Source organism: Peromyscus californicus, unplaced genomic scaffold (genome assembly GCF_007827085.1).
Source record: "Peromyscus californicus insignis strain IS unplaced genomic scaffold, ASM782708v3 Scaffold_2__1_contigs__length_46816999, whole genome shotgun sequence".
Lineage (NCBI taxonomy): Eukaryota > Metazoa > Chordata > Mammalia > Rodentia > Cricetidae > Peromyscus > Peromyscus californicus.
Genome location: NW_026294540.1, coordinates 2,970,795 through 3,085,146, shown reverse-complemented (window position 1 = coordinate 3,085,146; position 114,352 = coordinate 2,970,795). Strand labels below are relative to the sequence as shown.

Genomic DNA, 114,352 nt, shown 5'->3' with positions numbered 1-114,352 from the left:
GACCTTGTAGAAAGTCTTCAGGTTATTAGGGGTGAGATCTCGAAGGGACTGTGTGACCTCAGCCCTTCCCCCCCTTTCCATTGCCGGCATGAGGCAAGTAGTTCACTCCACCTTGCAATCCTGCCCGTGACGCACTGCCTCGCCCAAGGCAACAGGACCAGTCGGCCACAGACCAAGATCTCCAAAAGTGAGAGCCAACACCCTTCCTCTGAGTAGGTCAGTGATCTCAGACACTTGGTGCAGCAGCGGGAAGTGGCTTTGTCAAAAGACTAGAGAAGCAGCCACCGTGTGACCGAATACAAAGGAGAACACTGCTGTGGGATGGTCTGTATGTCAAATGTGTTGCTGATTGGTCAATGAATAAATCACTGATTGGTCAGTGGCCAGGCAGGAAGTATAGGCGGGACTAACAGAGAGGAGAATGGAGAGAACAGGAAGCTGGGTGAGAGAGACACTGCCAGCCGCCATCAGGACAAGCCGCATGTGAAGATGCCGGTAAGCCACGAGCTATGTGGCAAGGTATAAATTTATAGAAATGGATTAATTTAAGCTGTAAGAACAGCAAGAAGCCTGCCACGGCCATACAGTTTGTAACCAATATAAGTCTCTGTGTTTACTTGGTTGAGTCTGACGGCTGTGGGACTGGCAGGTGAGAGAGATTTGTCCTGACTGTGGGCCAGGCAGGAAAACTCTAGCTACAGAACACTGGATATTAAGTGACAATAAGACAGATGATTTCCAGGGACTATTCTTAGTTCTAAGATTCATGAGGCTCAGTGAGACTCCCCAACATTTAAGGCGTTCACAGGAGTCTAGGCACAGAGATGCCACTTAGGAGATGGTGGCTACTCATCAAACAAATCCAGACATCGCCCACACCAGGGAGCGCCACTCCAGGGCTGCACTGCTCTTCCTGGGTTGACCCTGTGTGACCCGGCCTGTCCTCTCTAACCTGAGCAGATGGACAGTCACCAACCCCCCAGTTCACCAGGGGCCAAGTCCTCAGAGTTTGTTTCAGTCCCAGGACCTTTTTGCCTAGCCCAGTGGTTCTCAGCCTTCCTAATGCGGCGACCCTTTAATACAGTTCCTCGTGTTGTGGTGTCCCTCAACCATAACATTATTTTTTGCTACTTCATAACTGTGATGTTGCTACTATTATGAATCATAATGTAGAGGCCTGATATGCAGGATGGCCTTAGGCGACCCCTGTGAGAGGGTCATTAGATCCCTCCCCGCCAAAGGGGTTGTGACCCACAGGCTGAGAACCACTGTCCCAGACTGTCTTTGTCTTGACATCTGTTATCCACCCAGTTATCAGTCTCTGCTCAGAGACCCTCCCCGCCCCCCGACCACCTGAAATCCCTGCTGTGTTTCCTGGAAGCGTCTTTTACAAGCGTACAGTGTTCCATTTGTTTGTTACCCCATCCTCTGAGCAGATAACATGCTGTTCTGTGTCCCCAGAGTCCCCAGCATCTGGCCTAGTCCTTGACATAGAACTGGATGGGAATGCAAAGGGCAAGGCCTGACCCTTTGGGATCCAAGTACACCCACTGTGGGTGGGGACAGAGGGACACACTCAGGCTGCTAACTCCCTGAGTATTGTCAGAAAGCCCTTCTCTTGTTTTTTTTTCCTTTTCTTTTTTTTTTTTTTTTTTTTTTTTTTTTTTTAGAAATTCATGTGCATGTACACGTTTGCACATGCATGTGTGGAGGCTAGAGGTCAACCTTGGACATCATTCCTCAGGCGCTGTCTGCTACCTTTTTTAAAAAATTTATTTATTTATTACGTATACAGAAGAGGGCACCAGATCTCATTACAGATGGTTGTGAGCCACCATGTGGTTTCTGGGAATTGAACTCAGGACCTTTTTTTAAAAGCCAAGATCTCTCACCGGGAGATCCTGAGATCGTCCAATAGGTGAGACTGGCCGGCCGGCGGCGACTCTCCAGAATCCACTTGTCCCTGCCTCCCCCGCGCTGGGATGACAGAAGTGCGAGCCACACCTGGCTTTCCACATTGGTTCTGAGCTGACCCCCAGCCTCAGAGAAAGCCTGTGGTTCTCAAGCAGCTGTTGTTCCTGAACACAAGGCTCACAGGAGATGTCAAAGGAGGGAGCTCCCGGCACCTGTGGCCCTCCCTTCGGTCTCTAACCCAGCCTGCAGCCAGGTCTCTCCTTCCTCATGTTCCTCCTCCTTTTCCTGGTCATGAGGGAGACCCGAACTGCTTCTCTGAAGACTCCCTTTGCAGAAGAATGAATGCACTCTGTGTGGCTGTCCCCGGAAACTGAGGCACCATAGGGGCTGGTGCTGTTGAGGAGCCAAACAAGGCGTGTGTGTGTGTGTGTGTGTGTGTGTGTGTAGGATGCCAGTGGCCAGATGGCAAGGGGGGTGGAGGAGGGGACCGGGGGATGAGGACACAGGGCCTTGCTCCCTTCTTGGCTCCATGGCACATGGGTGGTCACTGGCTCCTCCCCTTCCTTTTTGTGACTTTCCCTTCTCGCTGGTCTCTTTGGTCGTTTTGATTCATGGTGACACTCTTTTCTTTTTCTGTTTTTAAAAAAGAATTTATTTCATTTGTCGTGGACTGTATATGTGTGTGTGTGTCTGTGTGTACACATGAGTGTGGGGCCCACAGAGGTCAGAAGGGAATGTGAGATCCTCTGGGACAGGGGCTACAGGTGCTTGTGAGCCATCCATCATGGGTGCCGGGAACTGAATTCAGGTCCTCTAAAAGAACAGTACATGTTCATAACTGCCAAGACATCTCTTTTCTCTTTGTGACCTACCTGTATGTGTGTATCTATAATCATATGGGTGTGTGGTGCGTGCGTGTGTGTGTGTGTGTGTGTGTGTGTGTGTGTGTGTGTGTGTCTGTGTGTGTGTGTCATAGGTCAGCCTTGGGCATTCCTCAGGATGCTGTCTGCCTTGATGTCTGAAAATGGCCTGGAATGAACTGATTTGGCTGAGTAACCTGGCTGGCCAGCAAACGCCAGGGATCCTCCTGTCTCTACCTCCTCAGTCCTGAGATTTTAGGAGCAAGTCTCCACACCTGGCTTTTCTAGGGATGGGGTGGGGGGTGAGGAGGTGGGGAGTGGGGTGGGGGTGGGGGTGAACTCAGGTCCTCATGCTTAAATGGTGAGCACTTTCCTGGCTGAGGCAGCTCCCCAGCCTCTCTGTTTTGGATTTCTGAAGTTCTCGTTTTTTGGTGCTTTGGGAAAGAGGAGACACCACAATTCCCAGAGGCCCTGTGGTTCAGAAATCTGAAATGTTTGCTCATTGCAAATCTTACCACCATCTGCACCACCACTGAAGTTTAACTTGCAATGGAGGGAGCTGGAAGTAAGTCCCTCGGAATATGTGAGCACTGTTTCCTGGCCCACCTGGAGTCCCTCTGGACACCCGTGAGCCTGTCCTGCCCAATGCCGTTTTGTTTGTTTGTTTGGTTTTTGTTTTTGATGTAAAAGCATAGTCCTGCCCAGCGCCTGCTCAGGGCACCCAGTGGCTCCCTGTCACCCCAGGGTTCAGCCCACACCCCCTCCTTGAGCTTTATGGGGTGAGACTAGGGTCAGCCTTGGAAGCTGAGCCACAAGGCAGCGTACTATGGAACAAGCCCATGTTGTAGAGATGAGAACAGTGTACCTGCCGTGGGAGAAGCGGGGGCACTAAGGTCTAGATGAGGCACTGAGGATCAAGAGTCTGGATGGCTTGAGTGAATGAGTCTGGGCTGGTTGGCATCTGGCAGCGCACTGTTCCCTGCAGGACAGGGCTTCCCCGAGACACGTGTGTGTGTGTGTGTGTGTGTGTGTGTGTGTGTGTGTGTGTGTGCAGGTGTTAGTGCTCCACAACCGCTGCTCCTGTGGACTCAAGTGCAGGGTCTGGATGTAACATGGCTTGATGCTGATGGAGTCTGGGCAGAGCCGGGCACATGCAGGAGGATGGAGGGTGACCACCCTGCACGGCTGCCTGCCTCTCTGCTCTGACCAGTGTACCTTTCAGTTGGGGGCAGCTGGTTCTGTTTGGGTGAGAATGCCTGTACACACACACACACACAACCTCAGAGGGAGAGCAGAGAGGTCTAAAGAACCACAGGGCAGATTTACTGTGTCCTGTGTGATAGGTGGTCTGACAAGCCCTTCTAGAAAGGTCTGTAGGCTTGGCCATGCCGTTAGTTTACATCCTCCTTTTCCTTCTCCTGCTCTCCCCATCCTTGTCTCCCTCCCTCTCTTCTTCCTTCCCCACCCCGCTCCATTCTGCATTAGCGTTCATCTCATTCCTGTAACACACTATCCCACAAGAAGCAACTTAAGGCAGGGCGGGTCTGTCTGGCTCCCAGTTGGAGGGTACAGTCCATCGTGGTGGGAAGCGGGAGGCTTCCCGTCACATGTCGGGAAGAAGAGAGAGAGATGGAGGCTGGTTCTCGGCTCACTTTCTCCATCCAGGACCCCAGCTCATGGGATTGTGATGCCGCACTCAGGGTGGTTCCCCCCACCTTGACAAACATAGAAACGCCCTCACAGACAGACTCTGAAGTTTATTCCCTAGGTGGGCTCTAGACTCTTCCAAGTTGACAATCACAATTAAAATTAACGTGAGTCATCTCCCTTCCAGAAGTGTCCAGTCTGGCTGGAAGTGAGCATGGCCCAAGCGTACAGCTCCTACTTTTTCTCCAGAAGCCCTAAGAACCCCTGCTGAGACCCCTAACTGGCTGGTGGGGACTGGTCTGAGCTTTGGGAACGCCATCCTGTGGACCGTGGCGTGAGGGTGACATAGACCTGTACTCGAGTGACTGCGGCTTCCTTATCAAGTGCAGGGGCCCTGGGCACCTTTGAGCACAGCAGAAGGCAGGACATACAGTCTACAAGCACACCTGCAGTTCCAGACACACAGGGAGCTGAGGCAGGGGGATGGCAAGGGTCATGGTCTGCCAAGGGCAGCAGAGTGAATACATGAGTAGTGAGATCCTGCCCCTCCTCAATGTAAAATAAGACAGAAAAGCTCAATGGTGGGGTGCTTGCCTTGCATGCTGGAGACCCTGGGTTCAATTCCCAGCATCATTAAACAAAGAAAAAGTATGTATGCACAGTATTCTAGCACATACATGTTCACATACACACATATGCATGTTCACACACACATACACACCCACATGCATGTGCACACACAGATGTGGAAAGCACACACACAAATACACACCATACACACCACACTACACACACAGACCACACACACATACAAACCACACACACACGCCCCACACTTCATACCACATACACCACAAAGCACACACACACACACACACACACACACACACACACACACACACACACACACACAGCTTACACATCTCCTGAAATCATAAACACCCCTGTGTTTGTGGTTCCCTCTAGAATTTGACTCCATTCTCTGTCACTTAGTTATTTCACAAAGCAGCCTACAGTTTCTTTTCCAGGCTCTACCAAATGACCCGGGGGCTCAGGGTGAAATGTACCAACTCCCGAAAGCCAGGAGTCCCCGGGGTGACTGAATTGAGCTAAGAAATCCGAGTGTTGCTTGTGATGCCCCAGTCCACAGGGAGGCAGCTGGTGGGGCCACTTCAAGGTTGAATTCCACGTTCTTAGGCAGACCTGCGTGGGTCCTGTTGGCTTCCCTGGGAAGGGCTGGCCTTCCTGGAGCCCAAGTGAGCCTGCTAAGCTGGGTAATTGCTGCAGTTTACCACACACTGGCAGTGTGCTCGGCTGTGGAGAGGCTGAGAAAATGTCAAAGAGGTCTAATCATGTGGTGAAAATGAGAAGATGGAGGAGGGAGGGAGGTGGCTGGGGGGGGGGGGGTGGCTCTCCGCAGAGTGCCTCAAGAGAAACCAGGTCACCTTAACTCAGGCCGCTGTCAACGAAACAGGTGGGGTGCCTCCAAAGTCCTTGGAAGAAAACCCAGCCTTCAGGGGTTCGGAATGATTATTTGGGTTCTAAACATGGGGACTGAGGGGGATCTAACCTCCCCTGAGCCGATGTCGGAAGGCAGAGGAAGAACCAGATGTGCAGGTGGCCTAGAGTCCCACGAGGGATCCTGGCTGTGGGAAGAAGGAGTACAGGACAGAGTGCTTTAGGGTAGCGCTGAGAACTCCAGGAGCCACCTGAAATGTGGTGCCAACCTGCCTCGGCCACGTTTGAGTGGATTTGATGGCATGGCTGCATTTGGTCCTTGCTGCTTCCAGCTGAGGTCCCTTGAGGACAAAGGGACCAGGTTGGGGAGGTCCTTGTGGGCAAGGAACAGAGTTGAGCCTCTAGGAACAGAGAATATACAAGACCCAGAACCCAATATTCCAAAGCCAACGCATGGACCTGGAAGAGGATTCCTGCCCAGTTAAGCCTCCCTTGACACCACAGCATTGAACGACTCTAGATGACACCCGTGTGAGATGATGATGGGAAGTAGGCCCTGCAGAGCTACACTTAAACTCCTAACTCAGAGACAGGGGGACAGCCAGTGTGAGCTCTGTGGAGCTGTGAAGAAGGTTGCCATTCTGCCACACAGCAGCAATTAACCCGGGGCAAACAGATCAGGAGCCAAGTGGCCAAGCGAGGTCTCCTCCAGAACCTTCCCTCCACCAGGTCAGGGCGGAACCTCTGGGAACTGGCGAGCTGCAGATGAGCCTCTGAGCGCAGCCACCGCTCACAAATCTGAGTGGCAGTTCCACGTCTCAGGAAACCGATTTCTCACTTGCTTGTCGGGTGCCGAGCGTGATCGCAGGAGTCCTGGCTCCGACTCCCAAGTGGGTGGGTTATAGCTGTTAGCAATGCTTCTAGAACAAGGGTTCAGCTTGGGAAAGTCCTGATCGTGTGCCCACACGGCAGTAACAGGGCTGGTGGAGCCACGGGAGTGGAGCAGGCAAGCCAAGGCAAGAGGCCAGTGCTGTCTCTGCCCTCCCTGCTCCGCAGCAGCGACCTGGAGAACTTTGGCCCTGGGCCAATCGGCTCAAGGTCTGGTTTGCATGTGGCTGTATTTGCATAGTACACATGGGTCCCGCAGCCACTTCGGTTGAGAGGAGGCCTAGCCAACTCCTCTCTCTTTCCAAGGACTACTTCCTGGGTGGAATTGCTTTCCCAGGATGGGCTCAGCCTGCTTGCTGCTGCTTGTTTAGAGAAATGAAGGCTGATGGACAGAGCTGTCTTGTTTGCTTCCTGGGTTCCCTTTAAAGCAGTTTATGGGGTAGAGCCCTGCAGAAAGGTCTGGCTCCCCCAACCCCCTCTCTGGCCTCATTTGGGGCCATGTTAAAGGTGTGGAAGGAAACCAGTTCTTTTCACAGGGTGATGGAATGGCATTGCGTCCCTCCCTATGCTCTCTGGGCCTTGAAGGCCTCCAGGCCTGTGTCTCATCCCTTCCCTGCACCTGTTCATGTCCCTGTTCCCTGCTCCACTGTCCCCTTGGAAGGGTCCCAGACCATTTCCTGGCATCTTTTACTTCATTTTGCTCTTTGAGAGATGATCTTGTGTAGCCCAGGCTGGCTTCAAATATACTATATAGCCAGAAAGACCTTTAACTTTGGGCCCTCCTGCCTCCACCACCCAAATGCTGGGATTTCAGATATGCACCATCATGCCTGGTTTAGATGATTTTGGGGATCGAACCCAGGGCTTTGTATATGGAGGTGGATCAGGGTAAACACTACCCACTGAGCTACATTCTACCCTCTCTTCATCCTTTAATTCTGGGCTTAAGTGGCATCTACTCAGAGATGACCCCACCAAACACACACCCACACACACTGTGAATAGCCTTATTACAGGACGTCTGTGCCCTTTGGCCATGTAATACCCTTTCATCAAACAATCAATTGACTTTAACGTCCTGGCTAGAAAGTTATTTCGTGACAATGGGGGTGGGGGTAAGGCTGTGCTCCCTATAAATTAGGACATTTCCCTAAATGAGTGATGGCCAGAGCACAGGGATTTGTGGATGGATGGATGGATGGATGGATGGATGGATGGATGGCCGTTGGTGTCACTATCATACCCAAGTCCTTACTTGCCCTTTGAGGGACTCAAGGGGAGATTTCTTGACTTAATTACCATGTCAGCGCCTGACTTTCTGGTGAATGGAGTGTGACTCCCTGGCATGTGGTAGGCCTCCCAAAATTTATGAGAATAGTGAGTTGAAGGTTGACAGTGGCTGTCGGCAGGGTCAAGAGGGAAGGCTTTGGGGCTGGGGCTTTGGGGCTGGAGCAGGTCCAAACGCATCATATCTTCCCAGTGAGCACAAGGTCCTTTGGAATTGACAGGGCTATACTTCAGAACCACTAGGTTCCGAGAGTCTGGACGGCTACTGCAAAATTCTGCGCTCGGCTGATTCCAGAAATGATTATGTACAAGGGACCCTCGGGTAAGCCTGTGTGCCCAGCCATGAGGCCTGACCTCACTGGTTCACATCTCTGGCAGCTCTTCCCACCTCTCAGCCCAGCCCTTACCCCATCCTCCCAGTAGCCTTGTGTGTTTGTGTTTTGAGGCAGGGTCTAGCTTCGTAGCTCAGGCTGGCCCCAAACTCAAAGCCCGCCCTCCCGCATTGGCCTCTGGAGAGCATGCATGCATCCCACACCCAGCAAAACCCGTTTGGATTAAGGAGGATGTAGAGAAGGAGAAAGTGTTGAGGCTAGAAGGGCCAGAGAGAGGAAGAGAGCAGGGGCAGAGCTCAGGGAAGGACTCCTAACAGGCCTGCAAGCTTGCTTCCCAGAGGCTTCTGTTAGAGGAACGGCAGCCAGCATGCACACAGACAGATACGCGCACATGCACGCATGCATGCACACACCCCACAGCAGAGAGCTGTGCAGTGAGAAGCCAAGCAAAGATAGGCGTCCAGAGGGCGGCGGTGGCCCACGCCTTTGATCCCAGCACTCGGGAGGCAGAGCCAGGTGGATCTCTGTGAGTTCGAGGCCAGCCTGGTCTACAGAGCGAGATCCAGGACAGGCACCAAAGCTACACAGAGAAACTCTGTCACAAACAAACAAACAAACAAACAAACAAACAAACAAAAAAAGAATTCTCCCAGAGATTTGTTTGGGGTTGAGGATTTAGCTCAGTGGTAGAGCGCTTTTAGCAAGTGCAAGGCCCTGGGTTCGGTCCTCAGCTGGGGTGGGGGGGCAGGCGGGGTAGGGGGAGAAGATAGGCGTCTAGGATGGAAGATGGACGAAACTCCCACGCCTGGCATTGGCTGCTGAGACCCAGGCTGAGAAGGGGCTGGGGGAGCGGGCCGCAGGCTGATACCTTAATTACCGTTTTCATCACTGACAATACCTGGCAATAACGGGAGGAATGACTTATTTTCGCTTTTCCTTCTGCCCCTAGAGGAGCTTCAGCCACCCACCAGGTGGTCCACCTTTCTCCTCACTGGCCACTCAGGACCTCCGGCCTCTGGGGTCAGCTGATTTGACCTGTCTTCCATTCCCTTTCCATCCAGAGCTCTGCTCCGGGTTCCCAGGGGATCCAGGGCCATCCACACTTCCTGGGAAGGGACCTCAAGTCTCTACTTAGAAGGCAGAGTGAGTCATTGTTAACTGCTGGCCAGGGATAGAGCAGGTGGCCTCTCAGTGATGGGGCAGTCAGTCCAGCGGCCCCCAAATGCCTGATGCTTATTAGAGGGTGGCGTGGATGTCTCTCAAGGCGGTGCTTAGCAGGCTGGGGGCTGAGCGGGTTGTTGTAGGATTGATTTTGGTCTCATTTCTCAGGGGAATGTCACGTGGGCCTTCAGGGGGAATGGGCAGAGAAGGAAGGGCCAGAGGCCAGCCTGTCACTCAGGTCCTATGGAAAGGCTCAGACCACCCCTTACCCAGCACTGAGTATCTAATTACCCTATAGGCTTTCTCCTTTGTGCCCCATGTACTTCTGCCCAGGTCCTGCTCTCTGGCACGTACCCTGATCCTTCATGCCCTCCTGTCCTGGGTGGATCTCGGTGTGGACCCTGACTCTCCACCTTCCCTGGGGTCAGCACACTCCCAATTCCAATCTTGTCATGAGGGCACGGGAAAGGCTCAGTATTGCTGTATATATCAGCCAACAAAACCACACAGAAAGTAGGACAGACTTCCCTCTGGAATGTTCTCTAGGCTATCCCATCTCTGGGGGTTCTTGGCCTCGGACATTGAGTTCTTTCTCTCTCTAGCATCTCTTCTGAGTGCTTCTTGTATAGGAAGGATTACACCCACTCTGTTCACAGCGTGGAAGCTCCCAGATCCCGTTAAGCCGAGGATGAGCAGGGCAGGACTCAGCTGTGGCAGGGACCCGGTGCTCAGGGCTTAGCCACTAAAATCCTTTTAGTGGCTGTTAAGGTTTGCTTTTGTTTGTTTGCTTATTTGCTTTTTTTTTTTTTTCTCCCTTTGAGACAGGGTTTCTCTGTGTAGCCCTGACTGTCCTGGAACTCACTCTGTAGTCCAGACTGGGCTTGAACTCACGGAGATCCGCCTGCCTCTGCCTCCCGAGAGCTGGGATTAAAGGCGTGCGCCACCATGCCCTGTTCTGTCCATTTATGGTTTTTTTTTTTTTTTTTTTTTTTTTTTTTTTTTTTGGTTTTTTCGAGACAGGGTTTCTCTGTGTAGCTTTGCGCCTTTTCCTGGAACTCACTTGGTAGTCCAGGCTGGCCTCGAACTCACAGAGATCCACCTGGCTCTGCCTCCCGAGTGCTGGGATTAAAGGCGTGCGCCACCACTGCCCGGCCATTTATGTTTTAAGTAAAATTTTTTCTTCTTTTATGTATGTTCTTTGGCAATGCTGGGCCTTAAACCCAGGGCCCTGGGGTTCACCTCTGAGCTGCATCTCCAGGCCTCTGTCACCTCCTAGGTAATCTTCAGAGAGCGCATCTCTGAGGCAAGAATCAGTCTTTAAGGCACTCAGCCATCAGCAACTGTATAGGCAGTGTTGTGGCGCAGGCACTGGAGTACAGGATTAGGTGTGTTCAGCTGAAAACCTGCTGATGGAGAGAGCCTGTTTCCCTCGTGGACCAGTGACAGTGAGAATCGTGAATGTCCTGGGTACTGAGGAGCCTGAGTTCCTGATGCCCAGAGCTGGTGTTACAAGGGGCTGTGAGGAGCCGCTCAATGTGTGCACTGGGAACTGAAGTTGGGAGAAGCAGGAGATATTAACTGCTGAGCTGTGCCATGGTCTCTGTCTCTCTCTCTGTCTCTGTCTCTCTGTCTCTCTGTCTCTCTGTCTCTGTCTCTCTGTCTCTCTCTGTCTCTGTCTCTCTGTCTCTCTGTCTCTGTCTCTCTGTCTCTGTCTCTCTGTCTCTGTCTCTCTGTCTCTCTGTCTCTGTCTCTCTGTCTCTGTCTCTCTGTCTCTCTCTCTGTCTCTCTGTCTCTGTCTCTCTGTCTCTCTCTCTCTGTCTCTCTGTCTCTGTCTCTCTGTCTCTCTCTCTGTCTCTCTGTCTGTCTCTCTGTCTCTCTGTCTCTGTCTCTCTGTCTCTCTGTCTCTGTCTCTCTGTCTCTGTGTGTGTGTGTGTGTGTGTGTGTGTGTGTGTGTGTAGGCCAGTGGTTGACATTAGTGTCCTCTTCAGTTACTCTCCACCTTGGATTCTGAGAAAAATAACTGAACCTGACATTCACCGAAGGGCTTAAACAGACCTGTCAGCCAACCCTGTATCCGCCTCCCAGGGCTGTATTAAGACAGATGCCGCCATCCATGTGTGGCGTTTCTTCATGAATTTGGGGACCTGAATTCCAGTCTTTGAACTTGTTCTTTACCTACCATCTCCTGTATTCTGTGTTCTGAAATAGAGCATTGCTATGTAGCCCAGGCTGGCCTCACACTGTGTAGCCCAGGCTGGCCTCACACTCACTGTGTAGCCCAGGCTGGCCTCAAACCTGCCCCATCATCCTCCTGCTCTGCCTCTCTAATGCTAGAATTACAGGTAGGGACCTGCTGTTGGAGAGATTTCTCCAGCCAGCGGCGTCAGTGGAAGCGGTATGATTTTAGTGTGTGTGTGTGTGTGTGTCACATCTACTGCGTCCAAACTCTTCCGATTGGAGTTGACTCCCATTTGTGACTAATTTTTCTTTTTTTTCTTTTTTCTTTTTGGTTTTTCGAGACAGGGTTTCTCTGTGTAGCTTTGCGCCTTTCCTGGAACTCGCTTTGGAGACCAGGCTGGCCTCGAACTCGATCCGCCTGCCTCTGCCTCCCGAGTGCTGGGATTAAAGGTGTGCCCCACCACAGCCCGGCTATGTGACTAATTTTTCATTCTGCATCACCCCCTCTTCATTTCATCGCCCAGAGATCATGTGTAGTCTCAGCAAGCTCCGACCATGAGGTGAGTGAGACCAGCTTGTCCCTCCTTAGCTCTTCCCGTCAGAGGCTGCTAGAATCTGGTGGGTCCAAAGTACGTTTTCACACTTACTAATCTCTCCTGTGTGTACATGTGTGAGCGCCAAGGAACACGTGCAGCGGTTTCTCCACTCCCACCATGTCGGTCTCAGGAACGGAACTTAGGTTTGACAGAGTGTCTTTACCCACGGAGACTTCTCGCCACTGTCGGAGGAGCCGTGACTGGAGTGTGCCATTCTCAGCCACACCCCCCTCTCCCCACCAATGATGCAATGTGGTGGAAAAGAGAGAGAGAGCACACCGCGAACTGTGTGGGAACCCTGGAGTTCTGTCAATTCTCTGAAGCAGCTTGCCATCTGAGCGCTTCAGCCCTTTGGGGGTGGAGGGGGCGGGGCCATGATCGTTTGCCAGGGAGTCCTGCCCACCCAGCTCACACGTGGGTGGCCATTTGTTTTCTGCATCCTTCTAGTGACTGCAGGCTGGCGATGCTGGTGTTTAATGACAGGACTCAGAGGCTCAGTTATGACAACCATGTCGCTGTCATCAACGCCCTTTGTTTTCGGGGAACAGGAAAAGCTGCTTCACATCGAAAGGTTCCCGCTACGAGAAGGAGGGAGGTGGAGTCGGTCAGTCGAGGGAAGCCAGAGTGGGCCACCTAATACTATTTCCAGAAGTGGTACCTGGGCATGAGGTCAGCTGACTTACATGATGAGGGGCCTCAGAAAAAGGGACACGTCTTTTTGGACATGCTGTTCCTTCTGTTGGAAAAGCAATTGCTTGTGTTTATAAATGGACATCACTTTTGCCATTTTTGGTTCCTTTGAAATGCCCCAGGGAGATGTTATTTTTGGTAAGGGGGGTCTTCCTGCTTCAGCCTGTAACTGTGAGTCGCTGGTTTGGAATCTTCTCTAGTAAGGGAGAGTGAGCAGAGCAGGAGGTGATCTTGATGGAGGGCCAGCTAGGTGTCAGGCAAGGGGCTTGCCCAATGTGTGTGCTCACTTGTGTGTGTGTGTGTGTGTGTGTGTGTGTGTGTGTGTGTGTGTGTGCTCAAAAGGGCAGCCAGATGACAAACTTGGGTGTTGTTCCCAATTGGCACTTTTTAAAAAAATTACACTTACTTATTGTGTATGTACACACCCATGCAGAGGTCAGAGGTCACCTTTCAGGTGTCAGCTCTCTTCTTCCACCAGGGGATCTGGGGACTGAACTCGGGTCATCACGCTTAGCGGCAAGTACCCTCACTTGCTGAGCTCATCTTGTTTCCTGAGGCTTGGCCCCTTGATGGTCTGGAATCCACGAACTCGGCTAGGCTGGCTGGCCAGTGAGCCCTCCCCCCAGCTCTGCCTGCCCCGCCTCCCCAGTGCTGGGATTCCAAGCATGGACCCACCACGCATCCTATGTGGGGTCCGGGGATCGGACACAGGTCCTCCTCATGTTTGTGTGGCAGGCTCTTTCCAGGCTGAGCCCTCTCCCCAGCCCAAAGGAACATTTCCAAGTGCTGTCTGTCCCCCTTCTGTGGACTCAAAAGATCTGGTTGTAACTGGTCTCCTTGCCAGGTCGTCACGAGAAAACACAGCCACGAGAGAGAGCCGAGATGCTGCTGCTGATGTCTCTCAGCCGTTGAGTGGAGACCAAGGCTCTGAATGCAGGCGTCTTCCTAGCTTACACTACAACTGGGAAAAAGAACTCAGCAAAAACAAGCATCTCGGGTCAAAAAAGGTCAAGAAAATGAGTGAGGCCGGAGGGTGGTTTATTTGTAAAACCCCCGGGATGACTTTAAAAACACAACCTTTTGGGGAGAAACTATAGTGATTCAGACCAAAAAAAAAAAAAAAAAAAAAAAAAGGCAGCATGCTTTTTGGGAACTTACCCCTCCCTCCACTTCGGGTGGACAAGACATTCTGTGTTCCTATTTTTGGGTGAAAAAGAGGTGGACGTGGAAAGTCCAAGGTGAAGATGGGTTCGGCCTGTCTCTGCCTGGTTTACATGTACAGTGGGCGCTATGGGGTGATACCCGTGCTGTGTGCCAGGCAGACCCAGTTCCTCCTCAGGGCCTTCCCATCCCTCTCCACCTTTTCTGCTCCCCCTTGTGCCTCGGAGCTGGAGAAACTTCTGGTCAAACTGGTCAGTTGGCAAACAGAGAGGTCAGAAAACAAAAGCTGGGTCATGTGACAGCAGACCCAAGCCACTTCTGCCAGGACAGCCCCAGAACTAGCCAAAACTTGACCGTAACCACCCCCTCGACTAAGGGACAGAATGTTGACACCAGTTCTCGCCAAACCGGGGGGCTCACTGTGCTGTGTGAGTGACCGCTTGGGTAAAGACACTTCAAGCTGAGGACGTATTCAGATCTTCTGGGCCCTTAATGGGTGCCGGGTGGATTCTGAATGTGGACCTGTGTGCCTGGCGGCGGCAGAAAAATAAGTAGTGACCCAGGCAGGGTTGCGGGGGAGGGGGTAGTGAAAAGGTCACCACCATGGAAGGCGCAGGCCCCTGGAAATTCCCTACTGTCCAGGGTCTACTTCAGTTCTTCGGCCTCAGTTCTACTTCCCTGCAAACTCAGGAGGCTGAGCAGAGCTCTCAAGGAGGTGCTTCCTCTTGTGCCCCTTGAGTTGGTAGTCAGCCGGCAAGAGCCAGAATGCCCTAAGGCCCCCCCGCCCCGCATTGGACACACACCCTGAGGCCTTTCACCTGAGTGCAAGCCGGCTGTGACCTTGAACCCAGAGTGCTTCATCAGCTGGGCCCCCAGGGACAGCTCTGCTCCAGGGCGGGACTCTTCACCCGGCTTCACCCTTGCGCAGCAGTAGCCAAGCAACTTTCTCCACTATTTCGGGTTTCTCTTGGCTTGGTTCACAGAGGGAGGTCGAGGGTGGGGCTAGTGGCTGGGGACACCCCCCCTGGGAGTAGCTCTGACCTCCATCAGGTTTTGGCAATCACCTGAATGCACAGGTGAGGCCGCTCCAGGGTAACTCCTGGAAGTGCCTGGTTGACAGGGTGCTATTGGAGCCCTCCTGGCATGGTCCCCCGCGTCCTGGGCAATCTGGGCTGCGCCCCGGGGAGCTAAGGGTGAGGAGAAGGAGAGGGAGGAAAGGGAGGAGGGAGAGGGAGGGGAGGAGGGAGAGGAAGTCCCTGGTGCCTGAGAGGCTGGGTCAGGAGCGCGTGGCCGCGGACGGTTGGGGGCGCGCCGCCGGGCTTGGGGCGCGGAGCCGCGGAAGGGGCGGTGCGTTCGGGGTCCGCGTCGGGGTCGCGCGTCGGGCGCGCCGTGGCCCCGTCGGGGCGGCGGGAGCTGCGGAGCCGCCATGGCGGACCTGGAGGCCGTGCTGGCCGACGTCAGCTACCTGATGGCCATGGAGAAGAGCAAGGCGGCGCCGGCGGCGCGCGCCAGCAAGAAGGTCGTCCTACCGGAGCCCAGGTACGGGTCTGGCCCTCCGCGCCCTCTCCGGTCCCCTCCCGTGCCCTCCCGTCCCCTCCCGTCCCCTCCGGTCCTCTCCCGCCTTCTCCGATCCCTCCAGTCCCCTCCCTTCCCCTCTGCCCCGCTGTCCCGGGCTGGTTGCAGGACCCCCTTTCCCCCCTGTCCTCCCCCCACCACCCCACCGCTCCGCAGCAGTAAGACAGACCTCCCGTTCCCAGCTCTGTCACCCGCTCCCTCACCTGAGCCGCTTAACTCAACTTGGACCCCTGGCGGCCTGCCCTCTCTGGAAAGGATGACAGAAGTGCTTGAGTCCAGCCCGGTCTTGCAAGACTGTATAGGTTCCCGCTGAACTGGCCCTGGCTGGCGACTCCCTGCCAAGTTGCCCTTTTACCCCCCGCCGATTGATTATTGATTTTACCGGGGTGTGATGGCTTCTTAGGGCTGGACTTGTCCCAGGGCGTTCCCACCGGTGTTCCAGAGCAGGGCTGAGGGCTCCCTTCTTAACTGACCCCACGGCCGGTTAGTTGCAGAGATGGTGTGGTTCCCCACCCCCCCTGCACAACAACAGTCCCCCGGAGTTGACAGTAAAATTGGCTCTGACTTTATGGCCACCCCTGAACCATGCAATTCTGTAAGGATCCAAACCAAAGTTGCTCCCCCGTTGAAACAGCCAAGTGTGACACACCCATGGGGCACCAATGTTACCTGGATGTAAAGGAAAATAGACATATTTATTCTTTCCGTATTTTGAGGTGCTGGGGATGGGACCCAGGGTTTCACATGTGCGAGGTAGGCAGTCTACATGCACAGCCCCCAAAGAACCGCTCACTGCTGAGCGATGGTCAGATTATTTTTTTCCAAGTGTGTGTTTGTGAGCCCCGTGATCCAGGGAGCATCAAATCCCTGTGCTGTGTTTGCTGGGAAGATTCATACTGTACACACAGCTGCGCTGCCTGGGTATTTTTGGCTTGCCTTCCCTTCCAAGCCTTGGCCCCTTGCTGTTTTTGGGGGGTATGTTGCTCCCTGACAGAGCAAACCATCCACGAGGGGGGACCTCAGTGGACTGTGGTCAGTCCACGCCCTCCTGGAGTTTAACCTGTCTGAAGCTCACTGGAAATGGGACTTGATTGGAATCCCTAGTAAGTGGGAAGGGGGAAGACCCGGGACTCCCCAAGTCAGATTCAAACTTCAGTAGAAAACTCCCCCTGTGGGGGACAAGAAAAAGCTCCTCTTCACCCTCTCCTCCCTTTCCTCTGCCCCCACCCTGTTGAGGGGCAGGGAATCTTAAATATGTATGGTTTCTATATATAAAACCAATAAATCACAACTCATGGGGAGTTCTGTGGGGGAGGGGGATAGACGATGACTAAATTTAGGAAGGTCCTTCTGCTCATCTCTTTTTTTTTTTCTTGGTATTTTGAACCCTAGCTGGGCTTCTGCTCTGCACTCTCACCCCGGGGCGTACACCACAGTGCCTGGGGCCTTCACTTTCCTGTACCGACACCTCTGTTTTCCCACGGTCTTCGTTGTTGGTCATGCTTCCTTTCGAAGGAGAAGTGGTGGTGTATGCAGTTGAGCTGACAAAGCCCCGGCATTCTAAGGCTGAGGGACGTCAACAGGAGAATCAGGTTAGGGAGAGGCGCTCGAGGACCGCTCTTCTGCGGCCAGTTTTCAGGCAGACTCTTGAATCAGGCCGTCGGTCCCCCTCTTGTCCTCTGTCTGTCTGTCTTAGTGACTTCAGCCCTTAAGAGTAACGACCACCCGATGACAGTCCCTCCCGGTGCCTTGTGAGGGTTTGGCTGCTGGAAGACATTGTTTAGAGACGTGTTTGCCTAACGAGGAACATGTATTTGAACTTGCCTGTTGGTCTGTCACTATCGATTTTTTTTTTTTTTATTTCCAACTAATTATCTGGTCACCGTCCGAATTCTTCCTGCTTCCTGATCTCAAGCGACTCTGCCTCTTCCCAGTTTTCAACCGAACCAGACAGTAGTATCGTGTTAACGATAACGAAACTGGTCTGCAGGGCCCAGCCTCCTTTGCTTGTTATAAGGAATCTGGGAAAACGGAACACTGAGCCCAGGGGAGAGTTGGCCTCCCCCCCACCCCCCCCAGAAGGCAAGAGGCAAACATTTTGCTATGTTGACATATTATTCAATTAACGGGCCGACGGGTGTAAATCCTCTGAAGACTGACTATCTGTTCAAATCACATCTCTGCTTTAGTTCACCCAAACATTTGTTGAGCTAATGGAGCTGATAATGGGGCCTTTTGGAGGTGGTGCCTGTGACTCTTGCAGCCCTGCTAACCAGTGCGTTTATCTACTGTGTCCATTGTATGCCTCAGTGACAAGAAATGATCCAATTGAATTGAATCTAACTCACAGGCAAGGCCCCGAGAGTCAGGGCTCTTAGTCACTTAGCCGTTAACTAAGACAGCTCTTCACACTGGGTCCGCTTCTCTGTTAACCTTTTCCAAACAGAATGTTATTGAGTTGACCTGGAGTCACATGTGGCTGAAGGAAATTGAGTAATGAGGCTTAGTCTTCCCCTGAGAAACCCTTTCTGTTTCCTCGATGTTGACGATGTTGGGCCCTGCATTAGGAAGCCCCTCTTGTCAATCACTCATGCAGAATAACCGGGAGAGCAGAAAGAACATGGCTGAGACCGTGGGTCAGAGGGCAACCTCAGCTACCAGTCCACACGCTCCGCCCTGTCAGCCAGGTCTTGCTCGCTGCTGCATAGGCCGGGACAGCTGACCCCCACACTTCCAGTCTCTATCTCCCATCTTGCTGTAACAGCAACACTGAAAGTACAGATGTGTGCCACCTTGTCCCTCTTTATGTGGGTTCTGGGGATCCGAACTCAGGTCCTCACGCTCTTGATTTTCTGAGCTATCTCCCCGGCCCTGTTTGTTGTTTCTTCTCCTGAGTTGGTAGCAGTGGTGGACCCGTTTCTCAGAAGGCCGGTGTGGGGATGTTCTGACACGCCACACAGCCCTCCCCACTAGGCCTCTAATAGTCAAGACACAGTGGGTCGACCTGGGCAAGAGCTTTGCTTTCAAGTGTGGGTGCCCCACTGTTCTGTTCTACCCCGGACCGGCGGCGTCTGGATTCTGTGGTTCTGCGTTTGTGGAACACATTGTGCTCTCGAAGCGCTTTCTCATGACTGGTGAAGAGCTGTCCGCGCTTGGCAACACGTAAGTGCCATGGCTGTTTGCGTCTCCTGTCTGTCACACAAACGTGGAAAGGGTGTGGCTCTTTGCCGTTACACGTTGTGATGCTCCTGGTTTTGTTCTGTGCCCACAGTCTAACCTGGAAAATGTGATGAGTACTGATAGGGGTGGGAAGTGTCCGGGTGGCGGCTTTCTGCAAAGCTCCCATCCCCAGCACCACAAACAAACAAACAAACAAACAAACAAACAAACAAACCCATAGAGCCTTCGGGAATAAAGTATTTCGTCTTCAATAGGAGTCATTCCAAGAGAGGAAGCACTTCTTCCCAACAGGCACAAATTCAAAAGGCAATTTGTCGTGACCTTTCCACTCTTATTTCATTCTTGGTCAAAGTTAATTTGTGCCAGGGACTTGGAGAGGCACGGGATGCTCACAGCTGCCGGTCCTTGGTAACAGATGTTCTGGAGCAATCAATTTGGGACCTGCCCAGTGCAACACTGTAAAATGCTTGAAATCCAGGGCCCCGTGCGTCCCTCTGAGGTACAGGCAGTCCTTGTTTTGATGATCTGTTCTTAGAGACAATCTTTGGAAGCACTTGCCCAGAACTTGGCTCGGCCAGACCCCCAGGAAGACAAGGATGAGACTCGGGGAAGGGTGTCGGGGTTGGAGGAGACGCTGTGAAAGTCTTCCTCAGCAGGTGGACGGATGGACGGCAAAGGGGAGAAGTGAGATTGGGAACAATAGGGGGCTTTTCTCCTTGGGGCCCCCAACACCCTGACAAAGGAACGGTGTCTGCTAGGTAATGGCACAGGAAATAACGTCACTGGCAACATCTCCTCCTCCAGCCTTGGCGCCTCAAGTGTCGCTGTGGTAGCCACAGCAGGTGCACACCATTCTCCTGTTTCACACATGCTCAAGAATACCAGGGACGGGAAGGCAGGGGATCCAGGGTACGGGATACAGGATGTGAATCCGGGCTCCCCAATCTACCCACTGCACGGCTGAACCTCCCCCAGCTGAACAGACTAGCCAACACTCTCACCTCTTACTGTACAGGGAGTGGATGAAACCTTTTGTTTTTAGTTTGGAGAAAGGTCGTGTTAGGAGATCTTAGTCACTGGTGCAGCTCTGGGATATCAGGACTGTCCTCAGAGGCTGTGAGAGAGCAGTAATTCCTCTGGGGCCTCTGAGGAGGGTAATTATGATCAAGTAAATCTGCAGGTGAAGCCTTGTTCCCCAGAAGGAGGTCGAGGTTCGATAACACAGGGAAAGAGCGTGGCGGTCGTCCTTGCTGGAGTAGTAAGGAGTTGTGGTCAGCATCGCCTCATCCCAGCTTCCAGACAGGGTTTCCACCTGAGCGTTTGCTCAGAAAAAGTCGGTGCTGACCCCCCCCCCCCCCCAACTTCCATTTCTAGGAAAAGATAATGTATTTAGCTTTATTCTTAATAAAAATCACTATTTCAAAAAACCTCTTATTAGAGAATGATAGGTGTGAAAGGCTCCCGGTGGGAAAGGAGGTGAGCATGGCCGTCTCCTTGTCACTGTGTCCCTCTGTAGACACCGGCCGGCAGTAGGAACAGAAGTGACGAACTCCGTGCCCTGGATAGTCTTATGTCAGCTTGGCACAGCTGGAGTCACTGGAGAGGAGGGAGCCTCGACTGAGAAAATGCCTCCATAAGATCAGGTTGTAGGCAAGCCTGTGGGGCATTTTCTTAATTAAGGATTGATGGGGGAGGGCTCAGCCCATGGTGGGCGGTGCCATCTATGGGCTGGTGTTTCTAAGAAAGCAGGCTGAGCAAGCCATGGGGGCAAGCCAGTAAGCAGCACCCCTCCATGACCTCTGCATCAGCTCCTGCCTCCAGGCTCCTGCCCTGACTTACTTTGGTGATGAACAGTGATTTGGAAGCATACGCCAAATAAACCCTTTCCTCCCCAAGTTGCTTTTGGTCACGGTGTTTCATCACAGTAATAGTCACCCTGACTAAGACACTGGGCATGTATGTGTGGCCTGGAACTCACTATGTAGACCAGGTTTGGCTTCAGACTTAGAGATCCACCTGCCTCTACCTCCCAAGTGCTGGGATTAAAGGCGTGTGCCATCACGCCTGGCTTTTCCACCTTATTTTTTGAGGTAGGGTTTCTTGCTGAACCTGAGACTCATTGGTTCAGATGGACTGGTTGGCCAGCAATCTGCAGGGTTCCACCTGTCTCTACCTTCATTTCAGATCTGGGGTTAGACATGCGCTATCACACGTGGCTTTTATGTGGTGTTGGGGGTCCAAACTCAGGGCCTTCTGTGTGCCGGGCTGAGGCGGCTCTTCCTGTGCCACTGGTGTCTGGGGGAGCTGGGTGTCCTCCTGCCTCTGCCTCTCCAGTCTCTCACATCTTCCTTCTTCCTTTCTAGTCTCATCATGCAGAAGTGGAATTCCCAGGCCTTCTGATTGCTCTGTGGGTCGGTCTTCATATCCTGTAAATGTCTCTTCTAATTGTAGAAATCATCTTTCGGGTCCTCTGTGCTTTGACCAAATCATGCACATATTTAAATACTTTCTGTGTGTGGCATTACAGGAGAAGAGTTCTGCCATCCGGGTATCTGGTAGTCAGTGAAGGCCATCTGGATACCTGGTAGCTGGTGAAGGCCATCTGGATACTTGGTAGCTGGTAAAGGCCATCTGGATACCTGGTAGCTGGTGAAGGCCATCTGGATACCTGGTAGCTGGTGAAGGCCATCTGGATACCTGGTAGCTGGTGAAGGCCATCTGGATACTTGGTAGCTGGTGAAGGCCATCTGGATACCTGGTAGCTGGTGAAGGCCATCTGGATACTTGGTAGCTGGTGAAGGCCATCTGGATACTTGGTAGCTGGTGAAGGCCATCCAGATACCTGGTAGCTGGTGAAGGCCATCTGGATACTTGGTAGCTGGTAAAGGCCATCTGGATACCTGGTAGTTGGTGAAGGCCATCTGGATGCCTGGTAGTCGGTGAAGGTCAGCTTGGACTCTGCCTTGGGTCTATGAACTAGTCTGATACTGCTCCATCCTACCATGGTGTTGGGAACAGGAAGTGGGGATCATATGAGAGGAGGTGGCCAAGCCCTCCATGCAGAGTGACCTGAGAGCCCTCTGCCATCAAGGGCCATCAGCCTCCTGGGCCCTCTCTCCTATCGGCGATGAATGTAGTAGAATGGAAGGTTCTAGGGGAGCCTTGGGAAGTCTCCGATCCCTGTATTCAGTTTCCCCACCTCTCACACACCATACCGACTCATTTCTGACCTTAAACTGCTCCCACAGAAACCCCTGTCCTAAGTATTTTTATTCATTCATTAGTAGAGCGTGGAACAAACGGGAAGTCTCCTGACCAGTCAGACACAGGAGAAGGCGGTTTTCCATCATACTGTCTGGTTGTTGGGGTTGTGCGCAGCACAGGGCGTCGCTACACTTTCAAAAAGCGCATGACAGTGGCCGGGAGTGTGGATCAGCTGGCAGAAGCATGTGATGGCAGAAACATGTGCCCAGCATGCATGGAAACCTCAGTTTGATTCCCCAGCACCTTGTACGCAAGGTGTGGTGGTCCACACCTGTAATCCCAGTACTTGGGAGGTGGAGGCAGGGAGGGTCAGGAGTTCAAGGCCTTCTTTTGCTACATAGTGAGTTAGAGGCTAGCCTGGGCTACATGAGAACCTGTCTCAAAACTCAAAAAAAGGAGGAGCAATGGAAGAGTGTGTGTGTATGTGTGTGTGTGTGTGTGTGTGTGTGTGCGCGTGTGTAGTTCAAACTAGACTGCTTTAGATGTGAAGCAGCGTATTGGGGGCTTGGTGCCAGACTGCTTGGAGGAGATGGAGGCAGAACCCTGGAGAGTTGGGGGGATGAAAAAGTTAGGCCAGGGAAGAACAGCTGCTGAGCCCTAGAACCAGAAGTGTGTGTGCATCCCAGATGCCTCCTTGGCTTTTTTCTTTGAGCTGCCTAGTGTGGCCTTGTGTGTCTAGAACCTTCTACATAGCATTTCCCTCCTTTCTCTCTCCCCCTGCACCCCTCCATCCCTCCGGGTGAGATCTGGGGTCTCCACAGGTCTTCTGCTCTTGACTTGGTGCCCTTCCTTCCCTGACATGAGCCAGGAGTGATGGTGTGATGCTCTGGGTGGCTCCGGAGAGTGAGCAGAGGGCAGTTCCCCCCACTCTTTCTTAGACCTGAGCAGACTGAGAAACCCACAGGGTCTGACTCTCTCGTGTTTGAAGGGCTCTTGGAGCGCGACCAGTCCAGTCTAGTCACACATCTCTGACACCTTTGGAATGTCTGTAATGTCACAGGGCTGTCCTGTAGTACAGTCCGAATGCTGGGTTCTTCCTGCCCCTCTGGGGTTCTCCAGAACACAGCTTCCCAAGTATGGCAGCTCCCCAGCCTGCCTTGGCTTTCATGGGAAGGTCTCTGGTTCCTTGTCATCTTGTGTACAATGAGGTGTGCACGTCACCTTGTAATCCATAAAGTACAGGAGTGGCTCCGTTAAATGAGAATCCTAAAATTCACAAAGATGTCAAGAAGACAGACATAAAATCCCCATGACTACTTTAGGTACGGTATCTTGGGTGTTGAATGTGGGGCCAGCTTACTTCTAAGTTCTGTTTTTAGGAAGAGGTTTTTAGGCCCTGTGAATGCTTTAAAATCTGTGGTTGTCAGTTTTCTGACCAAGGTTCGAATTAGAATGTGGAGTGAGGTGTGGGTTCCACACACACGTTGCATTAAGCGGGTGCCCTGTGAGGTAGAAGGCTTTCCGTGTTTAATGAGGAAGGTGGGCCCTAATTGTACTGATGAGCTACCTTGCCTCGTGAGGACAGTAAGAGGAGCATTTCAGGGATTCAGAAACACACATCCCATTAGCCAGGGCGGGTTCTACTCTCCTGAATCCTTGCAGCCAAGCTCTGCTGTCTCCAGAGCTGGGTGTGACCCGGACCTCAGGAACTAGGCAAGTGCTGACGCTCTCTCTCCCATCCAGTGCAGCATCCTGAATCATATTCCCGAGCAACACACCCTCGTGTGTGCTGCCGTGTGATCTGCCAGCTGGGGGTCTAGTATTTCACATAGAAGAAATCCTTGCAAGAAGACTTTACACGGTTTGCAGTTGTTTCGTCCAGGGTTTCTACCTGTATCTCCATGGCTCTTGATAGGGATTTAAGTTAAAATTAGACGAAGAGTTCCATGAATCAACCTTCTTCATGTGGCTGCTAAATACCGAAGTCTGTGTTTTAGGTTCAGAGACATCGAAGGCTGTGATATTCTGCCTGTATCCTCTTTGTGAAGTATGGGTGTCTGGCGGGTCTGGGGGCGGCAGAGCGCTTGCCTAGCTGTATGAGAGAGAGAGAGAGAGAGAGAGAGAGAGAGAGAGAGAGAGAGAGAGAGAGAGAGAGAGAGAGAGCCTCACTTGCCTGCCTGAGGGACTTGGTGGTGAGTCACAGGTCCACTCAACCCTGGACTCCTGTGACAGCAAGCCGAGGGAGGGGCTGCACACCCGAAATGTGGCCTCACTATTTCTGACTAAATTTGTGGTGTGGGTTGCACATCTTGTCACACATGTATGAGTTGCATGCCTGTGTGTGTGTGTGTGTGTGTGTGTGTGTGTGTGTGTGTGCAGGTGCAGGTGCACATGGAACTGCATGTATGTGTATGTGGAGGCCGGAGGTCCACCAAAGATTTTGTCCCCCGGAAGCCGCCCACCTTGGTTTGTTGAGACAAAGTCACTCACTGATGCAGAGCTCACCCATGAGGGGGGCTGGCCAGGGCTCGCCTCTCCAGTGCTGGGACCGGAACTCAAGTCCTCACTCTGGCAAGGCAGGTGAGTGCGTTCCCGAGTGATCTCCAGCCCTCCAGTCTGTTTCTTCTGTTACAAAGACACCCTGACTGGAAAAAGAGCAGTGCAGTGGGTCTCGTCAGTACGACCTGAAGTGTAGATCAGGGCACGCCCTGGCTGGTGTCCTGGGCACTGCAGTCTGGACCCTCGGGTGGGAAGGAGTTAGTGTTGATGTGTAGAGTGGGGCCCTGCCTCCCCTCCCCCCCAGCAGACACATCCAGGGTCTGATCAGCGTCTGGCTGGCATGCTTGGATCCACGTGAAAACAGATGCCTGCCTGTGTTTCTGTGCTGTAGACTGACGGCCGCTGCACAGACCTGGGGCGGCTCCCTTTGGCGGCTTCTCCTCAGCGCCCGGCTTGTGGCCCTCTCCCATCTGTCTGGGGCAGTCAGTGCACATGACGGCAGAGCCCACTGAGGAGGAGGTGACGGAGTCCTGTGGTTTCATAGTCCCCTCCACTTTCCTGCAACAGTTTGGACCTGACGTGTAGACTGGCCTGCAGGAAAGCAACCACCACAACACCGACTTCTCACTTCCCTTTGTACATGCGTGCACATGAGACCCTCAGAGACTCGCTCGCTGGTGGCTGTTGGTCACTCATTCCATGCTGTGTCGTAGACTTGAATTTAACGTTTTCTTTAACTGCTCTGGGTCAGGGCAGAGCCACAGCATTGGGTGACAATCAGGGACAGGTGGGTTTGACCAGATCGTGAGTCAAGCCCCACAACCATGGGAAGGCTGGCCCTGAAGAGGGAGAGGGTTGTGCACCTTCAGGAGTCACAGTTACTTCTGGGATGGAGGGGTTGGGGCGGGGCGGGGCACAGTGCACCATGTCCGTGTGAGGAAATGCCCACAGTTTTGAGAAACACAAACAACGGAGTGTAGATTTGATTTAAAATACCTTAAGAAATGGAGGGAACGTGGGAAGCCCCCAAGCCTGGTAATTGCTAAGGATGGACTCTGGGTGTCTTTATACTCCACTCTTGCTGGCTGAGAATAATAATAATAATAATAATAATAATAATAATTATTATTATTATTATTTGAGACAGGATCTCATGTAGTACAGGCTGGCTTCAAACTCACTGTGTAGCCAAGGATGACCTTGAATATCTGGTATTCTGACTTCTGCCTCTGGAGTGCTGAGGTTACAGAATGCACCACCGTGCCCTGTTTGTGTGGTGCTGGGGTGGAACCCAGGGCTTGGTGCATGCTGGGCAAGCAGCCTGGTTTGGGGATTTTTGTGGTGATGGCGAGGTGTGAAGGTGCTAGCTGTATTCTTTCAAGGGGGAGGGCCTCGGTTGTCACACACAAGGGGACGGTGACAGTGTCATACAGATGCAGTGTTCTGCATTGACAACTTCCTGGTGCAAAGAGCTTTGCTGAAGTTCCTTGAGGTCTAGGGTTGCAGTGCCAATGAAGAAAACCTGGTGTGTGTGTGTGTGGGGGGGGGGGGTTAGGAAGAGCCTGGCTGGGTCAGACAAGCCTCACTCCAAGCACACTGTCACCCCCCCCATCTTCTTATTAAGATGCCCCCAAGCAACTGCTTTCTATTTTAAAATCATTCGAAGGCCTATGAGCTGGCTCAGCAGGTAAAGGGGCTTGTGGCTGAGCCTGGTGAACCGAGTTCGATCCCCAGGACTCCCATGGTGGGAGGAGAGAACCAACTTCGGCAAGCTGCCTGTCCTCTGACTTCCACATGCTCACTGTGACATGTACACAACCTCCCCACATCCCCCACCATGCCACAGCGATGAACGTGTTTCCAGATGGGTTGCTAAGACCAGTAGGAGGAGAAGCAAAGTTTTCCTAAAGAGACCCTGGATAATCGAGAGCGACAGCTTCCAGAGCAGGTGCAGCAGTGTGCAGATGTCAGTCCAGAGAGCTTGTTCATTCCAGAAAACACAGGGGCTGGGGACCTCATGGGTGGTAGAGCGTTCGCCCAACGGGGGACTAGGCCCTCAGTTCCGTCCCCACCACTGAACAAAGTCAGTGAAGACTGTAAAGTCAGTGGATCCTCACTGACTCAGAAGAGACAAAGTAACCAGCCCGAGATTGCAAAAGTAGACAAACCCAGGGAGCCGCATCCACAGTCCACAGATTAGATTTATGAACAAGTAACTGAGCTGTCGGGGAAGGGGGGGGGGGGGCTCTGACAGTCGCTATCACGCAAGATTCTCATCCCTCTACGTGGTGTGCAGAAACAAGTTCCAGAGCATTTAATGATGCTGTCCTAGAAGCGTTATATCAGAATGCAAGGGAACTTACGTCTGCGAGCCTGGGGGACACATGGGGCTCTCCTAAGCAAACCCTGAGACTGCAGACTGTGACGGGGAGACTGAGGGATGTGAAGACCCCAACCTGAAGTTCTCATGTGACCCAAGTTGTCAAACGCTAGCCTAAAAGACTGAGTGCCCTTAGGAGAGGCGCCTGGCCCAGAGGTGTCCCCGGATTGGGGATTTATCTTTTTAGATTTCGGAATATTTGCAGGTACATAATGAGATAGGACACGAGTCTAATCGCAGAGCTCTCTGGGTCATGCCCATTACCCACCCGTGGCCCTAAAGGGCATCTTGTTACTGAGGCCTCGTATCAAAACAAACAGTGCTTTCAGATTCAGGAGTATTTTGCATTCTGGGTCTTCAGATTAGGGGTGCATGGGGTGACTGTCCTCGGATGGGGTGACTTAGCTTCTCACTTCTCTGCTGGGCGATACTCATTTAATGATGTGTCTGCCAGGCTCACAATGCTTCAGGGAGGAGGCGGCCCGGCCAGTGCTGAGGGTGCAGGCCCTTTCTGTCAGTGACTCAGTGTTTGCTGGGCAGTTTCTCCTCACAGACTCGGGAGGGAGGTGCTTCTTTCCAGCAGACGCATCGGCCCTGATGCTGTGGTGGGCATTCAGGAGTCTTCACAGTGCCGTGGAGGCGAGCGAGTCCCACTGTGGCGTCTGTCTCCCTGCATTTAAAGGAAAATTACTGGCCTTTTGCGCGTTTATTTGCTGTGTTCTCCTGGCCTGGAAAAGCCAGCGCCTCCTGTCCCTGCTTCTCTCTTTGTCCTCACGGTGGAACCGGTCAGTAGCTGCAGTCCTGCACAGTACGGGAACAGCCACTGTCCTGGCCGAGTTCTCCAGGCCTCCTCTAGATGAGGCCCTGCAGGGCAGGAGACTTTGAGCACATGAATGGCTATCGGCTGAATATTCCTCATCCTCCCAAGGGGAGCATATGTTTTTAAAAAAGCAAGGCCTGGTGGTGCAGGCCTGGAATCCCAGCTACCTCGGAGGCTGAGGCTGGAGGCTCACAGGTCGAAGGCCCGTGACTTACCTTGACAAAGTTCAGAGCAGGCAGCCTAGTGGAGAGTGCTGGGGATATAGCTCAGCAGGAGAGCCCTTGTCTGACACATACTAGGTCCTGTTCAATCCCCACCCAGCCCCCCAAAGAGAGAGAGTTTGCTATCCTGTATACGGTATGGTCGATATCCAAAGCGCTGAACTTTAAGACAAGGTTCTTTATGCTCGTGATATCAGGAACCCCTGGATTCATTTGTTTGGGCAAAAAACACAGGTCCAGGACAGTGGTTCTCAACCTGTGGGTCGCGACCCCTTCAGGGGGGTCGAATGGTCCTTTCACAGGGGTCGCCTAAGACCATTGGAAAACACAGGTATTTACGTTATGATTCATAACAGTAGCAAGGTTACAGTTATGAAGTTACAAGGAAAATAATTTTGTGGATGGGGGTCACCACATCACGAGGAACTGTACTAAAAGGTTGTGGGAAGGTTGAGAACCATTGTCCTAGGAGATGACATTATTTTAAACTGCAGACTTGGATACATTGGGTTCAGTAGCTTTCCTTAATCTGTGAGACTCTTGGTCTTTTTTTTTTTTGGCTTTGGTGTTTGTTTTTCGAGACAGGGTTTCTCTGTGTAGCCCTGGCTGTCCTGGAACTCACTCTGTAGACCAGGCTGGCTGAGAACTCAGAGATCCGCCTGCCTCTGCCTCCCGAGTGCTGGGATTAAAGGTGTGCACCACTATATCTGACTCAAGAATCATTTTCTCTAAACAATTCTGGGGAACCTTACGTGAGAAAAATACTAGCTGAGGAACCGAACCATTTCTTGGTGACTAATGAGACAGGAGGCTAGAACCCACTGGGCTCAGGGCAAGGCAGTAGGGGTTGGACTCCTGGAGTCTTGGGAGGACATTTCCTGGGAGGCTCATTTTGTTTTGAAAAGTAACTTGAAGGCTCCGGTCAGTGTCAGTACAGGATGTCACACTTGGCTGCTGGCCTGGCCTCACTGGTGTCAGTTGTCTGAGAAACTGAGATAAAGGGAAGCTGAGGGCCCTCAGGGTTTACTGAAGGTCAGTGCTGTTGGGCAGGGTGTGGTTTAAGATCGTGTTACATCAGGATCACTGTGGAAGGGCCCAGGGTGTGTGTGTGTGTGTGTGTGTGTGTGTGTGTGTGTGTGTGTGTGTGTGTGTGTATGCTTGTGTGTGTGGAGTGTGTACGTGTGTGTATGTCTGTATGCTTGCGTGTGTGGTGGAGTATGCACGTGTGTGTATGTGTGTGTGTATGCATTCATATGTAGGGGAGCATGCACATGTGTGTGTGTATACATCTGTGGAGGTCAGAGGTCACTGTTGCTGGTCTCCTTCAGCTGCTCTTCACATTCACTTTTTTCATTTCTTGGCCTGAGTCTCTCCCCGAGCTCCCTGATTAGGCTGAGCTGGGTGGCTCTGGAGCACGGGAACTCCTGTCTCCTTCCCATTCTGGGATTGCCGGTGTGTGCCCTGGTGCCCGGCTTCTCATGACCCTGGGTTTGGCAAGGACAAGAAGCCAGTGAGCAGCTGGCTCTGCTTCCATGGCTGCTCCCTGCCCCTGCCGTCCTCCCTGCCCTTCCTGTGGGCTTCTGCTCCAGGTCGGACCCCAGCCTGGGATGCATCCCCAGCAGGAGCAGGGGAGGAGCCAGGGCAAACCAACCTCATTTTAAGGAAGTGATGTGGAAGAGCTGTCCCTTCTGGTAAAGCTTCCACTGTTGAGACCCCACTAATTCTTGAGGTGCATTGTCTATTGGCTGTCTGGGTTCTTCTCTGTTCAGATGGAGGTGGAGGATGGTGAGGAACAGCCCCCTCAGCATGAAGGGTCCTGGATGCCAGAGGCTCATTCATAGGCTGCATTTGGCCAGTTGGGATTGGCGGGTTTCAGATCTCAGTCTCCAGCTACTCTTCTGGCACTGTCCTGTCAGAGAGTTGTTTATTTGGGCCCCCTTAGGGTAAGCTGTGCAGAGATGCAGGGGGACAGCGTTGGACAAGGTGCAGTCCGGTGCTGCCCCTTGGAACCCTGGGTAATGAAGTTCAAGTATGTTTGATGTAGTGCAAAGAGGGGACTGGGACAGTGGGTTTGCGGTGCAACTAGGAGGACCAGAGTTTGTGTCGTCAGCACTCAGGCACCCAGTGGCTCCTGTCTGTAGCCCTGGTGCATGGGGTGGAGACAGGAGGATACCTGTGGATGGCCGGCCAGCTGACCTCATGGAATCTGTGAGCTCCAGGCTCAGGGAGAGACTCAGTCTCAAAAAAGGTGTTACGTGCGGGGTGTGGGCATGTCAGTGCACATCTTCCATTGCTTGGGAAGCAAAGCCTGGCGGTTCTGGGCCAGCCAAGGTCACATAGTGAGACCCTGTTGCAATCAATCAATCAATCAATCAATCAATCAATCAGTAGATAAATGGGATAACAAATGAATGAGAAGAAAAATAGAAAAACAGTAGCACATGATAGAGGAAGAAACTCATTGACCTCTTACCTCCATGTGCTGGAACACACATGTGGGCATACATTCGCATCACACTACACACACACACACAGAGCACAACATGGCATTGATTGTCCAGCTCTTGCTGGAGTAGCACAAGGAGCTTTAAGGTCACACAGCTTCACTGGCCTGTGAGCTTTCAGGGACAAAGACTGTGGGTGCTGAATTGTTCACGACTGTGGGATTTATATGGGAGACTGAGTGCTGGGGAGATGGAGGAGGTAGGGGAGGAGCTGGGGGATGGAGGAGGCTGCGGAGGAGCTGGGGGGTGGAGGAGGCTGGGGAGGAGCTGGGGGTGGAGGAGGTGAGAGAAGAGCTGGGGATGGAGGAGGCTGGGGAGGAGCTGGGGGATGGAGGAGGCTGGGGAGGAGCTGGGGGTGGAGGAGGTGAGAGAAGAGCTGGGGATGGAGGAGGCTGGGGAGGAGTTGGGGGATGGAGGAGGCTGGGGAGGAGCTGGGGGATGGAGGAGGCTGGGGAGGAGCTGGTCCCCATCTGCATGGTGAGACACTCACACAGCCTACGGTTGCAGCCTGTGTGGTCTGGTGGCTTACACAGCGAGGCAAAGTTTCCATGGTGACTTTGGATATTTGGTCCTGGGTTGTGTGCCTAATGAGTTGTTTGTGGAAAATCTCTAGCAACTGCACAGTAGAAAACAAAACACCCAAGTCTTGCGGTTTCGCTTTTTGAGGGACTTAAAGTTTGGAGTGACGGCTGAGCCATTTTTTCTTAGAGACGCTGGCCTGTGGTTTGTGGCCCTGATGAATGGTGACAACTGCCGTCTGGGTATGCGTGGTTTGCAGAACACTCGCACACACCAGCTGGCCTGGTCTCCCCACCTGTTTCCTGTGCAACTAGACTTTTACGGGAATGTGATGCCTACCGGGCAAAATATTTATGCACTAGAGTAAAACAGCCAGGTCTCAGGCGGAGCTTGGTGGATTTTAACTGTGGAAGCTGCGCAGTCAGGTTAGCCGCTGAGTCTAACGGGGACATGCTGGGGCTCCGCCTCTCTTCCCCTGGCTTGAGGAGATCAGGTGGCCGGTCCTTCCATTAATTAATTGTGTGTGTGTGGGGGTGTGCATTGAAGTCGGAGGACAGCTTGTGGGAGTCCCTTCTCTCCTTTCACTGTGTGAGTCCTGGGTGTTGAACCCAGGTTGTCAGCTTGGCCACAAGCATCTTTCTCTGCTGAGCCGTAGTGCCAGCCCTTTCATGTGATAGTAGCAGAGGCATTTTAGCCGTGGAGCTGTCTGGTTCATGTACTCAGCAGGGTCTCCACGGCACTACTGTCTCTCTGCCCAGCTGCTGTCCAACTTTAAGTAATAAAATACCAGTCCTCCTCAAAGTCGGCAAAGTATCTGAAGAGCTGTTCTCCCACAGAAGACACACCGGTGACAGATAAGGGACTTAGCACGTTTATCATCTGCTCTGGCTAATTTGCCATCCAGGCCCATGCAGAGGCCAGAAGGCAGACACTGTCCACAGAGTATTTGTGGTATTAGCTCCATGTGGAGAATAGTGCATGTGTTCCTGGAATCAGGAATCGGTGAGTCACGTGGTCTGTGCAGTCCACAGGATTCCCCTCAGCAATGCTGAAGAAAGGGACCCACAGGCCGCCTCTACAACAGCAGCAGCCAGACACAAAGACCATACTCTACATGGAATTTCTAGGGGTCACAAGGTACAAAGATACATGGCCTGTGGATGGCTGGCCTCTGGTGGGAGCAGACGTAGATCACCAGTGGATCCGGGGATCCCCTGGGCACACTGGAAGTGTTTTGGGATGGATCGAGGTAACAGACCGTGTGATTATGCAACGCCGTACAAGTCAGGCGGGTGAGATGGCTCAGCAGGTACAGGTGCTTGCTGCCAAGCTCGGTGACCTGAGCCCTGGGACCCACATGGTGGAAGGAGAGAACTGACTCCCGTGGGCTGTCCTCCGACCCCCACATACACGCTGTGGCATGTGCATGTGTGTGCACGCACAAAATAAATAAAACATTAAAACAAAAAAAAAAACCCAAAAAACAAACCTTTCCACCTGCATTTCCGTGGCTAAGAAACTAGCTCAAAACAAACAAACAAACGAACAAAAAAAAAAAAAAAAAAAAAAAAAAAAACCTGTGAGGAAAAGGAGCTGATGAGAAACACAAATACAAGAGCAGGACAATCTTCTTAAATTGACCCCCACACATAGTTACATTCCATGCAAATTGTCCACATACTTCAAAAGACAGAGACTGTCAAAAAGAACAGGGAAGCAAGGCCCAACTGTGAGCTGCAAGCCAGAAACTCACCCAGGTGGGAAAACATGAGATGCTTAGGCAGCGGACCCCAGACAGACACCAGCTGAGAGAAACTTGCAGCAGTCTGGTCAGGCTTTAAGGAAAGAGGCAGGAGAACCAAGGCTGTGACATGCATCAAGAAGAGATGTTTCTAGATGACGGGTCCCCTCATCACTGAGGCGCGGGAACCCCCTCCCCCGTGTGTCTAATTGAGCTACAAAACAGACAGGGCAGGTGTCATCAAAAGCACACATGGACAGAGTCAGGATTAAAGTTTGAGAGTTCTGTGAGTTCTGCATCCCCACCCCAGCAACTTACAGAAAAAAAATAAGAGAGGAACTTGGTAACACTGAATCTGGAATATCTAAGTGGCACCGTCCGTTACTCATCCCGACCCAAGGAGCATTTGTCAATCAGTTCTTCCAGTAGCAACACCCATGCATTCTGCTCCCACGTGCACAAAAGACTCAAAAATAGATTATAGGCCGGGCAGTCAGGCACAGATCAACAAATCCAGAGAGAACAGAGCCATTTGGTATGCGCTTTCTAGCCACCAAAGAATTAAGCCAGGATCAATACCTGGCGGGCACCTGACATCTCCAAGAACTCAGAAATAAGCAACGTGAACGTAAATAAATTGCAGCGCACAAAACAGGTGTCAGGGGAAATCAAAAAGCCATCTGAATGGGGAGAAAATGAAGGCAGGTATGTCAGGAGCTGTGAGATGCAGTTACGTCAGTGCCCAGAGGGAGCTCAGGAACTGCCAAGCTACCTCAGAAAGAATTAAGATCACCCGTGAAACTCCCCAAGCTAGCAAAGGAACAAGGAAGACCAGACCCCATGGTGCTTCTGTGAGGGGTCGCGCGTGGGGCAGACACAGGCCTGTGGGTGTGTGGTATTTTCTCCACAGAGGGTCCAGGATGACTCAGTGAGGGTCAGATGGTCTTGTCACACAACAGTGAACCATTAGGGACAATATGGGGAACAAGACCTTTGCCTTTTACCCTATCAGTGCAGAGATCAGCCTGAAATGAACACTGGACCTGATGGGAGCTACAGCTAAGGCTTATTTTGTTATTTTAATTGTGTGTGTCTGTACATGGGTCTAAAAGAGGACCTTGGATCCCCTGGAACTGGAGTCACAGGAGTTTGTGAGTGCTGGCAATCGAACCCTGGTCCTCTGTTCTCTTAGCCACTGAGCCATCTCTCCAGCTCTAAAAACCCTGAAACTTCTAAAGGAAAAATATAGATGGCCTTGGCAGTATGAATACTGCAAAGCACAGATTGTCCATCAAGGAAATGATCCATAACATGGAAGTCATCAGCTAAACCAGTGTCAGAAAGACCCCATGATAAACCAAGAAGACCTGAGAGGGTCCAATTCGGGGAGACAACTGGAGTCATATAGACTTCTGTTCTTCCAGGCTACGTTAAAAAGCCTTACAGTCGATAACCAGGCAAACAGCCCAGTGAAAAGCTGGACTGTGTGATGAGGCTCCTCACAAAAGCAGATGTATTGATCCCAGTCAGCAGGTACGGACGTGTTCAACATCACTGCTCACGAGGGAAGTAAGGGCAAGTTAAAATACAAGATCTGCCCCACACGGCAAGGCGTCTAAAAGTTAGAATAGCCAAAGCGTGGACGGGGTGGAGGAGCAGCTTGAAACATCACACACTGTCAGTGGGAATGTGAGATGACCGGAGCGCTTGGAACTGTGGCGTGCACCGTTTCCCTGGCTGGGTGACAGAGTTCTCCAGGCGACCGGCGCTCTCAACTCCCCGTAAGAGATGACAACGCGTGTCCTTAAAATGTCCTGGGCGTGGATATTTAAGGTATCTATCATTCATAACAGTCCCAAACTGGTGGCAACACAGATGTCCACAAACAAATGATCAGCAAACCCGGGGCTATTCCTGCAGCCACAGAAGCTTGGCTGGGGAAAGGCGGAGGACCCACAATGTGGAGTGTGGGAGCAGCCACTGGGCTAAAGAAAAAAGCAAACTCCTGAGATGAGACAGCCCGACTTGGAGGTCAGGGCAGGTCACTGTCTTGACCTGTGTCACGTGGCCTGTATGGAAGACCCCTAGCTGCCTGGACTCCAGAATCTATGGATATATTTCTACCTTCTGGGGCTGACGGAAACTTTTGATATCTATTGTTAGGACAAGGAGTGACAGGCTGTGTGGACTTGCGTCAGGCTCACCTGCCAGTGCTACCAAGATATGCGTTTAATTATGACTTGTGGTGGTTTGAATAGGTATGGCTCCCATAGACTCGTGTGTTTGTGTCTTAGTTAGGGTTTCTATCGCTGTGAAAGAGACACCATGACCACGGCAACTCTTATAAAGGAAATACATTGCATCGGGGCTGGCTTACGGTGTCAGAGGTTTAGTCCACTATCGCCATGGGAGGGACACGGCAGCATGTCTCTTCACAGCAATAGAAACCCTAAGACATGACATACATCAGAAATGAAAAATGAATTATACCTTGGTTTGTCTTTAAATGGTTATAAAAAAAGGAATTCTGGGCCAGGAAGGAGCCCAGGGGGTAAGGGTCCTTGCTGACAGTCGCCAGTAGGAGTTCCGTGTCCCAAACCCACAGGTAGAAGAGAATTAAACCCCACACACGTCCTGCGACCTCCACACGGGCACTCTGCAGACTGACACACACACACACACACACACACACACACACACACACACGGAGTAAATGTAAACCGTGGAGGTAGCTTGTTCGCTCGCCGGCTGCCGTCAGTGACTGGCGGGCTGGATTTCATTCCGTCTGAACCAGCGCTCTGGGGCTCACCTGCTGAAAAGTTCCCCCTTCTCCATTTCCTGTCTGGGTCACACGTCACAGTTCAGGGTGTGTGGGGCTCGCTCTCTGAGCTCCCGGCTCCTTCTGCGGGGAGCGCGTCATTGTGTCCTGATTATGCTTCTTTCGTAATGAGCCCCGATCTCTTACTTCTCCTCCTTCAGAAATGGACTGGCTGCCCTAGATTCTGTGTTGTTTTGTATAGTTTGTTTCTTGTTTCTACATCCTGTGAAAGTCCCCTCGGGGTCCTAATGGGCTCAGACCGACTTTATAATGAAATTTGGCAGATCTTTGAATGTTCTTAATGTTCATTCTTTCTGTTCATAACCACGGGACATATCCTCACTCTGTCATTTCTCTCTCTGTGTGTGATTTATAATTTTCCCCATAAATGTCTTGTGTGTGTTTTGGAAGATTTTAATTTCAAAGTATTTCAGGTTTTTTATTTTAGTGCGACTAGACTTGTCCCTTTTAATCACTTTTAAAATTGGTGGTGTGTGGAAATGATTTCAAAACACTAATCCTGTACCTGGGGGTGGGTTTGGGGGAGAGTCTTTTGCTTTTGTTTTAAGAAAGAGATTGATAGCAGGATTTCTGTGTGTGCCTGTCTGGGGCTGTGTGGGAGTGTGCGTATGGTATGTGTGCATGTGGATAGGGCTGTGTGCTCAGTGTACGCGAGGCATTTATGTGCATATCTGGGGCTGTGTGCAGGGGATGTGTGCATGCATGGGACTGTGTGGGGAGTATGTGTGTGCATGCCTCGGGCTGTGTAGGGAGTATGTATGCATGCATGAGGCTGTGGGGGGGGGGTATATGTGCATACATGGGGGCTGTGTGAGGAATATGTGTGTGCATGCATGGGACTATGTGAAGAGCATGTGTGTGCATGAATAGGGTGTGTAGGTGGTGTGTATGTGCATGCTCATATACTCATGCATACTTTAGAGAGAGGTGAATACTGAGGGTAAGTTTTGGCATCTTCTGAAATGGATTCTCCACATACAGAGTTGGCCCCGGGTCCCGGGAAAGGGTGGTGACTGGAGTCTTGGCTGCTATCAGTCCCTGGATGGTTCCTGTAGTCCTGGATAGCAGTGGGAGGAATCTCTCATACAGCTGATGTCCTTGAGGGACAGTGACCCCCTCTTCCTCCCTCTGTGGATCAGGGTCACTCACGCTACACTTTCAATGTCGTCTTTAAAATACACCACTGTATCGACGCCTCTTCCCGTTGCTGTAACCAAATGTCTGACAGAACCTGCTCAAGGGAGGCAGGGTTTGCTCCACCCCACCGTCTGAGGGTTCAATCTATTATGGTGGGGGTGGCATGGTGGCAGGAAGCTTCTGGATGTGGCTGCAGGACCATGAAACTGCTTGCCTACATCTGGATGGATCAGGAAGTAAATACGGGGCAGGAAGTGGGTTCTGACTATGAACCTCACGACCCATACCCCAATGGCCACTTCCTTCAGCTGCGCCCCACCTCCTAAAGTACCCACACAGCACCCAAAGAGCACTGCCCGCTGCAACCGAGAGCTCAAAGACATGATCCTGGGGGGGACATTTCACACCAAAGCATAACATTCTCCCTGGGCCCCCCGTAGGCTCACGGCCATCCCATGATGCCGCTGTGTCCAGTCTCACTTCAAAAGTCTTCTTGTTCCCACGCTGTTTTCAGAAGTCCAAAGTCTCAGCCTGGCCTGGGTGGCACACACCTTCAACCAAAGTACTTGGGAGGCAGAGGCAGGGGGATCTCTGTGAGTTCAGGGCCAGCCTGATGTACACAGAGAATTCCAGGACCCTGTCACAAAAACACACAAACAAACAAAACCCCCAAAACTCCAAAGTCCCTTCCTGGACCAAAGACAAACTCTTAACTGTAAGTCCATGTAACATTAAAAATATGTTTCTTACTTCCAACATACGTGTGTGGAGTAAATATTCCCATTCCCAAAGTGGGTGGGGGTGATCACGATTACAAGGCCCTGACTTTTCAACACCCCCTGAGCAACTTTTTTTTTTATTTAAAAATTTTGTTTATTCATTTTACATACCAACCACAGATCCCCCTCTCATCCCTCCTCCTGCTCCCTCCCAGCCTCCCCCCATCCCCCATCCCCTCCTCCAAAAGGTAAAGCCTCCCATGGGGAGTCAGCACAGCCTGGTCCATTCAGCTGAGGCAGGACCGAGCCCCTCCCCTTGCATCAGGGGTGAGCAAGGCGTCCAACCAGTAACCGCAGCTTTACTCACATGCCTGCCCGTTCCTTGGTGGACTGCACATCTCTCACATGCTCATCTTTCTGCTCTCTGTCACTAAGCTGAAAAGCTCGAGCAGTAGCCGTACCCTGGCCTGGATGCCATGCTACCCTGAGGTGGCCTCTTCTCCTCACCCCATCTCATTTCAGCCTCCCTCAGGTTTTAGGGACACAGGAAGAAGACAGCCACACTGTTTGCCAGAATGTAATGCTAATGGTTCCTAGCCTGGCCCCCCAAGGCGGCTCTTGTCCGGGTGGACATGCTGGGTGTGGCCACTGTCTTTGTGTTTTGGAGCATTCCGGCCTTGTGAACATCTCCTGGAATGGCCCGTTAAGTTCTGCTAATAGCATTTTAGGGCTTCCCTAGTCCCTAGGTCCAAACTTTTCCAAATTCCTCTACAAACATCAGGCCTAAGAGCCGCATGGTCAGGTGGTCACAGCCATGACGTCCATCTCCAGCAGCGGTCCTCCACCTTAGTTACTCTGCTGGGTCTCTGTGACCAAATGCACTGCAAGAGAGGGGAAGGGTTTATGTTGATTTATAGTTTGAGGGTTGTGCTGGCCAGTTTTATGTCAACTTGACACAAGCTAGGAGGGAAACTCCGTCTGGAAAACGCCTCCATAAGATCCAGCTGCAGGACATTTTCTTAATCAGTGATTGATGGGGGAGGGCGCAGCCCACGGTGGGCGGTGCCATCCCCGGGCTGGTGGCCCTGGGTTCTATAAGAAAACAGGCTGAGCAAGCCATGGGGAGCAAGCCAGTAAGCAGCACCCCTCCAGGGCCTCTGCATCAGCTCCTGCCTCCAGGTTCCTGCCCTGGCTGGCTTACAGGTTCAGAGGTTTAGCCCATTATTGTCATGGAGGGAAACATGGTATACAGGCAGACATGGTGCTGGAGAAGGAGCTGAGAGTTCTACATCTGGATCCTCAGGCAGCAGGGAGAGAGAGAGAGAGAGAGAGAGAGAGAGAGAGAGAGAGAGAGAGAGAGAGAGAGAGGAGGAAGAGAGATGCAGAGAGACAGAGACAGAGACTAGGCCTGGCCTGAGCTCCTGAAACCTCAAAGCCCACTCCCAGTGACACACTTCCTCCAGAAAGGCCACACCTCATAGCGCCCCCCCCCCCCAATCACTCAAACACGAGTCTGTGGGGATCCATTCTTACTCAAACCACCACACCTGTGATGTGGAAGCCTAGGCCAGATCAGTCCTTTCCTTCCCAACTTGCTCTTGATGATCATGGTGTTTCATCATAGCCAGAGTAACCCGGACTCAGACAGGGGTTCAGTCTACCGTGGCCAGGAGGACGCAGCATCAAGAGAGCCTTGTAGCTGTGGTGGTTAGGGTCCGAGGCTGCTTGCTCACATCTGGGTCCAAACAAACAAACAAACAAAACAAAAACCATACAAACAAAAAAATCCGAGATCAGGCAGTACGTGACGCTCCTAGCAACCCACTTCCTCCAGCCAGGTCCCATCTCCAGAATGTCCCTAAGCTTCCTCGAACAGTGCCACTGGTGCGGGAACATTGGAGCGTCTGCAGGGCACTGTGCACCCATTGCCCTAACAGCTACTCTTTTCTTGCAGTATCCGGAGCGTGATGCAGAAGTATCTTGCAGAAAGAAACGAAATAACCTTTGACAAGATTTTCAATCAGAAAATCGGTGAGTTCTGCTTCTTCGTCTGGTTACTGTCATGGCGGCGGCGGTGGCGAGGTCTGGTGATGTCACGGTTTGACCTCTGCATAGAGCCCTTGGTGCTGTGTACCGTGTAGAGCTGAAGAGGGGACCGAGGGAGCCCAGGGGGTTAGCAGTTCGCTTCACCTCTGCATCCCCCCCCCCCCGCCCCCGAAACGCGTCGTGGGAATGAGTTATTTGGAAACAGACAGTTTAAGCTTTAAGGTCGTTGGTGGGTGTTTGTCCCGAGTCAGAGTGTAACACTGTAGATGTAACCAACGGTCTTATTAAATAAGAAACACAGAGCCGATTCAGAGAAGAAAGCCAAGAGGTCAGAGCTAAGAGCCTCACCCTGATTTAGGGATCCTCTTCAGCCAAGAGAGCTCTCCGAAAAGTCTCAATATGTAATACTACTCTTTCAGCATACTGAGAGTCAGTTACTATGTTGAGAGGTTCTGAAAAATCCATTAATACCAACATAACACCACAACCAGGAGGGGAGAGTGAGGACCGCTCAGCTCCTCCCCGGCAGGTAAAGAACAGCAGGGACGGTTCCCAGAGCTGCCTCTCTCAAACAGAGCGAGGGAGACGATGATGTCACTCAGGAGGTTTCTCCTGCTCACACTGGACGGACACGTCTGTGCCTCAGGAAGACCCCTCCACCCTCACTCGTAGCCACTCCCGTTCTCGAGAACGCATCCAGAAGCATCAGGCTTGCTTTCTGTGTCTGAGCTTTTTAGACTCTCTCCTCGAGGGAGGCTCGCCCTGCATGGAGCCTGTGGTCTCTCTGGTCTGGCCACTTTCACTGACTGTGAGGCTCGCATTTACTGCGTTTATTTCGTCCACTGTTGCATATGTTAGCGTTTCGTTCTCTTCGGTGGTACGCATGGACTTTACCACACTTTGTTTATCCATTTATTTGGGAGTTGGTAGACCGTTGGATTGTCTCTACTTTTCGTCCTTTCTGAACAAAGTTGCTGTGACCTGTGAATATTTGCAAATCTCTCTCTCTCTGTCTTTGTCTCTGTCTGTCTGTCTGTCTCTCTATCTCTCTGTGTGTGATAGCCATTCATTTTCCTTAGATGTACACCCAAGAGTAGAGTTGCTAGGCTGTGTGGTACATTCACCTTAAACTTTTAAAGAAAGCACCGGACTCCCTTCTAACGCGGCTGCCCTGATGCCCAGACCTGATGGGGGGCTCCAGTTCCCCGAGTCCTCAGCGCCTGCCCCTGGCTGCTCTCCGTCTGCCGCCCCCGCCGTCCTGTTGTGGGTTCTATTCCTCATTTCCCTCACAGTTAACGGTACTGAGGGCGTTGGTATAAGTCAGCCGTTTCTAGATGGTCTTTGGAGAGATGTCCATTTAAATATCTTCCCCTTTAGAATCGGGTGACCTTTGTCATTGTCGAAGACATGTTTGGGAATGTGCTCTCGTAGTCAATGCCTTGTTTCCCATTTCACTGGTGGCATTTGAAACCAAGGGGTTTTAATATTAACGAGGTCCAGTTTGTACATGTCAGAGCTAAGATGTGTTTGCCCAGTGGGTTCATAATAACTTTCTTCTAAAAGTTTCAGTTTTTTTCTCCTCCTATGTTTAGCATTTGGCTTTGTGGGGTAAGTTTTTTAATCTGTGGTATGCAGCTCTAAATTAGTGAGGTTGTTTTACTTGTATAAGTTATTTTACATTTATTTATTTGTGTGGGGGGTGCACATGACTCACATGAGAGGTCAAAGGACAACTTTTGTTCAGGAGTCGGTTCTCTCCTACAGTGTGGGTTCTGGGGATTGAACTTGGGCGGTCAGGCTTGGCTGCAGTCCCGTTTTATCAGCTGAGCCCTCTCACCTGCCTCTTCCCCTCTTTCATGCATGACATTTTATTTTCCCCACTGGATTTTCTCTGATAATCTCTGCTGAACATTAGCTGTGGAATTGGCTTAGTGTGGCTTCTGACTTTGTTTACCCCTGCGTCGGCTTAGGCCAGCAGCGTTCATGCCCCTGGCTTTAGAGCAAGGTTTGGAACCGGGAAATAAAAGTCTCCACCATTTTCTGTCTGATTGTTTTAGGGTTGCTTGGGGGCTATTCTGGACCCTTTACGCTTCTGTGGGAGGTTTTTTAATAATACCTTTCCAGTTGCCTCTGGGTCTGGGATAGAGAGCCTTGAATCTGCGCTGCTGGGAGCCACTGTTCTGACCCTGTGAGTGAACAGCCTCTGCTGCTTCCGCTGCTTAGGGCAGCGCTGTCTTTTCCAGTCTGGCGCCTCTCAGTGAGTTGATTCCTCAGCCAGGAAACCCTCTTCCACAGCGGGGAGTTGGAGCCAGTGGTCTCCCTTTTGATGGCTCGCTGTGGGATTTGGAAAAACAATGTGTTCTACAGCTAACTCCTGGGGTCCAAACTAGGTTAGTAGTTCTTGTAAGGTGGGTGCGTGTCTGTGTGTGCAACTGTGTGTGTGTCTCTGTGTATGTGTGTGCCTGTGTGTGCCTCTGTGTGTGTGTGTGTGTGTGTGTGCATGCATCTGTGGTTCATGTGTGTGTGTTTTTTGTATGTGTCTCTCTGTGTGTCTGTGTAGTGTGTGTGTGCACCGATGTGTGTATTTGTGTACCTGTGTGTGCCTGTGTGTGTGTGTTCATGCTCCGATGTGTGTGTGAATGTGTGTCTGTGGTTCATGTGTGGTTGTTGTGTGTGTGTGGCACATTTGTGATATGCGCGTGTATGTGTGTGTGCATGTAAAGGTGTATATGTGAACCCCTTAGGCTAGTCTATAACCTGTCTGAATAATGGGTTTTACTTCTTTCTTTCTAATCCTGTCTTTATTGTTTTTATTTTTCATTTTGGTTCTTAATTGTTTTTTAGTGTTTCTCTCAATTGTTTTTAGCATGATTTAAAGTAACATTTATTTTTAGCATGGTTTAAAGTAGCATTTATCTAGAATGAATTCACAAATTGTATTTGATTCTCGGGGCCCAGGTCTAAGAATCAGGCTCCCCATAAGCTTTGATAACAAGAGGGTCTATCTCCTGATTGGCGGGGGGTGGGGGGCGGGGGGGGGAGAACACGTGGGCAAAACAGAGACCACCATCCCATCCCAGCCTTTGAAAGAGAGAACGTTTCACAGGGCTTGTCCTAGAGACGGAGATGAACTTGGTTCACCCTGGGTCTTACTCTACAAAGTGTGGTGACCACACAGAAACACTGGGGCACTAAAAGCTGTAGATAACACCAGTAAGACATCCTCGGGACTGGCGATGTGGTTCGGTGGGTAGGATGCTTGCCTCTAATGCACGAAGCCCTGGGTTCAATCCTCAGCACGGCACAAACCGGGTGAGGTGGTGAACTCCTGTAATCTCAGCACTTGGCGCAGAAGTTCAAGGATATCCTTGACTGTGTAATGAGTTTGAGGCTAGCTTGGGCTACTCGGACCCTGTCTACCAACAGACAAAACAGTGTATAGGATTCACTGTCGTCAATCTCCATGAGCAAAGCTATCAGTCTGTTTTACGGCCCACCAAATGGTGGTTTTTGAAGTTTTGTGCCTTAAAGCCAAATAGATAAGTAGAATCTTCAGACACTGACAGCTGGGTGGCCTCTGCCTGGTGGCAACCCAGCATTCGGCATGTGGCCCTAGAGTGGGATCTCTACCTGTGACCACCCTGCACCCCCATTCTCCCTGGACTGACCCTGATGGACATCCTAGGTCCCCTCCCCATTCCATCGGCACAGCATACTGTAGCTCAGAGTCGACTTCCACCGCAGGAGAGGGAAGACTTAGGGTCCCACTTTGGTTCGGCATCAATGGTACTGGCCTTGTGCGGCTTCCACTGAGGGGAGCATTAAGGGCCCCTTTGATTTTCCTGATAGTGGAGATGAACACTCAGCTAAGCTCTGCTAATTGAATTTCCAGTAGAAAGGGCTAGAGGGCAGCAGGCAGGCGAGCCCTGGGGAGCCTGGGTCATTTTCTGCCTCCAATAAGGAAGCTGTGCAGAGGGAGACACTGAGGAGAGAGGAGAGCCATCGTTTAGATACTGGCAAGGTGGTCTTGGTAGCTACTCTGTCAGCTTGGGTCACATAGGGGATCTGCTCCATCCCACAGCCTCCGCACCCTGGGAACTGGGGATAGACCAGAGGGCTGAGGTGAAAGCCGATGGACGGAAGGTCGTATCTGTCTCCCAAGGAAACTTGCTTGTCTTCCTGTTAAGCTATTACGCAAATTCTAGAAGCAACCATCGTCATCACTGCTCAGAAGAAGATTCGAGGAAGGTCCATTTTAGTGTGTCATGCATCTGCTACCCTGTGCCTTCTTATTCTTGGACCTGATGCAACACTTGGACACCTGGGCTCCTGATCCATGATTCACAGGCTGGAAAAGCTACTTACATTTTTTTTTTTTTTAATTTAGCTATTTATTATATATACATATTCTGCCTGCATGTATACCTGCAGGCCAGAAGAGGGCGCCAGATCTCATTACAGATGGTTGTGAGCCACCATGTGGTTGCTGGGAATTGAACTCAGGACCTCTGGAAGAACAGTCAGTGCTCTTAACCACTGAGCCATCTCTCCAGCCCCGCATTTTTTTTTTTTTTCAAGACAGGGTTTCTCTGTGTAGTTTTGGTGCCTGTCCTGGTCTTACTCTGTAGACCAGGTTGGCCTCGAACTCACAGAGATCCACCTGGCTCTGCCTCCCGAGTGCTGGGATTAAAGGCATGCGCCACCACCACCTGGCCCTGCATTTTTTTTTAAAAGGTAGACTTCCCCCTCCCATAAGCAACACTGTCCAGGCTCGGGATGTAGCCTGGTCCTCAGATCTCGCTGTGGCTCTACTTGTGGTTCACTCCCTAGGGAGCCATGCTATTTATGTTGCCCCTGCTGCCACTGAGCTAACCTCAGCTATCACCTCCTCTCTCCATATACAGCCAAACTAGGAAACAGCACACCCGTCTGCAGGGGCTGAGGCGGAGGCTCATTTGGAAGAGTGCTGGCCTCCAATGCACGAAGTCCTGCGTGAACCTCCACATGCACACCCAGCCATCAGAACACACAGGGCACCCACCCACGCACTCAGTACTGGTAAAACATGCACACGTACAGGAAAGTGTGCGCACATGTACGCAGCACAACAACACGCTTCCACTCAGAGACTGCACAGCACTCACCAGTGATTGTACATATAATACGTGTACATGTACGCAGTGTAGTGCGCACACACACACATACACACACACACACACAGGTGTATGTGCACACATGGCTCACTCCTCTGGTTCCTTGCTCTCCACTGTTCTCCACTCAGGACCCCACATTCTGGCAGGTGATTGACACATCTGTCCTCGCCACCTGCCTATCACTGTCCTCGTGCTACTGCTGTAGCCTACACCATTATCCCCTCCCCAAGACATCTCAGCACCTTCCTCACTGGTGGTCCTGTTTTTACTTTTATTCCTAACTGTCCAGACACGCCACGCCACACCAGGCTCATGCCCTGGCTCACCAGGGCAGAGGTCTGCTGGACTGGGTGACTCAGGCCAGCCAAACGGCCTCCATGGGTTTGCTCCCCTTGATTTCGCTGTTCACCTCTGCTCCCTCCTCGTCCCCATCCCCCCCTCCTCCTTTCTCCCGCCTCCTGAGAAACGTCCCCACCTCCATCCTCAGGAGCACTCAGCTCCCAACCTCACTTCTGTGTTTAAAAAAACAGCTATTGCCCCCAACAGCGGCTTCTTCACGTGTGGACAGGGAAGCTGCAGATTGACAACATGCCTAAGTGAGTCACACCTGTGCCACCCTCACGCTGCAGCACTTTCCGTGGTCCACAGTCTCCAGACACGACCGTGGAACTGCCGTTTTTCACAGCGTTTCACGCTGGGAATGATGAGGGGTGGGAAGATGGGATAGCCATGCGATGATGGGAGGGTGGGGGGTATGGGATGGTGGGGGGATGGGAGGGTGGGGGGATGGGATAGCTATGGGATAATGGGAGGGTGGGAAGATGGGATGGTGGGAGGATGGGAGAATGGGATGGTGGGGGGGATGGGATGGTGGGGAATGGGAGGATGGGAGGATAAGAGAAGTGTGGACAGAAAGATCCTCACTGTATAAAAATAAATTCAAGAGATAGTGGTCACTGTATAAAAATAAATTCAAGAGATAGTGGCTGCAAAGCAGTCTTCGCCAAGCCATTCTGCAGATAGTGCCGTCAGGGCTGGCATGCTGATTTGGCCCAAGATGGTGGTTTTTAAAGTATTCCCCGCCCCCAACCAGTCTCAAAAAAAAATCTTGTTCTCTCTCCTCGTATGCTGGGACTTGACTGCCACTCAAATTCCCATCCTATTGGCCTAGGATGCAAAGCCTGATCTAATGAATAATTTGGGGCTTGAGACTGCCCTTTTTTTCCCCTCTGGGCTCAGTCATGCAGCCAACTGCCTGTGATGTTCTAGCTTTCGGGGATTCTGAGATAAGGGGCGGGAGGGACTCAGCACTCTTGCTTACCAGTCACCCTAAAGAACTCTAAGCACATCTCACGCTGAAAAGGGACACACAACCCATTTCTTTCTTTTCTATTTGAGACAGGGTTTCTCTGTGTCACAGCCCTGGCTGTCCTGGAACTCACTCTGTAGACCAGGCTGTCCTCAGACTTCCAGAGATCTGTCTCTGCCACCTGAGTTCAGGGATTAAAGGTGTGCACCATCACAGACCTCCAGGCTCACAATCTATTTCTTATAGTGGGAAGATGGGAACTGTGTGGGTGCATGGGTCCAGGTTCCACACAGGTAGGACATCTTATATGAGGGCCTTGGACACCTCAGGATTTGGGTACCTGGAGTTTTTTCAAATCTAAGGGACAGTGCCAGTCACTTTGTTGAATTGCCTACAACCCTTGTTTTCTGAAGCATCCATTGGTGCTCACGTGGAGAATGTGGGTTTTGTTTATTTGTGTGTGTGTGTGTGTGTGTGTGTGTGTGTGTGTGTGTGTGTGTGTGTGTGTGTGTATGTGTGTGTGTGTTGTTCCTTGAGACTACTGGTGAAGGATTTGAATTCCCAATGTGGAATTTCAGCTTAGCTCAGTGTTCAGGAGGTGTCTTGGCTCAAATATCCTCAGCTCTGGACTTGCAAGCTGAAATTTTCATGTCTTCTAAAACAATTGCCCACTTTATTAAAATGATTCCCCACAGGCCTTTTGGCAGTTGGAAGCTTCCAGCAAACACGATGCCGTCCAGCTGATAAATATCGAATGTGGGTTTCTTGCAAATGGGTCCCTGGGCCACTGGATGAAGCAGCCTTAACAGCCCATTCGAGACCCTGCGGTGTAGTGGATCATCCCTGCCACCCTCCACGCCTCTGCAGGGACTTGCCCTCCCTGAGCTGAAGTCACAGGGTCATCTCAGTGGAAAGTCCCTGCGTCAGGGCCTTCCAGATTCTTTCTGTGGCCCACATACACCGCCGTATTTCCTTTCCTCTAGAACTCACCACGGCTTCCCAGTCGGCCCTAGCCAGGGGGCACAGAGGAAAAGAAGGGTGAATCCCTGTCCTCATATGAGTCTGGCCTGGTTGGTGAGAGGGAGACAGAATCAGAAAAGCTACTTACCCAAGGGGGTGGGGCGACTCCCTGAACATGGTCCTAGCTGTCAGTTCCAAAGGCTGTGCCATGTGGACAAGGAGACATGAGAGGTCTGCCCACCACTCCAGGAAGTGTTGTGTTGGCCAGGGCTCACACAGCAGTCACCTCAGTCATGGTGCCCCAGGGGACAGTCTGCCAGGCTGCTGTGAGGGGCACCCATGTAGATTTTCATGGCTGGCATGAAGACTTCCAACCCTGAGTGGTGATGTATGCCCACAGTCCCTGCACTCAGGAGGTGGAATCAGACATGAGTTTGAAGGCAGCCTGGGTCTTTGTTCCTTTCCTGGTGACAGTGATAAAATACTCTAACAAAAGCACTCAGGGGAGTATGGTAGTTGGAATGTGACTGGCCTCTATAAGCTCACTGGGAGTGGCGCTATTAGGAGGCGTGGCTTTGTTGGAGGAAGTGTGTCATGGGGGTGGGTGAGGGACTTTGGGGTTTCTTATGCTCAAGCTACACCTAGTTCAGTTACTTCCAGCTGCCTGCCTGCAGATCAGTATGTAGAACTCTCATCTCCTTCTCCAGCACCATGTCTAACCTGCACACCACCATGCATCCCGCCATGATGATAATGGACTAAACCTCTGAAACTGTAAGTCAGCCCCAATGAAGTATTCTCCTTTATAAGAGTTGCCGTGGTCATGGTGTCTCTCCACAGCAATAGAAACCCTAAGACAGGGAGAGAGGGTTGACTCTGCATGGTCCATCATGGTGGGGAAGTCAATGCAGGGGGGGCGCCTGAAGCTGATCACATGACAGCTGATCACGTGACATCCTCAAGTGATGAATGCAGGCTGCCTCTCCTCTCCTACAACCCAGGACCCTAATGTAGGGAATGGAGCCACCTGCAGTGGGCAGGTCTTCTCCGTTAACCCAATCAAGATAACCTCTCACAGATGTGCCTGGAGCCGTGCCTCCTTGGTGATTCCAGGTCCTGAAACGATGCCTTGGGAAAGTTAAGAACCTAATGCAGGGAGATAAGAGGGCATGGAGGGTTCCCTGGGCCTCTGAGGGGGTCACTGACGGGGGTTACTGCTTCCTGTAAGACTTGCTTGAAGTCCTGAAGGCACAGCAAGGTCCAGCCAGCTGAAGTTGGAGGGCAGGTGGCCGAGGCATGTCCTGTGGAGAATCGGCAAGTGGGAGAAGAGTGTGCTGAGGTCTTAGTGTGTGGAGGCGGTGAATGTGTGTAGATGTGTGGTGAATGCGGTGTGTAAATACAGTGTGCAGATATGGTGCATGGAGCCTATCTGCTGGCCCCTGGGCTGGCCTGGGTAGGTAGGATGTGGAGACTGCCCTTTGTGGGGCAAAACAGGTGTGGGGAAATGTGTGTTTTCTAATGTCTGCAGCAGCATCTGTGGACGTTGGGAAGTGCTGGGATGGTGCTAGGGAAGGACTGGTGGGAAAAGACACTGGATATTGGAGGAGCTACAGCCTCCTAGGGTGCGGGATGCTTGTGTGGTGTAAGGAAGCTGTGGTGAGCCCTTAGCGCCTGTCCCTCCACAGGCCAATCTGCTCCTGTCTTCAAGGCGGCTGTTGGCTTTCTGGGTTTCTCTAGTCAGTGCCTGATAGTTCCGAGGGCTCCTGGTGTCTTATGTGTAACGTGTGACACACATGTGAAGTGCAAGAGTCTCTTTCGTTTTCAGGAAACTTGTTTGAAACCTGGTACCCCTGGGAAGACGGTCCCCTGGGACTCAGTCAGCCCGGAACACAGGGCGGATGTACCTTGCCCAGTAGCTGCTCTTGGCTACCTCATTTCCTCATTGTGGGTCTGGACATGCTGGGCCCGTGGGGTCTGTGACACCCTCCTGCCTGACATCCACAGAGCCAGTGCGGGTGGATGTTTCTACACAGCTCTTTGGGTAGTATTTGGTGGTTTATTAGACTATCTTGATTTCCTCGTAAATCATTTGAAATCTGCCTAATTGTCAGGGTTTGTGCTGGAGAAGAATGTCACGGTTAGTTTTCTGTCACCTTGACACACGCCGGAGTCATTTGGAAAGAGGGACCATCAACTGAGAAAACTCTTCCATCAGATTCTCTATAGGCAAGCCTGTGGGGGCATTTTCTTGATTAGTGATACATGGAGGAGGGCCCAGCCCACGGTGGGTGGTGCCATCCCCAGGCTGGTGGTCCTGGGTTCTATAAGAAAGCAGGCTGAGCAAGTCATGGAGAGCAAGCCAGTAAGCAGCACCCCTCGATGGCCTCTGCATCAGCTCCTGCCTCCGGGATCCTGCCCTGGTTGAGTTCCTGTCCTGACTTCCTCCAACGATGGACTGTGCTGTGGGACTGTAAGCTGAATTAACCCTTTCCCCCCATGTTGCTTTTTTTCAGTCATTGTGTTTCCAGCTATTGGAAGGGTTGGGTACAGTTTTCCTGCCCCAGTGTTCTAGAATTTTCCTTCTGTTCCACTTCCTTTGTTTCATTTTCCCATCAAGAACGTCCTGTGGATTTTCCTTCGGCCTCAGACACATCCCTTTGCCCTCTTGTTCACAGGACTCAAGACAGTTTGTAAATAAAGGATCCCATAACTCCTCTGAGAGTGTGTTGGGTTTCCTGGGAACAGCCAGGGCCTGGATTTCAACTCGGGCAGCATGGCCGCTCTTGGGTTCAATGGCAGTGCACGCAACGTGGCTTCTTTCTGTGAAGGTTTAAGTCCACGTGCAAAAGCTCCCATCACCATGCACAGTTATGGCGGTGCACACCTTTAATCCCAGCACTCTGGAGGCAGAGGCAGGCGGATCTCTGAGTCTGAGGCCAGCCTGGTCTACAGAGTGAGTTCCAGGACAGCCAAAGCTACACAGAGAAACCCTGTCTCAAAAAAATCGAGCAAAATAAAATAATAATAAGAACAAAAAGTTTAACAAGGGGGCCAGCGAGATGGTTCAGTCGATAGGTGCTTGCCACCAAACTGACAACCCAGGTTCTTTCCACAGGGTCCTCTTGCGTGAAGGAGGGAACTGACCCCCACAAAGGGGCTGACTCCTCTGACCTCAACATGCTTGCTAGTATACACACACACACACACACACACACGCACGCACGCACGCACGCACGCACACACACACACTATTACACATGGAAATGAATGGATAAATAAAATAAACGTGACTAAAACTTTTAAACTTAAAAAGACGTGGAAGTGCATCAGGGAGGCAGTGAGCTGTGTGTTCATTTTATTATATTTATTGACTCCTGTTGGAACGGAGATGAATCGAGAGGGGAGCACTGAGGACTGGTAACGTGGGCTAGCCAGATCAGCCCGGGGCAGCCGGGCCTGCTGTGCGGTATCTGTTTTGCTGTGTGCCTCTGTCCGCCCCCCCGCCCCCTTGAATTTGCTTCTCCACTTACTGTTCAAGGTTCCCTTTATCATCCTGTGTGTGGGACACTTGAGAGTCTGACCTCTCATTCCGGTGGCTGAGGATGCTGGACATGGCTCCACGCACCGGTATTACGTGCCCAGAGTGGAGTTTCCGGAGTTCTTCCCAGGGTCTCCGAATTCAGGCTTCTTTTGCAGCTTCTAACACAGAAACTGTAATGCATACCAATGTGCGCTTTGCTGAGTTTTTCTTCGAGTAGATGGGTAGGGCTATTAGTGACCTTTGCTAAGTTCGAAGTTGCAAAAGCCTTTCTCCTTGGTTCTCTCTACGGCGTTTAGCGTCTGGAGTCACATTCTTCTTAGGGTCCATTCGGCAGTAACGTCCCTAGCGATTCCAACTGTTGCTCAGGCTGAGCAGTCACGGTCGCACAGAGGCTCAGGAGTCCCTCGAAGGTCTTCTCTATGCACTGAGTTGCATCTTGTTTTAAAGGGCCCTGGCTGTGTCCGTGCATGCCCGTCTTCTGTTCGGCCCACTGCTCTGTTGCGTGCACAGAGTGTAGAAGGCGGGAGTTGAATACGTTCCCAGAGAGTCCCAGCCGCTACCTTTTCTGTCTGCCTTCTTTCACATGAATGTTAAGAGTTTGCTGATTGGCTTTTTACAAAGTTTCCTCCTGAGCCTTGCCCTGGGGTCACGCGAAGACAAAGGGGGACCTAATTCTTCCTGTCCACCAACATGGTGTTTCTCTCTGCTTATCTGTATTTTCTCAGCTTTATTCATTATCTTAGGAGTCATGCATGTATCTAGCTAGACTTGCTCCCGGATGTCACACCGTTTGGTGTCATGATGAGCTGCTGCCCTGCTGTGCACGGTGTCCTGTGCTGCTCTACACCAAAGCTCGAAGTAAATCTATTGAGTTAGTTGATCTCATCGCGTGACCTTGAAGTCTTTTATTGCATTGCAGCTCCGTTTCTAGACAGACACTGCTCTTCTCAAGATAGTATTTTAGGTTGTGCATTTTTCATGTTGAATCTGGAGCTGCTTGGCTTAACCTTGGTAACTTTGTGAGAAGATGCAATGCAGATGATTGCATTACCAGGGCTTTTTGCTATCCTACACAACACGATTATGGCGGGTGTTCACTGTCTGCCCTTTGGATAATTTTATTTTTATTCTTGGGCCATTGAGTTTCTGGCATCTCCTGTCTGGGTGCTCCAAGCTTGCTTGCGGGGGTCCCCACAGCCGACCTCTGTTTCACTGTCCCCTGGTCTTTACAGCATGAGTCCTACTTCAGCTGATGTCTGACCGATTGTCCCAGGATGTGATTGTTCAATTCACTTTGTTGTATTTAGAAAAAAATAGAATCTTAGAGCTGAAGACCCTCTGGAGACTGATGCAAGACCTTTTTCTTTTTAAAACTTCACTGTTTATTTGTGTGTGTGTGTGTGTGTGTGTGTGTGTGTGTGTGTGTGTGTGTGTGTGTGTATGCATGTGTGTGAGAAGCTGCAGCTGTAGAGGTCAGAGGACAAGTCACTTCCCTCCTATCACATGAGTCCTGGGGATCAAACTCAAGTTGTCAGTTTGGTGGCAGGCTGCTTTCCTCACTGAGCCATCTCACTGGTCAAAAAAAAAATTTTTTTTTAAAGTTGAAATATATACAAGTGCTAGAGGAACACGGCACAAGTTTTGTGAGCTTGTTCATCTGAGTGAAACAGGCCCGCGACACACATGCCGTGTCTCCGAGTAATCCACGCGATCCATTCATGATACCAGCATAAAGAAATCTGTTTGGAGGCACTTGATGAGGTGGAAGAACAGAGCGCGAGGGGTGCTCGCTCGCTCCGTGGTTTCTGAAAGGTGCTAGGGGGGGAAATGTGGGAGGTGGAAAGAGGCCCCTGAAGGCATTGCGGAGAACTCTTGGAGCGTGTGGTCGTGGTTGACTAGGTGACTCCGCTCCCGCCTCTCGGCATCAGGTTCATTGCGGTGGATCTTGGAAAAACGCACTCCAGGTAAATTATATTAGCATCTCCATCCTTTCATGTTTGCTCAAGGATAGAATGTACTCGAGGTTTGCTTTTTTCTTTAGTGCCAAACTCAACAATCTCAAGTGGTTAGGAAATTGCTAATTATAAAGGGGATGCATATTTGAAAGCCACACTGATAGCATTTGTGTCTATTATTGGCCCCATAAAAATTTTAATTTTTGAAGGCAAGAGTTTGGCTGTCTCTCCAGCATAATAAAATACCTCCTCCAGGAAATTATAGAACCATAAATAGCGACTGCTTGGCTATTGTTTGTTTTATTTTTATTTTTTTTATTTTTTTTTTTTTTTGGTTTTTTCGAGACAGGGTTTCTCTGTGTCGCTTTGCGCCTTTCCTGGAACTCACTTGGTAGTCCAGGCTGGCCTCGAACTCACAGAGATCCTCCTGGCTCTGCCTCCCGAGTGCTGGGATTAAAGGCGTGCGCCACCACCGCCCGGCTGTTTGTTTTATTTTTAAGACACGGTCTCACCTTCTAGGCCACTGTATAGCCCAGGCTGGTCTAGAACTTTAGCAGTCCTCCTGCCTCAGCCTCCTGGGTGCTGAATTGTATGTGGGTACCACTTGGCTCTATATTGTCTTTTTAAAAATATAATTTTGTATTTTTCTGTCATTTTAAGTGTCCTCAGTCCCAAAAGCAGGTTAAGGAGCCTGATTCTAGAAGCCCTGTGCTTTTTCTTTCCCTCACTTTCTTCTTGTATTCTCTCTCTCTCTCTCTCTCTCTCTCTCTCTCTGTGTGTGTGTGTGTGTGTGTGTGTGTGTGTGTGTGTGTGTGTGTGCGCGCGCGCCAGGCGCGCCTGCCTTCAGTGGCTCTTCTGTCTTGTCCAAGCAGCTTGGACAACTGAAAACACAGTAACTGTTTTTCCATGAGGATACAAAGACCTGGGGTAACGGCTACTCTTCTCCCCCCGTCCTTCAAGGTACATCCCATGAGGTGCATAGAGTTAACAGTGCTCACACGCTAAGGGGAAGTGGGTCCATCCCGTGAGAGGATAGAAGGGGGAAGAAATACGAGATATTGGCTTAGCGTCCTCACAGACTCATACCCAAAATACGGAGGAAGTCTTCATACAGCTTATCACTTCTGAGCCTGGCCACTTGGTTCTGGCTGATCATCACAGCTGCCTTCCATCCCCTGGGACCTCTGCTGCCCTGAGGTCTTTACCTGTGGGTCGACCCACACCTTCACTCCTGAAGGGTCTGGACTCTGAGCTGCCCATTCTGAGTTGGGCCGCAGTTCCCACTGGCTTTAATTCCATGGCCATGCTCATTGGTGCTGAGTGGAGGCTCTCCTTCCTTCATGGCACATGCGCCCTTTCTCATCCTCCTGGTGAGTCCCCATCCATGTACACTTGGTCTCCAGTCACTGGGCAGCAGGGTCCCTCCTGTGCCTATGGATTCAGAGGTGGGAGGAGCCCCGGTACTAACAGCCCTCCCCAGCAATGGGGGAGGCCCACACTGAGCGCAGTCTTTGTGACCTGGCTATCCTAGGGGTTGGGAAGGGGAGTCTCAAGAGTACATAGTTTACATTGAGAGAATGGTAGGCACATGGAGACCCTTCTGGGTGTCTTTACCCAAAGTGTTCAACCTTCATGCCCAGACATGTGCCCACTCTTTTATTGAGGTGTTTCTATTTAAAAAATTGCCTTACAAGAGTTTCATCTGGGAGCTGGGGATGTGGCTCAGTGGTTAGGAGTACTCCCTGCTCTTCCCGAGGCCGGGATGTTCAGATACCAGAACTCACCCCTGGCAGCTCACATCTACCTCGCATCCAGCTCCAGGGGATCTAACACCCTCTTCTGGCTTGGCCGGCAGACACCTTTGGTGGCTGAGCCATCTTCTTGGCCCCCAACCTTCTGGAGTTTTTTTAATTCTTCCATCTCTACCCTCAGCGTGCTTGGCTTGTTCAGGCTTGACCGTGAGGCTTCTGCTAGGTGTCATGGTTGTGAAGGATGGGAGGCTTCAGACTCAGAAAACTAACTAGAGTGGTGGGTGTCTCCATGGAAGCCTGTGGGGGAAGAAGCTGTGGGAGGAGGTGCGCTCTCCTGGGCCAGGGGGTGCTCAGGGCAGTTTCGTGAGATAAGCTTGCCATGGGAGCTTGAGGAATCTGATTTTATTAATAAAATCAAACCTGAGGCCAATTATTGGGGTGAATGCTGGAAGGTCAGAGAGACAGAACAGGCCACAGCCAACCTCACCTTGCCAGTTCCTCAGCTGATCCTGTTTCCTCAGACTGGAAGCCTCTCAGTCCTCATCCAGAGTGGATCTCAGCTGAACTGCTTCTCGTGAATGCTTAACCAGCCAAATGTTTAACCAGGCCAAAAGCTTCTAGTTTCTGGTCCTCACGCCTTATATACTTTTCTGCTTTCTACCACCACTCCCTGGGATTAAAGGCTCGCATTCTGGGATTAAAGGCGTGAGTGACCGTGCTTGGCTGTATCCTTGAACACATGGATTTCTGCCTCTGGAGTGCTAGGATTAAAGGCGTGAGTGCCACCATTTTCTAGCCTCTGTATCTAGTGGCTGTTCTGTTCTCTGACCCCAGGTAAATTTATTAGGGTACACAATATTTTGGGGAACATAATACCACCACACACCAGGAGACACCTGATGGTGACATCTAGCCTGCACCTGTGCACACGCTTACCTTTGAGCAATCGTGCACAGACCGAGACCCCCCCCCCCCATGGACTGTAGTGTTGTGTCTCACCCAGGGCAGACCTCGGAGCAAGGGTGACTCTTGGGGAGACTTTGGAGGGAGTAGAGAGTCTTGGAAATGTTGGTGCGGGGGGCGGGCGGGAAGTTGGGGTGTTCCAGGCATGAGGCACGGCTTGCTTCAAGGCGGTCCTGGCGTCCTGAGCAAGGAATTCCTTGGGAATGGGTGGCTGGCTGTGGCCCACGGATTCGCTAGGATGTGAGGCAGTGAGTGAGGGCTGAGGGAAGGGCCTCGAAGGGCCATATAAGCTCCACTAGCCCCGGGCATCTGGCCCTGTTTCCACAGGTACCCCATGGTGGTCACACAAACCCTCTGTGCTCCGTATCTCTGTCCTCTTGGACTGTGAACTCGCTCTAGTGACCTGTGTGTGACCTCAGGTGGAGGTGACAATGTGCATTTAAACAATGGGAGAGGGGCCATAAGCAGAGAAAAAATGCCAAGCCAGACATGGGTATGGTACAGTCATCGGGGGGTCCATCCCTCCAAGGTGTCCTTGGTTTCTTGAATTCCCCCGCCCTTTTTTTTTTCCCCGAAGTGTGTGTGTGTGTGTGGGGGGCGGAGATGCTGAGTTATGAACACATTATTTGGAAGAAGCCCCCGGGATAGAATTTCCTCGTTTCCCCCGCTGATGTTTCCCCGTCTCTCCCTTCAGGCTTCCTGCTATTTAAAGACTTCTGTTTGAACGAGATCGATGAAGCCGTGCCTCAGGTGAAGTTTTATGAAGAGGTAAGGCTCAGCCCTCTCGTGCAATTCTCTTCCAAAGTGTGTTCAGCCAGGCATTGGGAAAAACCCAAAGATCGTAAACACCTCACGGAATTCAGATGTTCATCGAAATAACTTCGTGGCGGCAGATGTGTTAGCAGCGCTGACCCTGCCCACAAGCCAGAGCTGATGTACATATGGCTCAGGCTCTAGAGCAGAGGTTCTCAACCTGTGGGTTGTGACGCTTTGGGAGGGGGGCGGTCCAGCGACCCTTTCACAGGGGTCACATACCAGATATCCTGCCTATCGGATATTTACATTACAGCTCCTAACAGGAGCACATTTACAGTGAAGAAGTAGCAACAACAATAATTTTATGGTGGTGGTGGTGGGGGTCACCACGACATGAGGAACTGCATTAAGGGTCGCAGCGTCAGGAAGGTTGAGAACTGCTGCTCCAGAGGTTTTGGAGTATGAGTGAGAAAGAGTGTAGCTGACTACAGGCTCCAGAGTCCTTCGGAGGTCACAGGCAGCACCTGGCTTTTTGGGCCATCTATAGATGTTGGTTGTGTCCATGAGAGCTGAGGCTGGGTGCTGCTGGCTTTGAAAGGGAGCCTGCCGCCTGAGGTTTCCCGGCCATCTTGGAGGGCTAGAGCGGGGACTTTGTGGGGCTGGGGCTCCCAGGCAGACGTCTGCTTTCCCCAAGACATTGGGTGACGCTTGAGATTGCAGGGGCCGAAAGAGTTAGTGCAGAAGTTTCTGGAAGGTCCATTGAACTCCAACTTAGCCTTACGGGGGTTAGAGAATGCAGACCTCCTGGGAGCCAAGCGAGAAGGCGAGGGACACCCTGGTGGGAGTGATCTGTCCAACCGCTAAGGTACAGCCACTCCTTTTGGGGGGAACTGGGGAACTGGGAATTCAGCTGGGGAGCTCCCCACTGGCCAGAGAGATGCTTCAGGGACAGAAAGAAAGGAGAGGTTTCAGGGTTTCAACTAAAACCACGTGAGCTGGGAAGGACCCCGTCCCTCAAGACGTATGCCAAACACCGAAGCCAAGGAGGGTAGAATGTCACCAGGCTGAGCGCTCCTTGTTCTCTAGAATAAAGACCATCCCTGAGCTCCACGGAAGGCCACACTCAGGAAGGGATCAAACCCAGGTGCCCTAGACGTGGCTCACTGTGCCGTGAGGTACCCAGCCCCCTCTACCTGCCCAGCAGGGCACAGGGAGAGCCTGTCCTTGATGGATGCAGGAAAACAAATGAGAAGACTTTCATTGTTGGGTAAACAGCACGGAAGGAGCCTGGAAGCAAGGTCACAGGACACAAAGGCAGGGTGGATGAATGCACGGATCATCAAATCCACAAATCAAATAGTGGAGTAATTGGCAAATACTTTAAATAACTGCGGTAGAAGCCAGGGTGGGGTGGAAGTGGGTGGGTGGGGGGTTGTTGGCACAGGGCTGTGATCCCACACTCAGAAGGCAGAGGAGGTAGGGTCCCAACTCCATCCTGCCCCTTCCTGGACTCACACACGAAAGTCTGCCTGCAGCCATGCCCTCCAGGTGCTGTGAGATGTGAGACAAATCACGTGGCCGTCTCCAGTGTGTAAGACGCCAAGCTCCCTGCACTCAAGGGACTGACCTCATGGGGACTTAAGACTGAGGTCCAGCGAGCTGGGTGGTCATTCCTGCCCGATTCTCAGGACACCTGTCATGACACAGACCATCTTAGAGGAGAGAACATAACAGCGGAGGGTCAGTTCCTAAGATTGTTTCGCCCCCACTTATTCAACCATATTCACTGAGCACCAGCCTCGTGTCTCTGGCCTTGTGCCGTGACCAACGGACAGAGTCCTGGCTGTCTCTGAGCTTACGCTCTGGGAGAGAAAGCCAACAGCCGACTGACCAAGTGTCCCCAGGCAGAAGAACTCCTCGGGTGGCTCAGCCAGACTCAGTGTGGTGCATTGTGGTTGGCGGCCACTGGACATGGATGGTCTCAAGGTCATCTCAGCAAGGTGGCATTTAAACAAGATCGTGGATGGCAAGAAGACCAGCCTCGTGGAGGTGGAGTCAGGAGAGAACAGGAGGCCACACGGTGGCTACCATGGTGGGGGGAGCTTGGCATGTGAGGAACTGACATGGAGAAGGGCAGCGTGGAAGTGGGGGGATGGACAGGGCAGGGCAGGCGAGTGAAACCACAGACGCCGCAGTGACAGATTCTAGTGTGGAAAAGCGTACAGCAGGCATGTTGGGTGTGCTGATCTGGGGCCTCTGCCATGTGTTGGATGCTCTTCATCCTGACTCAGTTTATCTCAGGTCTTTGTCACCTGGCATGAGAGAGTTGTTAAAATCTCCCACTCCCCTTGTGGAAGGTCTTTTTGATTTCTGTTGTCACTTTCCCTGTATGTTGTAGCTCTGTGGTCAGGCTCACACATAATGTCACTGTATGAGGTGCCCCGTCCTCATCCAAGCCCTCTTTTGTCCTAAACTGGCTTCTTTCACCCTGTGCCGTGGCCACAGCCACACCGTCTCCTTGTGGTCCTGGGGAGGTCCCTTTCAGGCTTGCCTATACAACATTTCTCCGTATGTACAAGACTCCTGCTGTTCATCCTCGTCTACTCTCCAGGGAGTGATTTTTAGATATCATATTCATTTTGCAGAGTTTGCTGAAATTCTTCAGCCTATACATTTACATCTCTAACCCAATCTGAAGCGATTGGGATGATTATTTCTTAGAGTACACCCTCTCCTCTCTTCCTGGACTCTGGTCATAGTTTCATGATTGATGGATACTGTTGGCCTCAACACACTGCTCAGTTTTTCTTTCTCTTCTAGAAATTGGATAATGTCTTTGGTCTGTCTTCAAATCCACACGCCCCTTTTCTTAGCTTCAACAGCCTGCTCTCCCATCCATCCGCTGAACGTTTTTGTTCAGCTTCCAGAATTGCACTTCTGGAAATTCCAGTTGATTATTTTTTTAATAGTTGCCATTCTGTCTTCATTTCTGTTGCTGTGATAAAATACCCGGATGAGAAAGTTAGGGAAGGAAGGCATTATTCTGCTTCAAATCCTGGGTCACCATTTGTCACCGAAGTCAAGGCAGGAGCTTGAAGCAGGTCACAGCACAGTTAAGAGTAGAAAGCCCCTCGGGCTGTTCCTTGCTGGCTTGCTCTGGGCTAACTTTCTCCTCTCAGACAGTTCAGGACCCTCCTTCCCTACCCAGGGAACAGTGCCACCCACGATGGACTGGGCCTTCTCAAGTCAATTAACAATCGAGACAATGGTCCATAGATTTGCCCAGAGGCCACCTGCGGTCGAAAATCCCAGCATTCCTGTCTTCCTAGGTGATTCTAGGCCGTAGCAAGTGGATGCTAAGACAAAGAAGCACAGCTGTTCCCCTCTGCTGCCTCCCATCTCCCCCTGCATCACACAGCTGTTCTGTTACATCTAACTGTGATCACGGATGTGTGGTCCTCGCCCCGAGCATTCCAGCCCTGATCTTGCTGGATCTCGCGGCTGACCTGCTGCTTCCTGTGTGGGTCCGTCTCCTCCACAGGTGAACAACAGAAGCACATACAGAGCGGTGTGGCTGACAATCAAAGATGCCCCAAACTCCCGAAAGGGTGCGGGTTGTTCAGCGCCAGCAGACGCCGAACCTGGCTCTCCCACACCCCTGTGCGATGTGCCACCACTGAGTCGTGGTCAGCTCCTCAGCCTTTGTGGGCCACGGAGGTTGGCTGTGCCCAGATGCCCGCATGTCATCACATACCCAGCAAGTTTGAGAGAATATCTGTGTGGAGTTCAGAGCCCGCCTTTGCGGCTCTCCATCTCCAGGATGCCCTTCTCTCTTAGCTTCTGTTTGCGGTCTCTTCTCCATTATCCGTGTCTGTCAGGCCGCTCTCCAGTGCTTCCTCGAATTGACAGTCGTGCTCTCAGGGGGACCATTCCGCTCTCAGCTACCTGACGGGGTTTGTGATGGATTTTGAATGAAGCACCAGTGTGAGGGGCTGATGGACTAGAAGACATGAGGGTGCGGCATGGAGGCAAAGGGTGGAGTCAGTGATGACCCTCACGGTCACCAGGGTGGGACATGGCGGCGGTGATCCGTCGTAAGTGGAGACAGGGCTCCTTCAGATGAACCCAAATGGAGATGCGGCGTAGACACTGAGCAGGAAAGGTCGCAAGTGCGGTTGTTGTTGCTGCTCTCTGTGGGTCTGATAGCTTTCCCTAAGGTGTGCGTGGCTCGTGACAAAAGCCTTCCAGAGCGCCCAGTGTTCTGAAGCCAGTGGGAGAGGGAGAGGAATGGAGGCAAGGCCCCGGAGATGCAGAACTCCGATGCCAGAGAGGAGGAGATGGGACACGGCCGTGGCCTGGGCAGTGACATGCTCAGCCGTGTGTGTGTGTGTGTGCGCCCAAGCAGAGAGTGACTGCATGCATGATAGGGGCATGCTGTCACCCCTGGTGGTGCTTCTCCTCAGCACGGAGACACCTCTACATGATCCCACTCTCTTAAGTGCCTGGTCAGCCCTCCCGCCAGAATCAGAGGTAGCGTTACTAAATCAAGAATCCCTGTGGCCAGCGGAGCCACGGCTGATGGCCTGCTTTTTAATTAGTGAGCCTTCTGAAAGCAAGCGAGATGTGAGTTTCGGTGCTGGCCCCATACTCTGTCTGGTGTTCACATAGGGCTAATCAGATTCGGAGCACAGACACAGTGCTGTGCCCCATGTGTTCACAACGCCAGGAGTGCCTGTGTAGCTGCAGGAGACAAATCATAGAAACTTCCAGGGAATGAGTATGTATTGGTAGAGTATGAACAAGCTCTATCTCAGAGCTGAAGCACAGCCAGGCTGGAAGATCTGTGCTTTGGAGAGAACTGGCCGGGCACATGGCCCCTGGCTTCTGTGCTGTGGGATAACTGTGGCCACGGTAGTCTTTATTTCCATATTAAAATGCTCAGGGTCCATTTGTGTTTCTAGCTGGGCCTGATTTGGTGGCCTCATTATCCTCTCGTGCTAGGTCATCATTTCAGGGGAATCACTGCCTCGGTCATCTGTCTTATCTCTCGTGGGGAAGGGTTGCTGGCCGGGTCAGTCATGGTTCTAAATAAAGCTGGTTTCTAGGAAGCTGAAAGCTAATGTTGACAACCTCCGGAAATCTAGATAAAAGAATACGAGAAACTGGACAACGAAGAGGAACGACTGCGCCGGAGCCGGCAGATGTACGACGCCTACATCATGAGGGAGCTCCTGTCCTGCACACACGTGAGTGTCCCACCCCACTCCCCAGACAGCGCCGTGTGTGTGTGTGTGTGTGTGGGGGGGGTCACACTGCCCGCGTTTCCAGAAGGGAGCACGGCTGTATGGCTGCACTCCTGGGATGGGGTCCAGGTCTTCTTTTCTCCCATAACTGTTGGTTTCTGACTCGGTGTCTCCTGCTGCACATACGCTTGCTCTATTTCCTGAAGCCGGTGCTGGCTCCTCCAGAAGCTGATGCTGTGAGAGGGCTCGTTTGGATCATTGAAGAAAACTCTCTGTTCTAGACTTGACGAAGGAAGTGAGGATTTATTCTCATGCTTGGCCTCATTATTATTTGACAGGGTCTCTCTGCGTAGCCCAGGCTGAACTTCAGCTCCTGATCCTTTTACCTCAGCGTCCTAAGTGCTAAGACTACAAGCACACACTGCTACACCTAGTCAAGGATGATGTTGGATGATGGTGATACTGATGATGATGGTGATGATGATGATGATAATGTGATGATGATGATGATGGTGATGATGCGATGATGATGATGATGGTGGTGGTGGTGGTGGTAATGATGTGATGATGATGATGGTGGTGGTGATGATGGTGATGATGATGATGATGATGATGATGATGATGGTGATGATGATGTGATGATGATGATGGTGGTGGTGATGATGGTGATGATGATGATGATGATGACGACGATGGTGATGATGATAATGTGATGATGATGATGATGGTGATGATGCGATGATGATGATGATGATGATGATGGTGATGGTGATGATGTGATGATGATGATGATGATGGTGATGATGATGATGATGGTGATGATGACGACGATGATGGTGATGATGATAATGATGATATTATGATGATGGTGATGATGATGATGATGGTGATGGTGTGATGTGATGTGATGTGATGATGATGTGGTGATTAGTGTTGCTGTATTGTTTGGGAATCTAGAATTGAACCAAGGGCCTTATGCTTGATAGGCAAATACCACTGAGCCATTTGCCTAGTCTTGCTTTATTAGTTTTAATTTAGCTGTACCTTAACAATTAGGTGAACCAGAATTTAATTAATATAAATCTTCAGTGATGTCTTGGGATTAATAAGGACTATAATTATTATGCTAATTTTATTCATAAATAGTTAAGTCAATTTTATTCATGAATAGTTAAGTAATGGTTGAAATTATTGTCTTCCTTAGAAGTCAAATAAACAATCTAATTGGGATAAACTAGATTCTTAGGAACTCACTTCATTAGAAGTGGACCAGGCATCAATGTAGAAATTTCCATGTGGATGCCTCTGTCCCAATGAGGGACATTTTATAAAGGACACACAGTCTTCACCTACTCCATCCAGGGCCATGGTCACTAGCCACATAGGCTATTTGAGTTTATTTAAAGCAATTAAAGTTACATGAGGTCGCTTCCGGGCTCCCTGTCAGTCCTGTCTCAAGTGTCCTGGAGCTTCGTGTGGCCAGAGGCAACACAAAGGCACAACAACATTGTACTGCGGCCGGAAGGTTGAGTGGATGGTCCCGTCATGCCTTAGCACGTAGGGTATGGTTACAGTTCTCAGTGACGTGAGTGGCTGTGCACAAGCTGGCCCCTCTCAGTGCTTCTATTGCTTCACTGAGCTGTGCAGAGGGAATTGGAGCTGGGCAGATGCTCACCGCTTCGTGCCCTGGTGCCTTGGCTGAGCCCTAGAGGATGCATGTGCTCCATGGAAGCTGTGTGATCTGGGTTTTCCTCAGCTGAGCTATTGGGGTGGGGAGAGCTTTGGAAGAGTGGGTGTTATTCAAATGACTTGTGGTGATTATCCTCCAGATTAAGTGAGATTTATGTTCAAGAGTTAGAATGAGGCTCTGAGAACCGTCCACACGCCATGAGTGGCATGCCGCTTGACTGCCTCTATCCTGAACACTACAGAGATATAAATGACCAGACTCAGAAAGCTGGCCTCTCCGATGACAGGCCTGTGTGTGTGTGCTTGCGGCTGCTTAGGGTGAAAGGCTTCTCCCCGAAAGCCTTGTCCAGTGTAGGTTTTCTGTCGAGGTGGCCATGGTAGTGAGGGCAGTCTCAGATGGGTAGCATACTTTCACGATTCTATGAACTGTAAGAAATGTAGGCATCCCATTAATCAGTGATAAACAATCTGAATAAAGCAGACTACCGTTGAAAGGTTTCTGGAAGATCGACTTTGTAACCCGCATGGAAGTTCCACTCTGTCTGCCCCAGCTGCCCTCTGCTGGGGCAGCAGTGAGACCTCCTGGACCCAGAGCCAGCTGCCACTGTGGCCTGGCTTTGTAATGCTTGTACTGAATTCCTACATGCATGCTCCTGCATCCGTTTCCTCCGACACAGCTGACAGCTTACCTCTACAGAACTGTCGTCGAGGAAGGAAGAGGTTACGTAGTCAGGCAGTGGTGGGATTCCTTACACTCTGTTGCCATGGGAACCTTGACCTACTGAGGGTTCTATTCTGGGCACCTAAAGAAGGATTCTGGATACCCAGAAGACAGTATGTGCTTGGACTGCCTGCAGAGAGCCCACAGGTTACTCTTACAGGATTGCTGTGTCAAGCCATCTGTTGAAATGTGTGATCTTTAGATAAGCCACCTCCTTATTAAAAACATGCTGTCTTTCTTTCTTCCTTCCTTCCTTTCCTTTTTTTTTTTAAAGACTTTCTCCAAGCAAGCTGTGGAACATGTCCAGAGCCATCTCTCCAAGAAACAGGTGACCGCTACCCTTTTTCAGGTAAGATGGTTTCAAAACAAACGTCTCTGGCCCACCTCCCACGCAGACCTGATAACGTCTCCTAGGCTAGCAGAAGTGATGCCGTGGCGGTCTGCTCAGAGCGCCTGGGTTCTCTTGCCGCATCCTGCTGCCTTGCCGACAGGCTTCGCAGATGTTCCCGGGAAGGGGCTGATGCAGCCTTCCTGTAACTGTATGTTCTGGGAATCCATTGAGCTAAGACAGGACCGAGTCTTCCTCCTGTTTGGCGTTTGGTGTCTATGAAGAACAGGGTGATATGGCTTCTGGTGATTATCCACCGGATTAAGTGAGATTTATGTTTCGAGAGTTAGAAGCCATGCTCCGAGAACCCTCGGGGTCCCATGTCACTCGACGGCTTCTACCCTGAACACTATAAAGATTTAACATGAGACTTGGAAAGCTGGCTTCTCCACTGACAGGCCTGTATGTGTTTGCTGCCGTCCGGGCCGAACAACATCTCTCCCAAGAGCCTTTTCCAGCATGGGTTTTCTGTAGAGGTGGCGGTGGTTGTGAGGGCAGTCGGAGTCTCAGGTAGTGTGTGTTCATGTTTGTGTGAGTGATGGAGAACTGAAGGAACCTCATTAATCATTAGTTTTCAAAAGTGAAGTGAATGAATTCCTCCTTTATTGCATTACCAGGTTCTTTACAGTGAGATACACTGGCAAAGCCCAGGCTAGCCCCTGGACCCTCTACCTCCCCAGGGCCATTACAGGTGCATGTGACTATACCCACTGGTTTGGAACTCGGTGTCTTAGAACGTTACAAACTTCTGCAAAACAAAGTCAATAATTCTCAGATTCAGAGCACCTGTCTAATGGCATATCGGGCATGGCTTACCCCCTTGAAGTGAGGTGGACCTGTCTGCACAGCCTGGAATGTTCCCAGAGTGAAGGGTCAGAGCCCATGTCCCTGACAACACCGACAAACTAGGCTTGGCTACTGGTCATTAATAAGAAATATAGCTGAGCCCAGTTAATAGTGAGACACAGAGGAAGGGAAGTTCTGAAGCAGGGTCAATGGGGAGAAGGACCAAGAGATCCACCCTTCCCCCTAAGTCCATCATCTGGGTCCCAACATGAGGATGAGTTTTAGGTAGAGGGCTGTATGCATAGCTGAGCAGACCTGGTCACACTCTGGCATTGTCCTGTCTATTAACTTTGTCCAGGCTGTAGTGTCTCCTGCAAGGTGTTCCAATGAGTTCACAGAACCACATAACATTCCCTCCTCTGGCTGGCACCATGTTTCAGCCTCTCCCTCCCTTGAGCAGAGATTCCTGGGGGAATTCTAGTTCTCCGGCACCTTGTTTCATCGTCTGGTGGCTGACAGGAGGGGACACAAGTGTCTTTTTAGATGGTCATCATCCCTGCCGGGCCAATTACAGGAGGAGCCCATGCTCCAGCTCCGGACGGCTGCAGCTTCTGAACCCATTTTGCTCGTCAGTGAAAGGGACCCTTGGAGGTTTGGTGGAGTAGGTACACACAGGATGCTTTCCAAGGGGCCTGCCCTTCTCAACATCCCTCAAATGAAAGCTGTGCTTAGATATCTTACAGTCAGTGTGGTGCTAATGTCTGCATTGACATCTCCATGGTATTTGTAGTGTGAGAACTTTGGCTTTCAGCTGATTTTCACAGACAGCCCATAGCGAGTCACGTGTGACATTGCTGAACTGTGCCATCAACTGCATGGCATGTAGATAGCCCATAGCGAGTCACGTCTGACATTGCTGGACTGTATGGTATATTGCTTGTCATGTGTCTCTTGAGGTTCCCACAAGGGAGATGAAATACAGCATTAAGTAAGATTTATCTTCAAGAACCAAGTGACTGCTTGCAGTAAAGAGTTTTACTTAACGTTTAGCCAGTTGGGATACTGTGTCCAAGATCAGGAGTAGAGCCCACCCCCCCCCACCCCCCGGAGTCCAGCTACCCTCTAGACTACCTCTTCTCATGGTGGGTGGCTTGAGGCCAGAGAGATGGGGGATGTGGCACAAGACTTGTTCTTTCATAACTATCCTCTCATGAGAACTGACCAAAGTCCCAGGAGAACTGTATTAATCCCTTCTGAGCACCTCAGTGCCCTGTCCACCTCCTGCCTGGAGATGGAGAGGGGCCTGGCTGGAGATGGAGAGGGGCCTGGCTGGAGATGATGGAGAGGGGCCTGGCTGGCCAGTGACTAAAAGGTGCTAGGCCCTGTGCTCTGCCGGCGACATTCTTAAATTTCATTTATTTGGTTGTCATTTATTAGATGCAACGGTCCTCTCTTATAGACTGAGGTTAACTGAGGACCCTAGAGGGGATGTGTGCCCTCACCCCACCCCCCACCCCCACCCTCACTGACCACTGGGCTTTGTCTCCCCTCACCCGTGTGCCTGGGTGTGGGGGGGGTTCTGTAAAACGCCTGAAGAAAGCCGCCTCAGGATAGAAGGGTTTGTTGGGGCTCACAGCCCTCGGGGACGCAGCTCTCATGGTGGGGAAGGGGTGGTGGCGTGAGTCCGCAGTCAGGAAGATGCCCGCTCATGGGATGCAAGGTGGCTCTCCCTTCACAGACGTGCCGAGAGATCTGTCTCCATGGTGATTCTGGATCCTGGCGGGCTGGCAATCAGCAGCTATCAGCACAGGTTTGGTTTGTTAAAATGCGGCCAGATGGTGGTAGAGTTGTCCTAGAGAGGTTTGGCTGCTGCCCGATTAATAGGAAGAACGGGGTGTTCGATAAAACGGAAAAGTAAACCGTGGATGAGCCCACCTCATTTCTCCCCGTGGAGAAAGTCTATTTGATGGACATGGGGACCTCGCTCTGGAGTCCCTGCCCGAGCTCCCTGCTGCCCCGACACCGTCCGCTTCTGCAGACCCCCTTCTCTACATATTTTTCTCTACATATTTTGGCAAACTTTTAGTGAAGAGACAGAAAAGGTTAAAATTTTCCATCGTCCAACTCGTCAAGCGTTATCAAGATATTTTTCCCCAAAAGATCTCGTGGACTCTGGTGAGCTCTGAAGCATGGCTGTCCGCCAGCGTTTTGTTCTCAGCTCAAGTGTGTGGAGCAGAAAATGGGGCTGTTTGTTCAGAACGAGGAAGCACAGCCAAGGTAGAAAGTAGTTGGTGCCCCGGGTGAGGAACCTGCAGCCCTCGGCGCCTCCCCAGGGAACTCCCTAGAAGCCCCGACTGCACCGGCTCCACCCCGCAGCCTCCTTTCTCTTCTCCTGAGTACCTTTAGCTCCGAGTCTAAAAAAAAGGTATAACATTAATTAATAACACAGCCGATTACGACAGTGGTCTGTAGGTCTGTCAGCTTCCAGTCTTTAAAACTCAACCCACATGGGAAAGGCTCGTAGCAGGTCACAAAGCATGCTGGGAAACTCACTCACAGGGCCCCCGTGTCAAGTGAAAACAGGCGATCCCCCTTTTCAGAAATTAGAATTTCAAGATGACGGCAGAGGCCCACATAGCTAAGGGCTGGGACCCTCTACGTGGCTCACGAAGCCAACTCGGATCACTGAAGAAGTGTCCCTAGCTCGTGAAGAGCTGTCCATGTCCCTGACTATGTGGAATGTAGCGGGAGCTGACTGTCATGAGAAACCCACAGAGTCTGTTTAACAGGTAAAGGAATTTATTAGGGGGAAGACTCACCGTACATAACAGAATCGTCGCAGGTTCTGGAAACGCTGTTCCAGCCGCCTGACTCAGTCCCGTCTCCAAAAACCATGAGTGAGGGAAGAGAGCTGCCTATGTGCACCTCAGGTCTTAAGGGTGCCGGAGAGGCCACGCCCCGGGGACATGGACTTCAAGGTCATAGGCAGGTGGAGCAGTTACCTGCTGCATCTCTGGGGTCGGTGCTTCAAGGTCATAGAACAGCAACCCACTACGGCTGGCTGAGATACTAACCCTGTGATGAGCCTGTTCCTCATGAGGGGGACAGCCACATCGGCAAACACAGCGGCAGCCAACGTCCCCGTGGGAATCCGAGTCGCTGACCTCGGGCCAGAGTCCACTGGCACGTGGGCTTCCTTTGGTTCATTCCTACTGACATAGTGTTGTTTCTTCTCCATCCTTTCCAGCCATACATTGAAGAAATCTGTGAGAGCCTCCGAGGGGATATTTTCCAGAAGTTTATGGAAAGGTATGCAGCCTGCTGTGTGCCCAGAAGCCCCACGTGTGTGGATGCCTGGCATTCCCCCCAGGGTGTGCTGCCCTTCCAACATGCATCAGTTTATCCTCCCACAGGCCCTTAGTGGCCGTGACCAACAGCCAGCCTTCCGGCATACTGCTTCCTTGACACTTTGACACTTCTTTGTCACTTCTGTGACAGCTCTGGGGTGTGTGGCTTGCCGCGCCCTGGACCCCCTGCTTTCTCCTGCAACAGGGTCTAAAATGGAGACAGTCTGGGGAGCTTCCATTTTACAGAGATCATAGGGAGGCCTCTGTTGACGCGGTGTGGTGGCCGCGTTTCAGCTGATGTCACATCTTGGGACCTTGAGGCGTGTCTCCCAAAGCGGCGGCACAAGCCTGGGAAGGGATAGACTGTGTGCTCACAGGCATCCTTTGCACGCTTAATGAATTCGTCCCCCTGGGTTTCCATGCTGCAGAGTGGTGTGCAATCTGATACCCTGAAGCTGGTCAGTGCCCCTTGAGCTGTCTGTACTTCCCAGTCACTTCTCTGGGCTCCGAGCCCCCGAGAGGCAGTCCCCTGTGTGTGTTTACCGTGAATCTGCTAGAATCAAGAGTTCATTTATCCTGGAGTGTGCTCAGTATCTTGGGGGAACTGACATTCATTTATATGTTCACAGGCCTCTGGTCCTGGGACTAGCAGAAACCTCTAGAAAGGGGCTCAGTGAAGCCAGACAGGAGCCCAGGCTCAGAGCTGAGCTTCAGCCTTGATTTCTCAATCTGGCTCCCACCTCTGAGTCCATCTTGCTCTTGTGTGATGGGGGTTCCCCTTGCTCCAGGCCTTGGGCCCGTTCTCTTCTTTACCCCAAGAGTTAGTGATCCCTCATCGTTGGAATGCCAGGGAAAATCATCGCCTCATTGGGAGTGTGGAGTTTGGGTTTGGAAAGCACGGGCGTTGAGCATCCCCAGCGATGGGCAGGCAGGTGGGTGGGTGGGTGCGTTAAGAGGCTAGATGGGATTTCCTGTGAGCTCTGCCATCTGTCTGGAAGAGGGGGAAACCTCAGCAGTGTGGCTGTGGCTCTCTGCTGTTGCTTCCAGGGAACACTGAAGCCGGGGGTGGGGGGGGTGGGGGTGGGGGGGTGGGGGGGGGAGAGGGTGGGAGCCCAGCTGACTCAATGAACCTCTTGTACTGAGCAGAAGAGCAGGCACTGGAGTCGCCCAAGCCCCTCCCACATCCAGGTTTCACCCTCTTTACCCTCCAGCCTCCTGAGGTCCTTCGGCTCTGGCTGCCGAAGGCTCCCCGTCCCTAGAGATTTGCACCCTGCCCCAGGTGTTAATGAGGAACTGTGCCCATGTAACCCTGCGGCAGACACTCTGCTACCCACCCGGGGGACATCTGTGCCTCCTGAAGAGGAACTTGTCACAGCAAGTAAATGCTTCGCAGACAAAGGGTACTGGTTTATTATTCCTCTTCCTGAGCCGGCCAGCACTCTAAGGCTGATCGTAAATGTGTCCGATCCTGTCAAACCCAGACTCTGAGACGGAAGAGTGGTTCGGAAAGGCTGATGCTTCTGCATGAACCAATGCACATCTGAAACGTAATTCTAAACTTAGCCTCGGAGAGACGTTAGGAGGGTCAGCGAGAGAGACTCTGAAGGCCATTTTAGGTTCATGAGGAAAGATGCTGTGTATTTGCGAAGACCACAGGGATTTGGGTGGTTGGCATCAGAAGCCTTTTATTCAGGGCCAGTGTAGTGATGATCCCTGGGGGCTGTGGCAGTTGGCATCTTAAGCTTTCCCTGAGGATGCTGGTACCTGTGACATCACAAGAACCCCGTCTTCCCTTCCTCTTCCCTGCTTTATTCAAAGAGCCTTGAGTTCTGTGCCTGAGGAGGAATCACTCGGGGGCTGGGTGAGATGCAGCCCTCAGGTCCTCATCACCCCTCCGTTCCCTTCTCTCTCTGATTCTTTTCTTTCTTCCCCCTCTCTCCTTTTTCTGGCTCTAGGGATTGAATCCAGGGCCCCATTCCTGTTCAATAGACATTCTCCCTCCACACTACACTGCCCAAGCCCACACCCTGCATTTCTTCTGAACCTTTTATAACAATATCACATGAAATCCTGCTCACGAATGAACAAGCAGACATGATATCGCCTGCATTAAGAAGACGGAGGGTAGACATTTCTCTCCTGCTTGGCAGGTAGTGGGGAAGGCATCTGGAGTATCAGTGTGAGGGGCTCTCTGCTGCACCCCATGGGCCTTTGAGAAGTCAGGAGCCTGTTGGTCTGTGTCCACCTGTTCACCCACGTATGACCTTTGCCCAGTACCATTTGCTGGCCTTGGTATTGGCTGCCGTAGAGTGGGGTCAGGATGTCCCGGTTCATAGGGCCATTGAAAGGGATCAATGAGCCGTGTGGATTGGGCATGGGGCAAACACGGGCTCTGTGTGGTACTCTTAGAATTGTTTGTGAGCATTGCTTGTCCTTGTCTTTTTTTTTAAAGATTTATTTATTTATTTATTATGTATACAGTGTTCTGCTGCATGTATGCCTGCACGCTAGAAGAGGGCACCAGATCTCATTACAGATGGTTGTGAGCCACCATGTGGTTGCTGGGAATTGAACTCAGGACTTCTGGAAGAGCAGTCAGTGCTCTTAACCTCTGAGCCATCTCTCCAGCCCGCTTGTCCTTGTCTTTTTGGTCGTTTAGAGCAGAGGGTCTAACATAGTAGCTATTTGATAATCTATAATCTGCTTATAATCTATAATTTATAGCTACCAAACCCATGAAGTGAGACTCCTCCACATTGAAATGCCCCTCGTGTACAAAAGAAGCCGGGTCTCGGAGGCCTCGTTTGGAAAGAGAAACATAGAAAATCACAGTGGTGACTCACACTGATCTCCAAGTGGTAACTTGGGTGCATTAGTTTGCATCGATACACTATCAAATTATACACGTGGCATGTGACAGCTGAGGAGAGACACCGAGTCTTTCATTTAAACAGCAAAGTGAATCCATGAAAGCTGGGTGAAAAAAAAATTGTTTTAATATATTTTTTTGAGGTCATATGTCGTCCCTCTCCCCTCTCCCCACCTCCAACTCCTCTTATATTTCTAAGTCCATGGTCTCGTCTATAGTTGCTCTTTGCTACAGACATATATGTGCATGTGTACAAATAGTCACACAAGTAAATAACCTGAGTCCACTTAGCTTTGCTCACGTGTACATGTGTGCATGGGGCTGACCACTTGGGGGTTGTACAAGCGATGTGGGTGCTCATCCTTGGAGGAGACTGATCTTCCTTTAGGGGTGGCACCGTGTGGGGTGTCTCCTGTCCCTGTTAGCAGGTCAACTGGTATTGTCCCTGTGCTGGTCTCGTTGGGGCAGCTGTATTGCTGAGAATTCATGGGTACAGCTTCTCTGTTGTATGTCCTGGCCCTCCGGCTCTTACAATCTTTCTGCCCATCTTCCAAGATCTTCCCCGAGCAGAAGGTGCAGGGCTTGTGTGCGAGGCAGCAGGTGTGGTGTTAGAGGATACTTTCCTGTGTGAGAGGCAACACAGGAGTTCAATTCCATCCCATCCCATAAGGCTCTTCCAGAACTCCATTAAGTGTTCCATAACTCTTTACTAATTATTTATATTCTCTTTTAGTGATAAATTCACCAGGTTCTGTCAGTGGAAGAATGTGGAATTAAATATTCATGTGAGTACTTTTTTTTTTTTTTTAAATAAAAACTTCCTCTGCCCTAATGTCATGAGAAAGTACTTTGTTCTGGAACGTTCTCCCCAAGGGTTTTCAGCACAGATGTCCGTGTACAACTCCGTGCACTGGAAGGCAGGCCCCGTGTTCACGGAGAAGCAGTCGGGACCTTAACTTTCTTTTCTCACGTTTGTGGGAGAATGAGTTTATACGCGCAAGAAGGGCTATTTTAAGCTGGAATTGATTGACCCCCAAAATAACAGTGTCAACGCGAGCTTTCCACTTAATATAACGTCTGTGCAGCCCAGGCTCTTGCCACGTTGTGACGTTTCCTTCCCCGGTCTTACTGTAGGATGTAATAAAAGGAGCAGAATCTTTTGCTAGAATAAAGTTTCAGGATTATTTTATAACCTTTTCCTTATTTTGAAATGGGCAGAAGTAGGGGTTGGGGTATTTAGCTCAATGGTAGGACATTGGCCCAGTAATGGTTCAGGCCTCAGCATGAGGGACAAATTTCTCTGTCTGTCTGTCTCTCTCTGTCTCTGTCTCTATCTCCCTGTGTGTGTCTCTCTCTGTCTCTGTCTCTCTCTCTCTTGCTCTCTCACACACACAGATACACAGGCATACAACACAGACACAGACATAGACACACACATGCATATATACATAGACACGCACATAAACACATATCTACACAGATACACACACATATACTCACACACAGACAGACACAGGCATACACACACAGACACACAGACGCACATGTACACACATGTATATACAGATATACACACACATATACACACACATATACACACACACACACATACAGACACACACATATATACACAGATACACACACACACACACACACACACGCACACACACACATACTTCTTTCTTTCCTGGCCCCTGAGCTCTGTTGATGGAGGGAGCACATGTGTAAATGAAGTCTCTTTCTATGGCTCTCTGTTACACTCCTCTGAGGAGGCCTGCTTCCCACAGCCGGCCTCTCAGCATTTCCAGTTAGAAAGACATTTGGCCTGAAACAGCTGCTCTTGACACGAACTTTTGTCTTACCCCCAGACAGTGCCTGGAACGGTCTGATTGTCCCCAAACTCTAGGCTGCCTGGTGCCTGAGATCACTTTTCATTTTGTCTAGGAATGCTACACTCGCTTGGCCTGAACGAGTTAGGGTCACGGCTTGCAGAACCCCCAAGGTTTTCAAGAGTGGAGGGACCATCCCCTCCCACACTGCGGCCCCACACCTGTCCCCATGTTGGGCCTGTGTGTCATGGTGGCTGGGGGTGGGGGGGAGAAGGCGGGTCATCGTTACACCATCCTGTGAGGCTCATCTTTCAGCTTAAGCAATCTGTCCTGGAAGGGGAAGGTGACACCAGGCTGTCTGCGCTTTGCCCCGGCATGACGTCATGTGATTTTGTGTCTTCATTTTGTCTTATGCTTCCACAGCTGACCATGAATGACTTCAGCGTGCACAGGATTATCGGCCGAGGAGGGTTTGGGGAAGTTTACGGCTGCAGGAAAGCAGACACCGGGAAAATGTGAGCCTCTGTCTTGTCTCACCAGGACCGTTAAGAATGCTTTATGGAGGCCTCAGTCCCACAGAAAGAAATTGATGCTTGAATTTGGACAGTAAGCCCGGCCCTCTACTTCTTAGGGCTGCTGTGAAGCCAACAGGAGCCGCATGTGGAGCTCCCACACCAGGGAGCCATCCTGGAATTGCACACATGAGAGCGTCTGTGCAAGCAGAGGGAACACTAAGCTTGAGCACTGATCTGCTTTTCCCTTAGGTCATGTGATAGGGTCTCACTGTGTAGCCCTGGCTGGCCTCAAGCTCTTAGAGACCCGCCTGCCTCTGCCTCAAGGCATTCCCCAACAAGCCTGGGGTAACGGGGTGAAGCAAATGTGCCAGTCACACAGACTTTAGAATTCTCTTTCAGTTTCCCGCTGTTTTACTGAAAGCGTTTTCCCGCTTTCTCCATCTGTGATGGTTCTTGGAAAATTTAAGTTGTCAGCCGCCCCCCTTGGCTTATCAGCCGCAGACGTGAAAGACCACAGGACATGGACGAGGGTGGGAGAATCCAGTCAGGGTCTTACAGTGAAGAGCTCATAGAGCTAAATCTGATCCACACCTTCCCCTGCCCCGCCACCCGCCTCAGAAGCTCCGGGGCAGGAGCACACGTTACATATTTATTTATTTGTTTGTTTCTGCTCCATACGTTATCTGAGCAGCATCTCTACCCACGCGAGGAGAGACATCCCTCTCGTGTTGCCTGATTGCTTTCTTCCCTTAGTGCCGGCAGAGTGGAGATTCCCTGCGGGCCCCCCCACCCCCCGGGGCGATCGTCTTGCTTTCTCTCAATGCGGTAGAAATACCCCCAGCAGTTTGTGTAGCCTGGCGCGGGTTCCCGGCCTAGACTGCACCCACCCTCACCCTTCACCGTGTTCTCAGGTACGCCATGAAATGCTTAGACAAGAAGAGGGTGAAGATGAAGCAGGGAGAGACGCTGGCCTTGAACGAAAGGATCATGCTGTCCCTCGTCAGCACTGGGGTGAGTGGCTGCCCCCCACCCCACCCCTACCCCCACCCCCCACCCCCGGGGTCTGAACTCTTGGTGGTTGGTTTTTTTTTTTTGGTTTTTCGAGACAGCGTTTCTCTGTGTAGCTTTGCGCCTTTCCTGGAACTCACTTGGTAGCCCAGGCTGGCCCTGAACTCACAGAGATCCGCCTGCCTCTGCCTCCCGAGTGCTGGGATTAAAGGCGTGCGCCACCAACGCCTGGCGGTGGTTGGTTTTGTTTGTCCCAGCTGATGGTGAAGCAGGTTGGACTAGGGTGGGTGAGGGCGTGGACACAGAGAGGGCCGTGCTGGGTGGTGGTGGGTGGAGCGTGAGGCCAGCGCAGCCCCTTGTTCCGCAGACCCAGCCCCTCCCTCCCTCGGAGCTGCCTTTCCCTTCCCCTGGCTTCCTTCTTTGCAGAGTGTAGTGCCAGATAGTGGACCTCATGAGGAGAAGAACATTTGAACCTGACTTTAAAAATTGCCTATGCGATGGAAAGGTAACCAGAGGAAGAAAGGCTGCCCCCTGCCCGTCATGAGCCAGGCAGAGGGTGGGACTTCCACTCTGACTTACCTGTCTGGCTGTGTGGCTTGGGGAATGAGCACTCTTGGGGGACAGGCATGAGCCCTGGGTTCAATCACTGTACCACCACCACCACCACCACCACCACCACCACCACCACCACCACCACCACTACCACCAAAAACCCCAGAGATCCAACCAAGACAGCTTCCCTTGTCAAAATCTATGCGGGCATGTGGACACCAGAAGGCTATGGGCCAGCACTCTGAGCAGGGCAGGGGCGTGGGACCAAGGGCTTAGGATGGAGTTGTACCCTGGTGCAGTATCCCTGTCATAATCGGAGGGTGACTGTCACTGTCCAGGCCATAGGTGGGCAATTTCTAATTGTCACCTCCAGCCATGTGTGGGGCCCTTCTGACAGTCCTCCCTGCCTGCAGGGTTTGAAAGCACCAGACCTTAACGGCTAGTCAAAGAACCCCCTTCAGCTGGTGAGAGGGCTGCGGAGACGCAGAACGGATCCACCCCTTCCAGGTCTTGGCCGCAGGGACCCAGGCTCACTTGCGGATCATCCCTTTGGAAGCAGAGTGGTTTTTTACAGCCAGCTTTTATTGAGTTGATGCCGATAACGATGCTAAGCACTTCTTTTCAGAGCCTCTAGAAGGAATGTTTGCGAACGAAGCAAAATAACCGTGTTGTTTAGGTGAACTGTAAAATGAGAACGGGGCTCTAAATAATCCCTCGTTATGCACCCCTGCCGTCCAACTCTGGACATTTAGCCTCATTTTTTAATGAATTGTTTCAGAGCCCCATTGGTTTTCAAGAAGTCACATGGAGAATGTATTTTTTTTTTGATGTTGGAAATGTACAAAGCCATTTTGCTTTATTTTTTAAATTTTTTTTTTTAGTATTTCCTTTTTTCAGACAAGGGTGTGTGGGTGATCTTTGGTCTGACCTGAAGAGGATAAATTTGAAAATGATGTTACATTGGGCCGCTAACTTGAGCTAACTGAAGAGAACCCAAGTCGTGTTCAGATATTAATCCTGAGGCCATTTTGTTAATGCGGACGCAAGTGCATCAGTCTAGAGAGCTATAGTAAAGGGGCTTGGGATGGTCAGCATCTGGTCCTGCATATCCTGGATGCATGTGACACTCCTCCTGGTGTCCGCTTGGCCCTTGGATCAAGGATACTTGCAGGCTGCAGGTTCTGAGGCAGTACCCAGCATCCCCCCATTTCCGTTACGCTACCACCTTTGGTCTGTTTCATACCTTATCTGTGATAAGCACTATGGGGCTTGAACTAAAGCCATGAAAACTGTCACCACTTACCCTGGGGGAGCAACTGAGCTAATGTAATGTAATGTCTGGGGGGTTTCTCAGGTGTGGCGGGGGAGGGGCTGGCCACAGGTGTCTGTACAGTCTCACATAAGTTTGGTCAGATGCCCAATGAGGGCATATTTGAGGTCGCCATAGTCACCTGCTGCTGTTAGGCGCTTGACCCTGCCGCAGAGACCGGAGAAAGCTCTGGTGGCAGGTGTGACCAGGCCAGGTGAAGTCGCTTTGGGTTTTCCCAGGCATGAACATGAAGGCAGGCAGAGATCATCACAGGGCTGTGGTCTGAGGCCGTGAGAAACAAGGCTTGCCTAAAGGATTTGAAGGACTCATACCTGAATGGCTTGTATGTTCAGAACTTGATGGTCATGGCTGGGGCTGGTTAAAAAAAAGACGGTGTAGATCCACCCATCTGGAACTGGGTTGAGGGGAGCCTGTAGCTGGCACTGGGTGAAACCACCTTATAGGGAGCTATGGGGATGCTCAGGGGACCAGGGGATGTGGGGCTTCCATCGTGGCTGGCTACCCATTTCTTTGTGGCCTTTGGCAAGCAGTTCCCTATTCAACGGACTTGACTTTCTGGTCTTTGAATGAAGGAAGTGAGACCTGCTGGGTTTTTTTTTTTTTTTTTTAATTTTTTTAGAACCTCTGATTCTAAGTCTAAAACTCATTCATTATGTTACTAAAGACGCTCGCTCTCTCAGGGAGACACAGCCAGCCCCTTTGCAGGTTTCTCAGGGCTGTTGTTAGAAGGACTACAAGCCATGGTGTCCCAGACTCTCCCCTGTAAGGTCCTCTGGTGTCCTGGGTACAGTTCCCTACCACAGCTGGGAAAGACCCTGGCCTTACTGAGTTTTGGGTCCGCCCACTTCTCTATTCCACTGAGCTGCCCATTAGATCACAGGGAAATTGCTCGGGGAGTCCCCTGATGAAGAAGAGGGAACTGGGAAGCAGAATAAAATGATGTCCCCAGAAGGTCATGGGGAGATCTGGAGAAGTATGCGGGGCCTGTGCTGGCTAGTTTTCTGTCAACTTGACACAAGCTGGAGTCACTGCAGAGGAGGGAGCCTCAATTGAGAAAATGCTTCCATAAGATCTGGCTGTAGGCAAGCCTGTAAGGCATTTTCTTAATTAGTGATCGGTTCTACAAGAAAGCAGGCTGAGCAAGCCATGGGGAGCAAGCCAGTAAGCATCACCCCTCCATGGCCTCTGCATCAGCTCCTGCCTCTAGGTTCCTGCCCTGTTCCTGTCTTGGATTCCCTCAGTGGATATGTAAATCAAATAAACCCTTTCCTCCCCAACTAAGTTTTGGTCATGGTGTTTCATCGCAGCAAGAGGAACCCTAAGACAGGGCCCCAGAAGGCCACTGGCTCACAGGAGGATAGCTCTGTGCTTCTTGTACTTGAGGGTACATAACCTTTGGTGTCAGTAAATTCACCATCTCAACAGAGGACCAAAGAGGAAACTTGTTCATCTTGACCCAGTTTTCTCCAGAACTTATGGAAGTGAGCCCAAGTTTGTACCTCTCTCTGCCTCCGTGGTGTTGGGATTGCAAGCTCTTTAATGTGGGTTCTGGAGATCAAACTCAGACCCTCTTTCTTGCATGGCAAGAGCCTTACAGACTAGTGTCTCCCTAACACCAAGGTCTTAAGTTGTACTGTGGAAACCTCAACATCTTTTTTTTGGATTTTAATAATTCACGGTGTTGAGAAAGTCTATATTGTATGGATAGGCCAAGTTGTTGTTGAGACCTTTTAGTGGTGAGATGTAGTTGGAATTTTCTTTGGGCCATCAACCAGCTCCCAAATAAGGACACAGAGACTTATTAATTATGAATGCTTGGCTTTAGTTTAGGCTTGTCCTACTAGCTATTTTAACCTAATTTAATCTGTTTCTATTCATCTACATTTTGCCTCAGGGCTTCTTACCTTTCTTTCATTCTGTATGTTCTATTTTCCTGCTTCCTCTGTGTCTGGCTGGCATATCCCTGGCATCTCTTTTTCTTTCTCCTTTCCAGCCTAAATTCCTCCCCCTACTTACTCTCCCTGCCCAGAAGTCCCAGCTATACCTCCTCCCTTGCTATTGGCTGTTCAACTTTTTATCAGACTACTTAGGTGCCTTAGGCAGGCAAGGTAAAACAGCAACACACCTTTACATAGTTAAACAAATGCAATACATCTTTGCACAGTTAAATATTCCACAACATAAACAAATACAATACATCTTTACATAGTTAAATATTCCACAACTTAAACAAATACAACACATCTTTGCATAGTTAACAAATATTCCGCAACATAAACAACAGTGAGGCCGTGTGAAGAACCTGGACTGGTGAGTCCTTGTATGAGTCCAGCAGAGATCTGAAGAGTGATCATCAGGAGATATAGGTTTGTCAGAAGTCCTGAAGTCACCCAAGGCTTGGGACACCAGCTCCCTGCCCAGGCCATTCCTCTCCTGAGCTTTCACAAGGTGGCTAGCTCTGCTGTTAGCCTGACCTGTGTGTGGCCGGCTCTGCTTCTCGCTCCCTGAGAGCCTGAGGTGGCCTGTGTTGCCTGCACATGGCAGTGGCTTGATGTGTAGCTGGACGGCGGGGGTTGGCAAGAGCTGCGTGGCTCGGGGACCAAATCCAGCTTGAGGCCGTCTTCTAGACAGCCCGTGAGCCAAGAACGGTTCTTCCATTTCTAGATGGAAGGACAGGAGACAGGGGCTAGATGGAGACACTGGGCGTGGTCTGGGGGCCTGAGGGACTGTTTAGCTCCAGGAACTCCTGGGTTCGTAGTGTGCCTTCGCCCTGACTCTTCTCTGAGGCCTTTCCTGGGCGAGGCCAATCCAAGCAGAGCTGTGAGGTAGTTCCGGGAGGTACTCCTGCACCCACGGCACAGATGGGCCCCGACTGTCTACCTGGTGTGGAGTGGCCAGGTCATGGGGTCGGCAGGTGATGCGCAACCCGGGTAACGGCTCCAGACAGCTGGTCACAGCTTGGCAGCAAGATGTCTAAATGGTGGCGTTCATGTAGAGTGTGAGCTGAGGCCACGCCTGGGCTGTGTTGTATAGATGCTCAGCTGTTCAGCACAGCTAGAAAACACTGACCCTGCCTGTGGCCCTTTATGTCACATTTATTGCACACAAGAGACCATCTACATGTGTGCCCATTGGAGGGTTCTTCCTTGGCTGTACTGTTTGGGCATGAGCTTAGACCATGCTGTCTGAAATACATTTACCTTATAGGCAGTATTCTCTGTGTGTGTGTGTGTGTGTGTGTGTGTGTGTGTGTGTGTGTGTGTGTGTGTACATAACTGTGTGTATGCATGTATATGCACCTGTGTGTATATGTGTATGAATGATATGCACTTGTGTATTTGTGTATACGTATTTGTATGTATGAGTGTATGTGTGTGTGCATATGTGTTTTTCCATGCATATATGTATATATGCATATTTGCATCTGTGTGTGTGTGTGTGTGTGTGCGCGCGCGCGTGTGTGTGTGTGTGTGTGTGTGTGTGTGTGTGTGTATGAGTGTGGGGATGCTTGTCCACGTGTGTGCCTGTGGAGGTCAGAGTAGATGCAGGCTTCCTCTGTCACTCTGTACCCTGTGTTTTGAGACAGGGTCTCACCCTGAACCTGGAGCTCACTGACTTGGCTAGACAGACAGCCGGCGAGCTCCAGGGAATCCCTATCTCTGCCTCCCCAGTGCCAGCATTCCAGCGTGTGCTCAGCGTGTGGGGGCATCTGAACGCAGGTCCTCATGCTGTGCAGCACCAATGTTCCCAGCAAGCCCCGTAAGACGTCATCACATCTACCTGTGACTTCCTCGCTTATTTCTCCGCAAAGCGTGTCTATGCTTTTTGACTATTTGTGGTCCCGCCCGTTAACCCACCTCTCAGCATTCGGTTCTGTGAGGCTTCTGTGGAGTCCACAGCTGATCTAAGGGGCACGGACCCCCGTTTACTGTTGAGTGTTTCTGTTAGTCACTCGACAGCCTGTTTTCCACCTTCAGAGGCGAATTTCATCCTGATAACACGGATGCTAACCACCTTCTCTCGTTCGGCTCTTCTGAGTCCAAAGCAGAGATTCAAATACATAGTTGACTGGCCAGGACCCAAACCGTGGCCAGCAGAGACCAGCGGGGCAGGCTTTGGTCTTTTGAAGGGGCTGTGATCAGAGCAATGCCAGGTTGAATCAGGCTGAGAGAATGCAAGTCCAGCTGCTCCCATGGTGGCCCGTGTCTCCGTGTCTTTGTCATCCACGGGATCTGCTGCTCCATGGCTTCTGAAGTGACCAGTGCATGTCGCACTCAGTGCCAAGGAGAAGGCTCAGCGGGAGTCCGCAGTGGGGTGTTGGGTGGGGGACGTGCTTTCTGGGGCAGCTTCTCACAGGCTTGTGTTCACCCGCTCTAGGACTGTCCCTTCATTGTCTGCATGACCTACGCCTTCCACACGCCAGACAAACTCTGCTTCATCCTGGACCTGATGAACGGTAAGCAGGCCCCAGGTGTCTGGCTGCCGTGGAGAGCCCTGCGTGGCGTTCATTCTGAGCTGGTGGCACCCAGGCATGCTGGGGCTCCGTGAATCTCTCCCATAATTGGAGTCTCTTTGTAGTTGGAGGGCGTCTTTGCCCTTTGGTATTTGGTAGATTGGTCTTGCGACACTGGCTGTGATTTTTCTCTCAGTCTGCCACGCTCTCCCTGGGAAGCCGGGTCTCGAAACATCTCATAAAATAAAGACGGGCCTTGAAGTTTTACCTTCTGGACGGCAGCTGGCTTCAGCCTTTAATTAGCTTATTTGCTGGGCTCAACTCTTAGGAATGAAATATCTCCTAAGAACATAGGCCAAAGATAGACATGCGTTGAGAAGCTGGCTTTCAAGGGCCCATTTGTGTGGGTTCCGCCTTGATCTTCTGTGCCTCCCAAGTCCTCAGGACTCGGTGTTCGTCTTTGAAACCATGAACAGCCACCCCAAAAATGCACAGACACAAAATGTTCAGCTGGAAAAAAAGTGCTTTCAGCGTGAGAATGTGATATTGGAGCACTTGGGGTATTTTTAGGAAACGCTGAAATAAAAGATGAACCAGTCATTCAGCCATTCAGATGCACTTCTTTTTTTTTTTTTTGGTTCACTTGAAGTTTTATTATGTTTCGAGGGTTTGATTTGAGATCAGATCTACCCTCAAAATAGGAAGGACAAAAGATCAGTCATGAGTCAAAGACGCCAGAGCCAACAGCGCATGCCCTGCAGATCCTGTGTGTGGATGGGCAGAGGGCTGAGGGCAGAGTGGCCCCTTCCCTGCCAGGGACAGGCTGGCGGAGGCTGAGCTGGCCCACTGGAGAGAGCTTGGAGCCCCTTTCTTTAGTGTCTCAGTGTGTGCCCAAGGAGGGAAGAGGTGTGTGGAGTCCAGGGCAGCAAAGTCAGACACATGCCAGACTTTACCATACACCTCCTCCCTGCCCTGGGCCCTATGGATTGTCCTCGAAGCCACACAGCTCTTTCCTTTTCCCAACATTGTACTTTGAACAACTCTGAGCTCGCGGCCAGGGCGACTGTTTTATGAAGGCGCTTGGATACCCTTCGCCTGGGTTTTGTCCGTTATACTTCACTGTTTTGACAGCATCAAATCTCCCTCCACGGGACCAATGTTTAAAGTTTCTCTGGTTTAGTTTTTTTTTTTTTTTAAACTGTGGACTATTGAGGCAGTCACTGCTCTGGCTGGAACACTACACAGGTGGGTTCAGTTACTGGGCAGGTTTAAATCATCAGTGGTTCAGCTGGGCCCATGTAACTGGCAGCAGAGCCACCAAGCCCCAGATGGTGGCTCTGTCTCATCCATGAGACACTGTCTCACCCACCATCCCCTTGAAGTTGTCTCTGTAATGATCGACACCTTTGGCCGAGTTACAGGACTCAAAGACAGATACCAAGTCAAAAAGGAAGGGTCATCCCCCTTTCCTCCAGCACCCTTATTTAGGGTGACCCCCGTCTACTCTCAGTGGACACTCTGTGACCTGCCCCCTGGGTCTCCGGTTGCAGGGGGCGACATGCACTACCACCTCTCCCAGCATGGGGTGTTTTCTGAGAAGGAGATGCGCTTTTATGCCAGCGAGATCATCCTGGGTCTCGAGCACATGCATAACCGCTTCGTCGTCTACAGAGACCTGAAGGTGAGGAGGGGTCGGGTGGTGCCCAAGGCCCCTTGGGGTCCCCCTTCCCTGCCCTAAGGCCCTGTCCCTTTCCTCCTGGTCCTGTCTCGGCCCTGGCTGCATTGTTCACTGTGTGGCCACAGCAGGGGTGGTACCTATGGCCAGTCCCTGTTGTCATGACCGCCTCAGTGCCTGCTAAGGCGCTGGGTGAAGAAGTTCTCCTACACGGTCCAGGAGTTACACAACAAAGGAGATGCTGGTCAGCACATTCGGGGCATTTCTCTTTTGTATATTATCATGGTTCAGTTGATGCTCACCAAGGAACAGCTCTTGCCCTGCTGGTTGGTCAGGGTTTGAGAGGGATAAAGGCGAACCGTGTGCCAAGATAAAGGATGATGGCATCCTGACTCCCGTGGGACAAGGCCGGTTGGATGGGAGAGGGGTGGGTTGTGGATTGCAGTTCGGCCCGTAGAACTTGCCGGAAACTCCTCGCTGGGCTGACTGGCAATGAAACTGAGCTGTGGCTTCTTGCTCTGGAGCTGTGCTTGGTGCTGGGGTCTCCACGAAGGAGGGATGGTGGGTGTGTCCATGGTGACACCATCTGTGTGTGATGCAGACGGAGAAGACAAAAGGGATGGCCGTAGCTAGGGATTCTGTTTCTGTGGTAAAACCACCATGACCAAAACAACGCAGGGAGAAAAGGGTTAATTTGTCTTACACTTCTAGATCATAATCCATCATGAAAGGAAATCAGGACAAAAACTCAACCAGGGCAGGAACCTGGAGGCAGGAGCTGATGCAGAGGCCAGGGAGGGGTGCTGCTTACTGGCTTGCTCCTCATGGCTTGCCCAGCCTGCTTTCTTATAGAACCCAGGACCACCAGCCTGTGGATGGCCCCACCCACCATGGGCTGGGCCCTCCCCCATCGATCACTAATTAAGGCCCTACAGGCCTGCCCACAGCCTGATCTTACGAAGGCATTTTTCTCGATGATTGTTCTCCCTTCTCAGATGACTCTGGCTTGTGTCAAGCTGACAAAACCAAACAAACAAACAAAATCGTTAAGGACGGAGACCCTAACAGACTATAGACATGGGTGCGATGTGTAAGTAGCGAGGAGAGGGAAATCAGTAGGGCTGACAGTTTACTGATAGGATAAGAAAACGCCGAGAGAAAGTGTTTGCCTCGCACTTCCGTCCAGAATGATCTGAGCACGCGGTGGTCTGGGATGAAGTCCTGTACCTCTCCTCTAGGTTCTGTGAGTGGGACATTGTGTTGCTTGTTTGAGGCAGGCGCCTCCCTGTGTAACCCAGGGCAGCATGGAACTTGAGGTCCTCCTGTCTCGACCTTCCAAGTGGCCGGAATAAGGACGTGCCAACCCGTCCTACTAATGATTGATCTAGGAAGCAAAAATGCTGTATTTTGGTTTTGAGTGTGCGTGCACGTACACACACATACACATACACACACACACACACACACACACACACACACACACACACACACACATACATATTTTTTTTTTCTCCAGAATACTTCTGTGAAATCGAAAGTGATCTTTGGGTTAAAGAATTACTCTCTTAGCTTTTATGTGCACATACAGAAGAAAAGATTTTTTTTTTTTTTTGGTTTTTCGAGACAGGGTTTCTCTTTGTAGCTTTGCGCCTTTCCTGGAACTCACTTGGTAGTCCAGGCTGGCCTCGAACTCACAGAGATCCGCCTGGCTCTGCCTCCCGAGTGCTGGGATTAAAGGCGTGCGCCACCACCGCCCGGCTGATATTTTTTTTATTGAGCTAGAAATAACCAGATGCTGGTGGGCTCATGGCGTGGTAGTTGTTCATGAATTTTATGAGGAACCAGATACACGCTGACAGCTCATGGAGCTGCTGCCCTTGTGTCTTGAACCCTCGAAGGGCTTCCACCCATCTCTCTGCTGCTTTTGTTTTCTAAGCTGTTTAGTAGGCAATGCTGTTGATTTAATTCCTATTAGAGTTTAATCCTAGTCACTCATGACTATTCATGTTTCAGTGTGGTAAGAGCTTGCCATTATTCTTATTTTAGGCGAGACAATAGGTGCTTCAGGGCAGAAAGATATTCCTGAGGTGACTGTAGTTGGGTGCGTTGAGGGGGAGGTCTTTGCTTCTGTGACTGCTCTGTCCAAATCTAATCTGGATGGAAACATCCCAGTCACATCAGAGTCAGGGCCAGACTCCAGTTCGGCCGTTTGGTAAGGCCCTCGTCAGTGATGGCTGTTCATCAGAACTGTCACGGTGCTTTGGGATGTCAGCAGTTACACATCTCTGCAAGATGCCTTCCTGTCTGTACCCTTGTGGTCCACAGATGGTGGCCCTGCTCCCCAGGGCTAGGATGCCCATGCTGGCTACACCGAAGCTCTTGGAGTAATGGGGAGGACATGCTTTCAATTCCGTGGTGGGGACCTTCCTGCCCGCCCCAACCTTGGGTGTCACTCTCTGGTGGTGGCGGGGCTTTGCCCCTCCCACAGCCCCTTCCCACTGAAGTTAGCAGAGTGTTGGTATGTTCATTGCCCTGCTGCCTTGATTTGAGAACACAGAGTTCCCAGTGATGACACAGGATGCACCCTGTGAGGTCATGTTGGCCATGATGAGATGATGACAGAGTTCACCCTGTGAGGTCATGTCAGCCATGACGAGATGATGACATAGGATCCACCCTGTGAGGTCATGTCGGCCATGATGAGATGAAGACATAGGATGCACCCTGTGAGGTCATGTCAGCCATGATGAGATGATGACATAGGATCCACCCTGTGAGGTCATGTCAGCCATGATGAGATGATGACATAGGATCCACCCTGTGAGGTCATGTCGGCCATGATGAAATGATGACATAGGATGCACCCTGTGAGGTCATGTCGGCCATGATGAGATGATGACAGAGGGTACGCCCTGTGGAGCTCCGGTGATCTCTTGGGGGCTCTTGAACTTCTTTTTCTTTCAGCCTGCGAACATCCTCCTGGATGAATACGGGCACGTGAGGATATCCGATCTTGGCCTCGCCTGTGATTTCTCCAAAAAGAAGCCTCACGCCAGCGTGTAAGTAGCTTGTCTGCTGTATTTGCTGTGTTTCTGCACCATGGCACCTGGGTTCAGGCAACAGCACCGGGGTGCTGGTGCCCCTCATCTCCCTCATCAGCTGGGAGTGCTCCCTGTGTGACAGGCGTGCTCCCTGTCACTGTTTGTGAGGACAGGCATGGCGCTGGGGGCCTGACCCTGCTTGGGAATCAGCTGGTGCGTAGGAAGCTGAGGTCACACTGCCCGTGAAACTCTGGGCCAGTTGGCTTCACCGCTTTATTCTCTTCTGTAAAGCAGAGCTAATAAATTCTTTTACCCCCATCGCCAGAATACGTTACAGAGCCCATGCCCTAGAGAGGCCTGGGATGGCTGCCCAGAATGCCCCCGGGGAGGGTTCAGGGCGGACTTCTCATCTCCATCTCCTGTACTTCCGAGAAATCAGGAACTGCTGGGAACCATCCATCTACTTCCTTACAGTTCCGGCGTCTAATAGGGGTCACGTCCTTAGACTCAGGAGGTGAGCTGGTTGCCACAGAGAAGTGCCTCTTGAGCCCGTGGCCCTTAGCCGCCTCTGAGGACTCAGAGCTGCATTTAGTGGGGTCAGTGCTAAGTGCAGGTGACTTGGCCTGAGGCCGCCTCTAGGTAAAAGCCTTGCCCCAGCTCCGGAGAAGCAGTGAGAAGAGTGTCCCAGTGAGCCGCACCCCCAAACCCCACTTTGCCTTCTAGACTGTCTCCTTCTGGGTCCGGGAATGGCTCAGCAGATAAAGCTGTTGCTGCACTGCCTGACTAACTGAGTTCAATCCCCAGGACCCACATGATGGGAGGAGAGAACTGAAAACTCCCATAAGTTTTCCTGTGACCTCCACGCGTGAGCCGGGGCCTGAGTATGGCCCCTATACACACACGCACACATGGACACTAAAATTTCTCATTCTTAGCACCGAATCTTTTACAGTTACATTTTACTGTCCCTCTGAGCAAGTGTTCTCTCTGCTGAGTGGTCCTGGAGATAAGCACCCTGAGTCTCGTCCCATGTGTCTGTGTGGAAAATGAACTACAGACTCTTCTTGTGTGTGTAACGAGAACCACAGGGGTGGATTTGCGGCGCTCTGTGAGGGCCTACATTCAATCAAAACTGCCTTTGAAAGCCCCAGTCCCGCATTGAAATGTGGGCCGTACACTGCACAGTTTCTATAAGTAGACTGCTCTTTGCTCGGAGGGTGGAGCGGGACCCTGAGGCATCCATGTTCTGCTGGAGTGTGGGCTACCCGCACTTCTCCCAGGCCGCTCCTCGGCCATTTTCAAGAGACGCTCTTGAATTTTTAATGCCACCCCACTCTGGTGTGCTCACGTCTTCAGTTTACCGAAGTCATAACTAAACAAGAATAGGAGCATTCGTAAGAATTCATCTTCCCAGAACCTTCGCTCTGTGGCGTGGCTTGGTTTATCCCACTAGCCTGGCCGCCTTGGTCCTGAGAGTCGCATCACCTCCACATGGAGGACTCTTCTGCCTGTCTTGGGAAGAACTGTATTTTGAACGGTGTCTTAGCTTCCTTTTCCATCGCTGTGCTAAAACGCCCTGACAATAGCAAGGTAAGGGAGGAAGGGCTTATTTGGTTCGTAATCCCAGGTTATAAAGCATCGTGGCAGGGACGTCCTAGCTGTGGGACCTGAGACAGCTGGGCACATCACATCCAGTCAGAGGAACAGCCCATGCTCAGCTCACTTTATCCTTCTTGTGCAGCCCGGGACCCGAGCGTAGGGAATGGTGCTGCCCACTTTTAGCGTGGGTTTTCCCACCCCAATGAACCTAATCAGTTCAGTCACAGGTGTGCCCAGAGGCTTGCCTCCCAGGTGTTCCAGATCCACGTGGACAGTTGATACTGGCTAAGAGATTGGGCTGAGAAGTCGGGCGGGCTCCTGGTTTAAATGCTGGCACCACCTTACGCAGAAAAATGCGCAGAGTGTATGCAGTGGCGGTCCTGGGCAGCTCCCGTGCATGCCAGAGAACACCTGCAGAGCTGTCTACATCAGCTTGTTTCATTTCTCCTGGAGGATGTCCCTCCACTCCCAGATTGTGGTTCAGTCGTGGAGATCACCCAACAGTCACCTCAAAGGGCTTCCAGGCAAGGCCCTCTCCTCCAGCCAGTCAGAAGCTGCTGTCCACGCAATGCCCAGCATTTTTTTTTTTTTTTTTTGGTCTTTCGAGACAGGGTTTCTCTGTGTAGCTTTGGAGCCTGTCCTGGATCTCACTCTGTAGCCTAGGCTGGCCTCGAACTCACAGAGATCCACCTGCCTCTGCCTCCCGAGTGCTGGGATTAAAGGCGTGTGCCACCACCACCCGACTTGTCCGAATCTTAGAAGGTCTTTTAATAAAAAGACTCAGAGCCAGATATTGGGGTGAAAGCTGAAAGATTGGAGGGGCAAAACAGCCAGCCACAAGCTTACCTCTACAAAATCCTCAGCCTCAAGAGAGTGAGTTCCTGTTTCCTCACACCTTACATACCTTTCTCTGCCCTGCCATCACTTCCCGGGATTAAAGGTGCATGTGCTTCCCAAGCAAAGGCATGAGATCTCAAGTGCTGGGATTAAAGTTGTGTGCTACCACTGCCTGGCTCTGTTTCTCTCATGTAGCCCAGTGTGGCCTTGAACTCACAGAGATCCAGATGGATCTCTGCCTCCTGAGTGATAGGATTAAGGGTGTGTGCCACCACTGCCTGACCTCTACATCTAATCTAGTGGCTGGGTCTGTCCTCTGATTCTGGTAAGCTTTATTGGGGTACACAATGTATCGCCACAAGCTTTCTTAGGAGTAAGTTAGGATAGAAACCAGCCATCCTTGTGATGGTTACATTTGAGTATCACCACGACTGTACTGAGATTGGGAAAGCCCAGCAGGTGTGTCTGCGAGGGTGTTTCCAGAGGGTTAATTAGGTGAGCCGAGTCACTCTGAAGATGGTAGCCGAAATCCATATGCTAGGGACCTGGGCGGGATAGAGAGAGAACACAGGAATGTGGCGTTTCCTGCTTCCTGCTGTCAGCTGCGAGCCGAGTGGTCTCTGCCGCCTGTTCCTGCCTCCATGCTCTACCTCACCATGGGCTCCCAACCCATGGGCCCAAGGACTACGGACTGAAACTTTCCAGACTATGTCACAAATGGAATAAGTCTTCCCGGTAGGCTGTTACGTCAGGCATTTTCTCACCCCAACAAGAGAAAGATAACATAAGGCTGGCGTCCTCAGCCTGTGCCATCCCAGCCATTTGGCCGGCAGTGCCATTTAAATAAAGTGAAACATTTTCCTCCAGGCCTTGAGTGACGGGTAAGCACCGCTCCTGCTCTGGTCCACACAGTGCATCTGGGGGGGGGGGGGGGGTCCTTAGTTCCTCTCCTAACTGTCCCTGGTGTTGCATTAGCCTGCAGTGTAGATCATCTCTCCCTGGAGTTCAGTCTTCCTATAGGGAGTATTTTGGAAGCCCTGGCAGAGGTCTCCTTGAGCCATCAAGCATGGCTCTCTTGATCTTATGCTGGCACCTTGCAGAAAGCCAGGCCTGCCACTATCTACCAGCACCCATATCACGTGTTGTGCGGCTCCTTTAAGCCTCCTCCGTGGGCTCCAGTGATCACCCATGATCCTTAGGTACCAGGGGTTTCTGAGTAGATCCTCAGTGTATGTCAGCAAGTCAGCAGCACTTACCCTAACTAAGGAAGGCATGATTTGAATCCCACCTCCTGCCCTGTGTTGGTTCAGCTCAACTCTTGGGCCTCCGTGGGGCTGAGCCGTGGCCACACCTGCTTTCCCTTCAGCCCCTCTTCATCCTCTCATTGACAGAAGCCAGTGAGAGACAGAAAGGCTGCAGATGAAGCCTTTCCCAAGGCTCTTTTTGATGGTGTCGTAGAAAATCCCCCCGGGTCCCTCAGGCTCATCTTGGGGCATAGTGTGTATGTACCCTTGTGCCTTCACAGACACCCACCTAGCCAGCCAGACCAGTGGAATCAACCCTGGACTGGAGGTCAGTGGGGTGACAGACACCTCCGCCATGCCCCCACCCTCCTTCCCTTCCCGTGTGACCTCAGTGATGTGAATTCATGACCGTCTTCCTCGGGGTGCTCGGCACAAGGCGTACGCTCGGGCCCTGGTGCATGCTCTCTCCTCCGTGCTCAGCCACTGCCCGCTCAGCGTGGGGGCACCCCCCTCACTCCAGAGCGAGCACACTCCTGTGACCATCTCCTTTGCCTCCCCAGGGGCACCCATGGGTACATGGCTCCCGAGGTGTTACAGAAGGGCATATCTTACGACAGCAGTGCGGACTGGTTTTCCCTGGGCTGTATGCTCTTCAAGCTCCTGCGGGGGTGAGTGGAACTCTGTCCTGTCCTGGGAGTCCTTGGGTCAAATGGGACGTCCTGGTCTGAGGTGCGTTCAGCGGCGGCGGCGGGGGACTCGTCTCCTGTATAGGAGGCCCTGGGTTCCATCCTCAGCACGGGGGTGGGGGTGGGTGGGGGGTGGGGTGGGGTGGGAAGAATACTTACACCTTACTACCTTGATGTCATGTTAAATCACACAGTGGCCTTTAAGCCACACTGCTGCAGATGACTGCCACTGTGGCTCCACCTGTGTCCCTCAGGCCAGCGTCTGTCCTGAGGGCTCAGAGATGAAAGCTTTGTGGTTCTGTATTTCCGTCCCACATCATAGGTCCCGTGAACCTTAACCTAGGACTAAGGTAAAAATAAGACTAAATATAGCAAACCAAGAGGGCATGTTCTGGGACTAGGCAAAAGTATTAAAATGTGGATGATTGGAGAAGGTGGTGCCCGCCCCCTTTACAGATGCCTTCTCATGATTCCTTAGCATCAAATATCTGGAGAATTCTGGGGTGTATGTGTGTGTGGGGGGCAAAGTAACCCCACCTGAAAAGTTGGCCTTTCTCTGTGAGCCTGCTAAAGCTGTGTCTCTGAAGGTGACCTTTCTCTTTGACTGTATGCTAAGCTACAGGGATGCTGAGTTGGTCAGCAAGGGAGTGTGCCCCAAGATGTGTTCTCACACTGGATTGTGGACAGATGACGCCTTCCGTGACTTTCTAGATGTTTCCGCTGGTTTTAACCAGGAGCTTGACTCTAGGGGAATCCAGCTGTGTCCTTCCTTCTCACTGCAAAGCTCTAAGAAAGACCCCTGTCCCCACTTCCTTTCCCTAGATTTCCCTCTTACCAGTTGCCCAGTAGCCTGTGCCCACAGCCTGCTGAGGGTTCACCGCACCCCTGGGAAAACTCATACATTCTGTTTAGTGCGTTTGAAGAGCCGTTGAACTCCACAGTGCCCCCAAACGTGGCTCCAAGTGCAACTCACTACATCCTTGATGCTTCTGTAAATCCAATTCTGCTGGGCCCATTGTATTCCCCGGGGATCTAAAATGATATTACCGCTAAGAAAGTCGGGTCTGTTATTCCGTAATCGCATTACCAGTACCATGTTGGCGGAGCCCAGGCGCCCTTCATTCCTGTTGGCAGACTAGTTGACCTGATTATAGAGTTTATGCCGGGCGAGCCAGAAGAAGCCATTTCCTAGGGAGACTCCCTTCTGTCCCCCACAGCAGTCATTGAAGGTCCAGGGGGACACCCAGGAGTCCCTCCGGTCCCTGGAGGCAACAGTCAAACTGTCTGAGACAAGAGACGTTAATAAAGTACCCCCCAGGAAACGGTGCAAGCCTGGGAAGGCGCAATTTGCCTCTTCCTTGTCATCCCTAGCTGTTGGTAAAAAACGGTCCGTGCTCGATGTCTGGAGAGGGTCTGCAGTCACATGACTGTGCGTTTGAAGAATCAGGAAGAGCTTGTCTAATTATCACTTCGGTCCTCTGCAGCTGTGACTTGGCCCTCACGGAGTGAGTTCAGTTTCACACAGCTGCAGCTCACCCTCCGCGTCCTTCCGAATGGGAAAAATAGAAAGTCCTTGGCGAAGTCCTTCATCTCCTGTGGCAAGAGGGTTTTTGTCACAGACCTGAAGGCCCCTGAGGATGGTCCCAGGGACCACTGTGGAGAGAGAGGGGAGAGAGATGGAAGCCAGAGAGTAGACACAGCCCAGGTGACCAAAATGCCTGACCGCAGCCCTTAAAAAGTGGGGGGGGGGGGGTGTCTCGTGGAAGGGCTGCTTCAGGGAGGGAAGAGATCGGCCTGGTGAGAGGGCTTAGCGGGTAAAGACCCCTGTCACCAAGCCTGAGGACCTGAGTTCAATCCCTGGGCCCAACACGGTGGAAGGAGAGAACCAGCTCCTGCAAGCTGTCCTCTGACCTCTGCACACCTCCCCACATGCATGTATCTGCGTGTACGCACACACACACACACACACACACACACACGAGAGAGAGAGAGAGAGAGAGAGAGAGAGAGAGAGAGAGAGAGAGAGAACACACATGTCACCTAAGAGTCTTTTATATGTGTGGCCATATGTAAACCTCTAGCTGTCAAAAGGAGTGTTAGACCTTCTCCAGGGCCAGTTCCCAGTCACTGTCTGCTGACTGCCTGAGCCCAGGAGAAGGCGTCTTGGCCTGTGTGGCAGACGGACTTGGATGCATCCTCCTCACTGAGGTCCAGGTCTCTCTCCCGTGCTTACTCAAAAGTCCGTCCAGGGAGCAGCACAGCACCAGGGAGCAAAGAACAGGAAATGAGTTCCGACTCCGGTGATTTGAGCTCGATAAACATTTATTGAGTACTTAAAGCACATGAGGGCCTTGGCATGAGAGGAGGAGGGGGAGGAGGAGGAGGAGGAGGAGGAGGAGGAGGAGGAGGAGGAGAGGGGAGAAGGAAGGCAGGAGAGGGGCAGGCTCCCCAGAGGACCGACCGGGAGCTGGAGTAGAGACATGGAAGACCCACTTCTGGCTTGGCTGGGTTGGGGTGACTGTGTGGGAGACAGAGCTCTCAGGATGGAGAAGATGTGGGGACAGGTGGCAGCTCACCATGGGGGCCCGTGAGTGGTAATTAGTGTCTCAGATACAGTGTGTTAGAGGAAGCAATGGAGACCTGGGAGGGTCTCCTCCGTGTGTGCTGTGGAGCGTGGCCTTGTTTCCTGGTGTCCGGGACTGAGGGCTTTTAAACAAAGGGATGACAGGGCCATGTAACCTGCAGTTAGATGGTTTTAGAAGCGGCGGGCGTATACAGAGTCAGAGGGACAGAGACGTGCCTGAGCTGCAGCTGGAGAGGATGTGGGGACTCAGCGGAGACAGACAGGGACATCCCGTGCGTGCACCTGGACGCGGAAGGGCAGGGTTTCCCTCTTGGGAGGGTGTAGTCAGAAGTTCTTCGGGTGGAACCAAGGGTCACAGAGACCTTTCATGAGCGAGGCCCCAAGGCGGGTCTTCAGAAGGAGGAACTGAGACAGGAGAGATGCCTCAGGGATGAAGGGCACTCTCTGCTCTCCAGAAGACCCGGGTTCGATTCCCAGCACCCACACAGCAGCTCACAGCCATCTGTAACTCCAGTTCCAGGGACTCCGGCTCCTGCTTTGGCCTCTGCTGGCCAGAGTGCACATGGTGCACAGAAACATGCAGGCAAACACCTATACACATAAAATAAAAATAAGGGGATTTTTTTTTTTTTTTTTTTTTTTTTTTTGTAAATGAGGAGGAACTAGGCAGGGGACCTTTCTTCCCAAGCTGTAGACAGTAGTAAATGCCACTCAGGAAGCTGCACCCGGGGAGACTCAGGATTGCTTTGTGTCTTGTGAACATGTCACATGTGGTCCAGAGGCCCCGGAAGCTGCTCTTCTTTGGCCCCGAGACATGGGAGGGGAGTGAAGCAGGACACTGGGTGGGCAGAGCTTGGGCCTGGAGGCATGCTGCATTCCTGGGGGTAGCCCATTCCTGCCCCATCTCATTCTAGGGCAGCTGCAGCCTCACAGCCCGCAACTTCAATTTCCAGAGGCACTCAGCGCTCCCTGGGGACAGTTTTGGTTGTCATAGCTTAGGGTTGCATGGGCATGACTCAAGTATCTAAGTGCAGAGGAGAGTCCCTGGCCCCCCAAACGAACAATTATGGGAATCAAGAACTCTCGCTCTGGGGATGGCCCCTCCCCCACATACGTCTTCCATCTGGATAGCACCTGGCCAGAGGCCTGGGGGCGGCAGGGTTAAGCGCCCCTGGGGTTTGTTCCACAGAGGGAAAGGGGGCCTTTTATAGATATTTCGCCGTTACTGGCTCACACTCCAAAGGCATATTTGACGTGACACACAATCTTTCCTGCCTTCTAAAATTAAGCTGTGAGAGGGTTTAATCGGATGTCGTAGTGGTTTGGGCTCCGTGTCAGCCCTGTGGATTTGAAGCATTTAACGTCGGAGTGTGTGGGCTTCCTCAGTTTCCTAGCAGGTGTAGGGGGATGTGCTCGGCCTGGCACTCTCTAATTAAGAGCGCCGTGCTTTCGCCCAAGATGTGGACTCGCTGTAGTCAAAAGCCACCCAGTGCTGGCGATTGTATCTCTGCACTCTGTGCTGGTGACAAGCCGGGACCTGGGCACCTATTTACGGAGCCTGCATCGGGGACAGCTGCCATCACATGGGCTGTGAGTGCCACTTGTCCTGCTCAAAATGGAGATGTTACTATCTGAGGGTTGTTTTTTTTTTTTTTTTTTTTTTTTTAAAAAAAAAAACATTTTCCAAAATAGAAAGCCAAATCCCAGACTCGGTTCACAAAGAGTAATCAAGGCTCCATTTGGCAGCACGTGTGTGGAGCTGAACGCTCAAGTGTTCCCAACGAGATGGCCCAGGGTGGCAGAGCTGGAAAATCATTTCCCATGATGCCTTGCTGAGTCAGCTATGGACTCACTGGGCTTGTGAAAGGGGCCTATGGCCCTAGGAATGGATGGAGGGGTGGTGTAGGGAGGACTCGGGGCTCTTTCCCATTCTGACTTTTGTTTGTTTGTTTTTGTTTTTGTTTTTCGAGACAGGGTTTCTCTGTGTAGCTTTGGAGCCTTTCCTGGATGTCACTCTGTAGACCAGGCTGGCCTCGAACTCACAGAGATCTGCTTGGCTCTGCCTCCCGAGTGCTGGGATTAAAGGCATGTGCCACCGCCGTCTGGCTGTCTCTGACTATTTTGTACAGCTGAAACAGAATCGCGCCAACCAGGTGGTTTATAACGGGCAGAATTTTATTGAGCTCATGGTCCTGGAAGCCAGGCATTCAGTCAGCAGCTTGAGGGACTTCCTACAGTGTCGTTAGAGGACATGGCCAGGGGACTATGAGAGTAGGAGAGGGAACATGTAGAACTCGGGAGGCCGGACTCACCTTTCTGACCCTCCCCTCCCACATAGCAGCCTTAATCCCTTCCTGGGTTGGAGCCCTCCTGACCTCACCCTTAGAAGCCCCACCTCCTGCACACACCACAGTTATGTTTCAGCAGGGCTTTGGGGGATGACCTTCACACTATGTCAGAGGTCAAGGACGGAATGGAGTCCGCTGGCTTTGCACTCACACGCGTGAGCACACACTCAAGTCCAAAGTCCTCTCCAACCGTAAGAAACACAGGAGGGTGGAGGCAGCAGCAGGGTGGGAAACAGAGAGACTGATGGTGACTTGACATCCATCCGTCCTGACTTCAGCGTGCGGATACTTCTGTGGATGTGAACACAGAGGACTGTCCAAGCAGAAGCGTGCAGTGCTTTGGGTTTCTATTACTTTATGTATTTATTTGATGGTGTCTCATGTAGTCTGTGCTTGCCTGCCTAGCTGAGGATGGCGGTGAACCCTGGATCCTCTGCTCTTCCGTCTCCCTTGCTGGCACACCACCCTGCCTGGCTTCGGTTCCCTCTTGGAGCGCAGTAATCGCACGCTCCTTCTCCTTGGAAACAAGGTGAAAAGAATATTTCCCGTCAAACCTATTTAAAGACTATCGCCCATCCTTGGTTAGTGCCAGTTTGCCTTGTGTGAATTTTTTGTTCAGATTAGTTGCTTTTTAGGAGATGGTGATTGTCACCACGACGCTGGGGCGCCCTCTCTTGTGTGGACGGAGAAGGAAGGAGTCTTAAAAAAAAAAGTTCCCTGCAGCAGGAAGGGGCAGCCCAGGACAGGTGGGATCCTTTAGCGTTGCCTTGATCATGTCTCTGTAATCGGCAGAGTTGGCCTCGGAAAGTTTCCCAGAGTGTCTTGTTTCAGCTTCTGTCTCTCATGCCTTGTGAACAGGCTTGGTCATCTTAAAGACATGCCTCCCTGAAAGGAAACCCCAGTCCTAGCCAGCCCTTCATCAAACTCAAATTACATCGATATGCCACGAGTTCTAATTTGCATATACAAAATGTCACTTAATGATAAAGTTTCCTTTGAAAGCTAGCTTCTGCAGACTTTCCAAAGACGCAAAAAAAAAAAAAAAAAAAAAAAAAAAATGTGGCTCACACGTGAAATCCCAGCACACTGGAAACTAAGACGGAGGACGGAAGTGAGTTTGAGGACAGCCTGGGCTATATAGTGAGTTCAGGGCTAGCCTGGGCTACATAGACTCCCTCCGCCCATGTGTGTATGTGTGTGTGTGTGTGTGTGTGTGTGTGTGTGTGAGAGAGAGAGAGAGAGAGAGAGAGAGAGGAGAGAGAGAGAGAGAGATACTGTATAGCACTCCTGGGTGTTTATGTAAAACTTTACATGAACAGACATTTGCCGACCCAAGCTCACCCCAGCAGAGCTCACAGCAGCTAGGCTACGGAAGTAGCCTGGGAGGCATGGATGAAGACCACGCAGAATTATTTGCAGCCATAAAGGAAATGAAGTTAAGCTGTTTGTAGTAAAATGGCTGTTCTGGAGCTAATCATATAAAGCAAACTGATGAGTCCCGGGAAGACAAACATCACGTGTGCCCTGTCCCTTGTGGTTCCAGACTTTAGAGAGACATAAAATCATATGTGTGTGGATTATAGGAGAGTATGGAAACTGTGGAGCAGAAGGAAGAAGAGCGGGAAGCAGGGGGAGAGAGGAGGGGGAGCAGGGAGAGAGAGGGAGAGCAGGGAGAGAGAGGGAGAGCAGGGAGAGGGAGAGCAGGGAGAGAGAGGGAGAACAGGGGGAGAGAAGGGGGAGCAGGGGGAGAGAGAAGGAACTGGGAGAGAGAAGGGGAGCAGGGAGAGAGAAGGGGGAGAGAGAGAGAGAGGAGGGGAGGAGAACACGGTAACGTTACATACGTGGCTGGAAGTGGCCTGGTGTAACTCTATTTGAGAATCATAGCTTGGAGAGTAAGAAGGAGAAATATATGAACTAAACGAGTGTCACAGCAAGAGGAGTCCTTCTCAGGGCTCACCAAGCGTGGCCGGGCTCTGGATCTTTACAACTGGCTGCGCTGGTCGCGCCTACGCCTTCCGTCGGCCGCCGCCGCCGTCTGTTGTCTGGATGTGGACACCGAAGGTTTGCGTGAACAGCCAGGTCACAGGGACCCCAGCTTTCCCGACTCCTCCTGGTGCAGTCCTTGCCACCAAGGCAGTGTCAGGCTGGGCACCCTGGCTTCTAGGCTGATCGGCGGTCACCACCACGGGGACGCGTCGCTGCGACACAGGCCATCGGGCTGTTTTAGGAGCTGGATCCGGAGCGTGGCTGCCTGATGCCTGTGCCCTGCAGGGGACTTTTGACTGGAGACGCTTGTCACTGTGTCGCGGATCAAGTGAGATGTGTCTGGCTCATTTAGGATCCCGTCTGTTCTGTGGCTAGGCTTGGTTGCCAGAAATGGCGAGTGTTGATGATCTTTGAACGTCTGTGTATTAAATTTTACCCAGATATTAGCACCTGTACTGAGTTAGCCAATGCCACGCTTTGACAGAACTTTGTTTTCTGCCCGCAGCCACAGCCCTTTCCGACAGCACAAAACCAAAGACAAGCATGAGATAGACCGCATGACCCTAACCGTGGTAAGATGATGAAGGACCATTTCCCTGTCACGTTCTGTTACTTGGTGCCACAGGGCTGGGGAGATGGAGCTTGTGGATAGAGAGCTTGGCCCACAGACCTGAGGGCCGGAGTCCTGAGCCCCGGAAGCCACAGGAAAGCCGGGTACAGTTACTGCATTTGTCATAGCGGTATAGCTAGGAGATGACTGGCGAAGACAGGCAAGTCCCCAGACGGCCATTGCCCTGGTGTGCACAGCAAAAAGAAAAACAAAGACACCAGGCGGTCGGCAAGGACTATCACCTAAGGCTGACCTCCGACCTCCACATGGGCCCTGTGGCTCACATGCACTGACATCCATTTGAACAATCACGTGTTCTTGATATATAGATAGGGATACAAAAAACATAGAGACAGGTCAAAACCACAAAATATTATATATAACATATATAAAATATTATACATATATATATCATGAAATGTGCATAGTTGAAATAAATACATGAAGATAAAACCATTCCTAGGGGAAATTTTGAAAGGAAAAAAAGATGAGTGGAAGCGGACTCCAGGGCAAATGACGAGGTTTGCAAATGAACAGAATAAGAGGGATGTGGCCAGTGGGGAGCAGACACGGCCATCAGAGACGTGGACAGATGATCTCCTGTAGAAGAGGTGAGGGCCGCTAGCTCTTCGGACCTGCCAGCCTGCTGCAGGATTCCGAAACCAGTCAGTCACCGGTGTAGGGTTAATGTCAACCTGTTACGAATTCAGTTTTCGATCTTCTCTGCCCCAAGGAGCAGCCTCGGCCTCTGCTCGGGGGCGAGGCCACCCTCTTGGGATGGGCCTTTGAAATCCGCCTCTTCTCTTCCCAGAACGTGCAGCTTCCGGACGCCTTCTCCCCGGAGCTGAGGTCCCTCTTGGAGGGTTTGCTCCAGCGGGACGTGAGCCGGCGGCTGGGCTGCGGCGGAGGCGGGTAGGCCGTCTTGCGTGTCTCCACTCCAAAGAAAAGGCTGGTCTCACGGATCCAGTCCCTGGGAGCCCTCGGCATCCACTGGGGCGGGGTCCCACGGGGCGGGGTCACAGGGGGCGGAGTCACAGGGGCGGAGTCAGTCCCACGGGGCATGGTCAGTCCCACGGGGCGGAGTCACAGGGGGCGGAGTCAGTCCCACGGGGGCAGGGTCACATGGGGCCCAGTCAGTCCCACGGGGTGGAGTCACAGGGGCAGAGTCAGTCACACAGGGTGGAGTCAGTCCCACGAGGCAGGGTCATGTGGGGCGAAGTCAGTCCCATGGGGTGGAGTCACAAGGGCGGAGTCAGTCCCATGGGGCGGGGGTGAGCCACACGGGGCTGAGTCAGTCACACGGGGCGGGGTCACACAGGGCGGAGTTGGTCACACGGGGCGGGGGTCAGTCACACGGGGCGGGGTCACACAGGGCGGAGTTGGTCACACGGGGCGGAGTCAGTCACACGGGGCGGGGTCACACAGGGCGGAGTTGGTCACACGGGGCGGGGTCAGTCACATGGGGCGGGGGTCCCACAGGGCATTGGTTACCCATACTGCTGCCAGACAGAAATGCCGGGGAAGGAGCTGTCTGCTTCTGCTCCTGGCATCGGAGGGGTCAGTCAGCCTGTCCTCGCTGGAAGCCAAAGCAGAGCGTGCCAGCTCTCAGTGAGGACGTGTGTGTGTGTGTGTGTGTGTGTGTGTGTGTGTGTGTGTATAGAGGGGGAACTGGAGGGTTTTCTTCAGAGTGAATCCCTTCTTAGAGCCAAGCCGTATTGGTTAAAGACTCCGGCCTTCCGACATAGTCTTGCCATCTGGGAAAACAGTGTTCAAACTGGAGCTCGTAAGAGGAGGGGAGGGAGAGGGGGGAGGGAGAGGGGGGAGGGGAGATACTACCGGTTTTCATTTTTCCTACCAAGTCCCGAGAGTACCGGCTGTGGCCTCTGTTTCTCCCTTTCTCTATCTATCCCCTTGGCACCTGAATTTCCTGGGTCGTTATTTACCTGCCCCGAGCCCTCCGCTTTCCTGGGTCCCGTCTTTTAGCTGCATTATTATGCTCCCAAGGAGCACCTTAGAGAGGGGCTGAGGGGTGCACACTGCCCCCTCAAACTGGCCGATGCCTCAGCTGGACGGAGGTGGCTTTCCGGTGTCAGAGCTTCGCACTGTGTTGTCCTGTTGCTGGCTGCACATGGGTGTGTCTGTGGGAACTGCCAGGCTGTCTTAAGCGGCAGCGTCTGTCTGGGCAAAGGGGACATCTTCCCAGGTCCAGTGTTGATGCCTCTAGTCCCTGCTACAGCATTTTCTGTCCTCTCCAAAAGTAACGTCTTGCTTTTTTTCTAACACGTGCGTGCATGCAAGTGTGTGTGTGTATGTGTGTGTGTGTGTGCGCGCGCGCACGCACGCACGCATGCTTGTGCACATGTGTCTGTGTATGCACGTGTATGTGTGTGCACTAGAGTGTGGAGTATGTGTGGACCCAAAAGTGATGGGTGTCTTCCTTGATGGCTCTCGACCTCAGATACTGAGGCAGGTCCCTCCCCAGAGCTTCCTGATTGGGCAAGTCTAGCTAACTGCATGCCCAGGGTGTCCCCTGTCTCTGCCTCTTGCTACCATGCCAGTCCGGCATTTACATGGGAACCAGGGACCCAAACTCAGGTTCTCGTATTCACACAGCAAGCCCTTTCTTGCCTGAGCCATCCTCCAGCCTGCGATTGCTTTCTTGAGGAGCTGGAACGTACTGGGAGACAGTTTAGCATGGCACCTGTCACATTTCCCATCTGACCTCTGCAGGACTCTCTCCTCTTCCTCAGGGCGCAAGAGGTGAAGGAGCACATCTTCTTCAAGGGCATTGACTGGCAGCATGTGTACTTACGGAAGGTAACCCGCTGGGCCCCCTGAGCTCTCTCTGTCTGTCTCTCTGCTACTGGCTTCCTGATTCTGTCCCTCCAGGGTCCCCACCCCAGCCCACCATGTCTGAATGTTCTGCCTGGACTTGTCGCCATTCAGGGGATTCCCGTTGGGGAGGATCTTCTTCCTCATTTTCCTCACACAGGCCAGATGTACCTGAGTTTTGCCTCTGTGGTTCAGCCAACCACGGATGGAAAATATTCAGGAAAAACAAAAAACAAAAACAAAGCACTAGTGTCCCAAGCACATGTGGACTCATAGTGTCCGCCGTCTGCAGAGCATTTACGCTGTCACCTAGAGATTAAAGTCTGCAGAGGATGTCGGTAGGTTCTCTGCAAACCCTTGCTGTCTGTTCTGTATGAGGGACCTGCTCCTCGGTGGGTCCTCTAGCCAAGCGGTGGCCTGGAAAGGTCCTCTGCAGGTGCTGAGGGGCGACTGTATAAAGATTTTGGAGATGGCATCTCAGCAAATGAACAGAAGGCACCTACAGCAGTTATCTGACTAATTGAGATGTGTGTGGAGTCGGACTTCAATACGCAAGGAGCGTCTGACTTGAACGGAGATGTTTCCTAGCCCCATACTGCCCTTTCCTGATTTTTAATTTTTTTTTTAAACTTTTTTGTTTTGTTTGTTTTGTTTTGTGCTAGAGCTGGACCAGGCCTCTTTCCCACTAAGTCCATCCTTTCCCATGGAGCTGCACCCTACCCCTTCCCCTCATTTTAAGCTTGGTTGTATTCTCTTTGGAACAGGAAACACCCTGGTTGAATTTTTAATAATGCATTTCTGAGTGAAGCCCAGCTGCAGAGTGGTAGCAGTTTCCATAGGGAGGGGGGATTTGCCTGCCCACCCTGCCATGCTCAGGTCACCCAGGCAGCCAGCACCAATCAGGGTTTGCAGTGTGAGGCTCGGGGTGGGCTGTGCTCTCTGGACACGCACTTTCTGAAGGCCGGGCTGTGTTCTTTTTATAGACGGTTATCTTGGGCTGGGGGCATACAGGGCAGCTGATAACTGGGCCCTACCTACTTGTTGGATCTTCTAGTACCCGCCACCGCTAATCCCTCCTCGGGGAGAGGTCAACGCTGCCGACGCCTTTGATATCGGCTCATTTGATGAAGAGGACACCAAAGGCATTAAGGTATGCCCCCTTCCGGGGGTGGGGCTTCTGCTAAGATTCACTGTGTGTGGAGGGGGGTAGGGAATCTACTGGAGCCCTTGCACAAGCTAGAGAAACACGCTACCACTGAGCTACACCCCCAGCCCCTGTACTCACTCTTCAGCCCAGCAGGCCTGGAACCCACGGTCCTCCTCAGCCTCCCCAATGCTGGGGTGACAGGCCACCCCACCCTTCCTGACTTGAGGAGAGGAGAATCCATTATACTTGGTGATAGTTTTAGTATTAAGCACCTACATGCAGCAGCAGTAGCAGCTGAAGCTCCCACCCCCACCCTCCCACCCACCCCGATCATTTCACTTTGATGAGTGGCAGGGTGCTCACATTGTTATGACGTGAGGCATTTGCTGTTGAACTCCAACTTGGATCTGAGGCAGGAGTAACAACCAATTCAAACACGTTCCACTCAGAGCGGAAGAATCCATGGTTTTCATGCTTCTAAGTCTAGGGCTGTGGTTCTCAACCTGTGGGTCACAACCCCTTTTGGGAGTCAAATGACCCTTTCGCAGGGGTCCCTTAAGACCATCTGCATATCAGAGATTTGCATTATGATTTATAACAGTAGCAAAATTACGGCTATGAAGTAGTAATGAAAATAATATTGTGGTTGGGGGGGTCACCACAGCGTGAGGAACTGTATGAAAGGGTCCCAGCCTTGGGAAGGTTGAGAACTGCTGGTCTAGGGTCTGCTTGTGTCAGAAGGGAGCAGACGGCACGGATCTCTTTGCACTTATCCATCAAGGGTGCATTGATCGCGGTCTTAGCGTCCTCTGCATTTCTCAGACTTTGGTGCGTGACTCTGTTTTTTTCCAAGTGGAGATGAGACATGCTCACAGGGAGTGAGTGAGTCATGGGGAAAATTACTGTCTTTAAAACGCTAAGTCAGCAGGCCACCGCCTGCCTGCCAGCCCCAGTCATCCGGCCCTGACTCTGGTGGCTTGTCCCAGCCCTGGCTTTTCTCTGCTGCTTGAGTTTATCTCTGCAAATGCAGCTGCTCACCTTCTCACCTGCATGCTTCCCCCGCAGCAGCAGCAGCAGGCCATGGTTCTGCATGTCAGACCCACCCCCGCTGCCTGGAGAGAGCAGGGCAGGTTCTGTGGCAGAGTCCGGCAGGAACTGTCACGGGGACACTCAGTGGGAGTGAGGGCAGAGGCGGGGGTAGATGAGGCAGGGAGGGGAGGCAGCTGTGAGGTAGAGACAGCGGTGGGCAGGGGCAATTGGGCAGAGGCAGCGGCTCCTGGACAAGAGGGATGCACCTCCCACTACCTGGGTCTGAATCACTGTGGCAAAATCACCACCGCTCCTGGGTTCCTGGGGCAGCCTGCCCTAGAGGGTGGGGCAAAGACATTCAAGTAAAAGAAAAATGCTGTTGTGAAGTGTGCACCCTGCTACTGCAGCTCTCGGCAGAGGCGGGGGTGTCTGCACCCCTTGCCATTCACATTTAAACACCAGTCCGTTCACGGTGGTGGATGAGTCGGGAGTTTGTGAGATGCCGGTGAGCCAGCCTGCAGCGACCTTCCCCACTCTTTGTTTTTCAAGACAGGGTTTGTGTGTGTAGCCCTGGCTGTCCTGGAACTTGCTCTGCAGACCAGGCTGGCCTCGAACTCACAGAGATCTGCCTGGCTCTGCCTCCCGAGTGCTGGGATTAAAGGCGTGTGCCACCACCACCCTGCCTAGCTTTCCCACTCTTGCAGATCGTTTTTTGGGGGGTTGGTCAGCTAGCCTGGCTTTTCTCTCTTATCAGGTTTTAGACACTATGCAGACCCTTGTCCCCATTTCTATAAATACGGCACCCACAGCTGAAACTCACTTGACTGTCAGAGTCTCTTACTATTCCTAAAATAAAGCCCAGTATGTGGGGTTGGGGAGACACACAGTTGAGTGTTTGCTGTACACGAGCGCCTGAGTTCAGAGCCCTAGCTCGTGAGTAAAAATTAGGCACTGGTGGTGCATGTTCGTAACCCAGCACCGGGAAGCGAAGGGGAGCCAGAGACAAGAGGAAGCCTGGTCTTGTCCGTCAGTAAGCTCCAGGTTCAGAGAGAGACTGTCTCCCACATATAAATATATAAATATGATGTGATAGAGAAAGACACTAATACCAGCCTCTGGCCTACACACACACACACACACACACACACACACACACACACACACACACTCATCTACACACATGCAGCGCCACACACATGTGCACACACAGGAACACATACAGCACATACTCATACACACAAACAAAATTTTAAAAAGTCAACACATGCTCATTGTCATTGGTAAAAATACCCTAGTGTTACTGAAGACCAGGCCCAGGCTGCCTGGCCTGGGGCCGAGGTGATCCCTGGTGTGGCCGTGTGAAAGGACTCAGACTTATACTGACAGAGCCTCTAAGGTGGATATTAAAGACCCTATGAGCGTGGGACGCTACCGCGTGGCTCTTCTCCTGAATGTGGTCATGGTGCTGGCTGCTTTGCATCTGGGAAGGCATTAGAGCGTGTGCCCCTTCTGTCCTTACACACCCAGCTGCTGGACTGCGACCAGGACCTCTATAAGAACTTCCCACTGGTGATCTCTGAACGCTGGCAGCAGGAAGTGGTGGAGACCATCTACGACGCCGTCAATGCTGATACGGATAAAATCGAGGCCAGGAAGAGGGCTAAAAATAAGCAGCTTGGTCAGGAGGAAGGTAAAAGGCCATGTGGCTCGGTGCTCGGTATCATCAAGTGCTTCCCAGCCTAGGAAAGAGCATGCTAGACTTGGGTTTCATGTGGATCGGAAGGGCTGGGTGGAGTCTCTGGGAGCCTCCGGTCACCAGGTAGATGGACGTGCACATAGAGGCGGGCAGTGCCATCCGAGTTCTGAGGTTTCCCTGTCCCTGGAACTTTGGGGTGGGGGCAGCCTTGAAAATTCAGTCCTTGGAGATGGAGCATTACAGAGTCAGGAGCAGGCCCAGGGAGCTTCCAGATGTCTCCGTGACAGAAATGTACCATGCACATGCCCGTGTCTGGGACAAAAGCAGTAACAAATGTGTTTTAACTCTGCCCAGGAATGCAAGCCCACATCAGAGGGCCCCACCCCTGCCCCCCTCCACTGTCCTTTGCTTTTTCTCCATCATAGGGGACATGTGGGTCTCACCCTTTCCAGGCTGGTCTGACCTTCTCCAGATTTTACATTCCCAAGGGCAGGCAGACTTTTCTCTTTTTTATTGTTGTTCCTCACTGGACCCACCAAACACAGACATCCCCTCCTCCCTCTGCCGCCCCGTGCCTAGCCCCCGTGGCATCGTAAGTAGATTGATGGAGAGTGGGTGTGATTTTATCACAACCTCCAAAGCCTTTCATGAGTGTTGTGGAACGTCACCACCTTAGAGACTCCGTCAGTGTGAGTATGAGTCCTTGCACTCCGCTCTCTTTGTGGGCGGTGAGCTGAGGAAGAGCCCGCCGTGACGTGACTGCCCGCCACCTTGGAGGGGAAGAGGCCGGCTTCAGAGTGATTCACAGGGTGGAAGTGGATTAGTGGACAGTTCCCTCCAGTGGCAGTGGGACTTTGGAGAGAATTCATGATTAACCAGTCTCTTACTTAGTAGTTTGTGAATAAAATTTTGCCCAATCAGAGGTGCCGGTAGGCTCTGCAGGTTCAAATACCAAGAAGCAAGGATTGAACACAGAGCCTGGGACCCTCTGAGCTCCCATGTCCCAGTCCCCTGGGTTCAAAAACTGGGATAACGGTGTTTAGTTGTGTTGGCCCAGGACCTGAGTGACACTGTGTCTCCACCCTCAGATTATGCCCTGGGGAAGGACTGCATCTTGCATGGGTTCATGCTGAAGCTGGGGAACCCCTTTCTCACGCAATGGCAGAGGCGCTACTTTTACCTGTTCCCCAACAGACTAGAGTGGAGAGGAGAAGGCGAGTCTCGGGTGAGTCTGTGCAGCAGCTCCTTCACGCTGCGCTGCCTCATATCCTGTGCCTCTTGTGTCACAGAAACAAGGGTTGCTGTGGCCTGACTTTTAAGCGTCCGTGTCAAGTCCCTTCCTGGAATAAGACGCAGGTGTCACTTGAAAGATGGAGTCCCAAGTCCCGGCAGCCTCAGGGGGTCCATGGAGGCTGGAGAGGAGAATGGGTGGGATGGGAGGAGAGCGAAGCAGGAGAGGGGGATCCTAACTCATCGCTCTCAGGACTCAGGACAGCCCAAGGTGCCTCTCTGGGCCTCAGTTTGCTCATCTGTGAAGTGGGAGGTACAGAAAGCCTCAGCTCCCGTGACTATGGCACGCTAACCTGAGGCCAGACATTGTAAACAAACTCAAAGGTTTAGCAGCTTCCAGGGTCCAACCCTGGAGTTACAGAGAGGAATCCAGGGCAGCAAGAGCATAACCAGCCCGTTGTGGGTGGGGAGGGCCGTTGACCGAGGTATGTCTGTGCTCCCTTGGTCTCTTCCCCAAGTCAGATCAGGTGAAATGTCTCCCGTGGGATTTGCTTAGGGTGGCTAGCACACCAACCCCGGCTGTCTGCACTCTGCTGGGAATCTGTAGGTGTGTCTCACAATCACAACCACTCAGACCCTTTCTCCAGCTAAGGTTAGCGAAGGGACAAGGCGGGCTGCTTCCCTTAAACACCCTCCGTGTGAGAGGCCCAGGGAAGAGCCCATCTGGGTGGACGGTGTATGGTCGGCAGTGAGGCGGGGCAGGGGTCATCACTGTGAGTGTGGCCACGGGCCCTGGGGTCAGGACATAGTTTGTGTATTGGGAGGCAGGAATGAGGATCAGCAGCCTCCCAGGGCTCTTCTGTCTTGACTTTGAATCATGGTTTTTTGGTAACTGCCGGTGAACTCTGTGGCAATGCTGAGTGGTGGCTGTAGGCTTTAGTGCTGTGCCACCAAGGCTCTTTGAAATTAAAACCTCTAAGATTGGACCCACTAAACAGGTGTTCTGTGGGTTCCGGGCCGTTCCGGGCTGGCAGGTATTGAAGCGTCTCTCTGGGGCCTGGGCAGGCAATTCTCATGAGCCTCGTTGGGTTAGGCCAGAGCAAACTGTTGCAGTTGCAACAATGTATCTTTTATCATTGTTTTTCTTTTGACATTCAGCATTTTGTGTGGAGCGAGGCAGTCCCCGAGACAGATCCGTAAAGAGTGAACAGAGGGACAGGGAGCGTGGGAGTTTCTCAGGATGTTTTTTTCACTCCAGATTTCTGTAGAATTTATCTGAAATATAAACAAACAAACACCACCCCCGTATAACCATGCTGTGACCTCCTGCCGAGCCTTCACACTAGATCTGCCGACCCTGTAAGAATGCCACCTGTATTTAGGTCTTTTTGATACGGATCTAGTGTCTTGGCCCATCCATGCCTTAGCTGTCTGTCATCCACTGTTCTCCTGCTGACTAGGGGGCAGCAGACGTTCCTGTGGTGTGGTCCTGCACGTCCACAGCTGCCCAGACTAACATTTTGACTTTGATCTTCTTTTTGTGTCCTTTGTAGCCATTCTCCTTATTTCTAGAACATCAGCCAAGAAAGAAACAAAAAAAGTCATTTGCTTTTGAAAATGGGCTCTTTACCCTAAGAGATCACAAAGTAGCAAAGTCATTGTTAACCTTTCCGTTTGTATTTTAGCAAAATTTACTGACCATGGATCAGATCCTGTCTGTGGAGGAGACCCAGATTAAAGACAGAAAATGCATTTTATTCAGAATAAAAGGAGGGAAGCAGTTTGTCCTGCAGTGCGAGGTGAGTTTTATTGACATTCTCTGGAATAAAAGCAGACAGGGATGGGCCAGTTCTACCAGGGCTCTCACCAGGTCCCCAGGCTTCTCCTTGCCTCCCACGCACTTAGCAAGTGTGAGGTTTAGGTCAAGCCCCACGTTAGCAGAGGATAGAGTGCAGCGAAGTGATAGTTTAGTCTGGAGACTGCCTGGGGGCCAATGGGGGCTGGAGTCCGATCTTCCAGCTATCTGTTTTTTCTTATCTCTGAGATTCCAAAAGGACTTTTCCTGGGCGGGGGCTGGGGGTGGGGTGGGGGACGGTCTTTGTTTCTCTCTGAGTTGTACTGTAGCTCAAGTTTCATCATGGAACACTTTCCCTTGGTGTACCGAGGTGTGTGTGTTTTCACAGGACGAGGGGAGAGAAACCAGGAGAATCAGGATACCCTTTAGCTTATCATTGAGACAGGGTCTTGCTATGTAGTCCAGGCTGGCCGGGAAGTCGGGACTCTCCTGACTCAGCTCCCCCAGTGCTGAGATTACAGGTGGACACCGGAACTTCAAAACTAGCTTAGACATGTGAGAGGATGTTTTACAGCATCAGAACTCCCCCCCCCCCCATTTATTATTCTATAGACTGTGGTTTTAGGACCAGAGAAAATCCCCAACTAGATTAAGGTGGTTGACAGGGTTCAGGAGATCCACTGGAAGAGCCCAGAACTGCCTTTCCCTCTGTCTGGAGTTTCTCACCAGGTTCCAGGGGACCTGAAGGTTGAAGCAAGGTTTCAGAGTAGGCAGGCAGGATGTGTCCTCTGTCAGGCTCCACTGACCTTTGTCATTTGTAGATACTGTGGGCAGATGTGTAGACAGGTCCCAATTCCTGCCTGTGTCTCTGTGCAGAGTGACCCCGAGTTTGCACAGTGGCTGAAGGAGCTGACCTGCACCTTCACGGAGGCCCAGAGGCTGCTACGCCGCGCCCCCAAGTTCCTCAACAAACCTCGCACCACCATCCTGGAGTTCTCCAAGCCACCACTGTGCCACAGAAATAGCAGCGGCCTCTGAAGCACGGAGCAACAGGGCCTGCAGTAGGGGCCTCGGCTCTTCAGCCCAGGAGTGGATATGGAGCCACGGGGAGCCGTGTGGGGCTAAGACACAGCGGTTCTGAGCACAGGGCTGCTCCAGCCTGGGGATGCCCACGACAATGAGATGGCCCTGCAGGAGTTGGGACATCCTCTGGGCTGGCCTGTCTGCACTCGAAATTACTGAAGAGGCAGAAGGCATTTTTCCGTGCACCCACTTACCTTGGTATCCATGGCCTCAGAACGTGAAATGGCCCTTACCGCTGCAGCTGGCATCGAGCGTACCCAGGGTGGGACCACAGTGTCTGGGGCTGCGGGTAGCCTGTCCTAGGCACTGAAGTATCCGAGTGCCTGCCCAAAGTTTGGGGCTTGTGGCTCCAAATCCTGGAGGAGAAGGCACAGTAGCCTCGGGTCTCTGTAGGTCAGGGATAGCCTCCTGGCTGTCCCTAGGTGATGAGGTAACACGGAACACCACATGCACCGCCTTCCTCCGATGGCTCTGCTCTAGGGATGCCAGTCCGAGAGCAGAGGTAGGAATGTCCCCTTGTGGAATTACCATGGCATCCATCATGGCTACTTCTGGTCAGCCTGACCGGAGGAGATGCCCCAGGACTTCAAGTCAAGCCAGGATGTAGGTAACCCACCAGGCAGTCCGTGCACGAGCTTGGGGTCTCCAGGATGGGCGGGTCTACGACAGAGTCCTGCTCCCTCCGCCTGGCCTGGGAAGCATAGCCAAGGATGTGCCCAAGGCAGAAAGGAGTTGCTGCCTCTCCCTTCAGTATAATTTATAATGAACTCACGCTGATGGGTGACAGTGTCCAGCGGTCTCCTGTGCACCCTGGCATGCCCCACATCCTTCTGCCATTAATGTGCTGTGCACTGGGTTATTCTGACGGGGGCGGCAGTACCCTTTCCCTAAAGGTTACTTCTTCTACTGCTGCCCTGAGTCAACGCTGGGTCCCCATGTCACCACACTGAAACAGACGTCCTCGAAAGTCTCTGCGGTCTTGTCCCGTTCCTGGGGGCTGTGTTACAGAGTTTCTAGATAAACTGCTGAGCGCATAAAGAAACCTGGCATTGAAATTCTTTGCATTCTGTCCTGGATCTTTCTAACAGTTCCCGGTATGTGTATCCTTGTGTGTATGTGCTGGGGAAAATAAGGTGTTTATTTATTATTTATTTATTTTTTAAATCGCAGTTACCTTTTGAGGGTTTGGAAGGTAATTTACCTGTTACTGTGCAGGTAATTTACCTGGGTGGGGGAGCTGTGGGGCTTGGTGCCCTCTCACTGCCCATTCGGGGTTTTGAGTTCACACACATGTGCCACGGTTCGCTGCCTCCAGTGTGGAGACACGGCTACAACCTGGCACGGGCACCCTGTTTGCTTAAAGAGCATGGCATTCCGATTCATTGCACACGTAGTTAAGTATTGATGTTACCGTGTGGGCATGGCTGGAATGGGCAGCTCACACAAGCTCAATCAGACCTGCAGGGGTGAGGGCTGCATCTCCGGCCTCTTCAGGGAATATACAGGACCCTCCGCCAATCGGGAGGGAGGCTTGACCCCAGCAGGCGTTGGGCTAGCCCGACTAAATCTTGTATTGGGGTTATACCTTCACCAAAGGGTTTTTTAAGATGACACAGGATCATGAGTCCTGCCTGTACCTGCAGAACATTGAGCCAGACTCTCACAGACATCATGTGTTACCATTTTAACTGAGGCCATTTTAAGGTTCCTTCCCTTTTAGAAAGGAGTTGTGTGTGTGTTGGGGGGCGTTTCCTAAGAATCTCCCTGCCTCAGACTTACTCTAAGTAAACCATTTTATCCCATCAACCCTGTTTCCCTCATGAGGACACAGTTGAGAGGGAGGGCAGATGGCCCTTGCCGCAGTCCTCAAGATTCACATGGGCAGGTGATGGGTCATCAGAGGCTGTCTTTTTACCCAAGCACGTGGTGAGGTGTGTCCTGGGTCCCCCAGGGTGGAAGGAGAACCCAGCTGAGTTTGCAATGCATGGCCGTTTGAGAGATCCTGTCATATCGGTGGGTCCCTAGATGCCAGATGCTTCTGGTACCATTAACGGAAAGAGCCCACGTGTTCCTCCTTATTCCAGTTTTGGGGAAGAGTACTTAACGTGATCGAAGATGTTCCAGGTGTTGCTGTTTTTAATGCAGTTACGTACTAAGAAGCCTTGGCTTCATAAAACAAGAATAGTAGATCATTTTAAGGCAGTTGTGTGACGCACGCTAAATTAAAACCTTTGGCAAACCCCAGTTTATTTATTTTTTAACCTAAAATACCCTCTTGTCCTTGGGACTCCCCGCTCCTGCCTCCAGGCTGTGGTTAAGTGTGATTTCTTTCAGCAAAGCCTGTAGAAATTGTCTCACTGTAGTGGTTTGCGGGGGACCTGTCTCACTGCTGATACAGAGGCCTGCACACGGGCGGAGCCCCTGGCTGACGTCACGAACTGTAAAACCAGCAGTGAAGTGTGGATGGCGGCCTGCTGGGGAAGAGATGACATCCTTTCGAGGAAGACATTATCGGACAGATTTAATGCAGCAGGCTCACGAGCCCAGCCTCATCTGGCAGAGGCAGGAGGCTTATGAGTTTGGGGCTAGCCTGGGCTACATAGCAAGGCCTTGCCTTCAGAACACCAAGGACTGTGGCAGTAGCTGTGGGGCCAAGCTCTTGCCTCACATGTCTACAGTTCTGGGTCTAATCCCCCCGCGTGGGCGGAGGGTGGGCAGCCAACTGTGAGCCAGTTAATACGGCTTAGCGCGAGTGACCCCTCGGTCTTGACCACGTGCCTGTTAGAAGCAGCTGTTCCGAGGCCCCGTGAGCCATGATCATTCACCAGTGGACAGTGTGGCGGAGGGTCAGAGCTCCCCAGGGCAGGGACTGGGCCATTTCAGATTCCCGACTGTCCAGTGGATGTCATGGAGAATTATGTGGTAGGGCCAGGGCAGGTGGAGAAGGTTTGCCGGGTTGGCCGATGGAAGCCACCACATCCTCCTGACAGAGCACCAAGGAAAGAATGATGGAAGCTGGTGGGAGGCCCCCCTCGGAGTTCCAAAGTTACTACTGCGAGGCCTGCTTGCTTTGCTTCCGAGGCTGAGTGGCTCCCCTCATGACGGCACCCTGTGTTCCTCACTGGACGTTCCCAGGAAGGTACATCCCTGGCCACTGAATCTGTCACCTGACATTGTGAGCTTTGTAGACCAGGTGGAGAGAGACAGTGTCCTGGCCACTGTTACTGACTGTGCTGCTGGGTTGGGGGCAGGTATCCAGCTGACCGCTAGGGAACCCCAGAATGACACCTTTCTGCACATTTAACTCCATTTCCTCTTTGAACTTTTATAACTTAAATTTTCAAAAATAAAAAAAAAAAAAACAACTTTCCTTTTCCTGAGTGAGGTTACTTGAAAGTTTTAATTGCTTCCACTTGTGTTAATGGGATTGCTTTATCCAAGCCTCCTTTTCATTTGTTGTTGCTATGGAGTAGAGAAAGCTGAGCTGTAAGCTTTGTCTCCTTGGTCATGATGGAGTTTTCTCTGTTGATTTGCTTTTGTTTGCCTAAAGAATATGGGAGAATAGGGCACGGCATCTCATATCCTGCAGTCTCAGTAATCAGGACGCTGAGACAGGGGGATGGCAAGCCTGGGCCATGTCGTGAAACCCTGCCTTAGAAATAAGTAACTAACAGACTAAGAGTTGTTGCTTTTATGACACACAACAGGTGCGACCACTCCTACCAGCCACGGGGAGGTGCTGTGTTCCTGAGATGTGCGGAACCCACACATTTCAAATGGCCTTTATTAAAAACAGAGAGCTCCAGAGAGTGGGTTCAAAGTGTGCATCGTTCACAAAGAACGAAGACTTTCTCACAGTTAACTCAAACCCCTGAGCTCCCCAGCACCAGAGTCCCGTCTGGAAACCAATACCTATGCCTCCTCCTCTTTTTATTTTGTCCTGGAGGTAAAATGTCTTTGATGGTAGGGTGGGGGTGGAGCAGTCATTCCAATCGTCAACTGTGATTTTTTGTTTGTTTGTTTGTTTGGTTATTTACCTGCCCATTGGTTGTATGTATTGCACGTGGATTATAAACTCAACACTGGCCTTTTTTTTTTTTTTTTAGTTCTTTTATTAAATTATATTTTTCTATGTTCTAAGTAATAGCAGACCTGGCTTTTTTTTCTGGGTAACAGAGATGGATGGACCTGTAACTATTGAGACAAGAGTTCTATTTTAGCACAAAAGCATTTTATATTATTTATTGAATCCGTATGTGTGTTCCCATGGAAACCATCTGTATTTCTGCTCTTTGTGATCTGTATAGTTTGTTATTTAAAGAGACGGCAGCCTTCGTGTTGTTGAAACAATAAAACCGAGCTCCTACAAGCAGCAGCGTGAGGCTGATGTCTCATTTCTGTGGCTTGGGTTGTCCTCAAGCGAGACATGCACGTGGGTTTTATAATGCATCACGGTGGCTTGCCGGAGATTGATCTCCTACACCTCCTCCAAAGGCATTGAGAGTGCCGGGTCCCAGACTGAAACCAAACATTTCAAAAAATGACCTCCCGTCGCTCCCTCAAGATGCTGATCTGGTTTTAAAGCCAGCCTTGTCCACCCTGTCAGCTGGGCAAATAGATTTCTTATCTTGCCAGCATGGCCTCCCGGGAGCCAGGGTACCCAGCACATTTCAGCCTTCTTGCTCTGTGCCCTCCCTCTTCAGTCTTAGTGGCCTCCGTGTACAGCAGTCACACCAGCACAGACCTCTTCCCCACTCTTTTACACACGGCAAGTTGTGGTTTAAAACTACTTTGGGGAGAAGCTGATTTGCCTGGGCTTTCTTCTCCCTTTCTATTCAAAGCATTTCAGAAAACAGGGTCATACAGGCCAACACGGGCACCTAGGAATGACCTTCGAGGGAGCTGTGTATTCTCTGGGTGGTATGGGATGAAGAGCTGACCCTGGGAGAAGTCCCTTCCTCTTCAGAGCTGCATATTGACTGCATTCTTGGCTAAGTATGACAGACCTTCAAAGACGTTCATCGGCTTCCTGCTATGCACAGCTATACAAAATGAAGCCAGTGAACTACCTGGACACTTCATAGAACACGAGCATTTGCTTTGTCTCTTTTCATACTCACTGCGATAGTGAGAGTTTGCAGTGCTGAATAGAGCCCTCGGGGTGACATCTCCTCAGGAGCAGTTGAGGAAGTCTCCCACGGGAGATGTTATGTTGCTCAAAGTCTCTGTTCGTTGGCCCTGGGTGTGGGATCACAGTGAGTCCATACCACCAGTCACCAGCCCGAGTGTGGTATGTCACAGTGAGTCCTGTGGTGATATATTGTGTATCAAATGAAGCTTGCCTGAGGATCGGAGAACAGAGCCAGCCACTAGATTAAACATAGAGACCAGGCAGTGGTGGCACACACCTTTAATCCTAGCACTCTGGAGGCAGAGATCTGTCTGGATCTCTGTGAGTTCAAAGTCACACTGGACTACATGAGATTGATTCAGCCTAGGAGAGAAACAGAGCCAGGAAGTGGTGGCACACACCTTTAATCTTAGTACTTGGGAGTCACATGCCTTTAATCCCAGCACTTGAGATCTCATGCCTTTGCTACCAGTATTTGGGAAGTACACACACCATTAATCCCAGCACTAGGAAGGAAGTGATGGATGGCTGGGCGGAGAAAGGTATATAAGGCATGAGGAGACAGGAACTAGGGCTTTTTTGACTGAGGAAGCTTCTCAGCTGAGGGTTCAGAGGCTTTCAGTCAGAAGATTCTTGGAGATAAGATCTCGTCTTCCATTCAGCCTGAGGATTCGGTAGAGGTGAGAAGTTTCTCTAGTGGCTTGTTCCTTTGTCTCTCTGATCTTTCAGCATTTACCCCAATATCTGGCTCTGGGTTTTTATTGTAAGACCATTTATAATTCATGCAACAGAGTCCGTATCCCAAATCACCAGCCCGGGGTGAGGTGTTACAGTTACTCCATATGACGAACCACTGGCTGTGGGTGAGGTATACCACAGTCACTCCGTATCACCAATCACTGGCCCTGGGCATGGTGTTCCACAGTCTCTCCATATCACCAGTCACTGGCCTGGGTGTGGTGTGCTGAAGTTGGTACATATCATCCTGCTGTATAGTTCTGGAGCAGCCCATCTGGTTTTCTATGCTGGAAAATTGCTCATGTCGACCCCACTTAGAAGGATCCGTATAAAAGAACTAATCTGATGTGTGATCCCTGTCTGCCATGCAAGACTGCGTTTCTTCCC

General features: G+C 51.6%; 1 protein-coding gene across 1 annotated transcript; it reads left to right on the top strand.

Moving 5' to 3' along the window:
- Nucleotides 1–15,507: 15,507 nt before the first annotated feature.
- On the top strand, nucleotides 15,508–112,477 carry Grk3 (G protein-coupled receptor kinase 3). The gene is made up of 21 exons (XM_052754992.1): nucleotides 15,508–15,711; nucleotides 39,465–39,541; nucleotides 55,883–55,956; nucleotides 61,089–61,190; nucleotides 63,872–63,946; nucleotides 68,019–68,080; nucleotides 71,721–71,772; nucleotides 73,240–73,331; nucleotides 74,243–74,342; nucleotides 80,599–80,677; nucleotides 82,225–82,355; nucleotides 85,314–85,408; nucleotides 89,631–89,738; nucleotides 97,180–97,246; nucleotides 98,096–98,196; nucleotides 100,035–100,101; nucleotides 101,171–101,266; nucleotides 103,820–103,982; nucleotides 105,077–105,213; nucleotides 106,904–107,017; nucleotides 107,890–112,477. The coding sequence occupies exons 1-21, from the start codon at nucleotides 15,599–15,601 to the stop codon at nucleotides 108,049–108,051; spliced, it is 2,067 nt and encodes a 688-aa protein (XP_052610952.1). The 5' UTR covers nucleotides 15,508–15,598; the 3' UTR covers nucleotides 108,052–112,477.
- Nucleotides 112,478–114,352: the final 1,875 nt, after the last annotated feature.

What these genes read in the sequence shown, in the direction of transcription:
- Grk3 (XM_052754992.1), top strand. Translation starts at nt 15,599, where the DNA reads ATGGCGGACCTGGAGGCCGTGCTGGCCGACGTCAGCTACCTGATGGCC. An exon ending in GTCGTCCTACCGGAGCCCAG is followed by an intron (nt 15,712 to 39,464) that starts GTACGGGTCTGG and finishes CTTTTCTTGCAG; the next exon opens with TATCCGGAGCGTGATGCAGA. An exon ending in GATTTTCAATCAGAAAATCG is followed by an intron (nt 39,542 to 55,882) that starts GTGAGTTCTGCT and finishes CTCTCCCTTCAG; the next exon opens with GCTTCCTGCTATTTAAAGAC.